The sequence below is a fragment of the Mustelus asterias genome, chromosome 6, assembly GCF_964213995.1.
Source record: "Mustelus asterias chromosome 6, sMusAst1.hap1.1, whole genome shotgun sequence".
NCBI classification, from domain to species: Eukaryota; Metazoa; Chordata; class Chondrichthyes; order Carcharhiniformes; family Triakidae; genus Mustelus; species Mustelus asterias.
In genome coordinates this window covers 100,874,745-101,018,923 of record NC_135806.1, presented here as the reverse complement: position 1 = coordinate 101,018,923, position 144,179 = coordinate 100,874,745, and the positions used below count along the sequence as shown (strand labels likewise).

Here is a 144,179-nt window from a genome sequence, read left to right as displayed (position 1 = left end):
GCTCAAGTTTGCTGATGACACCACCATAATGGGTCAGATCTCAAACAATGATGAGAAGGATTAAGGGCAAGACATAGAGAATCTGGTGAACTGGTGCAATGACAATAATCTCTCCCTCAATGTCAGTAATACAAAAGAGACAGTCATTGGCTTCAGGAAGCGTAGTGGAAGATGTGCCCCTGTCTAAATCAATGGGGATGAAGTGAAAATGGTCGTGACCTTCAAGTTTCTAGGTGTCCAGATCACCAACAACCTAACCTGGTCCCTCCACGCCAATGCTATTGTTAAGAAAGCCCACCAACACCTCTACTTTCTCAGGAGACTAAGGAAATTTGGCATGTCTGCTACGACTCTCACCAATTTTTACAGATGCACCATAGAAAGCATTCTTTTTGGTTGTGCCAGAGCTTGGTATGGCTCCTGCTCTGTCCAAGACCGCAAGAAACTACAAAGGGTTGTGAACAAAGCCCAGTCTATCATGCAAACCAACCTCCCATCCATTGATTCTGTCTACATTTCCCGCTGCCTCGGCAAAGCAGCCAGCATAATTAAGGACCCCACGCACCCCGGACATTCTCTCTTCCATCTTCTGTTGGGAAAAATTTACAAAAGTCGGAGGTCATATACCAACCGACTCAAGAACAACTTCTTCCTGCTGCCATCAGACTTTTGAATGGACCTATCTTACATCAAGTTGATCTTTCTCTACACCCTAGCTATGATTGTAACACTACATTCTGCACTCTCTCATTTCCTTCTCTATGTATAGTACGCTTTGTCTGTATAGCGCGCAAGAAACAAGTTTTCACTGCATGCCAATACATGTGACAATAATAAATAAATCAAATCAAATCAAAAACATGAATTTTTAAAAAAACTGAGGTATGAAGAAAACATAAACAACTTGCTGAGCTAAAGAATCAATGACAAAGCAATAAATAGATCATTTGAAAAAAACAAATAATTAATAAATTGACAATAATAAAGAGCCAAGCAGTAAACCGAACTAACAAAACCGTTTTTGCCTTTGTCTTTAAGGAGCAGAGCTAGAGGGTGTCTGACGAGGCCCCAAGACCTGGTCACTAGAGAAGGGAGAGTGTGACTGGAGCCCAGCTAAGGAGTTGAATTTAGCTAACACTGACCTTATGTTTGCCTTTGGTGGCGCACACTCCGAATTGGCCTTGGTGGAATTCAGTCAAATGGAGTGAAAGCGGAGTTTGGAAGTGGGTTGCTTTTCAGCCTGGGCTTTCTATTCTTTTGACCTATTGTGTTGATGTGTGTGTGTGTCTGTGTATATCTCAAACTCTGTCTTGTATATTGGTGGCTCAGTGCTGCTGTATCTCATGTAATTCTTTTGTAACTAAATGCACTGAGCGATGTTTAACGTATTTCATTTTATCTAGAATATCATACCAATTCCAGTTAGGGTACTTCCTTGTCCACTTTATTGAGCAGACAGGTTGATGTGTTTAAACAGATGAGCTTTAAATTGGATACCATGTGTGTTTTTTCCCCATTATATATATTGGCAGGTAAGTGATTGTTGACAGCTTTTAAAGGCATCACAATCACTCTTGTGGTATAAAAGCCAAGTGGTTTCATTGATTAGTTAATGGAGATTGATATCACTGAGGAGTTCAGGATGGTTGCGAAGGTGGCAAGAGGGAGGAGGTCTGGTCAGGAAAGGCCAGGTCCAGGGCCACAGCATCGAGAGGGAAGAGTTCTGGTTGGGGAGGGCCTGGCCCAGGACCACACCCTCAACAGGGAGGAGGTTGGGACAGGAAGGGCTCAGTCCAGGACCACACCATTGAGAGGCCGTGTTGGCTTGGGTCGGAAAAAGCCCAGTGCAGGGGCCAAGGCTACAGATCATTGAGAGGGAGGAGGTTGGTGTGAAGAGGGCCCGACCAAGGGACACACCATTTGGAGGGAGGTGATTGGTTTGGTTAAGGCCTGGTCCAGAACACATCATTGAGAATGAGGTGGTCAGGTCAGAAAAGGCCCAATACAGGGGCCAGGGCCACAGACCTCAGAGAGGAAAAGATCGAGAAGAGCCTTCTCGGGATAGAGGTGAGGCACTCAGTGTTTTACTTTACCCTGACCTCCAGCAGCCTCCAGCCAGGCCGTTAGTGAAGAAAGCGTTAACCCCCAAGTTCCAATTGAAAGAGAACCGTCCTCAGTTGAGCCCCCACATGAGGTAAGCAAGAAAGGGGATGCAACAAAGCAAGAAATGGGGAATCCAATGTGTCCATCAGGATGGTCCATACACCAAGTTTACTGCTTTGGACACTGACCATCCAAATTGACAGAGTACTTGGGCAATAGGCCCAGGCTTTGATGTGTAACATTTTTGCACTCTCCTCTCCCAGGAGTCTTTAATACTTTGTGCACTCCTGGACCCTGGGCCGATAAATAATGAGATCTTGAGTACAAATACACTGTGGTGAACCATCGTTGGTTCCCACTAGATAGTACTGAGCCAGGGTCTGGCCAGTACTACAAGTATGTATATATGTTGCTGTTGGGTTAGGGATGGGTTGTTCTATTTGTTGCTGTTGGGGTTAGGGTTGGGCTGTTACACCTTGTATTATAGTTATTGTGGTACATCCCAGTCGGGCTCCGCCTCCTGGGAGAGGTATAAAGGTCACTGCTCTGTCTGGGACCCCTCAGTCTGGGATCGTGTATATAATTAGTAGCTTCGTTGTAACAGCAAATAAAAACCTTTATTTCCTGAGCATCTCAAGCCTCGTGTGTGATAACGCGCATCATACACCAATTGCTAAAATGTGCCTCAGGTAGCAAGAACATTGAAGAAACAAACCTAGTACGAGGCTTTGTTTGCAGAGAGATAGAATTGAAAAGTTGGGGACTTACGCTAAACTTGTACCAAACAATGGTTAGTCCACACTTATAATACTGCATGCAGTGCTGACCACTATATTATGAAAAGAATGGATGACTATAGGATCCCCAAGCAGATCTTCTATGGAGATCTCCATGCCGACACCATATCAGAATCTTCAGTCATGAGAGGACCAACAGAAATCACTTACAGCTTGGACATACTCGAATAATGAGGAATGTACCACAAGAGCACTGGAGAAGGTGCCGAGAAGATTTACAAGGGCGTTATTAGAAATGTGTGGGTACACATATCAGGAAAGGATTGACAGGCTGTGTATCTTTTCCCTTGGAAAAAGAATGCTGAGAGGCAACTGACGAGATCTTTAAAACTCTGAAAAGTTTTGATAGGGTGGATATAAAAAAAAGATTTCCTCTTGCATGGAAAAGCATAGCTAGAGGCTATTATTATAAGATATTCACTAAAAAAAATCCATGAAGTAATTCAGAAGAAACTTGTTTACCCAAAGAGTGGTGAAAGTGTGGAATTCGCTACCAGAGAGTGGCTGAAGGGAATAGTACAGATGTATTTAAACACAAGCTGGACAAACATTAAAGGAAGAAGTGAATAGAGGATTCTGATGATGGATTTAGATGAGAAATGACAAGGAGGCTCGAGCAGAGCATAAACACCAGCACGGATTGATTGGGTCAAATGACCTATTTCAGTACAGTATATTCTATATAATCCTATATAACCTGAAGTTTCATCTGAGTGTTTCGCACCCAGCAGGACTGTATGCTTTGTAATTGCCTTTGACAACATTTCTATTGAATACACAGAAATAATTAAATCTACTCTTACCACCAATGCACGGTGCACATTTGCCCAGGGGTCTTACCATCTCCATCAAAAGCCATTGCTTCCTTTCACTGTTTCTTCCCTTTTTTCCAGTTTCGCCATTGAAGAATGCAAGCTCACAAATGTGGAGCCAGTGTTAACTAAAAGTTATAAGCTGAGATTCTCCCAAAAAATTCAAAGTTCCCAATTTGTGGGAAAATGGGAGTAAATCCCACTGGTTTTTTAGCATGATTTCCAGAATGAATCTCCAACACCCTGTGCACTGCAGAGTGCCTCAGCGTGATTCACTCTGGAAATCTGTGGACGGGGCCTATTCCCACCCGTGAAGCCAGCAGCATGGGGCTGAGCGGGCCACTGCGCATGCACCGTCTGTCAGCACGTAGATTAGCACAGTGGCTCTGCATTGCCGGCCTCCAGATAACTGGCCAGCCCCACAACCCCGCATCGCTGGCCTTCCAACACCCCCACCCACTAATCTCGGACAAGCCCCAGTGACCCCCCACCCCTAACCTGGCCAGCCCCGATCCCCCTGGACAGCCCCGATTTCCCTGACTTCTCCCTGACCCGACAGTGCTGACCCCCCCTGGAAGTCCCCATCCCCCCCGGCAGCCCCGGCCCCCTCCCCCACAACCGGAGGGCCACCCCCGATCACCATCCTCCCTCCCTTTGCCACCGATCCCAGTCCAGAGTGCCAGCAGGATCCCCCAGCCCCACTAATTGTCCCCCCAATAGGCCCCACCCTGTAGGCCCCACTCTCTTTGGCCTCGCTCCCTCTGCCCAATGCCCGGTGGGCAGTGCCAAGGTGCCCCTTGGACATTGCCAGTTTTCCCCTTGGGCAGTGCCAGGGTGCCAGGCTGGCACTACCCAAGGGGCACCCTTCTTGCCCCCCGACTTCCTGGGGGAGGGCCTCAATGGCCTCTGTTCCCTCCAGTCGGGTCGGCTGCCTGTTCCCCATTAGTGGGGAGCAGTTGTAAACCCTGCTGGAGTAAACCACTCTCGGCGGGGGGGGGAAACGCTAGCAGGCCCAGAGAATTCAGTCCCGGGCATGCTAATAAAATGGAAATGAAGGTTTCCATATGCTAAGTAGCCCTGTGCTGATTTCTGGCATGGAGTTGATGACATCGGAAATCTTCGAGCAGCGCAGCAGGATGGGAGAATCGTCCCCACAAAGGATACAATAACTAATGAAATAAATGCCAGTAAACCAATCAGTGCTCAGATTTATGCAGTGGCTTCTGCTCTCCATGACTTTGAAGTGCAAAGGAGGCCACTCGGCCCATCGAGTCTCCACTGGCCACAATCCCACCCAGGCCCTACTCCCGCAACCCCACATAATTACCCTGCTAATCCCCCTGTCACTAGGGTCAATTTAGCATGGCCAATCAAACTAACCCGCACATCTTTGGACTGTGGGAAGAAACAGGAGCACCTGGAGGAAACCCACGCAGACACGGGGAGTATGTGCAAACTCCACACAGACAGTGACCTGAGGCCAGAATTGAACCTGGGTCCCTGGTGCTGTGAGGCACAGTGCTAACCACTGTTACTTACTTCTATGTGGTGTTATGGTGCACGCCCTGTAGTCTCGGATGAGGTGGAGGCAGCCTGCTCGTGTGGGTGCTAGGGCTTAAATATCCTTGGCAGTTATTCTCACTCTGGAAGTGCCAATAGGTAGAGGCATTTCCAGAGGTTGCTGCACCGGAGTCAATTTGGGGGCAGCCACCATCATCGAGCTCTGCTGTTTAGATGATCCTTCAATTGGAAAGGTCACAAAGTGGTTGATGATGCTGATGACATGCCATGTGGTACGGCATCCTCATCCTCTTTGATGACTGCCTCAGTCCTTTAATGGTGCCCTAGATCACTAGAAGGGAACCTTGGCGCAACTGGCATCCACTCCATGCATCCCTTCACTATCAGCACCACTGACCACTCTATGCCACAGAGCGTGGCATGTCTTCTGTGTATGCCAATGTGCCATTCCTGCATCCATTCTGGGTGCTGCCACATATGGCTCCCCATGTGGTTTGCCACTTACTCAATTGAAGATCCCATGAGTTCAAAGTCCTGAGACATAGTGGAACACATATTGAATGGATTCCTATATTCCCAGGCCATGATCCTGCCCTGCTTTAGGGAACTCTGACATGTGTGTCTCGCTGCTGGTCAAAGTAGAGCCTCCTTGCTTATGACCCCTGAGGTTCTGAGGCAATGCACAGCTGAGCATGGCTGCTTCTGCTTCTTTCACCTCCACTTGCTCACTTATTCACCCAATGCCACCCTAGCTAAATGTATGCAAGTACCCGCCATCGTGAATGTATCTGCACTTTTGTGGAGATTATGATATGATGGTGCAGAGTCTTCTGTTTTGGATGCTCCCATGTACTAAGCTGATCTTTCTCTACACCCTATCTGTGACTGCAGCACTACATTCTGCACCCTCTCCTTTCCTATGTACTCTATGATCAGTATGCTTTGTCTGTAGAGCGCACAAGAAACAACACATGTGACTATAATAAAATCAAAAATCAGTGATTTTAAAAAATTCATTTATGGGCATTGCTGACTGGGGCAGCATTTATTGCCCATCCCTGAAGGCAGTTAAGAATCAATCACATTGTTGTGGGTCTGGAGTTACATATAGGCCAGACCAGATAAGGATGGCAGATTTCCTTCCCTAAAGGACATTAGTGAACCAGATGGGTTTTTACGACAATGGTTTTGTGGTCATCGTTAGACTTTTAATTCCAGATTTTTATTGAATTCAAATTTCACCATCTGCCGTGGTGGGATTCAAACCCAGGTCCCCAGAGTCCTGGGTCCCTGGATTACTAGTCCAGCGATAATACCATTCCATCACAGTACTTTCATGCTCCCACTCCATGACTGACCGTGCATGAGTCATAAGGAGATCAAGAGAACTCAGCTGTAACAATGGATGCCTCTGCAGAGCTAAGGTTTCTCAATGCTGTCAGACTGGGAGAATTGCCTTCATCAACAGATCTGGATATCTTTCACAGTGAGGGCTGCCATGCTCAACATATTTGCATTTCTGTAGAAGATATTTCAAAATGATGACTTTGGAATAATCAGTATAAAGAATATAAATTATCATGTCCTCATTTGTCACGGCAACTTGATATTCATTAATATATTAATCTTCATTGCTGATGTGAAAAGTGTGATAGACCCTTGATTTATTTTTTTTCCTTCTCATCGGTGTGCCTCGATCATCCTGAATTAAAGCGCAACCGCTACCACAAATAAAATACACTATTTCTGTAGCCCTAGTAAAAGCATCACCAAGATTGTGATAGCTGCACTGACACTGTCCATTCTTCCATTACCAGGTCTACCTTTACCAGGCACAGAGAATGCATCACTACAAATGCAGCAATGTGAACTGGAGAAACTGCTATGGGCATAGGCATCAAAAGCTTAAGCGCCAGTGGGAATGGAGATCAGTGGACAACTTTCAAAGCAAGAGTGCTGGAGCAGTAATAGGATATACATAGTACTGCTCTGTTTCACAAGTCAGTGGATCAAAGGTTGGAGAGTATCAAAGGCTCTGTCTCTGAGATACATGTGGCGCTGTACTATAGCAGGTAGATGCACCAGTCCACTATAGAGAGAATTATAATAAGCATAGTGGCTCAAATGAAATCCTTATTAATTTATTAAATTTAGGAAAAAGGAGAGTCTTCTAGATTGCTCTGAATGTGCGACATTACAATTGTGGTCAAATCCCTTTACAACTGCAATGTCAAGGCTTCCAAGGCTGGAGATTGAGGTTGCAATGGTTGCCTGTCGTTAGTGTTGGGTTTTAGATCATCGACTTGACCTTGCTAGCAGGAAACTTGAGCAACATTCTCAAGGAGTAGGTGCCAAGGTAATGGAGTTGGTTACGTGAACTGAAGAGAATGGTGTCGCTGTTTCAAATATTTAACAGGTTGCATAATTGAGTAATAAAAATGCTCAAAGGACCCAGCAGGTTACTCAACAGCTAGGGATAGGCAATAAATGCTGGCTAGCCAGCAATGCCACATTGCATATAAGAATTTTAACAATACTGACTGAGAGTGTCAGGTTAAACCTTTGGTAAATTTAGTCTGAATGACCTGTTGGTTATTTCCCGCCTTTTGAATTTGATTTCAGTTTTCTCGCCTTTTTCCTGTCCCTCACCAGTCTGTAATAATGTTGGATATTAGAAACGTGGAATTTAACAGTCAGTGTTTTTAGTTGAAGTCATGTTGGCAAGGAAGGTTTATACAGCTGAATGACTTGTATTGAGGTTACAATTCTCTTGACCAATCCAGTGTGCAGGACTTGGTTTGTTCATAACCCATGGCTTAGTGATTGAGTCTGTATTTTACTGATCACATCAGGGAGGCAGTGGCATAGTGGTATTGTCACAAGACCAGTTATCCAGAGACCCAGGTAGTGCTCTGGGGATCCAGGTTCAAATCCCATCATGACAGATGGTGAAATTTGAATTTAATAAAACAAAGCTGGAATTAAAAGTCTAATGATGACCATGAAACCATTGCAGATTGTTGTAAAAACCTATCTGGTTTACTAATGTCCTTTAGGGAAGGAAATCCACTGTCCTTACCTGGTCTGGCCTACATGTGACTCCAAATTCACAGCAATGTGGTTGACTCTTAAATGCCCTCCTCAGGGAAATAAAATGTTGACCCAGCCAGCAACACCCACATCCCATGCAAGATTTTTTTAAAAATTGTCTGCTTTCAGTATTGGTTAAAATGGTCTTTCAGTCACTGTAGGTGCACTTCACTGGACCACAGAACTGTTACAGTGCAGAAGGAGGCCGTTCAGCCCATCATATCCGTACTGATTCCCCATGAACAATTTGCTTAGTGCCATTCTCCCACTTTCTCCCTGAAATCCTGCATATCCTTCCTTTTCAAATAACAGTTTAATTCCCTTTTGACTGCATCGACTGAACCTGCCCCTCTCGCACTCTCAGGCAGTGAATTACAGACTTTAACCACTGGCTGCATAAGGGAGTTTTTTGCCATATAGCTTTTGCTTCTTTTGTCAATTGCTTTAAATCTGTACCCTCGTGTTCTTAATCCTTTCATGAGTGCAAACTCTATCTGCTCTGTCCTGACCCCGCATGATCTAGAATATCAAATCTCCCCTCAACTTTCTTTACTTCAAGGAAAACAGTTCTGACTTCTCCAATCTACCATCAAAACTGAAGTTCCTCATTCCTGGAACCATCCTCGTGAATCTTTTCTGCACCCTCTCCAGTGCCTTTGCATCCTTCTTAAAGGAATGCTAAAACCAGAGTTCAATTTTCCACTTGGAAAATCGAATAATAATTTAAATATATGTCCTACCGTTCTTTAAAAGTGAAAATAAAACAAAGAAATTTGGAATACATTTTTGATTGTTAATAATTTAAGTAGTGATGGTGGCATAGTGGTAATGTCACTAGATTAGTCATTATTACTAGAGGCCCAGGTTAATGCACCGTGAGGCATGGGTTCAAATCCCACCATGGTAGTTAGTGGAATTTAAATTCAATTTTTAAATGGACTCAGTAATGGTGATCGTAAAAGAATCATCTGCTGAACTAAAACTTTACCTTCCATTCTAATCTTTCTGAACAGTAGGAGCCTCCAGACCCATAGCGATATAGTTGACTTTTAATTGCCCTCTGAAATGGCCTGGCAAGTCATTCAGTTCAAGGGCAATTGGAGATGGGCAATGAATGCCGGCCTTGCAGCAGACCCACATCCCAAGGAAGAATAAAAAGAACCAAATGATTACTTTATGAATAAAGTTTATATATATTTATTTATTCATCACAAGTAGGCTTGCATTAACACTGCAATTAAGTTACTATATAAATTGCCTTTTTTGTAGACCATTTAGAAACATTCTTAGATTATTTATTGAGTACAAGGAGAAAGGATTCTAAATGCATGAAGACCTGATGATGTCCAAAATATTACTTAGTTTGAAAGTTTCTTCCATCATATCCACCATATACCATGCGATTATGTGCATGGTATACAGGAGAGTTTTCAGCATACAAACTGCCTTATTTTCAAGTCAGATTATTCAAAGGTATTTATTAATAATGTGAGCAAAAACACACACAGGCTGAAAGAAAAGCCATCCAGGTCATTAAGCCTCTGATGAAGGGTCATCCAGACTCAAAACATTGGCTTTATTCTCTCTCCACAGATGCTGTCAGACCTGCTGAGATTTTCCAGCTTTTTTCTGTTTTTGTTTCAGATTCCAGTATCCGCGGTATTTTGCATTTATCAGGTCATTAGTTTCTGACTATGTACAATTCAAACCTGCTTCATAGGTGAAATGAAAGAATGTTCAAAACTCTAACTTTGTTAAAAAGAGGAATAGTTAGCAGCAGAAACATTTTGCCACCAAAAAATTACAACAGAGCTGTTGTATGTGCTTACAGGGAAGATTAATGCTGAACCTTCAGCTATGATCATGGGAGATTTTAATCTTCCTGTATTACACTGAGATTTATCGTAGGGGGAATTTATTGAAATACATCAAAAAGGTAAGGAAATCCAGGAAGTGGAAGGGAATATTCAATGTGTCTCCAACTAATGAGGAAGGATTAATAAAGCAAGTGGAAGAAATATATTGGGTAGAATTGGCAAAGGGAAGAATGCAGAGGAAAATTGGCTTAAAGAAACATCACAAACACTGTTTATTCCAAAAACAAATTAAAGATTAAAATAGGACAGCATAACTGACACAGATCAAAAAGAGTATATAAGATTCTGAAATATACAGGGAACGAACAGGGTAGGGAGACTGAGAATATAAAATAGAGTAAGGTCCAGAATCTGATAGATGCAAAAAGGGATTATGAAACGCATTGATTGAAATTTAAGGGATCTTAACAAAGAGTTTGTGAGTGTATCAGAAAGGAGAAGGGGACAAAGAGGCACTGAATGATTTGCCCAACCTGCCATTGAACAGCACAATGGTTAGCTCTGCTGCCTCACAGCACCTGGGTTCGATTCCCAGCTTGGGTCACTGTCTGTGTGGAGTCATGATGTGGAGATGCCGGCGTTGGACTGGGGTAAGCACAGTAAGAAGTCTCACAACACCAGGTTAAAGTCCAACAGGTTTATTTGGTAGCAAATACCATAAGCTTTCGGAGCACAGCTCCTTCGTCAGATGGAGTGGATATCTGTTCTCAAACAGGGCACAGACACAGTAATCAAATTACAGAATACTGATTAGAATGCAAATCTCTACAGCCAGCCAGGTCTTAAATGTACAGACAATGTGGGTGGAGGGAGCATTCAACACAGGTTAAAGAGATGTGTATTGTCTCCAGACAGAACAGCTTGTGAAATTCTGCAAGTCCAGGAGGCAAGCTGTGGGGGTTACTGATAATGTGACATAAATCCAACATCCCGGTTTAGGCCGTCCTCATGTGTGCGGAACTTGGCTATCAGTTTCTGCTCAGCGACTCTGCGCTGTCATGTGTCGTGAAGGCCACCTTGGAGAACGCTTACCTGAAGATCCAAGGCTGTATGCCCGTGACTGCTGAAGTGCTCCCCCACAGGAAGAGAACAGTCTTGCCTGGTGATTGTCGAGCGGTGTTCATTCATCCGTTGTTGTAGCATGGTTTCCCCAATGTACCATGCCTCGGGACATCCTTTCTTGCAACGTATCAGGTAGACAACGTTGGCCGAGTTGCAAGAGTAGGTACCGTGTACCTGGTAGATGGTGTTCTCATGTGAGATGATGGCATCCGTGTCGATGATCCGGCACGTCTTGCAGAGGTTGCTGTGGCAGGGTTGTGTGGTGTCGTGGTCACTGTTCTCCTGAAGGCTGGGTAGTTTGCTGCGGACAATGGTCTGTTTGAGGTTGCGTGGTTGTTTGAAGGCAAGAAGTGGGGGTGTGGGGATGGCCTTGGCGAGATGTTCGTCTTCATCAATGACATGTTGAAGGCTCCGGAGGAGATGCCGTAGCTTCTCCGTTCCAGGGAAGTACTGGACGACGAAGGGTACTCTGTCCACCGTGTCCCGTGTTTGTCTTCTGAGGAGGTCGGTGCGGTTTTTCGCTGTGGCGCGTCGGAACTGTTGATCGATGAGTCGAGCGCCATATCCTGTTCTTATGAGGGCATCTTTCAGCGTCTGGAGGTGTCTGTTGCGATCCTCCTCATCCGAGCAGACCCTGTGTATTCGGAGGGCTTGTCCGTAGGGGATGGCTTCTTTTACGTGTTTAGGGTGGAAGCTGGAGAAGTGGAGCATCATGAGGTTATCCGTGGGCTTGCGGTACAGTGAGGTGCTGAGGTGACCGTCCTTAATGGAGATGCGTGTGTCCAAGAATGCAACCGATTCTGGAGAGTAGTCCATGGTGAGTCTGATGGTGGGATGGAACTTGTTGATGTCATCATAGAGTTGTTTCAGTGATTGCTCACCATGACTCCAAAGGAAGAAAATGTCATTGATGTATCTAGTGTATAGCATCGGTTGAAGGTCCTGTGCGGTGAAGAAGTCTTGTTCGAACCTGTGCATGAAGATGTTGGCATATTGAGGTGCGAATTTTGTCCCCATGGCTGTTCCGTGTGTCTGGATGAAGAACTGGTTGTTGAAGGTGAAGATATTGTGGTCCAGGATGAAGCGGATGAGTTGCAAAATTGCATCTGGAAACTGGCAGTTGACGGCATTGAGTACTGAGGCCGTTGCAGCAATGCCATCATCGTGGGGGATGCTGGTGTAGAGTGCCGAGACATCCATTGTGACGAGGAGTGCTCCTGGTTCAACTGCTCCATGTGTGTTGAGTTTCTGTAGGAAGTCTCACAAAATGGCCGCAACTATTTACCATTTATATAGATGATCTGGAGGAGGGGACGGAGTGTAGGATAACGAAGTTTGCAGACGACACAAAGATAAGTGGAAAAGTGAATCGTGTGGAGGACGGAGAAGATCAGCAGAGAGATTTGGACAGGCTGAGTGAGTGGGCGAGGATATGGCAAATGGAGTATAACGTTGATAAATGCGAGGTTATACACTTTGGAGGAAATAATAACAAATGGGATTACTATCTCAATGGAAACAAATTAAAACATGCTACCGTGCAAAGGGACCTGGGGGTCCTTGTGCATGAGACGCAAAAGCCCAGTCTGCAGGTACAACAGGTGATCAGGAAGGCAAATGGGACGTTGGCCTATATCGCGAGGGGGATAGAATATAAAAGCAGGGATCTCTTGATGCACCTGTACAGGGCATTGGCGAGGCCGCAGCTGGAATACTGTGTGCAGTATTGGTCCCCTTATATGAGGAAGGATATACTGGCATTGGAGGGAGTGCAGAGAAGGTTCACCAGGTTGATACCGGAGATGAGGGGTTTGGATTATGAGGAGAGGCTGAGGAGATTGGGTTTGTACTCGTTGGAGTTTAGAAGGATGAGGGGGGATCTTATGGAGACTTATAAGATAATGCGGGGGCTGGATAGGGTGGAGGCGGAGAGATTCTTTCCACTTAGTAAGGAAGTTAAAACTAGAGGACACAGCCTCAAAATAAAGGGGGGTCGGTTTAAGACAGAGTTGAGGAGGAACTTCTTCTCCCAGAGGGTGGTGAATCTCTGGAATTCTCTGCCCACTGAGGTGGTGGAGGCTACCTCGCTGAATATGTTTAAAGCGCAGATGGATGGATTCCTGATCGGTAAGGGAATTAAGGGTTATGGGGATCAGGCGGGTAAGTGGTACTGATCCACGTCAGATCAGCCATGATCTTATTGAATGACGGGGCAGGATCGAGGGGCTAGATGGCCTACCCCTGCTCCTATTTCTTATGTTCTTATGTTCTTAAGTCTGTAGTGTCGCGACAAAAGCTGGGGGTTCTTTGTACAATGGGTTTCAAGATGCCCTCGACATAGCCGGAGAGGTTCTCGCACAGGGTTCCATTTCCTGAAACGATGGGACGGCCGGGTGTGTTTGCCTTGTGTATTTTTGGGAGGCAGTAGAGATCTCCAACGCGTGGAGTACGTGGGATGAGAGCACGAAGGGTGCTCTGAAGGTCCGGATCAAAGGTTTTGATCAGAGTGTTGAGTTGACGGGTGTGTTCTTTGGTCGGATCTGTGGACAACTGGCTGTAGTGTTCCTCGTTGTTCAGTTGTCGGTACACTTCTTTGCAGTAATCCGTTCTGTTCAGTATGACGATGGCCCCTCCTTTGTCTGCTGGTTGATGACAATGTTGCGGTTGGCCTTGAGAGCGTGGATGGCGTTGCGTTGTGCTTGGGTGATGTTCGGTGCTGTCTTGTGAGTGCGGCTGATGAATTTGGTGTTGACGCACCTCCTGACAGCTTGGGCATACATGTCAATTCGAGGGCAGCGGCCTTCCGGAGGAGTCCAATTCGACTCTTTCCGCTTCGGTTGCACTGCGGGTCTCTCTGTCTGCTGTTCCGGTTCATTAGCTGTCTCATTGTGTTCGCTGTTGGCCTCTTGGGGTTTGTGGAAGAACTCCCGCAGCCTCATTCGCCTGATGAATTCCTCTGTGTCCGCTGCGAGACTGATGGGGTCTATTTTGGTAGTGGGGCAAAAGTTGAGCCCTCGGCTGAGAACTTCGATTTCATCTGGCTGAAGTGTGTAGTCCGATAGGTTGACAATGGACTTTCCTGCAGTGGTACTGTTTTCTACTGTGGTACCGGGGGAGGCTTGGTTGCTGCTGGTGGTGATGCCGAGTTTCTCAAGTTTCCTGTTCTTGGTGTGCATGTAGATGGTGTAGTTCCTTTGTCTCGTCTGCTTGGCAGAGTTTCGCAGCTGGTCTGCGTCCTGAGCACAAGTTGAGACTATGGATTCGATCTTGGTTTCCAGGGTGCAGCGTTTGCTGTAGAGTTGGTGTATGAGGTGTTTGAGGAGGGTGAGAGAGGTGCGACGGCAAAGTCTCTCAGCGTAGTCCGTGTTAAAGGTTGATCTGAGTGGGTTCGTGATCCGTAGTCCTTTCGGTATCTTGTCTGCGAGACAAAGGAACTACACCATCTACATGCACACCAAGAACAGGAAACTTGAGAAACTCGGCATCACCACCAGCAGCAACCAAGCCTCCCCCGGTACCACAGTAGAAAACAGTACCACTGCAGGAAAGTCCATTGTCAACTTATCGGACTACACACTTCAGCCAGATGAAATCGAAGTTCTCAGCCGAGGGCTCAACTTTTGCCCCACTACCAAAATAGACCCCATCAGTCTCGCAGCGGACACAGAGGAACTCATCAGGCGAATGAGGCTGCGGGAGTTCTTCCACAAACCCCAAGAGGCCAACAGTGAACACAATGAGACAGCTAATGAACCGGAACAGCAGACAGAGAGACCCGCAGTGCAACCGAAGAGGAAAGAGTCGAATTGGACTCCTCCGGAAGGCCGCTGCCCTCGACTTGACATGTATGCCCAAGCCATCAGGAGGTGCGTCAACACCAAATTCATCAGCCGCACTCACAAGACAGCACCGAACATCACCCAAGCACAACGCAACGCCATCCACGCTCTCAAGACCAACCGCAACATTGTCATCAACCAGCAGACAAAGGAGGGGCCATCGTCATACTGAACAGAACGGATTACTGCAAAGAAGTGTACCGACAACTGAACAACGAGGAACACTACAGCCAGTTGTCCACAGATCCGACCAAAGAACACACCCGTCAACTCAACACTCTGATCAAAACCTTTGATCCGGACCTTCAGAGCACCCTTCGTGCTCTCATCCCACGTACTCCACGCGTTGGAGATCTCTACTGCCTCCCAAAAATACACAAGGCAAACACACCCGGCCGTTCCATCGTTTCAGGAAACGGAACCCTGTGCGAGACCCTCTCCGGCTATGTCGAGGGCATCTTGAAACCCATTGTACAAAGAACCCCCAGCTTTTGTCGCGACACTACGGACTTAAGAACATAAGAACATAAGAAATAGGAGCAGGAGTAGGCCATCTAGCCCCTCGAGCCTGCCCCGCCATTCAATAAGATCATGGCTGATCTGACGTGGATCAGTACCACTTACCCGCCTGATCCCCATAACCCTTAATTCCCTTACCGATCAGGAATCCATCCATCCGCGCTTTAAACATATTCAGCGAGGTAGCCTCCACCACCTCAGTGGGCAGAGAATTCCAGAGATTCACCACCCTCTGGGAGAAGAAGTTCCTCCTCAACTCTGTCTTAAACCGACCCCCCTTTATTTTGAGGCTGTGTCCTCTAGTTTTAACTTCCTTACTAAGTGGAAAGAATCTCTCCGCCTCCACCCTATCCAGCCCCCGCATTATCTTATAAGTCTCCATAAGATCCCCCCTCATCCTTCTAAACTCCAACGAGTACAAACCCAATCTCCTCAGCCTTTCCTCATAATCCAAACCCCTCATCTCCGGTATCAACCTGGTGAACCTTCTCTGCACTCCCTCCATTGCCAGTATATCCTTCCTCATATAAGGGGACCAATACTGCACACAGTATTCCAGCTGCGGCCTCGCCAATGCCCTGTACAGGTGCATCAAGAGATCCCTGCTTTTATATTCTATCCCCCTCGCGATATAGGCCAACGTCCCATTTGCCTTCTTGATCACCTGTTGTACCTGCAGACTGGGCTTTTGCGTCTCATGCACAAGGACCCCCAGGTCCCTTTGCACGGTAGCATGTTTTAATTTGTTTCCATTGAGATAGTAATCCCATTTGTTATTATTTCCTCCAAAGTGTATAACCTCGCATTTATCAACGTTATACTCCATTTGCCATATCCTCGCCCACTCACTCAGCCTGTCCAAATCTCTCTGCTGATCTTCTCCGTCCTCCACACGATTCACTTTTCCACTTATCTTTGTGTCGTCTGCAAACTTCGTTACCCTACACTCCGTCCCCTCCTCCAGATCATCTATATAAATGGTAAATAGTTGCAGCCATTTTGTGAGACTTCCTACAGAAACTCAACACACATGGAGCAGTTGAACCAGGAGCACTCCTCGTCACAATGGATGTCTCGGCACTCTACACCAGCATCCCCCACGATGATGGCATTGCTGCAACGGCCTCAGTACTCAATGCCGTCAACTGCCAGTTTCCAGATGCAATTTTACAACTCATCCGCTTCATCCTGGACCACAATATCTTCACCTTCAACAACCAGTTCTTCATCCAGACACACGGAACAGCCATGGGGACAAAATTCGCACCTCAATATGCCAACATCTTCATGCACAGGTTCGAACAAGACTTCTTCACCGCACAGGACCTTCAACCGATGCTATACACTAGATACATCAATGACATTTTCTTCCTTTGGAGTCATGGTGAGCAATCACTGAAACAACTCTATGATGACATCAACAAGTTCCATCCCACCATCAGACTCACCATGGACTACTCTCCAGAATCGGTTGCATTCTTGGACACACGCATCTCCATTAAGGACGGTCACCTCAGCACCTCACTGTACCGCAAGCCCACGGATAACCTCATGATGCTCCACTTCTCCAGCTTCCACCCTAAACACGTAAAAGAAGCCATCCCCTACGGACAAGCCCTCCGAATACACAGGGTCTGCTCGGATGAGGAGGATCGCAACAGACACCTCCAGACGCTGAAAGATGCCCTCATAAGAACAGGATATGGCGCTCGACTCATCGATCAACAGTTCCGACGCGCCACAGCGAAAAACCGCACCGACCTCCTCAGAAGACAAACACGGGACACGGTGGACAGAGTACCCTTCGTCGTCCAGTACTTCCCTGGAACGGAGAAGCTACGGCATCTCCTCCGGAGCCTTCAACATGTCATTGATGAAGACGAACATCTCGCCAAGGCCATCCCCACACCCCCACTTCTTGCCTTCAAACAACCACGCAACCTCAAACAGACCATTGTCCGCAGCAAACTACCCAGCCTTCAGGAGAACAGTGACCACAACACCACACAACCCTGCCACAGCAACCTCTGCAAGACGTGCCGGATCATCGACACGGATGCCATCATCTCACATGAGAACACCATCTACCAGGTACACGGTACCTACTCTTGCAACTCGGCCAACGTTGTCTACCTGATACGTTGCAAGAAAGGATGTCCCGAGGCATGGTACATTGGGGAAACCATGCAGACGCTACAACAACGGATGAATGAACACCGCTCGACAATCACCAGGCAAGACTGTTCTCTTCCTGTGGGGGAGCACTTCAGCAGTCACGGGCATTCAGCCTTGGATCTTCAGGTAAGCGTTCTCCAAAGTGGCCTTCACGACACACGACAGCGCAGAGTCGCTGAGCAGAAACTGATAGCCAAGTTCCGCACACATGAGGACGGCCTAAACCGGGATGTTGGATTTATGTCACATTATCAGTAACCCCCACAGCTTGCCTCCTGGACTTGCAGAATTTCACAAGCTGTTCTGTCTGGAGACAATACACATCTCTTTAACCTGTGTTGAATGCTCCCTCCACCCACATTGTCTGTACATTTAAGACCTGGCTGGCTGTAGAGATTTGCATTCTAATCAGTATTCTGTAATTTGATTACTGTGTCTGTGCCCTGTTTGAGAACAGATATCCACTCCATCTGACGAAGGAGCTGTGCTCCGAAAGCTTATGGTATTTGCTACCAAATAAACCTGTTGGACTTTAACCTGGTGTTGTGAGACTTCTTACTGTGTGGAGTCTGCATGGTCTTCCTGTGCCTGTGTGGGTTTCATCTGGGTGTTCAGATTTCCCACTCCAAAAGACATGCTGGTTAGGTGCATTGGCCATGCTAAATTCTCCCTCACTGTGCCCGAACAGGCGCCGGAGTGTGGCAACTAGGAGATTTTCACAGTAATCTCATTGCAGTGTTAATGTATGCTTACTTGTGACACTAAAAAATTAACTTAAACTGATTTACCTGCAGCAAAATTGAAGACACGAGAAATTATTAGCCCATTATTTTGTGATTTTTAAAACATTTATATGGGGGGAAAGTGTCTGAGTTGGAAGAGGATTATAAAGGAGAACCTTTGGAAATTGAAGGAAATTAATAGTGGTAAGGTTTAAGAGTCTAACATTAACAAGGCTCTCAGCAGTGATAATTTCCACCTAAGTGCGCTAATGGAGTTGGCTGAGCAGATTTCAAAACCCCTCACTGATATCTCTCAAAGCTCATTTCAAAGTTTGCAAGTGTTTTTGATCTTTCTGCAGGTTTTACTTTCTTGGATAATTGCTAAAATAGTGCATAAATGCTGGGGTCTAGCACCATGGAAACACCAGAAACATTGTATTGAGGAGGGAGCTGTGAACCAATAATGAGCAACTCCACAGGGCATGTCATTGTAAATGGCAAGCAGCATCCAGCCACACTGCAAATGGAGAGCAGGGGCAAACATAGTGAGTATTGTTGTAAACATTCTCAGCAATCACTCTGAATACCGCACGCAACTGCTGGGCCAGAAACTGAGAACTGCACTGAGATGCGCTGTGTCTGATAAATTCATGTCGGTGTTGCAAACTTTTGTGAAAGAGAAAGGGCACCGTAGAAAATTGTGATGAGTGTAAAGTTAGATGGTCACCTGATTTTTCGGTACCATCCATGATGCACATAACTGAATGATGGCAGATGTTCGTCAAGCAAGTATATAGGTGAAGTACACTTATCATTATTGTCTGCAAGGAGTTTTCTGATAAAATTCGTAAGTGTGGCTAAAAACACTTGTGGCTAATCAATGATTTCTATTCAGAGATGGAAGTAGACGCTTTTTACAATTTGCGGTTGGAAATTCAGTTTAGGGTCAAATTGCCCAGAATCTTGATGTCCAGTGTATTTCAGATTGAGACATTTGTTATAATTCCTGTAGAGACTGATAACTTTTAAAAAGAGATAAGTATTTCTCAACAACTGATGGAAAGAATCGCACAAGATTTCATATTTTAAGACTTTTACTATATCAGATAAACTAAACATTGACTAAACTTTACTTAGTAGGCAAATAATACACTACATTACAGAAATGGTATTTTCTCTATTAACTAATTAAACCAGCCAAAAGTCCTCATGCCACATTTATATGTTATGTCACATTCTCAACCAATATGTAGACTTGTAGATAAAGCCTAAATCCCTCCCAGTGTTTCAGTAGGGTCCCTTCGAACTCCCTGCTACATCAGGCTGTGCCTTCCACTGTCCTTTTGAAAGTCTCTTAACTCAATCTCCTAAATTTAATTGAACCGCCCCTTGATCTTTAAATTTCTACAAGTCATAAATCTTTAAACAGGGAATCCATTTTCACCAGCATTCTGACGGGTGGATAACACAAAAACAGTCTTTCCCTCTGCTTGGCACAGCAGCAACTATTTTCAGTCTTCCTGTCCAGGTCTCACTCTCTGAGTCTGGGAGTAAAAACAGCTGCCCCCCTTTAGTGTTGAGGTGTGAAAATTGGCATGTGAGTTTCTGTGAGTTTCAACCTGGGTCTCTGTTTCCATGGCAACAAAATCACATGAGTTCTGAATTCAGGCAGAGTTCAATATGGGTGACACAGTAGTTAACACTGCTGCCTCACAGCGCCAGGGACCCGGTTCGATTCCTGGCTTGGGTCACTGTGTGGAGTCTACACATCTCTGCATGGGTTTCCTCCGGGTGCTCTGGTTTCCTTCCCCAGTCCAAAAGACATGCTGGTTAGGTGCATTGGCCATGCTAAATTTTCCTTCATTGTACCCGAACAGGCACCAGAGTGTGGCGACTAGCAGATTTTCACAGTAACTTCACTGCAGTGTGAATGTAAACCTACTTGTGACACTAATAAATAAACTTAAACATAAAAATGTGATTTCACTATCTCTCATTCTTGGACATTCTGTTTTACCTTAAATTGAAGGAGACAGTTAAAAGCTAACCATCTTATAAAGTCTCACATTTGTAACACAATGTCCAGGAGGGGTGGAAATTAATGCTGAGCTATGGAGCTCGTGGGGAAACCTAGTGCTTTCAGGGCGGCACGGTAGCACAGTGGTTAGCACTGCTGCTTCACAGCTCCAGGGACCTGGGTTCGAATCTCGGCTTGGGTCGCTGTCTGTGTGGAGTTTGCACATTCTCCCCGTGATTGTGTGGGTTTCCTCCGGGTGCTCCGGTTTCCTCCCACAGTACAATAGATGTGCGGGCTAGGTTGATTGGCCATTCTAAATTGCCCCTTAGTGTCCCAGGATGCAGGGGTTAGTGGGTAAATATGTAGGGATATGTGGATAGGGTCTGGGCGGGATTGTGGTTGGTGCAGACTCGATGGGCTGAATGGCTTCTTTCTGCACTGTAGGATTCTATGATTCTTCCTGATGTCTAGTTGAAGGAAATTGAGGCTCAATCAATTTAGAATGAATATTGGATAAACAGTCTGACAATCCAGGGACCGTGGAAGTGTCAAACGAGATAGTGGGAAGGTTTTTTTGGTTATCGTCATTAAATGTATGCAAACTGTTCCCATTTCTGAAGATAATATTGTCAAGGGACAGTATATAGATGGAGAAGAGGACGGGGCCAATAATAGATCCATGGTTGGGGGTATTGGGTTAACACATTAAGAGTTTTAACAACACCAGGTTAAAGTCCAACAGGTTTATTTGGTAGCAAATGCCATTAGCTTTCGGAGCGCTGCTCCTTCGTCAAATGGAGTGGAAATCTGCTCAGGCAGGTTTCCACTCCATCTGACGAAGGAGCAGCACTCCGAAAGCTAATGGCATTTGCTACCAAATAAACCTGTTGGACTTTAACCTGGTGTTGTTAAAACTCTTACTGTGTTTACCCCAGTCCAACGCTGACATCTCCACATCATGGCATTGGGTTACTCAGGGGCTAATTGTACAACGCAGGAAAAGAAGGAAAAAAGTGGATTGCAGCAGATACTTTGTCTACAATTGGAGGTTAAAAAGTGTAAGCAAGTCAAAGTGGTTCCACTGAGCTGGTCAATGAATGAGAGTTATTGAAAAGAATGGTGAGATCAAGCTTCTCAAAGGTCGCACTGAATTTAAGGGGGATGAAGAAGGATAATATATTGTTGTTGGTGTCCATGGCTGTTATTCACAACTTTGATTGGGGCTATTTTGATGTTGTGGCAGAGGTGGAAATCTGTTTGAGGATATTCAAGAAGGAGTTGTAGGAAAATGAATATGGATTTGGGTGGCAACACATGCGAAGACTAGAAAAGAAAACAAGATGAGGCTGTTGCGTACATGAACACCGAGGTTAAGGCCAGGGATTTATGAATGTGATTTGGGAAAGAAGGAAGAGTACCTAAGGGAAAAAAGGACATTGACCGTGTCATGAGAGGTGTGGAAGGGGAGGTACAAGAAGAGGAGCTGCGTTTTCTGAATGAGGTTAAATTAATAGGGAGCGGGTCTTTTAGAAAAGGTGAAAGCATGAGAAAAGATGGGAAAGAAATGTGGGAGAGATGCAGGTTCAGGGCTGGAGCAGATATGGTATGAAGGGGGCAGGCTGAACAAATGATATGAACCATAGTGAAAAAGGTACACAAGCTCCTCACAGTTGCTGAGGTAAGGCGCAGGTGAGAAGGGGTTACAGAGATGGTTGATAATAGAAAAAAGGGGTCAAGGGTTATCTCCATTCTGCAGGATAACCTTGGAGTTGAAGGTTATTTTGGCAGTTGAAAATTAACCAGATAGTGCTTGATGGTATCAAGGCAAATCTAGCAATGGATGGTGAAAGCAGTTAAATGTATTAAATGGTAATGTGCTTGAAATAACTGAGCTGCAAAGATTGCTAGGGATTATGTTCATTTCTAAACTACAGGTTTGAGTTTATGAGGAAAGATTGCCCACCCTGATACTTTATCCCTTGGAAACAAGGATAATGAGGAGGACAATAGAGATTATTTATTTCTATGGATATAGAGAAATTTGATCTAAAGTTCTTCTATTGGGCACAATGTTAGAGGACCAAGGGACATTGTTTAAAATAAAATTATCCTCATGTCTCTTTAAAAAAATACATTTTCTCCCAGAGCTTCAATAAAGTTCTAAATCTAGACCTGTTGAAAATTGCATTTTACACTTTAACATTTTTTTCCCCCCATAAGTTCCAGCAATTTCATCCCCTTCCTGGACATTGTGTTACAAATGTGAAACTTTATAAGATGGTTATCTTTTAACCTGTCTCCTTTAATTTAATGTAAAACAGAATGTCCTAGAATGAATGATAGCGAATTCACATTGAACTCTGCCTGAAGATTGACTGGCAGATTGGCCGGCAACTCTCCAGTCCCTCCAGACACAGCGTGCCAGTGGCTGGAAGAGGTACGGTAAGAAGTCTCACAACACCAGGTTAAAGTCCAACAGGTTTATTTGGTAGCAAATACCATAAGCTTTCGGAGCACTGCTCCTTCGTCAGATGGAGTGGAAATGTGCTCTCAAACCGTGCAAACAGACAAAATCAAGTTACAGAATACTAATTAGAATGCGAATCCTACAGCCAGCCAGGTCTTAAAGGTACAGACAATGTGGGTGGAGGGAACATTAAACACAGGTTAAAGAGATGTGTATTGTCTCCAGACAGAACAGCTAGTGAGATTCTACAAGCCCAGGAGGCAAGCTGTGGGGGTTACTGATAATGTGACATAACATCCCTGTTTAGGCCATCCTCATGTGTGCGGAACTTGGCTATCAGTTTCTGCTCAGCGACTCTGCGCTGTCGTGTGTCGTGAAGGCCGCCTTGGAGAACGCTTACCTGAATATCCAAGGCTGAATGCCCGTGACCGCTGAAGTGGTCCCCCACAGGAAGAGAACAGTCTTGCCTGGTGATTGTCGAGCGGTGTTCATTCATCCGTTGTCGTAGTGTCTGCATGGTTTCCCCAATGTACCATGCCTCGGGACATCCTTTCCTGCAGCGTATCAGGTAGACAATGTTGGCCGAGTTGCAAGAGTATGTACCGTGTACCTGGTGGATGGTGTTCTCACGTGAGATGATGGCATCCGTGTCGATGATCCGGCACGTCTTGCAGAGGTTGCTGTGGCAGGGTTGTGTGGTGTTGTGGTCACTGTTCTCCTGAAGGCTGGGTAGTTTGCTGCGGACAATGGTCTGTTTGAGGTTGTGTGGTTGTTTGAAGACAAGAAGTGGGGGTGTGGGGATGGCCTTGGCTCAGTATTCAACGCCGACAACTGCCAATCTCCAGATACAATTTTACAACTCATCCGCTTCATCCTGGACCACAACGCCTTCACCTTCAACAACCAGTTCTTCATCCAGACACACGGAACAGCCATGGGGACCAAATTCGCACCTCAATATGCCAACATCTTCATGCACAGGTTCGAACAAGACTTCTTCACCGCAAAGGACCTTCAACCGATGCTATACACTAGATACATCGATGACATTTTCTTCCTTTGGACTCATGGCGAACAATCACTGAAACAACTATATGATGACATCAACAAGTTCCATCCCACCATCAGACTCACCATGGACTATTCTCCGGAATCGGTTGCATTCTTGGACACACGCATCTCCATCAAGGACGTTCACCTCAGCACTTCGCTGTACCGCAAGCCCATGGATAACCTCACACTGCTCCACTTCTCCAGCTTCCATCCTAAACACGTTAAAGAAGCCATCCCCTACGGACAAGCCCTCCGTATACACAGGATCTGCTCAGATGAGGAAGATCGCAACAGACACCTCCAGGCGCTGAAAGATGCCCTCATAAGAACAGGGTATGGCGCTCGACTCATCGATCGACAGTTCTGACGCGCCACAGCAAAAAACCACACCAACCTCCTCAGAAGATAAACACGGGACATGGCGGGCAGAGTACTCTTCGTCGTCCAGTACTTCCCCGGAGCAGAGAAGCTACAACATCTTCTGCGGAGCCTTCAACATGTCATCGATGAAGTCAAACATCTCACCAAGGCCATCCCCACGCCTCCACTTCTTGCCTTCAAACAACCCCACAACCTCAAACAGACCATTGTCCGCAGCAAACTGCCCAGCCTTCAGGAGAACAGCGACCACGACACCACACAACCCTGCCATCGCAACCTCTGCAAGACGTGCCGGATCATTGACACAAATGCCATCATCTCATGTGAGAACACCATCCACCAGGTACACGGTACATTCTTTTGCAACTCGGCCAGTGTTGTCTACCTGATACACTGCAAGAAAGGATGTCCCAAGGCATGGTACATTGGGGAGACCATGCAGACGCTACGACAATTGATGAATGAACACCACTCGACAATCACTAGGCAGGAGTGTTCTCTTCCTGTTGGGAAACACTTCAGCAGTCACGGGTATTCAGCCTCTGATCTTCGGGTAAGTGTTCTCCAAGGCAGCCTTCACGACACACGACAACACAGAATCGCTGAGCAGAAACTTATAGCCAAGTTCCACACACATGAAGAAGGCCTCAACCGGGATCTTGGATTCATGTCACATTATCTGTAACCCCCACGACTTGCCTGGGCTTGCAAAATCTCACTAACTGTCCTGGCTGGAGACAATACACATCTCTTTAACCTGTGCTTAACCCTCTCTCCACTCACATTGTCTGTACTTTAAGACTTGATTACCTGTAAAGACTCGCATTCCAACCATTATCTTGTAAATTGAGTTTGTATCTTTATATGCTCTGTTTGTGAACACAACTCCCACTCACCTGATGAAGGTGCAGCGCTCCGAAAGCTTGTGGCTTGTGCTACCAAATAAACTGTTGGAAAAATAACACACACAAAAAACAACACCCCTGGTGTTGTGAGACTTCTTACTGTCCTTAGAAAGTGGCCATTGAGTGGCCACTTAAAGGCCTTAATTGGGAAAAGTGTGGGCTTTCTGTCCGAGACCCTGCCCACCCCATTGTAAAATTGTAACTGGGTTGGGGTGGATGGGAAACCAGAGGGAACCCCGTGCACCCAATTTCAAGCTCTCCCATTTCCCCACCTCAGAACCTGCTATTAAGGATGGGGGAATGTGAAACTCTAGCCCTCGTCTTCAAGATCAGAAATCCTGTTTTTAAACTTAAGTGGTGTTTTATAAGCTCCCACCGGGTATGCTTTATGCTTTCAGTGCAGAGCATGTAAAACATGATGAATGTAAACTATGCACATCACCTTCCCATCTATCTGAGATAATGTGGTACACTTCAGACATCGTCTGGGCTGCAGACTTTGTTAGGAACAAAGCTATTTATTGATAAGAGAAACTATACACAGGCTCCAGTCTTTATGATGTTAACTACATGGCTGCTAAATGATTCTCCCTAAGAGAGGACTCCACCTTCTGGGGTGATCAATCACTCTCATTTCCCATTGGTCCCTCAAGTTAGGTGATCCACTCCTGCTGTACAGTCGTAAAGAAACAGACTCCGCATACATATCTTTAACTTTCTTATATAATCTTCAAAATTGATTTACTCAACACACATTCTAAAAAACATTATACACACAAGTTAGATATTTGTAAATTGAAGTAGCAATTGTTTACTGGAGAGATCTTGAGATTTGCACTTAACGTAACACTTCTTCTAGAAAGCTTTAACCATTCACTGTTCCAAATATAGTCTGGCATGGGATTCTTCCATACAGGCTTGCTGCTTTCCAAGTTCTGTCCTAGACAAATGACTACATACTTTACTCTGCAGACAGTGTCACTCGCCATTCCACTGTTGATCCTTTTCTCTGGCAAGCAACTTACTCCACGATGCATGCAGGTACCATCACTGTAATACAGCATAGTCTTATGCCTTGACATTTCTTGCACAATCTCGTGTGACACTATTTCTGGTACTTAGGTTGTGTGATAAAGTGTCTTCTCTTCCTAGCGTTTCTTTTCAGCATGTTTTCCACCAACCATGTTATCATATTGGATCTTGTGCATTTCTATTAGTGTAACCATTTCAGCAATCTTGTTCTTGCATGTAATCTCAGTTTCCTTCTCTGCCTGAATTGTTGCTTTGTCTAGTTGTTTCTGGCACATCTGGTTCAGCTGAGTGGCTAAATGTACCAATCTCTTCCCTTCATCTTCCATATCAACCGATTTTTTGCTAAGACCTGAGTAGATCTTTAGTCCATGATTCTGTTTTTGCAATCCGTACAGTTTATCCATTTCTGAGTTTCTTCCAAGGTGAATCCATCATCCTCTTCCGACAACATTTGATAACGATCTCTTCATACTTATGCTTTGTAAATTTTCAAACAACTGCCATGTTCCTTTTGTTGTAGTTGCATCGAACTCTACTCCTACGTTCAACATTTCTTCCATCTTTTTGTTCTATTTATGAGACAACTCTTCTGAACTGCTAACTTGTTCCAAGAGTTGTGTTCTCTCTTTGGGTTTGTCCATTGTCCATTCCTCGTGTCTGCGTGGGTTTCCTCCGGGTGCTCCGGTTTCCTCCCACAGTCCAAAGATGTGCGGGTTAGGTTGATTGGCCATGCTAAAAATTGCCCTTAGTGTCCTGAGATGCGTAGGTTGGAGGGATTAGTGGGTAAAATATGTAGGGGTATGGGGGTAGGGCCTGGGTGGGATTGTGGTTGGTGCAGACTCGATGGGCCGAATGGCCTCTTTCTGTGCTGTAGGGTTTCTATGATTTCTATGATTACTATGTCCTCCACAGCACCCTCAAACATCGGACAGTTTCTGCCTCTCTGCAGAATTCCAATTTCTCCAGCTCATTTGTGTATTCCACACGACTGGTAATTTGATCATTCAATTGGATCTATAAAGGATTCCCATTATGGCTCTGGTGAATGATAGCTCTGCTTCAACAGTATAGTGATTCTTGCAGTAAATGATACATGAGCACCATGGATCAAATCTTCAATGTGTTTCACTCTGAGACAAGCAGTTTTCTCACCCATCATGGAACTGATAGGATCCGTTACATGGGATTTTGTTGGCCCTTCTCCAGTTCCCTGCTATGACCTCTGTTGCTGAGTTCCACTTGTGTCTTTTTCTCTCAACACTTTTTACCCTTTATTGACATCTTCATACTCTAACTCCATTTTCTTCACCGCTTGCGAGCGAATGTTGTACTGTTTCTTACTGGCCCAAATAGATTTCCAAGCTACTTCCACCCTTTTCTTGGTGCTAATTTTTTTTTCTCCCTAGCTTTGATATAGCTGTGCCACTTCTCATTTAGATTAGGGTCATGAAGTTTCATTTCATTTTCTATTTGCTGTAGTTCTCGGTGAAGTTTATCCAACTCTTTTTTCTTTCTTTCACTCTTACAACTTCTGTTGTGGCTTGTCTTATTTTCTGACTGATTACAGCTTTACTTGTAGTTTATTGCTAAACATTTCAAGGAACTCTTCATTATAATACAAAAAGATGGAATTCAACTCAGTTTTGCTTGCTTTCAGCTCTTCGTTTAGTCATCTAGGGTCTTTCGTTGCCCTCTTTCTGGCTCTCTCCCTCTCTGGGATTTCTCAGTACCCCCCATCTCAGGGTACATTTACTGCCTACTCTGAGTCTGGCACTGACTCTTGCTTGAGGGCTTATTATCTCTTTTGAGCTCCAGCTTTGCCTCTTTCTTGATGTCTGAATTTCCCCCTTTGAGATCTTGCATTGCTTATGGACCCCCTTTTGCGAATTGCTCTCTTTTTAGAGTTGCCCTTGTTGTAGGGAAAAATCCCTTGTACCAGTGCATTCAAGAGGTCGAGTCGCAAGGCAACGTTCAAAGTGTTTTTCTATATTGTACAATTACTGGGAACCCAGGGAGAACCAACGTAACCAGCTCCGAAACAGTGCTTGGCCACGTTGATCTCAATCCTTTCACATCAGCTCTGGATCTTTATAGGGATCCAAATTCGAGCGGGAACATTTGATTATGCATTTTTACAATATGTATAAAGTGGTCTGTCAGGTCAGGAAGTTCTCTGGGAGGCTTGTCAATTTGCATTTGTATGGTGTGTGTTTGTGTTAATGGGACTACCTGTTCTTGCCCCGGTGTTTTAATGTGTTTCCCATTATCCCCTCTATGTGTCCCCTTATCTGAATTGACCTCATTGTTTTGTGTCTGTGTTCCCTGCTTGCGAGATTAGGTGTTAATGTCATTTTGTCCTGCTGTGTGTAGGGAGATTTAATCTAATCTTTTATTCCTTTTACCCTAGTTTGTTAAGTTTCTTTGCCTGCCTTGGCCATTTTATTCCTGTAATATTTTATTGATAGTCTGGTTATGCCATATAGCCCACTCTCGGTCTTGACTCGCAGATATCCCGATCTTCCTTGGCCAAAGGCCGGTTTAAAATGCAGCTTCGCGCTGTTGCTGGGCAGAATAAGGGTCTTTCGTTGGCTTTGAAATTTAAAGGTCTCTCAGCTGTGCAGAGGGGGTTTGAACGAATATCCATCCGGTGTTCCCCTCTGCATTGTAGGCACGTTATGAATGGTGCCAATATGGCTTTTGGAAAATTGCCTACTTCACCCTCTATGATTTTTCTGTCCCTTGTCCATTGTTCCTTCGTGATTGTGTCATTAAATGTTGTACAATCTTAAATTCATTACTGCTTTAAGATTGTCAACTGCCACAGCTGCTGTTTCTCTTGCTCTCCCACTCTGTGTATTTCCCATGCTTCTGGAGTTTTGGCAGGAACTTGCAGCTCCTTTTTCTTGGAACCTTTTTTGACTGTTAACTTATTTTTTTGCTGTTAGAACACATCAACTTCAACTTCTACAGTTTTCTATTTTTTTCCTGGCTAGCTGGAGAGTGTGTTTTTTTTCTAAATGTGCCCTTATTTTTGGTAATTTCACTCAGAGAGATCAGGGCTGTCCTTTCAGGGGCATAATATATATTTTTAAAGTTTTGACTTTTTTTTTACAGGTAGAGGACTTCTCCTCATCTGGAAACCTTCAGACTTCACTGCCTATAACCCCTTAGTGCAGGGATGTTTCCCTGCAGGCTCTGTTTAGAACAAAGAACAAAGAAAATTACAGCACAGGAACAGGCCCTTCTGCCCTCCAAGCCTGTACCGACCATGCTGCTCGACTGAACTAAAATCCCCTGCCCTTCCGGGGACCCATATCCCTCTATTCCCATCCTATTCATGTATTTGTCAAGACGTCCCTTAAAAGCCACTACCGTATCCGCTTCCACTGTCTCCCCCGGCAACGAGTTCCAGGCACCTACAAAAGGGGAGATTCACAATCTCAGCTTTTCATTTTCCCACATTATTGAGACAAATGTTGCGGTTTACTGAGATTTTTCTCTTTTTATTTCTGAACTTGTTTAACTGCAGCCAATATCTGCCTTCTCTCCAGATTTCTCATTTTAAATCTGAAACACAGCTTTTTTCTAGCTGGGTATATCTTCCTTGTATTTCAAAAACTTCTGTCTTTTCCTTTTCCTTTTAGTCAAATTTTATTTTATTTGCTCCTGAAGGCTAATCTTTTTAGTTTTTCTGATATCTTTACAAATCTCTTGACTTGCTGGCCACACTGGGTTTGCCTCTTCTGCGCTGTATGATTCTATGATTCTACACAGCACCGTCCCTGTTCTAGCCACCATAAAGGAGACGGGTAAGGCAATCACCAGCCCACTCACCAATTGATCTATTGAGGCCCTAAGTGGTGGCCATTCAAGCCTCCAATTCTGCCTCCACTGCCATAATAGGCTGAGCAGTGGAAGAGGACCAATGCAGAAAATCATTTTTTAACCTCCCTAGGGTGCCTGTTCCCTCCCAATTTGACACCAACCTCTCTCTGGTATCCATGCAATGCTTCCTGGGCCTCCTTGCAGTCTCAGGATTGTCCAGTACTCTCTTCTGGCACTGAGAGGTGGAAGTCCCACTCTCAGCTGGTTAGGGCCACCTGTACCAGTTATCACTGGACGACAGCCTTTCGGACGCAGAATGACTTTTCTCCCACTTGGGTTGAGCAGCACCCCAAGTGGGAGAATTTAGCCGCTAGTCTCAGCTGGTGGCACTGTCAACTCTGTCAGAATGTTTTGGGCCCAGGCATCATTATGGATTCAAGTACACAATGTAGGACAACAGCTCAGTGTAGTGCTGCAAGAATGCTGCTTTGGCTTGGGGTGATAAAACTGAGGTAAATATAAAAGATCCTATGGCATTATCCAAGGAAGAGCAGGGTGTTCTCCCTATATTCTGGTCAACACTAATTCCTGAACCAACACCACCATTGCTGACTATATTGTCAGGAGCTTGTATATAGGACAAATGTTTTAACAAGAGGCAGTTACAAAAGAAAACAGCATAATATAAGCATTCAATATACGATCAAATATATTAGTGGCATTGTAATGATTTGAAGGAATTTCAATGTGAAGACTACAGAAATTACATTTATTATAGCTTTCATTTCAAAAGAAACATCAACATAGATATTACTTATACCAACCCATCCATTAACCAGTGAAGAAAATTATTAACCTTTACAGTCAGGTTATTTCCAACAATATTCACAAATCCTTAATGAAACTAACTCAACATTAAAAATTTAAAAGGTGAATGTCTTCCTATCCTTGTAGCTTAGAAGTTTAATCACCCAGAGAATTAAAAAAAAACTATTCTCCAAAGACACTTCTTTGTAGTTAGCTGAGCATTTAGTCATTGCAAGGCAATGGAAGAAATACCTGGAAGTAATGTGAGTGGAGCGGAGGACATGAAATTTAAGTACGGCATAAATTCTACTATAAAGCTGTAGCAGGTATAATCATACTAAAAATCTAGTAAGGAGCTTATCCATGTCTATATCTTCAAGTTTCTCAAAAGGTTTCAAATTTTTTGGGCAGATTGGTTGTTGGGTCTCCAATATAAGAATAATTCTGGTATCTTAGGCTGGGGGTTAATGAACAATCCAATTGTACAAGGCTAGGAAATAGATCACCCTTTTCGAAGTCAAAGGATTACCTTTAAATGAAACGAAAGGAAACCCAATGAAGTACAAAATAGAGTCTGTGGTCAAATAATAGTAAAACAGTCCCTGACGCCCTTTTGATGATTGGCCAATTGAACATATTGCTACATGGGGTGCAAGAGTAATTGGCCATTTTGCCATTTCAAAGTATCTATCTCATCAGCAGGTCGTGACTGGGCTCTGTGGTCTGTTCATTGCCGTCCCAATACAAGCCAGTACTTTTGGGATCCCTGCTACCTGGGCAACGTTTTGCATTCTATCAAGCTGATTCTTCTTCCCCAGAGGAAAGTGATGAAAGCTTTTGGTTTTAAATATCAATTGCTTGAATAATCTGATGAATTTTGCATATAATGCTGGTTTGAAATGGTAATCTGGTAATGTACAAGCTATCCAAAGTAGAAAGAGAAAATATTGGAAATACTCAGGTCAGGCGACATCTGTGAAGCAAGGACAGAAGTTATTTTTCTAGGTTAATGATATTTTGTCAGAACAGGAAAATGAATAAAGTTCAGATGCCAAGAGATACCATAGCTGTATAGCAGCACTTCTGTTTTTTTAAATTCTAATAGCTGTATAGCAGCACTTCTGTTTTTTTAAATTCTCTCATGGGATGCGGGCAAAGCTAGCAATGCCAACATCTGTTAGTCATCCCTAATTACCCTTGAGAAGGTGCTGGTAAGCTTTCTTCTTGAAATGCTGCAGTCCATCTGGTGTAGGTACAACTTGAGTGCTGTTAGGAAGGGAGTTCCAGGATTTTGACCTAGAAACAGTGAAGTAATGGTGATGTAGTTACAAGTCAGAATATTGTGTGGCTTGGAGGGGAACCTGTAAATGGTGGTATTCCCATGCATCTGCTGCTCTTGTCCTTCTAAGTGGCAGAAATCACAGGTTTGGAAGGTGCTGACAAAGTAATCTAAGTGAGTTGCTGCAGTGCATCTTGTAGATGATACACACTGCTGCCCCTATGCATCAGTGGTGGAGGAAACTTTTAAAAAATGATGGTGGAAGTACTTTCAACAATGGTAGTGTTATTGAATATTAGGGGAGATGCTTAAATTCTCTCTTGTTGGAGATGGTCATTTTCTGGCAGTTGTGTGACATTAATTTTACAACCACACATCAGCCCAAGCCTGAATGTTGTCCTGTTCTTGCTGCATATAGACACAGACTGCTTCAGTATCTGAAGAATCCATTGCTAGTTCTGGAGCACAAACCTTCAGTGCTACTGCTGGGATATTGTCGGGGCCATAGCTTTTGTTGTATCCAGTGCCGTTTCTTGATATCACATTGAGTGAATCTAATTCGTTGAAGACTGGCATCTATAATGCTGCTGACCTTGGTGGGGGGAAGTGTGGTAGTGGAGATGAATCATCCATTCCACCCTTCTAGCTGAAGATAGTTGCAAATGCTTCAGCCTTATCTTTTCCATTGATGTGTTGGGCTCCCCCAGCATTGAGGATGGATTTGTGGAACTTCCTTTGTTGTTTATTTGTCCACTGCCATTCACAACTGGATATGGCAGGACTGCAGGGCTCAAATCTGAACCATTGGTAGTGGGCCCCTTGGCTCTGTGTATCACATAATGTTTTTGCTATTTGGCATGCGAGCAGTCCTGTGTTGTAGCTTCACCAGGTTGATACCTCATTTTTAGGTGTGCCTGGTGCTGTTCCTGGCCTGCCTTTCTGCATTTGTCACTGAACCAGGATTGATCTCCTGGCTTGATGGCAATGGTAGGATGGGGGATATATCAGGCATGAGGTTATAGATTGTAGTTGAGTACAATTCTGCTGCTGCTGAAGGACAACAGTGTCCAGTTTTGAGCTGCTAGATCTGTTGTAAATCTACCCCATTTCGTTTGGTGGTAGTGCCACACAACACAATGGAAGCTATCGTCAGTGTGAAGATGGGATTTCATCTCCACATGACTGTGCAGTTACCACTTCTACTACTACTGTTCAGCCTAATTCACCTATTAGTCTAGATGCCGGTTATTTGATGCAGACCAGCATGGGTGAGATCATGTTGAGATTCACATAGTTCCCCCAGTTGCACCCATCTCTCCCAATGGGGCTGCCAAGGCTGCAGAACTGTTGGTTTACTGAATGGGCTTGCAGCAAAGATTGCTGACCTGGTCTTGCTGCCGGCTAAAGCAGGCTCCAGACCCCCCATTTAGTCCCAAATTTAGGAACCCAATGTCTGTGGGAAAATTCACAAAAATAGACAGTATTTGCCGTGATCATTATGATGTACAAGGGGAAGATTTATGATGACGGAGCTATTGAACACTGAAGAAGTGCCATTCAATTGTAAACAGGAATATTTGGTTCTCATTTTCAAAGGTGCAGACAAGGAAAAACCCATTTGTTTTACTTCAATACTTCTAAATAATCAAATTCATTCTCAGGAATAAATATAATGTTTGTCTAATAGCCTAGTAAACAGCAAGCATTCTTGCCTTTTTTGAGATGATATCTCCAGTTCTTCCCCTGGCAATCACCCTCACCAAATGCACACATTCACCAAGTATGCCATTGCAGTTAGTGGCCGGTATGGTCTTTTTCCCACTGCAGAAGAGAGTGAAAAATACAAGAAGGAAGGACAGAATCAGCTGTGGCTCTCCACAGATCTCACAGCTAACAACTGCAGAGGAGGGACCTCTGAAATTCAGAGATGTCTTGGCATCCCAGATCATTTGTCATGGTGAAATTGGGATCTCCCAGCTACCCAGTGCCATAATTAAATATCACCTAGCAAGCACAGGCAGCACTGTGGCACAGTGGTGAGCAGTGCTGCCTCACAGCAATCAGCGGGTTCAATTCTGGCCTCAGGTCACTGTCTGTGTGGAGTTTGCATGTTCTCCCCGTGTTTGCGTGAGGTGCTCCGGTTTCTTCCCACAGTCCAAAGATGTACGGGTTAAGTGGATTGGCTATGCTAAATTGTCCATTAGTGTCAGCGGGACTGGCAGGGTAAATACGTGGGGTTATGGGGATAGAACTTGGGTGGGCTTGTTGTCGGTGCAGGCTCGATGGGCCAAATGGCCTCCTTCTGCACTGTAGGGATTCTATAATTCTATGATTCAATGTTAAGCAGAGAGTGAAATATGATCCAGCTAAGTTGGAAAATTGTTATCAAATCTTGTCTCTCTGCTAAGTCCTTCTGACATTCAGTAGCAGTCTGCAAATCCCAGACGACAAATTCTCAGAGGAGTTGATAACTTTGGAGGTTGCACCATGACTCATGAAGGCCATGCACCAGGATACATCAGAATTTCACAGATTTGAACTTGATACTAATTGGTTACGTACAGCACACCTTTTATTGGCGCACAGCAGAGATCACACATTAAATGTATCTGCTGTAATTTATAGTTGCATCTCTTGGGTAACTAGGCAGTGTAGCATATATGTCTGCCTCTTCTTCAGCTTCTTAAGTGAGATGGGTGCCAACATTCACTCAATCCAAATGCCAAGGAGTCTTCTCCTTGTCTTCTACTCCTGTGCTCGAATGCCCAAATCCCTTCTTCTTTTATGCCACAAGGTATGCTTCATCGAACTCCGGCATCTGGATTTTGTCACCATTGGGTCACAAGCTCATGGGTAGCAAGATTTCGGTAGGTGTTAGGGGTTGTTACGATGGTTTTCATGTTGTATTTTAAAATGATCATTCCCCTCAAGTAGCCAAACAAAGTAACAGAGTGGTTCCAAGATGAACTTTACGATAGCTAGCCATAGAACCCTGAATGTCCATTGTGAGCATTCAGAGTGAAAAATTCAGAAATGAGTATGAATCATCTGATTGATACGCTGAGCAGAGCTATTGCAAAGCCAGCAAAAGTAGCCATTTAAAGAGTGAAATCCGAACCCAAAGCAAAGTAGACCAGGCAAGGGGAGTAAAAAGGTGAAACTGTTAGCGCGCGGTGATCAACAAAACCACGAGCTGTGGAAACTGAGAAGGCGAATGCCAGGGCGACAGCCAAGAAGGCGAATGCCAATAAGGGCGAGAGCCGAAAAGGCGGAACTTGAATTTATTACTGAATAGGAAGGAGACACAGTAAAATACTTGAAACTTTTTCTTTAAAAATAAATCTGAGAGAGCCAAGCTCTCTCTTAAGTCAGGTACCAATTAGTATCTGTCTGGAGGAAGGGTTGAATTACAGTTTATCTGGACAATCGTACATTTGTTTATTCCGGTTTTGACCTCAACGATTTTCCATCTGAGGAGATAATATTATGAGTTTTTAATTACAGGAATTTAGAAGGTTTAAAAACAGAACCATGAGAATACTTATGGAATTCATTGTTGCTTTAAAGTCTGTGCTAAGTTTCTCTGTTTTAATGTTTTCTGCATGATTTTGTGATCATAGATTGTGATTAGAGTCAAATAGATTAAAAAAAGGAAGTGTAATTGATGGAGTTTCTTTTCATAGATTATGGACCTGGATTCATGTTTTAATGGCCATAAACATGATTCAGGATATTTTGAGAAACATGTGGGAATTTTAAATTGGATACAAATTCACACATGAGAGTGAGATAGTTTTAATTGTAATGGTTGATTAAAATTTGGAATATTTGAAATGATTATGATAAATCTTGTGTTGGATTGATCTTGGGTTAAAACTTCTTGTCAGGCCGAAAGATTTGCTCCTGACAATTAGAACCATGAAAAGGACGATTTTGGAATGAGATACTGGGGAAAACGAGAGAATGATTCCTGGACCATGGGTGATGACATAATGACACCCATTTTAGAACTGCAGCTGCACATCATTCCATCAGATAGTCCTTGAGCATTATCTGGGCTTACTTTAATCAAAACCTGTCATTTGCACGTAGCTTTCCCTGTATGACTGAGGTTCAGCTTGCAGCTTATGTGATTTTTGAACTTGTGTGATTTTTATAATAATCATAGAAACCCTACAGTGCAGAAGGAGGCATCCTTTCAGCAGGTATATTCTTCACATGGCTAATTAAGGGTAGGCATGCAAGAGAACAGACCAATAACAAGTGGAGGGTGGGAGATCATGCCAGCAATGAATTTGAGGGTATCACCAGAGAAGGCTGAAGGTGTACAGCAAATGGTCAAGTCAGGAGCAATGGTTGGAGTGCAAGACCATGGCATGGAATTTAAGTGCCAGAAGTGCTTCAAAGATCTACAGAGGCTAGCAAAGTGAGCAGTCTGTATGATGGCAAGGTGGCATGCCTACCTGTATCATATGGCAGCCATGACATGTGCAGTAACATTGATGATCTCATGGCAGGGATTCAACAAGGACCAATGTATGCACCGAGTCAGATGGTGTTACACCAGAGCATCATCAATTGTTGGTGCTTACTGCAGTTCAAGCAAGGGTAAGTGCATTCAGCAAGCTTCCCATGGACACAATGCTGGCCATTGAAAGGAGCACCATTGGAGCAAGGGTGTAGTGTAGCACTGCAGGTTGGTGCTGTTGCTGGAGAAGAGAGTTAATTATGCAAGAGAGTGGAGACAGAGAGGTGGTGGTGTGCCCTTCCTCACAACAACACAGGTAGAGGAGGAGGGAACAGAGACTGGCAGAGTGACAGCAGGACAAGCTACTGCAGATGGCGAGGCGGGGGTGAAGCGCAGAGTAGGGATTGTGATGGCAGCACACAAATACTTGGTTGTCTTTTCAGTGGCAGCTCTGATGATGACCATTGATTCTCAGGAGCTTGTGCAGGCAGGAGGAGAGGGAGCAAAGTGATATCATTAATTGCGTTCAATATCTCCTGCAAGGCCAGTGGTGGACGCAGAACAGCAGAGGGCAGAGTTTACAAATACCTCAGAGAAAGAGGCAGCATCTGAGGCTATATACTATCACATCAATATACCTGAACAGTTCTCTCATAACGTGGGGCATAGTGTGGTTAGAAAGGGTAGCACCAGATGGTGAGCATACACACACGCAGGAGTAGTTAATGGAGGTTGTTACAGCTACAGCTCGTCCCCATCAGAGGAGTGAGGGCCCAGGAGCTCTCAGCTCCATGCAGATGTTTAGACTTGGAGGTCATCAGCGAAGTGTGTTCTTATAGAATAGGCATAACATTTCCCAGATGCTCTCCCATGTGTGCATGATGGAGGATTCCATCTATGCTATGCCTCTGGTTTATGAATGCATGGTGTTCTGCATTGAGAGAATGCTGACCTCATGGAGATCCACATGCAGTAGGTCACCAAGTGGATGCAGAAGACATGCATCAACATGCACAGTGCAGCATCAAGTTTGAGGAGCACTGAACACGGAGTAGGTGAGGTTTACAGAACACATGGACCCGTTGCCAGGTGACAGTCCACTGCTGGTAAGTAGGGGCGTGCAGATGGGCCATGACAGGGTTGAAAAATGGATGGTTGAAGGTGATGGGGGCTGTGCTCAAAGTACCCATAACTTCAATGGAACTCCCTCAGCCCCTCTGACAGTGACATAGACAGTGCAGCCCGTCCTGATAAAAGCAGTGACCTCTGCATGAATGCAGGTGGCAAAGCTTGTGCCAGGCCCTCTCAGGAGACCATTCACTACAGGCATCTAATACACTGGAGCAGCAAGGCCAGCAGGCTGTCCCACATCAGCAGCAGGGAAAGCACAACATAGAATTGAATGTTAATTGCACCCAGTTGCGTAAGGGGGTGTATGTGATGACCTCCATTTCAAGCATGGCACTCTATATTTGATTTGCTCATCTTGGCATATGTTGACTGCTTTACTTCAAAGTCTCACATATAGTTTACTCTCCCAGCCAACACGACCAGATGTTGTAATATGTAGCTGGAACCCATGAAAATGATGCTAATGAGTATAGGGCAAGGATTGATGATGGACATGGGACAAGCTTCTCAAGGGCCTCGTGACATTGTCATGGCATTGCAGGCCACCAGGGAATTCACAGCCTGGCGATAGTCCAACAGCAGCATGAAGAGTTTCAGCTGAATCTAGTGAAGATGATGGAGTTTCGGGTTTTCCTTGCACATGCAAGGAATTAAACTACTTAAGTTCTGCCTTCGTGGAGGAAGCACAAATAACTTCCCAGAAATGCTATGGAATCAAGGGTCTAATTAGAAGGAGGAATTGAAGGAAATCAGTATTACTAGAAAAATGTTGGAGAAATTAATGGGGTTGAAAACCGATAAATCTCCTGGGCCTAATAATCTGCATTCCAGGGTACTAAAGGAAGTGGCCATAGAAATAGTGAATGCTTTGGTTGTTATCTTCCAAAATTCTGTAGATTCTGGAACAGTCCTGGCAGATTGGAGGATGGCAAGTGTAACCCCACTATTTACAAGAGGAGGGAGAAAACAAGGAATTACAGACCGGTTAGCTTATCAGTAGGGAAAATGCTAGACTCCATTGTAAAGGATGCAATAACAGAACACTTAGATAATATCAACGGGACTAGACAGTCAACATGGATTTATGAAAGGGAAATCATGTTTGACGAACGTACTGGACAGTTTTTGAGGATGTGACAAGCAGAATAGATAAGAGTGAGCCAGTGGATGTGGTGTATTTGGATTTTCAGAAAACTTCTGATAAAATCCCACTTGAGGTTAGTGTTCAAAATTAAAGCACATGGGTTTGGGGGTAATAAATTAGCATGGGTTGAAAATTGGTGAGCAGTCAGGAAACAGACAGTAGGAATAAATAGGCCTTTTTCAAAGTGATAGGCAGTGACTAGTGGGGTCCTGCAGGGATCAGTGCTTGGGCCCCAGCTCTTCACAATATATATCCATGATTTGGATGAAATCCAAAAATCCATGTATGTGCTGCCAAATTTAAATGCTGGTTAAACTATTGCAGGAATACACAATTAAATATTCTTATCATGAATCTACTTCTCAGGATATGGTCACTCACACACAGCAGATGTGCCCTAAAATCAGAAGTTGGCATGTTGGAGCTGGCTTCTGAAAGCACTGACATTTTTGTCACTTGTACATGTATTTCAATGTTAAAATTCTTCCAGACATTCAACACCTGGATGCATTTCAAAGAACTACCACAAGGCTGAACCAGAGTTAAAATAAATGTTTTTTCAGCCCAAAAAGGTGGTGACTGGGATATAGTTTTTTGGAGGTTTACAGAAAAGGGCATTGGAAAAGTGAATTAAAAATAATCAAACTAAATTATAAGTACAACTCAAAACACAAATTTTAAATTGGCACAAGTAAAATGTAGGACTAATATCAGTAAAATTTTCTTCATAGTGATAAACACTGGAGTAGAGGTGAAAGCTTTGATTAAGAAGTTGCATATCATGAATGAGGAATAGCGCTGATGATTTGAAGTCGGGGGGGGGGGGGGGGGCGGGGGGAGTGCAGTGCTGTAGGAGCTGCAATTCTTATCCATATTTGTCTTGTGAAATAAATCATTCTTTATGTATACTGTCATCTGGCATGGAAACCAGAAACTCCAAAAGATGAAAAGATAAACTTGTACCACACATCAAGTTGCCACAGACATTTTGTTCCAGATTATGACTTAAAAAGGAATTCAACAATCAAGTGAGAACTTTTATTTGTCACAAAAAATTCAAACAGCAGCAGTTCCACTAGCAAACTTTGTTACTTATTCTTTACACCGCTTTTGTCACGTGCTTTTGTATTATTGACAAACAGAAAACCAATTTAATTGTACAAATTTCATTTACACAAACATTCACGCTCATGTATTCCAAAGAGCTTCTATAATGGGAGCTGCTACAATCCAATGGTTGTCTGTCAACAATCACACACCTTAATTTACAGTTTCATTTCTTCAATTGTTGGATTGAATAAAAACAAGAATGGGAGTGCGAAAATACCACGTTGTTCTCCATTTCAAGGCACACATAAAAGCACACATAGCAGTGATATTTGAAGATACCCAGGCATGATGCAAGAAAATTTGCATGACATATCAGCTATGAAACACATGATTCTGTTGTGGTATATTAAAAAAAATGAACAAACTACCATTTATAGTATAAAGTATCTTTCATATCTTCAGGTCTTCCCAGAGCACTTCACAATCACTGACTTGTTGTTGGTGTGGTCACTGTTGTAACATATGTCATCACAGTCATGAATGCACACAGCAAGATGCCACAAATGATGAGATAACTGACTAACCAGCTTTGGTCACACAGAGTATTCTGGACACCAGGAGAGCAATGCAACTCTAATAGTTTCACTGGATCTTTTATGTGCACCTGAATATTCAGATAGGACTTCTCACACTGTAGTGTTAAATTGAGGTCTCAACTTAGATCAGGTGCTCTAGTCCGAGAGTGGGGCTTGAACTTTATGTTTCAGAGGCATGAGTGCTACTACGGATCCAAGACATGCGCTACAGCAGCTAAAATTACCTATGAAGCAGCAGGCAGTCGTACTGTTTTGTGAAGGATAAATCTACATTAGTTACATGTTTAGTAACTACGTTTGATGATCTTTGGAAATATTTGGAGATAGAAATAGCTTTAGTTAAATTTTGAGGTAACTTCATTAGTATACAAATACTCAAGCACACTTCTCACTACTACAAGGATCAGAGGGTGGAAACAGGAAAACTGCTAACATTGAGATCAGGCAACATCTGTGGAAATGTTATGGATGTTACTGGTTTGTCTGGAAGTGAACCTAATGAAACATGTCTTCTGAAATATATTATGGATTTGTGTACAATGTGCTTTTGTTTAAATGGCAAAAATTAACATGAAATCACTTGGATAATGTGAGTCATGAGAAGCAGACCTCAGTACACTGTACATTGGCAATAACAACAATGTAATTAATCGCTATAACTTGGTGTTTAAATGAAAGGTGTAACTTTATGGTTAGCATTAAGCAGTGATTTGGACTGTGGAAACCTCAAATATTATATTGCCTTTAAGTTATTAAAAATATTGTAGCTGTCTCTGAAGTGGATTGGAAAATTTACAACTAAACCCAATGGGATGCATATTTTAAAGCAAAACACACATGATTTGTAACAATCACCAATAAACCTTTTAAAAGGTTCACTCACAAAGCTGAAGCGTTCAGTACCCAAGTCAGCTAAATGCAATGCAATACTTGGGGCTGTTAAAAAGAAAGTTATTTCATTGGTTGTCAAACCCTCAGAGAAGGGAAAGCTACCTTAGATTTGTGGGAGAATTTTAAAAATCTAATCTAGAACAGTCCATTAAAAAAAAATAATTTAATGGTGAACAACGCAGTAATTTCTTTCCTCTTTGGGTTTTCCTGCACAAAGTTTCATTTTGGGGTTTGAAACAAGTGTTCCTTGGCTCATTTGGTGGGTCATCAAACCAAGATTAAGAACTCACTATGCCAGTTAATTTAGGAGTGGTGTACAAGAATTAGCTTTGTAGCACACCATTTGGTTTAAGAGCATTTTATGCTAATGTACGCTTTTAAAAATATATAAAATATTGCAGCCTATTTTAATGGTAACTAAAACTTACACTTTTTAAAATCCTATTTATGAAGATGACCTTTTATAACCTACTTGTGTATTCATTAGCCAGATGTCAAGAACCTTCCAGACTTGAGTAAAATACTAGTGAATCATATTCATGGACTATTATTCACAAAATCTTTGGAATATTTCTATACACAGTAATATTGTCTTGTTTTGTACATAATGGTACCCACTTATGTTAATCGCTGATAAGCAAATACGCCTCGAGTGAATTAATTCTCAATGCACTATGCTTTTCTTAGGACCATAAATATTATTTTGAGTGAACAAAAATTTTACTTGGAGCCAAATTATTTTCATAAGCTACAATCACGAAGAGCTTGCATTTATATAGAGCCTTTCATGACCTCAAGACATCCCAAATGTAATTTAAAGTCAATGAAGTATTTTTGAAGTGTAGTCACTGTTGCAATAAAGGAACTGCAGAAGTCAAGTCGCACATAGCAAACTCCCAGAAACAGGAATGAAATAAGGACCAGATAATTGGTTTATGGTTGAGGGATAAATATCATCCAGGACACAAGGGAGAGATCTGCAGTTCTTCTACTTAGAAGCGTCACGGGATTTTTTTTTTACCTCCACCGTGAAAGGGGAGACAAGCCCTCAGTTTAGCATCTCTTCTGAAAGGTGTGCTACTTATAAACAACATTCCTGAAGACCAATATGGTCAAGTGACACACATTCACTCCCTCATTCTGCTCACTTTTCCAAGGTACAGGGAATTCTCGCATGCTGTGCTGTCTCCGCCTACCCAAGGGCAGGACTTCCATTCTGCCCCACCGTCTCATTCTCAAAATCAATCCAATGCTTTTGAAGTTCCCCTGGCCTGCATTCATACCAGGTAATGTGCACTACTAGAACATTGGTCAACAGTCAGCTATGCAGTTAGATGTTGAAAATTGTTTATGTAAATTAGTATAAGCAGCAGAGGCTATGAGGAAAACAAAGCTATTTTGGAAAATAGCCACGATAAACCAATACATTTTGAGTAATCATACTGCTGTTTAAAAAAAACTTGAGCATTTCACTTTGAATTGAATGCCACAAGCTTTTTATTTGACTAGTAGTAATTTTTCCCCACAATGACACATATCTTTAATGACTAACTTTTGCTGGCAAATGGTTTATTCACTTGAGCAGATTCCACTATCATTGTATGGATTCAGCTACTATGCCTACTTCAATCCTTTCAACTTCAGTAGCATTATTTTTTAAAGCCATTACGTAGTTAGAGCTATCATGCTACACTTTATTCTAATCATTGCACTAACTGTACCTTTACCCTAGCTTAGTTACAAATGCTGTTGAAGAGGATAGTTAAAATACAATATTCTGAGGTTTTATATTGCACATGAAATAGTGCACTCTGTTTATTCATTCAACAGTTGCTGTTTGGTAATTCTTTGAACTAAGCACAGTGTTGATGCAAAATAAGCCAGTTTCATTGCCTTGTACTTTAATCAATATTTTAAGTACAGATTCCAACCGTAAATTCTATCAAATATGGGTGAAATACATTGCCATTGCTCCTTAATTAACAGACGTTTATAATATAACTTAGAAAAAAAACATCAGCTTGCTTGTGCAATCATTTCACAATCTTAAATTGGAAACTACGCACACCCAATAATTTATAAATATAAAACAGAAAATTGATTCAAATATCTGGTATTTATAAATCAAAACACTCTACCCCATACCAAATCCTAGTTCAACGATGTTACAGTGAAACACTTTTACTGATCAACTTATTTTTTCTCCAAACATAATATTTAATAACTTAGTAGAAATAGTCATTTGGTTGTAGAGAACTTCAGTTTTGCTTAAAAAAAAGGGCATTTTGTCTAAGCTTAACATCTTGCACTCATCAGGCCAAATTTCAAGAATACTAATGCCAGGGGAAACAACAAATTTATGAAAAGGGTTGGTGATGTTGTCATGGAGAATGCATCATTTAATTACGACTGACAGTTAACTGCCAAGCATTGTTTGAATATTTAAACCAGGTAGCTTGTCTCTCATTGACCAAGGCGTTGCCCTGACAAATGAACCAGTGTGTGGCTGTCACTTATTCTGTTCAGCTGAAACAAGTGCAATGTATATGTTCTTTGTGTGAGCGCCCTGTATATTAATATATGTAGCTTCCAGTACACACAAATGTGCCACACTGCAAGCCCAACAACCTAAAGGGTGGCACAGTGGTTGGCACTGTTGCCTCACAGCGCTAGGGACCCGGGTTCAATTCCCAGCTTGGGTCACTGTTACGGAGTCTGCACGTTCTCCCCGTATCTGCGTGGGTTTCCTGGTGCTCCGGTTTCCTCCCACAGTCCGTAAGATGTGCTGGTTAGATGCATTGGCCATGCTAAATTTTCCCTCAGTGTACCCGAACAGGCGCTGGAGTGTGACAACTAAGGGATTTTCACAGCAACTTCATTGCAGTGTTAATATAAGTCTACTTGTGACACCAATAAATAAACAAAACTAAAAAAAACAAATTGGTTGGTGTAAATTTTTAGCATAGAGGATTATTTAGCAAATATCCAATCACAGAATCACATCTAATGTTGTCTCCGTAGCAACGCCTCTATTACAGTACACTTGTTGTCAACTCTCTTTTTGCATACAGTATAAAGTTGTTGCTTCCCCTGACATTGGTATTCATGACTAGCCTGATGAGTGAAAGATGAAAAGCTTCAACAAAATGTCCTTTTTCTAACAGTACTCAGCATAATAGAACGGAATTAGAACCTGAATTAATAGCCATCAGCTGATAGAACTACAACCACTGGGTAATAAGTTTGTTTATTAAAGATACAGCCAAACCTGAGAGATTAAGAACGTGGGATTATCAGGCTGTTAGGTTTGTGAAGCTCTGCTTTGGAGGACCCTTTACTAGAAACTGGGAACGAATGGGTCATTGTTTTTGTCAAGTTTTTCAATAGGAGATCTTGTATTACAAAATGGTAAAATTAATGATGGTCCTTTGATTTGTTTATTGTCACATGTATTAGTATACAGTGAAAAGTATTGTTTCTTGCGCACTTATATAGACAAAGCATACTGTTTATAGAGAAGGAAACGAGAGTGTGCAGAATGTAGTGTTACAATCATAGCTAGGGTGTCCTCACACAGGATATTCCTTAAAAAACTACTAGAATCAAAGACAGAAACATATACACTTGTAATGAAATGATCATACCGTATGAAGTGAACAGAAAATACAATTTTAAACATGAAAAATTCTCCTGTAAAGAATATCCCAACAACAACAGAAATTGCTGGAAAATCTCAGCAGGCCTGACAGCATCTGTGAAGAGAGCCAATGTTTTGGGTCTGGATGACTCTTTGTCAAAGAACATCCCAAGTTGAAATGAAGAATAGAACAGGTAACAAAGGAAGGTATTACAGCTAAGAAATTAACTATGAAATGTAGCCCAAGTAATACTGGTGCTATGGCCTATACCAGTGATGACAAGGCCAGCATTCATTGTCAATGCTTAGCTTGATGGTGGTGGTTGGAACAACTTCCTGAATCATTGTGGTTTGCTTTATAGGAGTTTGATATTATCGAGCAACTTGCAAGTTAAGAGTGAATCACATTGGTATAAGGTTGGAGCCAAATGTATGCCAGACCAGATGAGATGCCAGTTTTCTTTCCCAAAGGACATGATTGAACCTGCTCCTACAATTTTATGGACGTTATTTTTTCCAGGTTTTATTTTTTTTAAATATATAATTTAATTAAAATGATAGGATTTGAATTTATATTCTCTGGATTATTAGTTGAGGTCCCTGGATCACTAAACACAACAATTACATACTCTGAATTAATGTTGCCACTAAACTGTGCAACTACACAGCAGCCTAAAAGATACCTTGCAGGCCTTGTTCAATGAGAAATAAGGCATCTGCACGGTCACGGAAAATAATTCAAAGGGGCCACATACTTAAACAAAGGGCCCCACACAGATTTTAAAGGGAACATTGCTTCCACTATAAATGAGTATTTACAGGCATCATTTTGGTTCTAGAGTGTGAATCTAAAGTATATTTCCTCGGTTCAAAGAACTTCTGTCTTAAGGAACCAATTTAGTCATCTGTAAGGTGACCAATTTACACTAGTTTTACTGCAACATACATCTTATTGTACCAAGCAGCAGCCACTCACACATGCACCAAAAAGGAAATATGCTGTTTTATTTAAATCAATAAAGTGATTTATTAAAATGAAAAGGCAACAAGTCTTTGGAATGCAATACCGCACTAACTAAACATCAAGTGTAACTATGTAATTTTTTAGAAAGGCTTCAGAGAATTACTGTTGGCTATGGATGGTTAACCATGTGCCACAGATTACCCAATGACATATTTATGCTGGATATGCCAATTTTAGGACTATGAATCAGAATTGTAATTGCTCAAATGCATTCCTAGTATTTGACTTCATTGACTTAAACATCTTCATAGAATCCCTACAGTGCAGCCCATCAAGTCTGCACCGACCACAGTCCCACCCAGACCCTATTCCCGTAATCCCTCACATTTACCCTGCTAATTCCCCTGACACTAGGGTTAATTTAGCATGGCCAACCTAACCCGCACATCTTTGGATTGAGGGAGGAAACCGGTGACTGATAAATAACTATATAATTTTGTGTATAGAGATCAATTTATAATGACAAACAATTAAACCAATTGAAGGCCAATTCAGATTTGTGACTATTTTGATTTCAAGTCTGGCAACAATTGCCATAACTCCTTGAACTCCTTAACGACCATAACTCCTTGAAACTTATGATGTCAGTAAAGCAGTCACACTCACTGAGGAAGAAGATGTTATTAGAATAAACAAGGAAGATGAAAGGACCAATTTTATTTGCTTAAGAGCAGAACCATATACAATATAGCAGCTACTCTTCTTCTTCTTGAGTTCTCTACCCGAAGGCAGCTCCATGGTGATTATTCGTGGAACTACAGCAAAGTGGTGCGCATTTGTTTCTACAGATAGAGCGACGAAGCAGGCGCCAAGTCTACCGCAGTCAGAATGGGGATCAAACCCGGTGATGTAGGCATTATCTGATCCACATGCTAGCTGTCTAGCTAACTGAGTTAACTGGCACTCCCTTAGCAGCTATTACAACCAGATATTAAAAGTGTAACAAGCAAACAGGTCTCACGAGAGACAGGCAGATGAGCTTAATACTTGGTTTTTGGCACTTCATACTATAAACTGTATTTTATTACCTGATAAGTTTAATTTGCATCTGCTGTAAATGTGCTTCAAATATATGTATAAATTTAGATGCAAAATTGAACTTGCTTGTATTGTTTAAAATGGATAGTTTAAAATGGATAGTCGATGATGTATCAAATCAGAAAAACATGGATAGAACTACATTTTGTACTTTTTGACCAGATTATGATTTGTCTTAAACAGAATAGTTCAAAGATGCTATAACAATTTGTACTATAAATGACCAAAATCCAATAGGATTATCAGAAGCTTGAAATGAATTCCTTATTAGCATGTCCTTAGCAAACTGGATTAAAATTTATAGCCTGAGGACTACTTAATCACGTGCAGCATTTTTATCAATTGCTTACAAATAATATGTGAACTTACACATTTTTCCTGAACTCATAGCCTTTAATTGGTCCACAAGAACAGATGTTGTTTTGCAATAAATATACAAGGTAAATAAAATATGACAACAAAAAAAGGGAAAAGCTGCTTGGCACTTTACATTTTCTTGCGCATATTCCAACATGTTAATTTTTCTTGTACCAAATATCGAAATCCAGTATAACGGGAGGTAGTGCAATCATCAGCTTTTATAGACTATTGATTATTTAAAAATATTTAAATAGCTTTAAAGAAATTAAAAAGTATCTATTGCCTTATCTTTTCACTATTCAGCATCTCTAAAATCACAATGGAAATGTTAGCTGCTCACTGTTAAAATAGCTAGTGGAGAATGTTTTAATCATACTAGCTTTTATCATGTGGAATTATTCAAAAGACTTTCCTCCTACTTCCGGCTTAAAATCATCCGATCATCTGGTAAAGTCCTTGTGCTGTTTTGGTATACTATATAACTGCAAGGCGTTGTTTAAAATCTCTATTACTGGTGTTGAAGTGCATTAAACATTTCATTTGTGATGTTGTGACTGTCTAAAATGAAAATCAGAATTCAGTAGCAGATTACATTATAGAGAAGTTAAGATGCTGCAACATCAAAAAAAATCACAAACAGGAAATGATGATTCATTCATTAGATTTGAGAGTGTTATATAAGAATTGGGGACCATAATCTTTTGACTTAATGCAGTCACATTTGATGTACTTTGTAAGCACATGCTTCCTGTACGCAGACAGACAGATTATCCAAGTTCTGCAGTACTTTGTGGACAATACAAAAACAATATTTTTTTTATAAATAAAAAAAAAATCACCCACCTAATGCCTTACATCAAGCAGTAAATCAAGCTCTTATAGCAACAGCCACAACTTCAAATAAATTTGTTCCCTTAAAATATTTAACCTTTACTGTAATATACAGTAGTTACATTTAAATTCCACTGCAAAGACTTCTTCACAGTGAAAAATGCTGGATTGCCCAACAGATGGATAAACAACTCATTTTACGGCTCAGTTTCTGTTAAAGAATCTGTCAATATCATTTTTTGTCACTTCAACTAGATTTGCTACCATCATTAGCTCAAAATTTACAACTATTTAAAAGTCAGTCCTCAATGTTGTATGCAAAAACCCCGTGGGATCAAAATAAGGCCCCATATGCTTCTGGGGAGTGAAGAAAAGAAAGCAAAAGGAAAGGGTTTCCTTTCCCATTTTCTCAATAACTATCCCTCTGCAGTGAAAAAACAGGGTCCAGTTACTGTGTGGTGGGAAAAACAGAGGTGCAACACAAATTGGGATATTCAAATTAAACTGTACATTAGCCAGACTGGCATTTTGTAAAGTTAATTCCAAAGATTTATGCTGCATTTCTCATCCTTTGCTAAATTTTAAAATTCAGATGAGCTGTAATTTCACAGCAAATGCAAATTTATAAGTGGAAGTGGGGATTTAAGACTATCAAAGTTTAATCCTATTCATGGTTATACCATTACTTCTGGTCTGCTGGTTTACCAACCAATTAGGGCAAATTATCTTTTGTTGATAACCTCCAGTAATCCCAAAGTTCCATCAAAGACCGGTGATAAATGACCTATCTATGGTATTAGAAACATGACATCATCCCTGCTTTTAGTTTTCAAATCGTTAAGACATTTATTCACCCTGAGAACCAGAGGAAGCATTTGAACTGAGCAGGTTGATCTGTGCTCTGTATTCTAGCGATATGCTGTTTCCACAATGGTTTAAAGTTTGCCTTTTGTTCTAACCCCAAAGAAGTGGCTTTGATTTTAGGTTCAAATCTAGAAGAGCATTTTGAAGTCCAGCTTTTATTATGCTAGTCACTTATGCGACTGTCAGGTACTGATGATAGAAAAGACCAAAGAGACTTGTGGAAAACAGGCAAGCTGCAATCCACCAGATTAGAAAAGAGAGCAGACCTCGGAAAAGTAATGGAGTGAAAACGTTCTGCAGACCACCCAGTGCGATAGTTATTTGTGTAACTGTTAGCTTCTTGTTTTCATTAGCTCCAAGGGTAGCTGAGTTGTCAGAATTGGAGGTTTCAGCAATCTCCGTAGGAGACACATAGGAAGATTCGGAGAGGACACCCCAGGAATGGTTACCTATTTCAAGAAGGATAAATGAAACACCAGTTTGTTAATCAGTTACTTAAGCTTGATTTTTACATCTTTACTATACCTGTGAGAAAGGACATTTCAGCAAAAGGAAGGAAGGAGTGTTACCCCATCAATGCAAAACAAATTCACGGTGCAGATATTCCAATACCTGGAATACAAAAAGGTTTTCTTTCTCCAACTTCCCCACTCCAAAATAGAACATTTCTCAGTCAATTCACCATGGATTAAAACAATGAATTCCGACAAATGGATTTGAGTGACAAATGGGCTTAAGATTCAACAATGCCACCATTTTATTGAAAAGCGCTACATAGTAAAACCTTCCAGTCCTTGCAAAATCATGCTTTGATTACATGCCATGATTACAAGTAGCACATGCATGATGCATGCGCCTTTACACAAAAAGCACTTGTTTTGAGAGATACCACATTTTGCTAACATTTCAGATCACATCCACATGGATTCCACCACTCATTGTCATCGAATGCTCCAACAATCAACCACTGATATGTTTGAGTTCAAAACATATAGAGGATCAAATAGGAATTACAACATGGAGACATTTAGCCCAAATCAATACGACACGCAAGCAGCAGTTCAAATCAGGAATCCCCACAGGAGGCCGCCTTCTGGCCCATCAAGTCTGCACCGACTCTCCGACAGAGCACCTTACCCAGGTCCACCCCCACCCTATCCCTGTAACCCCAATCATTTACCCTGTTAATCCCCCTAACCTACACATCTTGGGACACTAAAGGACAATTCATCATAGCCAATCCAACTTGCCTGCACATCTTTGGACAAGCCCACTTTTTTCCATATTACTTTAGTCTCTTTTTCTGCAATCGTCCATCTAACCTATTCTCAAAGGTGAGTCTTCATTTCAACTAAAAACTACAACCCTCTCCAAGTGACCACAGCCTCCTTCTGCCCCAAGGCCAGTACTACCCCACCCCTGATGCTCCCACTGTTTCATGCATTGTTGCTATTGTTCTCTCACCTCTCTCGACGATCTTTCATGCTGCATCCCTCTCCTGCTGTGCCCTGTAGCTGCTGGCCCCTTCCCTGAACCGTTGCCATTGTCCCCTCTCTCCACTGTTGCTGCTGACAATGCCCTCCCTCCATGTGCTGTTGCCACGAGTGCCCTCTGAGCTGTTGCCGCTGTCTCCTTGCCATGTGCTGTTACCACTAGCCAGCTCCCTTTCCATGCACAATGGCCACTGCTCCCTTTTCCTGTACACTGAAGCCTTTACATTTCCTTCATGCTGGTTTATTTTTCCCTTTCCTTACAAAAATAAAACCTTTGCATTGGTCTTCTTTCTTTAAATTGTAAAATGAACTTGGGAATACACAAATTATCCTAACATTTTCTCAGAAAAAACAGAAGTCACAAAATTCTACTAGCTCCTGGAACTGAGATTAATAAAATACGCAAAAAACTTGTACGAGAAGTTTGTTTTACGATCAGTCTCAGGATTTGAATTGCGTTACTTGCATTTCACTGAATCAAATGTCACACAGAAAGGGAGCAAAATAACTAAAAATCAAATTTAAGAACAAGAATTACTGCAGTCACAAGAAAGTGGGCATGAAACCCGCCAACAGAGGGCACTCTCAATTCTCAGTAGCAATGGAGCAAATGTTCTTAAAAAGTCTTGCCCAATATTAAGTTTTACTTGAGTTAATTTTTTTAATATTGCTCATTAAAAAAGTAGTAACTACTTTGCATGTGACTTTTCATGACTGCCTCAATTAAAACATGTTTAAACTGGACGGAATAACAGAAATGTTCAGGCAGGCACAGACTGATTCTTTCTTCTCCTCCCCTCCCTCTGTTCCCCAATTTTCATTTATCTTGGAAGGTGCCAATTTAATGGACTACCATGGTATGGATACTGGCAGCCCTTTAAGCAACCTGCCCGAATGGCAATCCTTGATGTTTAAGCCAATATGATGGAGTGTTGGTAGGCTCCTTATCATGGAGGCATCATGGGCAAGCTCAAAACAAAACTAGAATGCCATGCACACATGTTTTCCAACAAGGATCACTAGGCTTAGAACGAAAGCATAAATGCTTTGAGTTGTTCCTTTTGCGTGGTACTGAAGCCAACTACAGTCCACTAACCACTGGCTGAAATTAGGAATCAAACCTGGAACAGCCTGGTCTGTTTTGGCTAAAGAATGAAACCAGGTGCTGTTTTTACCCACTAAAACATCAAAGGAAAAAATTTTGTGGGAACTGTAACTCAACAGTATTTTACACAGATTAATGCAGGAAAAGCACAAGTTGTGCAGAAAATGAGCAAATAATTTGCACTCACCGAGGGTTTTTAAAAGCAATGCCGTATGAAGAAGCATAATCATAGGTGTCACATACTGAAGTGCAATCACACAAAGGTAGTAGAAAACTTGGGCAACCTTCAGGCAGAGAGAAAATGGAGTTACTCTATCTGTTTCAATAGGCTACTGGTTTAAAAACAAAAAATACGTTTCTGAGACAAGTTTCCCAAGTTCTATTCCTGGCAAATGAGTTAAAGTGATGATGTAAAGATGTCGGCATTGGAGTGAGGTGGGCACAATAAGAAGTCTCACAACACCAGGTTAAAGTCCAATGGGTTTATTTGGTATCACGAGCTTTCGGAGCGCTGCTCCTTCCTCAGGTGAGTTCAGGGTCAGAGGTTAAAGTGAAATTAAGCAGCCAGGACATGTTTTACTAAAAAATGTTATTAGTTATATTGCAATTTACATATTTCACAAAAGCCTCTTACTTTCAGATAAGACGGTGAAGCAAGGCATCATGTAGTTTCTCATATGGGTGCAAAAGATCCCATGATGTTACTTTGCAGAAAAGCAGAGAATTATCTGCAATATCCCTCAACATTTATCCCTCAATCAATATTACAAAACTACAGATGATCTCAAGATCATCGCATTGCTGTTTGAGGTTGCTTGATGAATACACATTGGCTGAGTTTCCTGCATTAGAACAGTGACCACACTTCAAAATTACTTAATTGGCTGTGATGTATTCAGGGGCATCCTGAGGTTCTGAAAGACAACTTAAATGCAAGTCTTTATTTATTTCCTGATAAAATTACAAGCACCATACTGCGCACAATTTCATAGCCACTTATTTTAAATATCTGCATCATACAATGCATCCAAGCTGTTGCCCAACTTCTCAAAATTCACAACAAGTTCAGAACATTAAAACACCAGTCTTAACCCAGTTTTCCAATATTGTGCCCAACTAACTATTCAGGATTCAGTGTGGCACCTAATGGTGCAAAGTTATTACAATTACATGCTTGAAAACTTGTCTGAAATTCTAAGTGCTCTTGTGACTGCATTCTCTTTTGGGCCAGGCATCAGCCAAGAATCCACAATCTCCCACTATCAATATTCTGTCATTGACAGAAACTGAAGTGGGCAAGCCATTTAAATACTGTGGCTACAAGAGTCGGGGAGAAGCTAGGAATCCTGTAACTCATCTTCTGACCACCCCCCCCCCCCCCCCCCCCCCCCAAACACACACAAAAGTCTGTCCACAGGGCAGGTATGTCCACTTTATTCTTTAGAACGTAGGAAAATGAGGAGTGACCTTATTGAGGTGTATAAAATCATGAGGGACATAGATAGGATGAACACAATCTTTTTCCTAGGGAAGAAGAACTGAAAACTAGAGGGCATAGGTTTAATGTGAGAGGGGAAAGATTTAAAATGGAAATAAGGGGAAGCTTCTTCACAGAGGGTGGTGCATATGTGGAATGAGCTGCCAGAGAAAGTGGTTGAGGCAGCTTAAATAGCAGCACTTAAAAATAATTTGGGTAAGTATATGGATGGGCATGGATTTGGGCCAAACGTGGGCAATTGGGACTAGCTGGGAGGGCACCATGGTCGGCATGTACTGGTTGGGCCGAAGGGCCTGTTTCCATGCTGTATTGCTCTACAACTCTAAGAATACGCATAAAAAATAAAACTGCAGCAATCATTATGTAAGCCGTCACTAGAATGTCTTATTCTCTTATCCGGGCCCAGCCCCAGAACATTTGTAATTGTACATGCACATTTTCAAATCAATTATGTAATAGAAACATCCACATTTTGGCCTCCATAAGTTCAACACTACTACAATGTTGAGTTATTCTCAAATGTCACATCCAGGATTCTCTCTCTGGTGCATCACAATTCTCAAATAGCATCAGATTCTTTTTTTTTGTTTCACCCTATTCTTTTCTGCAACTTCTAGCTATTCATTCCCATTAAGATTTTTGGTATTTATGCATTCCACATTTCTGGCCTCAAGCTCTTACCATTTTTTGCAGATCCTTTGTACTGATTCGCCCTGCCTCCTTCTTCATCTGTTCAATACCCTTCTGTGCCAAATTTAGGTATGCTTGTAGATGTTGGCGAATTAAGGCCAGTCGGAGAACACAAAGCAGGATAATAACCCAAAGTCGCAAAGAGTCGTATGTAGTCTCCGACATTCTGCAAATAGTTTAATAATATTATTGAAATAAAAGACTTTTAAAAATTCAGAACCGCAGTTTTTCGGAATAGATCAAACCACACTGTTAGTTTTAACATAAAGCATTCCTATGTAGTTTTCTGAAGATTGTATAAGAAATATCTCATTATCTGCCTTTACTTAAACCCAGACATTTCAATTCTTGAGCAGTTATTTGTCTCTCTTTTAAATAAATCTATTAACAAGAGTTAAATGTTTTGATTAAGTCAATTTCTAATAAGTACTCTGTCATTTAGAAATCTCTGCAGCTGGATCTATCGGACTGCTTGGGCCTGAACGGTTCGAGCAACCATTTAAAACTGGTGCTCCAAGTTTTTATCAAATAAATGTATAATGACCTCGATCTCTTGAAGATTCAAAAATGTGTTTTAACTAGATTTACAAATTGTTACTCATGAAGATTGACATGAAGAACTAATTCGACACATCTGTAATTTCCAAACCTGCCACACCATTCTATCTTACCTATCCCAAACTATTATCCACGTTGGTTAAAGTTTCAACTGCATTGTATATCGATAAAACTAATTACTTTGCTTGCATGCGAAGCTAAATTGGTATCAGTACAAACTTTTCAGCTATATTTAAAATCTAACATTAGGTCAATAAATATTAAAATGAGAAATGTTTGTAAAATAATGTGGGAGTCTTTTTCTCTACTGTAACCAATAAATTACAATAACTCATTGAGGCTGGATTCACTGCCTCCCTGTTTAAGTGGGAGGAAATTAAATAAATCTTCAGCTGAGTTTACACTGTGCTTGCAACTTACAAATAATTTACTCTGAAATTCTCAGCATAATCAGCACATAGTTAACCATCCTGACCTCTTTGCATAAATGCTCATACATCTGAATACTGAATCATGTCAGAGCTGCAGATGAAGAGATTTGCATCGTTCTGATTTAAATGTTGGAAGTTAAAATTCTTTCGGTTTCCATTGAACAGAAAAGCTCAACAAATATGAACTAGTAATGAAAACTGTCCCACCCAACCCATGAGCCAAACTGGGGCAAATTTCAGAAGGTTACATTCTAAAGCGAACTGAATGGAATTTGTTATGCAAGTAGGTTCTTCATCAAACAGATATACTTACAAAGGAATACTTTCTTTACCAAGTGACGGATTCATGATATAGTCCTTTGTGATGGGCTTCACCCAGAGGAGTACTATAATTAGTGGCGACAGGAAGTTTATATGAAACAGAGTCCTACAAGTCAGGAAACCCAAAAAGCACATGGTTAACCGGATAGCTTACTATTATTAAACATTTTGATCAGCCAGGGTAACAAATTTGTTGGATATTACACGGCTTCTTAATTGTAATTGTTAAAGAATGACGTTGCATTTGTAACTAAAACAATTTAGCAAAATCAGGCATCCCAGGATGCTGTGAGATTTTAATAAAGCACATCTGTGCAGCAATTTTTAACTTTTTCACATTACTGTAAACTTGTAACATTCACGGAGTGATTTCCCCCAAATGGAGTAGGAACTGCAATTTGTGCCCTTAAAAATACATGTTGCATCACTCCTCTCTTGATTCAGGCTCAGCAATGATAATATCACTCTCATCACGGAGTCAGAAGGCCATGGATTCAAGTCCCAGTAGAGACTTGAGCATGTGATCCAACCTGATGTTAAAAGGCAATACTGGAGACATACTGCCCTCTCAGGAGTGTTATTTTTTGAATGAGACATTAAACTGAGGCAACCTGCCCTCTAAGGTGAGTGCAAGCAACAGAGTATTATTCAAAAGAGGAGCTCTTCCAATGTTCTGACCCACAATTGACACCAATAAACTCGATGCTGTTGTTGCATATCATTGCTGTCTGTGGCACCTAAGCTTGTGCATTACAAAATAAACTTACTTATAAAGTACTTTGTCAACAGTGAAGCTCCTTAGCCCAGCCAGAGGTCATGAAAACCATGCATGTTCTTTTTTTTGTCAGCTATCTTGCTATCATAGAATCATAGTGCCAGAAGAAGGCCGCTTGGCCTATAACCTGTGCTAACTGTTTGAAAGAGTTATCCATCTCATCCTATTCTATCCCCACAGTTATGAAAATTTCTCCTTTTCCAAGTCGCAATTGTGACTGCTCTATCAGTGTCGGCTGTGCCTGCAGTACCTGAACCCCAACCTCTGGAATTCCCTCCGCACACCTCTCTATTCTTACCTCGCTTTCCTCCTTAAAGACATTTCTAAAAACATACTTCTTTGACCAAATTTCTGGTCATCTGGAAAATTACTGTTGAATCTGCTTCAAACATGAATTCACATAGTGCCTTTCAGATCATAACTCATAAAAACAATCTTCCTCATTATATCCCCCTTGCCCCTGGATTTTTGCCGAGTATCTTAAATCTACATTCTCTGGTTACCAATCTTGCTTCTAATGGAAAGTTTCTCAACGTCTACTCTATCAAAACTCCACAATTTTGAACATAGCAATCAAACCTCCCCTTAATTTATCTTGGAGCTCAGAAGCTTAAGTTTCAATAGTTTCACCAGATAACTGAAATCCCTTATTTGCAGCCTCCCCAAGGTTTCAACATCCTACAGTTTGGTACCAAAACTGGAGAGCGGAGGATTAACCAATAATTTATCAAGGTTTCCAATAAGTTCCTTGTTTTCATAGCCCATTCTCTTGTTTATAAAGCCAAGGACTCTATCATAGAATCAGTATAGTGCAGAAGGAGGCCATTTGGCCCATTGAATCTGCACTGACTCTCTGAAAGAGTATCCCACCCAGGTCTACACCTTCTCTCCCACCCTATCCCCATAACGTCACGCATGTACCATGGCCAATCCCCCTAACCTGCACATCTTTGGACTAGGGGAGGAAATCGGAGCACCCGAGGAGATCGTGCAGACTCCACACAGACAGTCACCCAAGGCCGGAATCGAAACCACTCCCTTGCACCATGAGGTAGCAGTGCTAAACACTGCCACCTTTTTGAATGCAGCTGCATCTGTTTGTCCTACCACGTTCAAAGTTTTGCTTATGTGAACTCCCAGGTGTCTCTGCTCCGACATCATCTTTGATTTATATCGCCTCTCGCATTTTGGGAGAACAAATATGAAAAGTTCACACTCCTGGCATTGAATTTCATCTGTCATGTAAGTGTCCATTTCACATATATATCCTTCGGAAGTCTACTACTTCCCTCCTACGTTTTTATGACATTTCAACATTTTTTGCTATCTTCAGATTATGCAACACATCTTGGAACACTAAGGGGCAATTTACCATGGCCAATCCCCCTAACCTGCACAACTTCGGACTATGGGAGGAAATCGGAGCACCTGAGGAGAACGTGCAGACTCCACACAGGCAGTCACCCAAGGCCGGAATCGAAACCACTCCCTTGCACCATGTCTTCAAGGAGGAAAGCGAGGTAAGAATAGAGAGGTGTGCGGAGGGAATTCCAGAGGTTGGGGGTCAGGTAATGTTCTAATATCCAGGTCATTGATACATCAGAAAGAGCAGTGGTCCCAATACCAGCTCCTGGTGAACTGCATGGTACACTTCCCTCCAGTTTCATAAACAAACATTCACCACTACTCTCAGCTTTTGGTCTCTTAGCCAATGTCCTCTCCGACTTCAATTTTGTTAACAAGATGTGAAATTATGCACAGTCACTGAAAAATCCCATCGACAGCAGCAGGACCAGATGATTCTGCCGCCAGCGAATGCCACTCTGCCTTCCACCATGAAAAACACGCTGTGGGACGGCTAGAGTATCTACCCCCAGCTCCCTCAATATTTATCTCTCTCCTTTTCTGAACAGATATATAACATTCATAATCCCAGCACCACTACCAAATCCAAAATGGATTGAAAGAATCAGGCTGAATTGCCTGGTGTTTGATCCTGGTCTGGTGCAGCAACCAAGCTCCTGTTCACCACTGAGCTCATGCCCAAACCAAACTCACTCTTTAGATCAGTTGCACTATAGTTGCTTCATGCTCTGATTCTTTCACCTTTGGAAAGCATGGGAGGGTTTAATGTGAGCTCTCTGGTGAGGAACTAATGACAGAATGTTTAATCGGATGGTATAATCTTAAATTAAACTGGTACCAATATCCCAACAAAGTGAGAAAACCAGTAAGGCAGAGAAAGAGCAAATCAGTTGGAAATTGGAAAGAACAAAGAGAAAGTTTAGCAAGAACAAAGCCATCCACAATAATTCATTCAAGAGAGGGATGCAGATATATACTTTTAGGAAAAGATAGTAAAGAAAGGAAGAATACATTTGACTATACAAAGGATTACAAAATAATTTGGGAGCTGGGGTCACTAATTATAATGACCCTGTGTTCTTGTTCAAAATTTGGCTATGGACTAAATACTTCCATCAATACCATTTTCAAGAAAAAGAGGAGAAACAAGGGGACCTTGCACAAAGAGTATGACTACAATTGAGCAATTGTAGGCAGAATCTGTCTGGGTTGAGTTTGGAAATAATAATATTGGCACTACATTCTCAACCAATTAGTGTAAAAGAAATTCAGGACAAGGTATGCAACAACAGTTGTTCCAATTATGGGAACTCCATTGCCCAGATTGTGCAGTTGTGTTGATGGCAAAACTGACAGCGGCCATGCATTTGCTCAATGAAACTGACAATAACTTCTGGTGTCTGCACCTTTGCAGCTAAACCAGGAAATCCAGAAGCTGTTACCACTGATTTTACCTTTTCCACAAATCATGGAGTCATAGTTTTACAGCACAGAAAGAGGCCTTTCGGCCTAATTTGTCTGCGTCGGCTATCAAGCACCTAACTATTTTAATTCAATTTTCCAACACTTGGTCCATTTTCTTGTTTGTTCTGGCATTAAGTACTCATCTAAATGCTTTTTTAAATGTGGTGAGAGTTCCTGCCGCTACCACTCTTTCAGGCAAAAGATTCTAGATTCCCACCACACACTGGGTGAAAAAGATTTTCTTCAAATTCCCTCGAAATCTCTTGCCCCTTACCCTAAATCTACGCCCCCTGGTTATCTACTGAGGGGAAAAGTTCCTTTCTTTCTACCATATCTATATCCCTCATGACTTTGTACATCTCAATCAGCCTTCTCTGGCGTAAGGAAAACAACTCCAGCCTCCTCATTGAATCCCTACAGTGCCGAAGAGGCCATTCGGTTCATCGGGTATGCACCAACTCTGACCCAGTATCTTATCCAGTCCCTCTTTCCTGCCCTATCCCTGTAACCCCACATATTTCCCATGGCTAATCCATTTAACCTACACATCTTGCGACACTAAGAGGCAATTTAGCACAGCAATCAATATAACCCGCACATCTTTGGACCATGGGAGGAAACCAGAGCACCCGGTGGAAACCCATGCAGACTCGGGGAGAAAATGTAAATGCCACACAGACCAGTCACCCAAGGCCAGAATTGAACCCGGATTCCTGGAAATGTGAGGCAGCAGTGTTAAACGCAGTGTCATCGTGTTTTTAGCTAAAAATCAATGACTATCGTCTCCATTCCAGAATGTCGCTGCACAATTTCCTCAGGGTAATGGCCTAGGCTCAATCAATTCAGTTGCAACAATGATCTTCTCTCATGTTTGAATAACGTTCAGTAGTATTTGAGTCCTCAGCTACCAAAGTAGTCTATGCCCATATGTGGCAAAACCTGGACAACATTTAGGCTTGGGTTGATAAGTGGCACGTAATATTCACGCTACACAAGTGCCAGACAATAACTAATTGATTGCCAACAAGAGAGAACCTAACAATCTCCCTTGAAATTCAATGGCGTTACCATCGCTGAATCCTGACTATTAAAATCCTACGCGCTACCACTGAACTGTTACTTGACTGGATCAGCCATATAAATACAGTGGCTACAAAAGCAGTTCAGAGACTGGATTTCGGGAGTGAGTAACTCACCTCCTGACTCCCCAAAGCCTGGCAACAATCTACAAGGCACGAGTCAGGAGTGCGATGGAATACTCTCCACTGAATAAGTGAAACTCCAACAACACCGAGACGTTTCAGACCATCCAGGACAAAGCGACCGTCATCCCTCCACCACCAACCGAAGTGGCAGCAGTCTGTATCATATACAAAGTGCACTGCAACAACTTGTCAAGCCTCCTTTTTATAGCACCTTCCAAACCCATAATCTTGATTACCAAGGACCAGGGCAGGAGATGCATGGGAACACACAAGCTTGCAAGTTCCCATCCAAGCCAAACACCACCCTGACCTGGAACTATAATCACTGTTCCTGAGTCAAGGGGAAAAAAAATCACTTCTAACTCTTGAGTAACCATTTAAATACCCAGACCGAGCCTCGCAAGGGACACCCCGGACACACATGACCCGGTCCATCCAGAGCATCTCCAGGGGATTGCCACTCTGAGGAAATTACAAGCCTATATTTCAGTTTCTACCTTAATGCCAATTATATTGACCACTATTTGTTATTTGATAAAATGATCAAAAAGTGAAAGATATTCAATGCATTTTACTTGCCGGATTGCTTCCAGAGAGAAATCTTCAATACGACTGGCTACTCAGCCTATTTTATTTGACATACAGTAATATCACTGGACTCATAAGGTCTCCTATCCTTGGCACCAAATTGAAATTAATGGTCGGGAATATGGAATTCGCATCACAAGAGACAATCAGATCCTTGTGGACAGCTTTCCTCAAGGTCAGTGGCAAATGCCGCCACTTCACCACTGAACACAAAATACAGACCCATATATTCTTAGGCAGATTGTTATAAAACAAACGTTTATAGTCAAAAGACAGAACATTTCTGGAATGCACCAAAACCTGTTCCCTTATTAGTGTATTTCAGTGTCAGCAAGAGGATGCAGTATTAGATTTGATCCTAGATAACCAAGCAGGACAAGTAGGTAATCAGAAAGTAACAGAACATAGAACATGGAACAGTACAGCACAGTACAGGCCCTTCGGTCCTCGATGTTGTGCTGAGATTTGCCTGAAACCAAGATCAAGCTATCCCACTCCCCATCATTCTGGTGTGCAAGAATGTAGACTGGAATTTACCTAATCTCAGTGCAAGATTAATTAAGGCAAAAAGAGAAAGAATACCGTATAGCATCCAAGTATGTGATGAATCAGGTGCAATTTAAATATATTACTGCTGTGGATCAAAAGTGTATTCCATAATAAATAGCAACGGCCCAACAAAAAGTGTAAAAAGATATGAACAACAGAAGGGAAATAATATTAAAGGAAAACTATAAAATATAAAAATAATAGAAAAGCCGTAAGGGAGATTAAGAACTCCAAATAGAAGAATGACAGCATAAAGGTAGAAGGATGTGGCAGTCAGTAGAAAAGGAAACACCATGGAATTTTACAGGCATGAGCAAAATGGTGGTTAAAGATAGGTAGGAATCACTTTATAGATAAAGGATGTCAACTCATAAGAGAGTGAGGGGGAATAGATGCTTAATTAGCATTTTGCTTCACTGCTTACAAAAAAGTGAAAGTTTAACTGGTGGAATACAGAGTAATTGAAGAGGAGATTAAATGGTTAATGGGCCTAAAATGTGACATGCCACTGGCTCAGATGGTAGGCATCTCAGATCACAAATAAATGGTGGGAGAGACATAGCAGTTACACAATGTTCCAATAATCTTCAGCGCACATTTCACCCTTATTCAATAAAGGGCGGGAAAAGAAATCTGCCAGAAAATTGTAGGCCCTTTATGTTGCAAATAAATTCCTCAAGTCTGTAATATCATTCATAAGGGACAAGTAATATGGCTTTATAAACAGCAAGTTGTGTTTTACTAATTGAATATTTTGAAAAAAAATGATTTTTTCTCTCTGGCTCAAGCACCATGGAACGTTTTTCTTTTCTTTTGTCTCTGGAGATTACATGACTACAGGGCGGGAAGGGGGAATTCCAATTGTGCTCCCAACCTTCCACAATTCAATATTGTTAGCAAACTCTTCAGCCACCTTAGCCTTACTTTTCAGAACAATCTCTTTAAATCTGTCTGCTTTACTGCTTCCCCCCAGGTTTTAAAGACCACTTAAAAAGCTATCTTTTTTGACTTCTGCAATAATACTTCCACTACTGCTCAGTGAAGTGCCTTAAAGTATTTTCTAAGTTAATGGTGCTGTATAACTCCAAGTAGTAGCTCTTATGTGATCATATCACATATCCTCTCGCATGTTCAATTTTAGCTTTGTAATTCATGCTGCAAATCCTCATATGCCAACGAGTAGCCTTTATTTTTATAGACTGTTCCGAATACGCAATTTCCACAGTCCCTATGGTTATCGCTAGAATGTTTTCACCACAACACAACTGACTCTAGAATTTTACATCCACTCATAGCTAATGCATGGAAAAAGCTAGCCTGTCATTACCTATTGCATGATAAACTATTTCAATGCAGTTTTTAGAGAGAGCAGCAATAATCTTAAATTTTCAGCACTATTATCACCCATTGTTCTGCCCAATTATATATTTTATCCAATGCATTTTATAATTTGAGTTGCTTCTTCAAAATCCATACCCCTTTCATTTTGAATTTGAATATATTAGTCTGTTTCCAATTTCCTGCTATCTTACTATTTTCCACTGGCTTCCTCAATCAATGCTGCAGTAACTTTTCTCCTATCTCCCAGCATACTGGAATTAACACTATTTATTGCTAGAACTTTATTGGTATTCAGCCCTTTAGGTCCATCTAAAAGTTCCAACTCATTAATATCAAAGTCCTTGCTTTTATTATGTTTAGCTCCATTGAGGGACTGAACAGGTACATGTTTTTCTCTTGTGAATACTTGGAGGTAGTAATCATTCAAAATATTAACTATTTTGTGTCTGCGTCGAGTTTCACGCCTGCTTATGTACTTTAGTTTTCTCCTCCACTGACTGCTCCATTAGGGTTATGTTAAACTTCTCCTGTTATGTTTTTTGTTTTAAAGCAAGCGGTTCTCCCTCCCACAACCAAAACTGTCAAACTGGTCATTCAGCTCAGTGGCTGTTAATGGGTCGATGCATTTCACAGACTGACTGCCACATGTGCCACAGTAAACAGGGATTCATTCAATTACTTCAAAAGTGCTGATTACTTTAAAAGTAATTTATTGGGATGTGAGAAATGTTATGGAATGAACTCACACTTCCTTCTTCCAGGTCAACCATCAACCCAGCACGATGGCACAGACGTTAGCAATGCTGCCCCACAGCGCCAGGGACTCAGGTTCGCTTCTGGCCTTGGGCGACTGTGTGGAATTTGTACATTCTCCACTTGTCTGCATAGTTTCCTCTGGGTGCTCCGATTTCCTCCCACAGTCCAAAGACATGCAGGTTAGCTGGATTGGCCATGTTAAATTGCACCTTAGTGTCCCAAGATGTGCAGGTTAGGTGGAATAGCCATGGCAAATGTGCAGGGCTACGGGGATAGGGTGGGGCCTGGGTAAGATGATCTTTCGGAGAGTCAATGTAGACCCGGTGGGTCAAACAGCCTTCTTCTGCACTGTAGGGATTCTACAGTTCTATCACTATGTGTATAAATATTCTGGCATACACAAGAATTGTGGAAATGTATCTGCACCTCATTTTGATATCAGAAATGCTGAACTTTGTCACTGCCTCTAGAATATGTAATATACTTCTCTTATTTATTTCCAAGCAAGTACAAACAAATGTTTCACATGGAAAACCCTTTTGTGTCCAGAATAAGGATCAGAAGGAAAATATTAACTGAGAGACTGAAACATGAACAAATTGGTATTTGAAGAATACCAAATGTGTGCAAATACCAATCACCTTCTGGAATTAAATTTCTTTATAGGTCAAGTATCGAACAGGGCAAACTCAAATCTGTTCAATAGCTGTAAGTGAAAAGATTTGCTTCATGCTCAGTAAAACTGCATGCTAATATTGTTCCATTCTGCAAGCCAGCAGACAGATTAAGGAACGAATGTACACATTATAAAATTGACAAAAGGTTGTGTATGAAGGCAGTAAGTGAAACAGTTAACATAAATTAGAGAAAACCTTAGATCATTCCAAACCAGAAGAACTTTTCTTTTTGAAGAGAAAGGAAAAGTAAAAAGAGGGCAAGGAAGAGAGATAAATTTTATTTATACAGCACTGTCATGAATGCAAAATACATCAAAGCACTATACAGCCAACACAGTATTTTTGAAGTTCAGATACTGTCATGATATAGTGAAATGCAGCACATAGCAATGAGACAAATTACAATGTAATCTATTTTAGCGACATTAATTGAAGGATAAATATTGGCCAGAAGATTGTGAGATTGCCCTGTCTTCTTCTTCAAATAATGCAAATAGAACCTTTTGCATGTACATAATGGAGTTAACAGGACTTTGGTTTAACATCTTAACAGAAACAGTGCAGAACATACTCCATAGTGTAGTAAAATGTTAGCCCCCGTTATATGAAGTCTCTAGAGTGGGACTTGAATTCATGACCTTCTCACTCAAAGGCTATAACTGAAATAGGCTGATATCTTCAAATCAAATCCACATTTAGCTATTTTTATTACTTTTCAGTTAAAAAGGCAGGCTTGCATTTATGGTACATTTTTCACAACCACCATACATCTCAAAGAGCCTTGCAGTCATTTGAAGTACTTTTTGACACCAAGTCACTTGTCTAGGAAATACAGAAGCCAACTTAGATGCAGCAAGCTCCCACAAATAGCAATCAGGGATAATAACTAGATAATATTTTTTGTGATTTTGATCGAGAGATAATTGATGGCCCAAGGTGCTGGGAATAAATCCGACCACTTCTTCCAAATAGAGCTACGGGACCTTTTAAGATGATCTGAGAGATTTATCATTACCTGTATTGGAAGCAGATTTTAGTGAAGGCTTACCAGGTTGATTCCTGGAATGAAGGGATTGTTTTATGGGAAAACGTTGAGCAGATTCAGCTTATATTCATTGGAATTAAGAATAAGAGGTGACCTTATTGAAACTTACAAGATGCTGAGCGGGTTTGAAAGAGTAGGGGAAAATCAAGAACTAGGGGGTTCAGTTTCAAAATAAGGGATCTCCCATTGAAGGAGATTAGAAAGAATTTATTCTCTGAGGATTGTTAGTTTTTGGAATTCTCTTCCACAGAGAGTAGTGGAAATGAAAATACTCAGGGCTGAGTCAGACAGTTGATCGACAATGGAGGTAAGGGAGATGGGCAGAAAAGTGGAGTTTAAGCCACAATTAGATTAGTCACGGAATGGAAATTTCCCACAAAAAACAAACTATGCGTCACAACGGTGAGAATGACGGAGCGATCATCGCCGGTCTCTCAAGTGCGCTCCACACTGCAACTGTCCCACACTCGTCACTTTTTGGAGACTTGCACACTGGTGAGCCCAAGTGCTGTTTCACAAGGGGTGGCCCGATCTCAGTGAAAGGGAGATCCACTCCCTCCACCCATGGACATCAGGACCACCGCTCCCCCTCTCATCGGTGGCATATTCTTCCACCCCTTCCCTGATATGGGTCATTAACACCCAGTCCCTCCCATTAGGTCCCCCTTCATAACCCCCGACATGCCCTGCACACCACCACCCCCCCCTTCCCCGGGCAAAATCATGATCCACTGTCACAGTCCCCACTCAGGTCCCATCCCCTTGGCACTGCCCCGACACACTGGTGGCGCCCAACTGGCATGATCTAACTAAATGGTGGAGTGGGCTCAATGGGTCAGATGGCCTACTCCTGCTCCTATTTCTTGTGATCTTATGATTATGATCTAGCACCTTATCCAAAAGATGTGAGTCTGCACTTCTGCTTTGTTGACTTTGTTCAGCCTATTGATGCAAACATCCTTCCCACCTACATACTGTCAGTTGCAGGAGAGCAACAGCAACTATTAAGACTAGCCACACACCATTTACTCCATAGGTGACTGTTGAGCAAATACTTTAGCCAATGTAAAAGATGAATACAATCTGATGTTAAAGACTAGACCCTGATTTTGGAACAACCTCGACAGGGAGAACGTTGTGAAGTCAGGGTCTCAAAGTAATGAGGAATAACCAACATGCAGTTATTAATTATTAATGAATTAAAAAATGCAAAGTGTAGAATGTATGGCAAAAATTCTGTGCCCTCAGGAATTGATGGAATGTGTTCCACTCAAGAAAAGATAATGTGCAAATGCAAAGCTAATATGTTGGGACTATAGGAAAACCAGAATGCAAGAGTGGCAAAAGACAGAGCTGCGGAATCTGGCAAAGAGGGCACAGGAGACAGTCTAATAATGCCTGAAGGATTATATAGCTAACTGGTAGAAGCTTGGGCTCAAAACAACGTACTATAATATCAAAACATCATTCAAATAGTTAAGGGAAGCAGTATTTCCGGACTAAGCACATGATTTTTCCACAATGACTAATCACATTTTCTCCATTTTCATTGTTCCCCAAATCACATCAGCCATACCCTCCATTTGTAGCTAGCCCCAGAAGATATTTGGTAAAAGAGTAAAGATTATGACTGTTGTAAACCGCTTTTTAAGATTTATCCTGGTCAAGGCAGACACAATGGGAGGGTGGGGGTATTTTTTGCCCACATTTCGTTGGCTGGGGATGGTAGATGGTGTGGAGAATAGATTGGGAATTCCAAAGTGACATTCACGCCGATGGGATTTCCCCACTCGACTGTTGCCACCAGTGATGTAACAGCATTGTAATACATTTAAATATGTTTAGCAGGCATCCCCACTGTTAACAACACCCCCACCCCCGAAATACTGGAAGGTTGTTTGGGTGGCGAGGGTGGTGGTTCTTTCATTCTATTATCTTTTTGATATTCACAACATTCTGGGACCTGCCTCCCCATGATCATTATTTGACCAAGTGTCAAAAGGTATGGTGGGAAAAGCCAGTAGTGGAGTCGGTGGCCTACACTCCACTTTCCCTGCTCAAGTTGACACTTCAGTCAAAAAATGAGAAAATTCCATCCAATATATTTTTCATTAGGATAAAGCCACTGAGGATTGCTACTGTGCACAAGAAAATATGAATGGAGAAGTGACAAAGAACCTTTATTTACCCATGGCCTTTTACAACTTCAGAATATCCTAAAGCACCACACAGCCATTTAAGTACTTTTGAAGTGTAATTCTTGTGGCAAAGCAGGAAACAGACAAACAAATCCACAATCCCAGATTTGCTTACGAACCATTATATGTTCATGGGGTGAGAACATTACTGGCAAGGCTAAAATTTATTGCTGATTAATAAAGGTGCTAGTGAGCTGCCTTCTTGAAACTCTGCAGTCCAGGTCATGTAGGTACACCCACAGTGCTGAAAAGGAAGAAATGCCAGGTTTTTGGTCAAATGAAGAAGTAACGATGATACATTTCCAAGTCAGTATGGCATATGACTTTGATGGGAATGCGCAGATGGTGACAGTCCTATTTGCCTACTGCCCTTGTTCTACTGGGTGGTAGAGGTCATGTGTAGAGATGTGTTGAAGAAAACTTGGCTGATGCTGCAGTGCATCTTGTAAATAGTGCACCGATGATGTGGATGGGATGTTAACCAAGCAGACTAAGTTGTCCTGAATGGTCTTGAGCTCAAGTGTGTTATCGGAGCCATATTCATCCAGGCAAGTTGACAGTATTCCATCACACTCCTAATGCATGCCTTGTAGATGGCAGAAAGGTACTGGGAGCCAGAAGATGAGTTACTCACCACAAAATATTCCACCGCTGACCTAGCCTTGTGACAACAGTTATTTAATGGATGATCCAATTCCATTATTGATCATCCCAGGATGGTGATGGTGGGATTTCAGTGATGGTAATGCCATTGACATTCAATAATTTGACTCTGCCTTGTTGGAGAGGATCATTGTATGTATGTTATTTGCCATTTACAGCCCAGGTGTAAATTTTGACAAGATTGCACAGCATATGGACACAGACTGCTTTATTAGAGGAGTTGTGAAAAGAACTGAACACCTTGCATACTGACTTCAATTTTACTCGGGATCTTAGGTGCCAGATTTTGTCAAATGCTATCCAGATGTTAGGGCGCTCATTCTTCATCTCCCCTCTAGAATTTAGATAGTTTGTCCATGTTTGGAAAATATATGTAATGAGGTTTGGAGATGAGAGGCATGTGCACATTTGTGAGCATATGTAAAACAACTACAGATGTAATGTGACCTCACAAAAAGCCAAGCATAAGAATCCAGAAAAGATTAGCTTTGACATATTTAGTTAGACCATGTGATATGAGTTTCTGGATATCCAAACAAAATTGCCCTTGAAGAGCTGCAGTGTGTCTGACTCAAGGCACTATGAAGTTCTTCATGCTCAGCAAGAACATGCCAGTTCTTTTATCTGTAACATTATGCTCTTAACCATTTTTTGGCTTTTCTGTTGTGAAGCTGATCAGTCAGTTTTCCAATAACAAAGATACACCAAACTGTTCAGCACATGTTGCAACATCAGAGATCCGAATTTCAAAAAGAACAAGCTGAACTGCTAACAGGTACCTGGCTTAAGGAACCTTTCGACAGAAGTGGTAATCCTGAGCATTTAGCCAATCTTCAAAGAAAGAAAGACTGAATTCCTACACAAGATACTTGTTCAGATTTCTTATATCCAGTGTGGGCCTGAAATTCACTGACATTTTGGAGAATGCAAAGAAAAGCAAAATAAGTTCATATCTCACAGAACTTAAGTATTAACAAGGGTTTATTTAGCATTAGTACAAGAGAAAGAATTTCACTTGGTAAGCAATATTAAAGCAATTGTCGGGCCTATTGTGCCAGCTAAGCCATGAAAGGGTTCAATAACCTGGGGGCTTAGATTTAAGGTTAAGAGGTAGAAGACTAGGAGGGGAATTGAGGAGAAACCTTTTCACTCAGAGGGTAGTGGGAGTCCAGAACTCACTGTAAGAAACTCTTGTAACATTTAAGAAGTACTTAGCCATTCACTTGTGCTGCCATAACCTCAAGGGCTTTGGGCCAAGTGATGGAAAATGGGATTAGTGTCGTCAGACCTTTGTTGACTGGCATGGACATGATAGGCTGAACGGCCTCATTCTGTTCTGTACTCATCAATCTAGTACCCCTGTATAAGGACTTGAATCTTATCCATCAGTTTCAGAATGTCAATTACACATCAGTGACACTGTCAAATCTCACCTTTAAAAGCACCAATTTTCAGAGAATAAGTTGACATATCCAGCAATGACAGTCTCTTTACTGATCAATCTGAATTCAGACGAGGTGGAGTCTGAATATATTTTCTTCACCACAAATACTTTGTTTCAGATAAGTTGAGCTCTGAAAGTTAGAACTAGCGAGTTGGTTGCAAAGATACTTGGCGGTAAATCAGCACATGTTGCTGTAAAAAGAGACAATTCATTGGGATGGTACAGAGCTTGTGTAGTGAAGCAGACAAGAGGTGGCTGTTGTCTTTACTTTTTTCTAATTTCAAGAGTTAACTTTCCTGATCTGGAATCTGTTCCAAAACTGATATGTTACAAAGTCATAATTTATTGTGAAGAAACTGGTGTAACACTAATCCGAGAACTGAAATAAATGTACCTTTAGGAAACTGAGCTGACTTGTGCCCACACTGCAACTACAGAGACCTTTTTTCAATGGGATCAATGCAAATGCAATATGAACAGGATTAAAAAGAACTAAGATGGAGACAGCAAGAGATAGCTGTTATATATCATGCAAGCTAATAAAATAATGGAATGACACAATGCAATCCTGAAAGGTGTCCCAGTTCCCCCATGAGTCAGTTGAGCCATTTGACTTCAGTATACAAGAGGACAGAAGCAATAAGTCATATTCTGTATTAAATTCTAGAATAGTCCACCCAATTTGCTTAGACTATATAAATTAGTGGATATAACAGATACAAATGGGATTGTGTTTTGTTAATTTAATCATAATAACTTTTCTTACTGTGTTAGCCTTTCTTTTGCAAGATTCAGGGCATCCAGATGCATTTGAGCCAACCGCAGGCCAGGAAATGTCAAAAAAGCACCAATGAGAGCACAGAAAACAGCCAGAAACATTTTAAAGGTCAGTTTCGAGATAGGGCCCCTGGAATAACAAAATAGGAAGATTTCTTTTTTAAAATCAGTCTTGCACAAAAATACTGAAAATGTTTGTTCAAAAAGATAAAAATCGATTGTTTAAAAAGGTTCCTCAATTATAAATACTATAATAAGAGATAGTCTGTTAACAAAAAACTTGATGTTAGATTTACCAATTACTTTTTTAAAATGTCGAAATTACTATAAGAATCATTTACACTTGACAATTCATGTCATGGCAATCTAGTGACACATAATCGATGTATCTAAGTGCCACATTCTGAATCAGATTGGCAAAGGTAGCCTGGAACATGAGTTTATAGAGTGTATTCGAGACAATTTCTCAGAGCAGTAAGTTCTACAGCCAACGCGCATCATGCTATTCTGGATCTGATAATGAGCAATGAGACAAGATGAATCAATATCCTCATAGTAAACGGAGCTCTGGGTGACAGTGATCACAACAGGATGGAACATCACACTCAGTCAGAAAGAGGTAAGGGAGTCCATGACTTCAAGTGTCTCCATGGTAAAAGACCTAGAAAACTTCCCAAAGATGCTTGAAAATCAACAGGTGAACAACTATCACTAGGAAAAAGATGCTGGAAAACAATTAGACTTAAAGGCTGACAAGTCCAAGGACTAAATTGGCCTGCATCCTAGGGTCTTAAAAGAAGTGACAGCAAAGATAGCAGATCCATTAGTTATAACCTACCAAAATTATTTAGATTCTAACAGTGCCCCAATGGATTTGAAAATAGCTAATGTAACACCTTTATTCAAGAAAGGAGGGAGACAGGAAACAGGAGACTACAGGTAAATTAACCCAACATCTGTTAAAGAAAAATTGCTAGAATCCATTTCGAAAATCATAATTTGATCAGGCAGAGTCAATGTGGGTCTGTGAAAGGGAAAGAGTGTTTTTGAGGCAGTAACAGAGCAACATGGATAATGGAGAACCTATAGATGTGGTGTATTTGGATTTCCAATTGGCATTTGATAAAAGGAGCCATCAAAAGGTGAATAAACCAGATCAGGTTACATGATTAGCATGGATAAAGGATTGGCTAGCTAACAGGAAGCAGAGCGTGGTGATAAATGGGTCTTTTTAGGGCAGTGGTTCTCAAAGGGTGCGGCGTGCCACACTGGTGCGGCAAGAGAGGATGGCAAGTGTGGCGGGAAGATTCAAGGACAATCAAAGAAACATTTAAACATGGATTAGATATTTTTCCAAAATGATTGTTTTATATTTTCTGTATGTCCCATGATCATATTATAAAGTAGTTGTGTTTTATGTTATGAATCAAGCACTGCTAGGATTTTTTTTTTGTTTTTGAATGTATTTCTCATCAATAAAAAATTCAGTGTGGCGGGAGCAAATTTTTATTCCGAAAGTGCGGCCCAGTGAAAAAAGTTTGGGAACCACTGTTTTAGGGTTTGCAAGTTTTAATAAGTGGTGCGGAGTGCCACAAGGTTCAGTGCTGAGGTCTTACATTTTTAAAATCTACATCAGTAATTTGGATGAAGGGACCCAATGATGATAGCTACATTTGTCTATGACACTAAGTAAGAGAGTAAATTGTCAAGAGGAGGTAGAGAGTCTGCAAAGAGATGTGGGCAAAAATTTGCCAGACAAGAGTATAATGTGAGGAAATGTGAATTTGCCCACTTTGGCAGGAAGAAAAGAAAAGCATATTCCATTTAAAGACATTGGAAAACCTGGTGGTACAGAGGGATTTGCGTATCCTGGTGCATGACTCATGAAAAATTAGAGTGAGGGACAGTACGCAATTAGGAAAGAAAAAATAGATGTTGGCATTTATTGCAAGGAGAATGGCACATAAAAGTAGGAAAGTTTTACTGTAGCTGTACAAGGCATTGGCGAGATCACATCTATTGTGAGCAGGTTTGCTCTCCACATTTGAAATAATTCCATTTGAAGCAATTCAGTGATGGTTCATTTGACTCAAAAGCTTATTTTATGAAGAAAGATTGAACAGGTTGGAATTATACCTATTGGAGTTTAGAAGAATGAGAGATGAGCTGGACAGCACAGTGGCAAGCACTGCTGCCTCACAGCGCCAGGGACCTAGGTTCAATTCCTGCCTCGAGTGACTGTGTGGAGTTTGCACATTCTGAGTATCTGCATGGGTTTTCTCCGGGTGCTCTGGCTTCCTCCCACAGTCCAAAGATGTGTAGGTTAGGTTGATTGCCCATGTTAAATTGCCCCTTAGTGTCAGAAGGGTAAATACATGGGATTACAGGGATAGGGCCTGGTTGGGATTGTTGTCGGTGCAGGCTGGATGGGCCAAATGGCCACCTTCTGCATTTAGGGATTGCATGATTCTATGATCTTATTGAAAGATATAATATCCTGATGGGCATTTGATGGGGTAGATATCAAGAGGGTGTTTCCATTTGTGAGAAGACTAGAACCAGGGAACACAGTTTAAGAAGAAGAGGTCTACAGTTTAAGACGGAGATGAGGAGAAACTTTTTCTTTAACAGGGTGGTTAGAATGTGGAATTTTCTTCCAAAAAGTAATGGAGGCTAGGTCATTGAACTTATTCAAGGTAGAATTAGACAGATTTTGATAGTCAATGGACTAAAAGGTTATGGGGACAGGTGGCAAATAGAGTTGAGACCACAACCAAATCAGCCATGTTCTTACTGAATGGCAGAGCAAGCTCAAAGGGCTAAATGGCCTACTTCTGCTTCTAAGTCATACCTGCATTACAATATGGCCTTTATGCCTGCAATTTACTATAAACAGAATTGTTCAACTCAGCAGAGATAGTTGGGCAGGTGAGGACAAGTCTGCTAACCTAACCTCTATTTCAACATTTTTTAAAAACTTGCTGGCTGGCAGAATGGCAAAGTGTTAAAGTTCTGGAATAAATTATCTCTGCATGCTAAGGAAATATACATATTACTCTTTGAGCAATTCCATTCAGAATAAAACGCAAATGCACTAAATGAATATCGTACAATTGCTATATTCATCCTTCAAATTTTATTCTTTCCAAATGTTTATGTATTGGAAGTATGTGAATTATGACAACTAGCATTAACTACACAAAGAAAACGTACAATGGCAACTGATAAATCTCAAAATTATATTTAATCACAAAAGCAGAGTTATTTTAGTAACTACATGAACGACTATTATTACAAAAAGTAAAAGTTATTCAACCTACTGGGATTCCAGGCCTTGTTTCTCAAGGAACTGCAAAGCACTGCCAGAAAAGTTTGCAAATCCTAAGTAAACATGAAGAAAAGAGAATTGAAAGAAAAAGTTAGTTTGACAGGAATTTCATTCAATATTTTGCATACATTCACAGAATAATAAGTACACTGCCTTTATGCAATGTAAATAGAGCATTGAATATTCTTGATGCTACTACGGTATTTGTTTATAATGTTAACTTACTTAAACCATAACACAAACAATGAAAAAAATGTCTAACATTGCAGAATAAAAAAGGTGCACTGAATTAGAACTGAACGTTTTTCCCAACTCTAAAAAGTGAAGATCTACTCCAAGTTGGGTGAAAGTACCATGGCAGCCTGCATGGAAGCTCAAAGATAAGAATGAGAACTATACATGCACGTGTTCCCTCTTCTCTTTAGTTCTAAGATGTGAATTCCTACCTCCTGAACATGTTTATTTTTATCTTAGTTACTTCATTGGAATCAGATGCAATAATGCAGCTCAATTGGGATTTCTGCAGATATGTATTTGGGAGTTGGATACTGATCTTCACGTAACAGTCAACAAACAAAACTCAAGTTATTCCAGCCCTCCCTCATAGACCCTTCCTCATATCTTCCAGTTGGCAACTGACCAACACCAACAAAAACCTAGAGAGCCTGCTCAGCTTGGAAATAAATGCACATTGGATGTTTATCAGCTACCAGTATAGGAAATGGAATATAATCCCACGTGCAACTGTTTTGCACTTTTCCACCTAAAAGGAATGATCTGAATTTCAAGGATTTATTAAAACTTCCGTGATCAGAAACATGTGAAAAATCTGCAATAATTAGAAGTAATAATTCAAAGCAATAAATGTATTTACTAAGCAGAACAGAGTCATATTGACCAAAGAGTCTACAGGCTTGTTTCAGGCTTTTCAAAGTTACTTAATCTTTCTAGGGAGTTAAGCTAGTTTGGGGGTGGAGCTGATGTGTGTGAGAGAACATATGGTTATGTTGGCTCAGTCAAACAAACAGCTGACATAAACCATCTAAACTCATACCAGAATGGACACTAGTGTAAAATACCAAGGTATTAGATACCTAGATACCCAAGTCTGAGGTCACGTACCAACCGACTCAAGAACAGCTTCTTCCCTGATGCTGTCAGACTTCTGAATGGACTTACCTTGCATTAATTTGATCTTTCTCTACACCCTAGCTATGACTGTAACACTACATTCTGCACTCTCTCGTTTCCTTCTCCATGAATGCTATGTTTTGTCTGTATAGCGCGCAAGAAACAATACTTTTCACTGTATGTCAATACATGTGACAATAATAAATCAAATCAGCTATGTAATTATACTTCATCATGATCAAGTACATCGCATTTCACCACAAGGTTTACAACATGTTAATTTGCATTCGTTCAGAATTTTATTGAAAATGTACTTACAAAATAGCCATTTTAAGTAACTTAATTTCATACAAGATATCTTTCCTCCCTCCAAATCACACACATCATCCTGGAACTCCAATGCCATTCTTTCACTGTCATTGGGTCAACAGCCTGGAACTCCCTCCCGAACAGCATTGTGGATGTAGCTGTTCAAGACGACAAGTGCTATTAGAGGTGGGTAACAACAGCTGCCGTTGTCAGGGAAGCATACATCCAAGATCGAATAAACATGCACCTCATAGGCCAGTAGAGCAAGTCAGAAAATGTCCTGGTTTAACGCACCCACTGCAGAAACAAAAGTGTGTGGGGGCTGGGTGGGGCGTGCATGTGCGGGATGAAGTTAGGCCCACCTGCTCCAGATGCAAATTGGAGGTGGCCTCAGGAACTGCCAAGTGCTATGGTGGGCTGTTTGAAAGCCTCCTGTGAAAATCAGAAAAGTATGCAAGTCTGCAAGAGATTGTGTCTGCTGCCGTTGTTCTTTTAGGGGACAAGAGATCTTGGGTTTAGAAGATGCTTTCCAAAGTATATTGGCGAGTTGCTGTTGTGCATCTTGTTCATGGTATACACTATTAAGACTGCGTGCCAGTAATGGAGTGGATGTTTAAGATGGTATATTGACTGCTAAACAAATGAGTTGCTTTATCCTGGATGATGTTAAGTCAAGATGTTGTTGGAGCTCCACTCATCCAAGCATCAAATTCCTGACTTGTGCCTTGTGAACAGACTTTGGGGAATCAGGAGGCATGTTATATGCCGCTGAATTCTTAGTCTCCGACCCATTCTTGTAGCCATACTATTTACATGGTTTGTCCAGTTAAGATTCTGGTCAATGGTTGCCCAGGATGTTGACAGTGGGGGTTTCTGTGATAGTAATATGGTGGATCATCAAGGGATGATGGTTAAGATTCCTTCTTGTTGGAGATGGTCATTGCTTAACACTTGTGTAGTACCAATGTCACTTGCCACTTATTAGCCCAAGCCTGAATGTTGTCCAAGTCTTGCTGCATGCAGACATGGAGTATTTCAATATCTGAGGTACTGAACATTGCAATCATCAGCAGATATCTCCAATTTTGACCTTGGAGGGAAAGCCACTGATGAAGCAGCTGAAGATGGTTGGACCGGGGGAACACTGCTGAGGAACTCTTGCAGTGGTGTACTCAGGCTGAGATGACTGTCCTTCAACAAGCAAAACCATTTTTCTTCGTGCGAAATATGACTGATATCCCTAATTCCCAGTGACTATAATTTTGTTTCTTTGCTGCCATACTCAGTCAAATACTACCTTGATGTTAAAAGCAGTTACTCTCACTTCACTCCTGAAATTCACCACTTTTGTCCACATTTGGACAAAGGCTGTAATGATGGGATGAGCTGAATAGACTTAAAACCCAATCGGAGCACTGGTCAGCAGGTTATTGTTGAGTAAGTGATGCTCAATAGCATTGCAGACAATACCCTCCATCACTTTGCCAATGATTGATAAAGACTGACTGAAGGTAATTAGCTGGGTTGGATATGTCCTGCTTTTGGTAGACAAAACATAGCTAGGCAATTTTTCTCATTGCTGAGTAGATGCCAGTGTTACAGTTGCACACAAATAGTTTGACCAGAGGCACCGCTAGTCCTGGAGCACAAGTCTTCAGTACTGCAATCGTTATGTTGTCAGAATCCATAGCCTTCTACCAAATGCATTCGGTCATTGTTTGGTATCAGATGAAGTGAATGCATAAAAGCACCATAAAATGTGCTTTCGTCAATTAAAAAACTTAAGATCAGGTTTAATTAGTAAAACAACATTTTAGAAGCACCATTGTATTTGTAAATAAAATACCCAACTATTTAGGACATAACACAAAAATGAAAGAAAGACTTCCATTTTCTAGCATCCTCACTTGGCTTCAAGGCAACTCGACAGCCAATTAAATACTTTTTAAGTCAAGTCACCATTATAATATAGGAAAAACAGCAGTCCATCGTACACAGCAATGTCCCTCAAGTAGTGTGATAACAATCAGATAATCTGCTTCGGTGAGGTTAGCTGAGGAATAAAAACTGGTCAGGATACTGGAGAGATCTCCTGTGCCCTCCTTTGAAATAATGCTCTGGGATTTATTTTTAAAATGTCGATCCAAGACTGCAAATAGTGCCTCAGTTTAACTTCTGATCCGAAAGATGGGACCTCCGGTACTGCATTGCAATAGGTCAGCCTCAACTTTGTGCTAATGTCTCGGAGGTGGACTTGAACTCAGAAGCCGATGTGCTTCAGTAGTTGCAACTTCAGCACCTGCTTCACCAAGGAACTTTGATCAGACAATTGTACATAATACTGTCAATCAATTTCCTGGATTAGCATAGAAAAATGATGGAATTCTCTCCACCCCAAAGAGTGACCACAATCTGGTTGTTCAAGCCCTGCAGTTTTCCTGCCTTAACCTTATTCGCCAATAGTGAATCTCGACAACGAGAACTGCTGCAAATTGAAGCCTAAGGTTTTTAAGAACACCAAAGGAATTCTTGTGGAAACTAAATCTGAACTAAGGACCCAAGCCAAAGGCGGCTCTGCAGTAGAGAGTGATCACACTCTCCAATGTTTCTGCAGGCTAGCCAAGGAGATATACGGCAATGTACAAATGTGCACCATGGATCCTGGCACTGACTCACCTGAGTAAATGGAACATTTTTGCTCAGTTGTCAAGTAAGAGGACCACCTGCAACAGGACCTTCAGGACAACATCTTCAAAAAGCTGCAGTTTTCAATCACTCCACTGGTAGGGCCATTTACCCCCCTTTAAGGGAATGAGCATACCTTCGAGAGCTGTTGGAGGTGGTTATTCCATCCTTTGACCAGAGTCTTAGCAGCACATGGACTGTCGTGACATTATCAACAGGTCAGCTAACTGTGTTGCAGGTGTACACAGTGCTGAAAGAGATATATCAGCCAATGAAAATGCTACGGTTTCAATTTGATCCAGAACTCAGCACTATTTTATGTAGAAAACTAGGTTAGGCAGCTGTTTCAGGATATTGAAGATTTGTTTTAAAGTTCTTTACAATTAAGCTGTATATCAAACCCAGCCAAGAGTAAAATAATGGATACAAGAAAAAAAAAAGCTGCTTTCAAACATTTATTTTATATAGGATATGGAAAATGTGTTTGGCAATCTGCGACTTTTGATCATGTTGCTGCACGGACCATTCCTGTCCTGGCAGTCTCAATGCCGAACCATCTGCACTAATTTTCCTAGTGCAGTCCCAGCCTCCACAGGTTCCTTCTGATCTCTGTGTGGAACCATCAATAGCATACTGAGTGTACAGCACTTCTTGTCGAGTCAACTGGCTGTAACCACCGCCTACCCAACCCCTATATGTACTAGGCGATAGCTTCACTCCCTTGCCTCCTCAGTTGCCTTTTGATCCCTTCCCTCCTCTGTTGTGCTCCCTTCCCAGCCACTGATGTGCCAGTGGTGTGAAAGTGAGTGCCCCAGGGAGAGAGCATATAAGAATTATGGTGTGCAAGGCAAGTAGAAAAACATCTACAGGAAGTGTAATTAAAAAATTGAGTATCATTGTAAATCAACACAATAAAAACATATTTGCATTGATGCAACAGTAAATTGACAGTATTGCAAAAAAATGGAGCTCTAGTGCTGTTATTTATCTAAGGCTGGAATCTGATGCTCCGGTGTACAGTAATCAGTTAAAATTTTAGGCTCAATGCCACAAGTACCTGTCTCCAGTCCAAACTCCAGATAGTTCTCAGTCACAATTAGGATCGCCATTGCTTTCACAAAGAAGAAGCAGCCAAAAGTGATGCAGAGTGACCTCTCCCCACCTTCTTCCACTTTAAAGTAGTGAGTGGTCAGAGAAAACAGCACTTTACTGAAGAACATTTGTTGAGGAAAACTTGTTAAAATAAATGCAGTGTTTCAAAGTATTTAATTTGTAAGCTATGAGGCAAACAAAAAAACTGATTTCTCAGAGCTTCAGCGCTACAAATAATTCACAGCCAAACCATTGCACAGAAACTTCAGGTATTTTGCTGCTCTTAAGTACGACTGCAGTAAATCCAACCAATCATTTTCTCCTCCACTTTTCGACTTGATACTGTAAATGGCACTATCATTCCACCTTTGAATACAATTTGGTTAGTGAATTGTATATTCAAATCTCATCTGGATAACATTTATTCTATAATTTTGGTTTCCAACCTCATTAAGAATGTATAGCGGGCTTTCCATTTTTTTCTTTTTAAAATCTATAAATCTATTATTTGCACCCTAAAACTCCATTTGGAAGATGGGATCCACCTTGATAAACATATTTGTTTACTAAAAAAAATGCTTCAATGCTTTTTTTTAAAAAAAACAATCTTCTTTCAGCTTACCCCATTTTACTTGGGGGCTACCAAAATGTTGGTTGGTCACCCTTCTACATCCCTTCCCATCAGTCATCCATTCCAATGCCATTGCAACCTTCCATCCAGTACTGGACCTTCATCTTCTACTTGTTCCTGATAGTTCCAGCTACATCACTCCATCATGCACCATTTGTCCTCTTTCACTCAACAACAAATGCCTATACCATTTCAATCTTATCTTAGCTATTTTCTTTGTGCTTCCATAATCTTCAAATGATCCCGGATTTACTGATTCCTGATATTGTTCTTTCTCATCATCCCACATTTCCATCTTAGTATCCACATTTCATTTGCATTCAGTGGTCGCTCTCTCCTCTTCTTGATGTTGCCCATCATTCTGCACTGTGTAACAAGACCAGTTTCTCAACTGTCTTGTGGAATGTTTCTTTTCTATAACAGTCCACTGCACTTCTTTCAATTACTCCATCCAGGGCTAATCCTTTGCTCAATTTCCATTCCCATACTTTCATTTTCTGCCACCACTGACCCCAGGTACTTTAAGAAACTGACTTTCTCCTGTCTTCACCCATAATCTTTACACACTATTATCAGTCACCACTTGGCCCAAATTCAAAGAATTTTGTAATACAATGAAATTTTGTAACAAACTAAGGCAGCAACGAGAAGAATCAATGAGTTCTGGATTACCATTCCAAATAAAGTACTTAGCCAGTCATCATGGCCTGGAAATTTGCTGTGGTAATGGTGACAGAAGTGTCAATTTGCCTGCTTTGTTCTAGAAGGCATCAATCTTCTTGAGCCTTGTTGGAGCTGCACCCGTCCAGGCAAGTAGAAAGTATTCCATCACACTTCTGATTTGTGCCTTATAGATGGTGGACAGACAGGTTTTGGGGAGTCAGGAGGCGAGTTAGTCAGCACAGAATTCCCAGCCTCTGACCTGCTCTTGCAGCTACTATATTTATATAGTGGGTTCAGGTCAATGGCAACCCATGGGATGTTGACGGTGGTAAATTCAGCAATGATAATGCTATTGAACATCAAGGGGAGATGGTTAGATTCTCACTGGTTTGGCACTTGTGTGGTGCAAATGTTACTTGCCATATATTTGCCCAAGCCTGAATATTGTTAAGGTCAGGACTGCTTCAGTGTCTGAGAGTCACAAATGGTGCTGTGCAATCATGAGCAAACATCCCTACATTTGACCTTATGATGGAAGGAAGGTCATTGATAAAGCAGCTAAAGGTGGTTGGGCCGAGAACACTGCCCTGAGGGACTACTACAGCAATGTCCCAGGAATGAGATGATTGACCTCCAACAATCTAGCCACTTTCCTTTGCGTTACACATGACTGATTAGTGGAGAGTCTCCCACCAACTTCCATTGATTCCAGTTTCTCTAGCGCACCTTAAGGCCATATTTGGTCAAATGCTGACTTGACATCAAGGACAGTCACTGTCATCTCACTTCTGGAGTTCAGCTACTTTTTCCATGTTTGGTCCAATGCTGCAATGAGGGCAGGAGCTGAGTGACACTGAAATGTTTATAACGACAGGACATGCCAAAATAGTTTCCAGACGATGAAGTTCATTTTTAACGAAATCACCATTAGAATTTTGGAAAAGCAGCAGCCAATTTGCATAGAGCAAGGTTTGACAAATAGCAGTGCAATAACGATCAAATTATCCGTTTGATGAGGTTGAGGGAATAAAAATTAGACTGAAACTTTTTTGTTCCTCAATTGTTTTGACTTCCATGTTAATGCAATCATAAATTTTAGATAGCAAAATAAATTAAGTATATTAAGTGTTTTTAACATCCCAGATGTTTATAAATGAATATTTTAAGATGACTGAGACCTCACCTGTTTGCTGTCAATCACTGCAGCCCCATGCCAGGACATCCCTTAATTTGACACCAGATTTAAACTACTGTTGGGAAAGAGAAAATCCGGACCACCAAGACTACTAGATCTGTGATTGGCAGCTTTCTTTGAAGACAGTGACGAGTACCCTTGTTTTATTCTGACCATAAAATTCGGGCCATCGAGTGGTCAACTGACCACAAGCAAGTCATTACAGTAATACAATCTGATTCATTCACAATTTAATGAACTTCCTCGGATCCCACGTGTGGAAGATTTCCCATGTGTCAATATGTTCCTCAATTTTATATTGAGGAACATTACTTTGTTATCAAAACAGTTCTCCAGAAAAAGTCCTTTAACCACGTCTGACTCAAAGAAGGGGCCATCAAGTTTGCAATATTACATCTGGGGATAACATTCCGTTCCCAAGGGCACTCTGGGTAAGATTACATCACCATAGATAAATTGCTTGTCTGCTGAAGAAAGATTTGGCTCACAAATAAAACATTTTTTTATACAAAGCCAAAAACATAGAATAACGACAATGGCAGGGGGAGTTACAAGGCAGTAATTCAATCATGGGGTTCTAATATCATAAACCACCAGAGAGCAGATGATGAAGTTTTAATTACAATCTATAACAATCTCCACAACAGGGTACAATAGCTGACTGTTCTGTGTACATCACAGCATCATGTATTTCATGAGATTGGAATTGTGAATGTTTGAGTGTATGTAACAAACCCAAAAAGTTTACAATACATATTGCAAAAAGAAAACTGCTCAGCTGTGATTTTAAGGAATGACATCTGTATTTTCTGTTATGGTTACTAAATAACAGCATTTGGGAAGGAAGTTAGTTTGTTAAACTTCACATTGTGGAATGGGATAACTAAAAAGGAAATGTAACTCCCTCGACACAGCAGAAATTGGATGGATGGGATGAACAGGATTTAAAAGTCCAAACAGTGAATTCACCGATCATTCCTTTTATAAAAAGCATTGCTTCTTGGGTAGTTAAAACACCATTGGATTTGGTAGGAACCTTATTAATAATTATGAATTTGGGTTTCTGATGTCATGAGGACTCTGACGCAATCTCAAATGCCGAATGAACAGAGTATCTGACATAAATGCTCCATTTAGTAAAACCTGGCAGCACTCAAGCTTAACTATCTTTCATGGGTCAGGAGCAATAGAAGTACACTACATTCTATAAAAAAAGTTTGGACTGTTTCAGCCTCATACTCTACATCAACCCCTGGCCTTTGGCGAACTCTCCCAACCGCTGCCCACCACCATTTAGCTGACTGCGAAAACAGCAGCCTCCTGACAATCCAATCCTCATAGGTTCAAAACCAAGCTGCTTCGGAACACCCCCTCTAGTCAGGCAGCTGGTCAGTAGAATGTTAATGCTGCAGCCCAAAGTCAAAATGGACTGTCTCTCCCACTGTAACTCCTGGATGTCCAACCACACATCCCTCAGATTTTCTGCCCAGGAATTAAAATTATGGTTAATGTATTTAACATAAATGATAATACTTGACTAATTGTATGTCAGAGTGGTGGGTTTTAAACAAAGAATAAGAGTTTTGAGGTAACGGGTGCTATTGCATGCACAAGCAGAATACCGTGCAGCTGTTCCTTTATAAAGTAATGTACTTACAAATATGGCTCATTTCAAACCATTTTTATTCATTTGCATTCACAAATGGCAAACTTGTATTTTACTACACCTGTGTAAGATTCCATATATTTATGTAAAACAGTGTTTCACATGAAAGGAAAGTATCAACAGTGCATCTGAGTTTGAATGACCCATTGTATTTGCCATGATTTAATTATGTGGGTCATATTTTCAGAATGTAATATGGATAGCAATGGCTGAAAGGCTTTGATGACCATCTTTTATTGTGCCAGCAACAAAAGACTGATACATGATAAACTGAAAATATGAAAATAAAAACTTCAGGTTAGCACATCGTAGCAGTGAGAAAATGAAGTGTTTCAGAAAGGAGAAAATCTTTTTAAAAGTGGAAAGGAAACCAGGGAAAATCTGTCAAAAAAAAACAAGTAATGAAAAAAAATAAAAGCTATACACCTCTTTTTCCATCAGTGTAAAGAATTATTTATTCTCCAAATGTGGGTACAACTGGTAAGGTTAGCATTTATTGCCCATCTCTAACTGGCCTCGAAAACCATTGGTACTGTAGTAAGTTTCCAACCACATGGTGACTGACTGGGCCATTTCTGAGCACAACTAACAATCAGCTATACTGCTCTGGAATTAGTCACACATAGGTCAGGCCAGCTAAGGACAGGGGAAGTCCCTTCCTAAAGGATTTTAGTGAACCAGTCGGATTTTTACAACATTCTGCTGCAAGGTTCACGGACACTTTTACTGGGACCAGCTTATTCCCAGATTTTAAATAAATGGAATACAAATTCTCAAACAGTCATGCTGAGATTTAAACACTCATGGTTTAGATTGTTAGTCCAGTATTATCTCTAAATCACCATACAAATGTATCCTTCAAAAATGGCACAGAAACAAACTTTGATGAACCTACTAAAATTGCTGTCCTCCATATCAGACATCACTATAAGCATAGCATGTTTAACTAGCCAAAGGGCAGTATACAAAATTGGATCAGGCTACAGTCTTCCTAGTTAAACAAACATTGGCAGGGTAACAAGAGAGCAAAAAAAAAGCATTTTTGAAAGTTATATATTGTAACCGGCAAATTGACAATGGGAAACAAAACTACATTAGTGAATTTGTGACTACCATATATAAGCAACATGCATCCTCACCAACTATTGAACTTGCAATATTTGTCACCAGAAATACAGCATTTTAATCAAGGTATTTAGGATGAACCCATTCTTTTCTACAAAGGTAGGCTCTTCTTAAAAACAAAACTTGCAATACTTGATATATGCCAAATTAATTTGTTTGATTGGAGCACTTCCTTCAGGAAATTCAACAAACTAACAAAGTTCTGTTACTAATATTTAGCTACTGATGCTCACAATCCACTTGTGGTCATTCTTGCACTTGTCTCAATGGTGTTAACAGAATTGTTTGGAATACATGATATTCTACTGACCCATAAATAACACCTTTTTCCTCACAGGCTAGCATGGAGTTGCTGCTTGAAATTTACAAGGATCCAGCAAATTAGTTTATTACATTGAGGAACAGCCCAAATCGTTACATTTTGCTGTTAGAAAGGACAAGATCATTTAAAACACATAAGCATTGTGGTCAACCAAAACATTTGGTACGGCACTAAAGAATAATAAATAGATCAAACTCCATGCAGCATTGTAACAAGAACTGTCATAAGGTCATTAGCATTAAGTTACTGCACATGCTTACGCTGGAACTTTTCATTCAATTTATAATTGAATTTTCCCTTGATTTGTGTAAAACTTATGAATAAAATTGCTGGATTCCCTCCACCATAACATTCAATGCGTCATCCCATTCACTTGCATATTGCCATATATTAGAACACTTTACCTAGCTGCTCATGGAGACATTACAACCATCACCATAATCATAGAAACCCTACAGTGCAGAAGGAGGCCATTCGGCCCATCGAGTCTGCACCGACCACAATCCCACCCAGGCCCTACCCCCACATATTTACCCGCTAATCCCTCCAACCAACACATCTCAGGGGCAATTTTAACCTGGCCAATCAACCTAACCCGCACATCTTTGGACTGTGGGAGGAAACCGGAGCACCCGGAGGAAACCCACGCAAACACGAGGAGAATGTGCAAACTCCACACAGACAGTGACCCGAGCCGGGAATCGAACCCGGGACCCTGGAGCTGTGAAGCAGCAGTGCTAACCACTGTGCTACCGTGCCGCCCAATGGTTCTCTTCTTTCTCAAAGGTTGCCACTGACAGCATAGAAATGCGAGTCTGGAGAAGTTGTAGGACAGAACTAGAACAATTATCATGCTTTTTTAAAATAAGAACTATCAAGTCAAAAGAATATATAGTGTATGCTCAATAACTACATTGCCATACTTCCAAATTGGACTTAGTTTAACAAAGGTTAACCATGTTAATCAAGTTAATTACTGAAAACACGTAGAAATGCTACCAAAATAAAATGAAACCCAATACAAACCATTATTTTCAGTGCAGCTCTCAAATTCAGCCAAATCCTTGTACATTTTTCAAGTCAATACAGGATTCAAATGCTTTATTTTCCAGCTATTGAAAAGGATACAAGACAAAGGCAAGGACCAGCAGGCACCAAACTATGCTAACATTCATCTCATTTTGGGGGTTTGTCAAGCTGTAGTAGATCTCTGTAATAATATAAACAATTGTGGCTGAAGCAGCAAAATCCACCAACCATTGGTACTCAGGGAAATAATGGAGAACTGTGGAAGAAAATAATTGTTTCAATGACCAAGTGTTTGAAACTATGTCAGGAAAATAAGAAAAAAAAAGTGTCATCGGCTATTTACACCAATCATTTTTTAAAAAAACATAACCAACTGGTTCTACATTCAATTCAAGCTGTTGTGGATAAATGCATACTGTACTGTATCCAAATATAACATGAATCTCGGCTCATCTCCTGCTTTGTGATTCAGGAGACAATGAAAGGGAAGAGAAAAAATTGTTGTTTTCTTTCTAACACCTATTCCAAATTTTAAGCAAAACAAGCCTGTTATCACAGGAATATTTTATCTGGTGAGACAGCATTGCAGACAGCATGACATTTTACAAATGACTTGGCACACAATTGAAAATACACTGCCAATGCCCAACACAATGTTTAAGATAATGTTTTCCCTTCTATCACAGATGTAATTCCAGAACATTTAAAAACATTTTTGATGTCAGGACTCGGTGGGTATCATCAATATGGATCACTTACAAAAGCTCCGTTAGAATGGAGTTCACGTTCTTCATTATTCTCTTTCACAGTATTCAAGTCCTAATGAATATATAATTCAAAAGATCCTTGAAAGTTTGGTTTCTCCTTTCCCCCTTCTCTCTCTGGTTTCTGCTCCCATCAACATTCCTATTTCAAGTTCATTTTAATTTCAAGGTAATTCTTATTTCATTAAATGCTTTTAATTATCATTATTTCTGCTTCATTCCACACCCAAGGGTCCTTTCCAGTTTACTTCTAATTTAATTTAATCTCAACTTCTAAACCAACTCTAAAAATAGAAAAAAATACTTCTAGTTTATGTCTCTGCAGGGGAAAAACAGTGTAATTCCATCAGCTCTTCCACTGTCCTTAAAACATACCTTAAATGCTAGAAATAATCCAAAATTTTATCTGGCCAACATTATTAAAATGTCAAATTCCCTTTAACCCATCTTTCAAACTTGATCAGAATTTCAAAAATAATCCATCTTATAGCAGAGAATGCAGCCACTATACATACTACTCTCCAACTATCGAATAAAAGTTTACAGTGCAAAAGGCAGCCATGCAGATCAAGTCTGCTTTGATTCTTTGCAAGAGCAATCCTGAACTAATTCTACTGCATTACATTCTCTGTATAGCCCTTTATCTTTCTCTGCTTCAAATATTTATCCAATTTTCCGTTAAAAGATGCAACAGTACCTGCTTCAACCACTCCCTGTGGCAAAGTATTACATGCTCCAATAAGCCTGTGTAAATACATTTCTTCTAGCTTCTCCTTACTCTCCGTAATAATCTTAAATTGATGAATCCTCGTTACAGATGCCCTAAATGAAATAAAGTCTTCTCCGATTCACTCTATAAAAACGCTACAATTTTAAAAACCTCTTAAATCTTCTCTTGGCCTGCTATGCTCCAGGTCTCTCCTCATAACTATACCCTCCCATCTCTAGCATCCTTCAGGTAATATTTTTTATTGGATCTTGGGATCTGAGTGTCTCTGGCAATACCAGCATTTATTGCCCATCCCGAATTGCCCTCGAGAAGGTGGAAGTGAGCTGCCTTCTTGGTTCATACTCAGTTCACATGGCGTAGACACGCTCTGTGCTGTTAGGGAGTGATGGCATAGCAATATAGTTTCAAGTCAGGTTGGTGGTGACTTGCAGGCGATCCTGCAGGTGTTCCCATGCATCTGCTGTCCTTGTCCTTCTAGGTGGTAGAGGTCATAGGTTTGGAAGGTGTTGAAGGAGCCTTGGTGAGGCCTAGTTATACATCTTGTAGATGGCACACAAGGCTGCTGATGTGAGCCAGTGGTGGAGGAAATGAGGTACAGCTTTCTCTCGTGCTAATTTCTCTGATTATTTTTTCAGTTATTCCTTGCTGATTTCTAAAATTTAACCAAATCTTCTGACCTACCACGTTAACTGTATTGCAAACATTTTCTTTCAATTTGATTTTATCCTCGACTTCCTTAGCTAGCCACAGATGATGCACCCTTCTCATAGTTACATTCCTTTTGGAAAGACTTTGTTGAGAGTTATGAAATATCCCCATAAATATCTGCCTCTGCTTTTCTACTATTCTACCTTTTAACCTATTTTCTCAGTCCACTTGAGCCAATTCTGTCTTTATAATCTTACAATTGCCATTATTTAAGTTTAAGCATGGGTTTTAGGCCCACACTTCTCACCCTCAACCAGAAAATGAAATTCTATTGCTCTGATCACGAGTGCCTAGAGTCTCCTTTGTTATGATGTCATTCATTAATTAATCCCACCTCATCACAGATTACCAAATCTAAACTAGCTTGTGCCCTGGCTGGCTCTAGAATGTAAGAAATTGTCCCATATACACCCTGTGAATTCATCTTACAAGCTACCTTTACCAATTTGATTTGTCTAATGTGAGAAGATTAAAATTACCCATGGTGCAGTACCTTTCTTAACAGTCCATATTATTTCTTCATTTATAATCTGTCCTACATAGTAGCTACTGTTGGGGGCCTATAAACTATACCCACAAGTAACTGCTTCCTTTTATTATTTCTCATCTCTACCTAACCTAATTCTACATCCTCTGAACCAAAATAATCCAAGTTCTCCATTTTAAAAAAATCTGTATCCTTTCCCAAAGCTTTTAGTTTTCTTCTAGATTTGATAAAACTTCTATTTTGAGGACTTTAGCAAATTTTAAGGTTATGTTCCCTCCAGCAAAGTTCAAATCATTAATACGCACAAAGAACAAAAGTGGGCCCTCCATTGACACCTGCTGCAATACAATTTCTAACCTTTCTTCACTCGAGAAACATTCAAATGCCTTAACACTGTTTCCCAGCTGTCAACTAACTTCTTTAAATCCATGTTTCTAAACATCTTCCGCCATTGCCTGAATTTTTCCAACAGGTCTCTTGTGAGACAACTTTCAGAATTATTCATGACATCTACAGCATTCCTTTATACAGCTAATGCAATCAGTGACTTCATGAGTAGCTTTTAAGTTTGTCACACAAATTGACTTCAACAGAAATATAATGAATGTATTTAAGTTTAGTTTTATTTATTAATGTCACAAGTAAGCTTATTGAAATGATTTTGCACAAACAATGACAGATATAGACCCTCCGGTCCAACCAGCCTGCCCCACACAATTGTGATAGGCTGTGTATCACAATATAAAACTTTTCTCACAATCCAAAACCATCTGATTAACTGGGAGGGGAAAATCCCAGTTATGCAGCATCCCTCAAGGAAAAGTTATATTTGCTTCTCTCTCCATCTGTAAAAGGTACTGCATTGCCGGTTCTCCAATCTCACACCACAATTTGAATATAAGATTGAAACATTGGGCTTGATTTACGGCTCAGTGAGTCTGAAGGCAGGATTGCTTCGTTAAATCAATCTAACTGTCTATTCCTGTCCCCACAGTGACATCAGGCATCCTGTCTGTTAAGCAACTAATAATCACTTGAGGGCCTCATCCCACTCTTGCTGGGAGAGGCCTGCACCAAGTCACCAGCCTGGCAAGTTTCCCTGGACATGCCAGTGGCATCTGAGGGACAGGAGCCACCATCTTAGAACAGAACAGCTCCCAATGTTTGACCCTCATCCCTCTCTCGCATGGGACTTCGTACCAGCTATACCCTCAAGCACTTACTCAAATTCTGCTCCAGTGTTACAAGCTTCTGTCCCAAACTGTTTTAGAGCTGTCGGCCTTCGATTGGCCAGGCAGGACTTTGTGATCGAGAAAGGTGGAAATCCCACCTATAGCTTATCAATCATCAATTGGTCGTTATATGGCTGCAGGGCAGTATGTGTTCCCCTCATCTGGAAATCTGAATCATCCTATAATTCAGCTGATTGGGTGCAGAACCTCCATTAGATCCTTCGGGGCTTTTTTGATGTTTGTTCAAAATGTCAGGGAGGATCTGCAGGCCTCTGCCCACAATTTAAACCCTCTAATGTACAAATAATGCTGTGGGATTGATGAGTAGGTAATGCAACACCCGAGAGAGCGCAAGATTTTATTAGTTTTAATTAGACCAGCTCAATTACAATAAAATCTATCTTACTTCTTAAAAACTCTAGAAAACCTGTGATTGTGACTTTATGGTCATGTCACTGAAACAAGAGGACAATGAATTCAATGTCAAATCAAATACAGCAAGATATACAAAACAGGGTAAAAAATGAATAGATTGACAAGGAAAATTCAAAATTTGAAGGAACAAGATTGCACATCTGTAATTATTTATTTATTTTCAGTGCCCGAGGAGTTGCGTGGCAGAAATTCTCACAGCATTAAAAGGCTATTTACTCTACTCATGTCTTGTCCAATATTTGAGACATGTTAGTTCATGTTTATCAGGTGAATGTACAATTTTCTGATTCTATGGACATCAATGCTGAGGGAGTGGATTGGGTGCATTTGCCATAATCTATTTGAATAGCAAAATAGGCTTGAGGGACTGAATAGCTTACTCCTTTGTTCCCAAATGTTTCTCACGATGTTGTTTCATCATTTATGCATAAATAATAGCAAGTACCATTATTCTGGCAGCAAATTCTGGACCATTATTTTTTAAAACTATAATTTCACCCTCCCTGTTCATTCTTGAACACACTCCCCACATTTCATATTCTTAGAAATTTTGCAAGTCATGTGTATTTTCCTTCATGTCTTCGGATATCTCCATTTACCCTTCTACAATCCTCTCTATATTCCTGGTTATCTTTAGCATTGTCAGATCTTGGCCAGAAGTTCCCGGCCAATGGCAGGCTACCTCCACAAGCACTGAAAAATCCCAACCTTAGTCTTGCTATATGCCTTTTCAATTTTGCTTAGTTTAAACCTCAGTATTCAAACAAATCCTTTTCACCTTACTGAAATATTTCTTGTACTAGGGGGAATTTTATGGTCCGCACTGGCATATTTGCAGGTGGTGGGGTGGGCATGCAAAATAGAGCGGGTGGCTCCCCAAGAACCTGACCCCCCCCACCCTCCCTCGGGCCCCTGATACCTCCCTGAGCCAAAACACCAGACTCACCACCATGCCCAACACCATGGATCCTTGGGACGGTTTATAATCCTAGCAGCAGCCACTATTGAGTTCTGGAGTTGTTGAGGACTACTCAGTTGCTGGCCAGATTGACCAGCCGCCCGAGGGCAGGACTTTCCTGAGGGGCAAAAGTCCCACTCAGCTTGTTAAGACTGCCCCAATGTATTATGGCTGCGGGACAACTTTTTGTTTTAAGCTGGGTCGGCTCAAGACCAACTTTTTTTAAAACCGGGGAAGCCAAGAAATAGTTTCCGTAAAATTCACCTCACTGTATACATTTCAGATTTCAAGATTTTTGACTGTCAACCCATTTGTTAATTTTTCTGCACGATTAATTTGGACAGGATCTTGCTCATTTTTGATTTTTACAGTCCAGCACTACTACCATGAACTCTTATCTTTGATGTTGAAAGCACTTTAACCAATAGTATCAAATCACCTTACAGTACAGTTTGTAGGCATTTGAACCGTCTTACAACTAAGGGGCCTGAGCATATGAAGCAAGCTGTTTTGGCTTTATGCAAAACATGTTTGCAAAATCTCAATTTTTTTTTAAAAAGTCTGTAAAATTTGCATTTAATTTCCAGGAAATCAAAGAACTTAAGTGACTATCTTGAGAAAGATGGTTGGCATTTTGTACAATGTATTTCAGCATTTGATACCTCAGTGGTTCTGGGTCATACAACCAGAAATGATCCCATTCTCTGTTGAGTACTTGATCTCGGCACGTGGCAAAGGAACTACAATTGGTTACGATATCTTTAAACCATGAAATTGGAAGAGTACGGGTGGTACGCTACATTGAGGGAAGAAAACAGCGACAGCTCCTGCTTCTGATCACGAGTTGATGAATACTGCTACAAAGCAGGTAAAGGATTAAGTCAGATTAATACAAAAGAACATGATCACACTTAACTAGTCAGGCTCTCCTGGATTTGGTTAATGTTCAGGGATCCACCTACTAGGTTAGTGCATTCTAATGAGTCAGGAGCAAAAAGGGAAAGAGTGGAGGACAACGGACAAATAGAGTGAACTAACGCATCACAAAATTTGATGTGATGAAACAAGTGACAAGCAGGGGACCACCTTAAGCTCCAAAAAATATACATTGCATCAGGACAAGGCTTACATTGTGCATTGGAGCACGAAGCATTTGGCATAGCTAAAGGAAGGAATATATTATGCATTTCTTTTGAGAACTTTTGATGGCAAGGAAATGATCTGCTGATTTCAGCACAAAAAAAGCTAACAACTGGTCAGCATCTTTCACTGACTAAGGTGATAACAAAATAGTTCACATGACCTCAGTGAATAAAAATGCCTGAAGGATTATTTTGCAGTGACTTGCTCCACCTTGATGTATGACCACGATAAATCAATAAAAACTGCTGTCTTGATCACAAGGAACAAAATGTTTTAAAGAATCTATGCCATATTTGTACAAATCTGTTAAAAGAAATGGAGAATCACTTAAATAAAACATCAATTGAAATATTTCCATATACACCACAGGGTGATTGAAAAATTTTTCAGTTACATTGAAAGAAAATTAGTGAGTATAGAGTACTCACCACATGAAGTTCAAGGGGTTTTTCAATTAAATAATTAAATGTGCATCTTCAGCCATATATCCTACCTCGTGTATCCACCTCTGTAATGGTCTTTGCTTCCAAATGGAGATCAATATCCTTAGGAACAGTCAGTGGCTTGCTTTCTATGTGCCCATTGTACTTCCTGGCAAAACCACGATATAAGTGGCTGTAAGTCTACAAATGGAAACTCATGCTCCTTCACTCCGATTCCAGATGGAAGATCCTTACCTTCTCATCCCTGGCAACGATTAATTTTGACCATGTCTAAACATTGTAAACAAACACTGATGTTCTTCCATCTTACTTGGAGAGGCTGTAAACATTGTTACTACAACAATTTGCATTTATAGAAGTTTTAATGCAGAAAATCTAAGGCTGTTAGATAAGAGCGAAAGCATAAACCAAGCCAAGAAAGCATAATTTGAGTTCCCCAAAAGCTTAGTATCGGGGGCTTTTCTGAGGGTAAATTGATTTATGAGGGAAGTCCAGAATGAGACCAAGGAAGCTGAAGGCAAGAATGATTGGGTGAAAGGGGGCTAGGGAAAACGTGAGGGCAAGTGATGCTAAAGTCAGAAGAATGAAAAGTTCACAGGAAAAGGTAGGACAATAAAGAGCTTTGAACATGTGAGTGCATAGACTGATTTGAGGAAAAAGGCAAAGTCAACGATTTTAAATTTGATTCTTGAATTTTAAATTTTGTATACTGTCCATGCTGAGGCATGGGCAGTCAACAAAAGTCAGCAAGATTGGGGATAAAAGGCCTTTGGAACTTGGTGTGGATATGACACAGGCAGCTGAGTTTTGAGGGTGATGAATGGGAGTTCAGCATTGCAGTGATTAAGAAAAGAAGCAATAAAGAAAGGTATCAGAGTTTTAACATAAAATAGAGGAATAAAGATGGGTGCAGTTGGTCTCTGTCTAGGAAAGGATATGAGCTAGGAAACAGCTCAGGTTGAAAATATTTTGAGGTTCCAAATTGTAAAGGGACCAGGGCTGATATCAGTGGTAAATAGGTGGCTTTTATGCTGACAAGTGGTCTTCAGTAAATGAGAGTGAGAAAAAGGGAGGTAGTGGTAAGCAAAAGAGGGAGCCAAAGTGAGAGAGCTTAGCATGATTTTCATTATCTAGTGAGAAGACTGCATCATGTTGGCACCTTAACAGCATGCACTATAATCCAGAGATCAACTTGTCAGCTTTATGGTTACATTTGACAAAGAAGCCTTTTAAATAAGTCAAACTTTGTTTTTATTGATCCCTTGATGCTTTAACAGACTTTCATTCTAAAGCAGTATTGCAAAACTGTAATCCCAAGTATTTCCCAGTTATTTTCATTTATTTCTATAAATACACTGCTAAAAGGTTTGAAAATAGAGGTTCCAAAAGAACAGTTAAAGAAAGTAAAGGGTACATTAGCCCAAATGGTTATGACACTGAACTAGCAAAGTTAAAATTTATTAAGCAAGTAAAGAAATAGAATCTCGTAACTTGGAAAGTGCTTGCCAGGAAATAAAATTAAAATTAAGAGAAACTGTTAACAACCAGTTCTTTGACATTGCTTTTCCTAGTGCAAAACAGTATTGGCTCTCCTTCAAATGCAAAGTGTCATTCATATCTCTCAAATTCATGAACAAGAACCAGCTGCAACTGGTGCAAAACAAATATTCTGGTTGGATTGAGAAACATAGAGTCTCATACTAACACTTTAAAAAATGTGACCAAAACTCTGAATGCTGATAAGTTTGCACCTCTGCAAAGACATTTATATCTCTTGGCTTCATCTGGCTACTAGCACAGGCTATATAAATTGGGACTCAGGTATTGGCCTCAAACTGTTACCAGAGATGTAGAAGGATGAGCAACAGCTTGATCAAGAATGTGGTCTTGGTACAAACACAAATGATTTGTACGATCAGAGGGCTAAAAACAAAAATACCTCTACGCAGAAATTGAAGATTCCCAGTGAGAGCTACAAACTAGCTTTGGAAGGGAAGGAATTGCCTTTAGGGCTTATTCATGAGTTGAAGGAAGCCTGCCAATGCATAACAAGACCTTTCCCAAAGCAGAGGCTGGGCGGGCAATTGGACATTGCCATTTCCTTCTGAGTATCTGATCCTTCCTGGCCATTCTCATCTTTCCCTCTCCCATTCCATACCTATCTAGCTCCACATCTTTCCGTTCGTCTTTTATCACATTCTATCCTGCTACGACATTGCCTGACTGGTACCCAATCTTCAATACCAAAAACTGCAATGTGGCCTCCATATCACCCAGCAATGACCCACTGACCCAAAAGGAGACCAGGACCCGCTGACCCAAAAAGAGACCAGGACCCCCGGTGTACAGCTTTAGTCCTTTCCTTCTTACTTGGTCACCTTTCTGCCTTGTACTCCTCACCCTTTCACTCTGACCCGATAATCCCTTCTATTTTTGGATACGTTTGCATGTAAAAAGGAAATAAACAAACAGGCAGGTAGAGAAGAGAGTTAAGAGCAGAGAGTTAAAGACAGACAAGCACCTTTTAGGACCTCAGGATTACCAAAATTGCTTTAAAGCCAATGAGTTACTGCTTTGAAGTACAGTAACCAATTTGCCCCATAAACAGCAATGGTGTAATGAGATAATCTGTGTTTTTTTTTTAAAAAGGAGGTTGGCTTAGGGGTAAATATTGACCAAGGCACTGGTGAGAATTTCCCTTCTCTTCTTTGAGACAGTTCACAGGATCTTTAACAAACAGCTCAAGACAGTTTTGTACTGAGAAAACGAATGGAACTAAAGGCTGACAAGTCACTTGGACCTGATGGGTGGCAGGCCGGGGTCTTAAAATAAGTGGTTGCAGAGATAGTGGATGCATTTTTTGGAATCTTCCAAAATTTCCCAGATCCTGGATAAATGCAAATGTAACACTTCTATTCAAGAACAAAGGAATACATTAAGCAGGAAACTATAGGCCAATTAGCCTAACATCTGTCACTGCGAAAATGCTAGAATCCATTATTAAGGAGGTAGTAGCAAGACATTTAGTAAACCATAACATAATCAGGCAGAGTCAACATGGTTACGCGAAAGGGAAATCGTGCTTGACAAATCGATTAGAGATCTTTGAGGGTGTAACAAGCAGGGTCAATAAAGGAGTACCAGTAGATGGATTGTCAAAAGACATTCAATAAGATGCCACATAAAAGGTTACTACAGAAGATAGGAGTTCATGGTGTTGGGGGTGATATATTAGCATGAATAGAGGATTAGCTAACAGAAAACAGAGTCAGGATAAATGGATCATTTTCAGGTTGGCAAATTGTAACTAGCGGAGTGCCACAAGGATCAATGCTAGGCCTTTACAACCTATATTACTGAAGGGACCTAGTGCATTGTATGATGCAACAATAGGCAGGAATGCAAGGTGAGAGGACACAAAAATTCTACAAAGGGACATAGACAGGATAAATGAATTGGGAAAATTGGCAGATGGGAGTCCAATATGGAAAAATGTGAGGGAGAATGGAAAAGCAGAATATTATTTAAATGGAGAGAGAAACAGAAGAGGGATCTAGGTGTCCTTGTACATGAATCACAATATGTGACCATGTGGCTATAGCAAGTAATCTGGAAAGAAAATGGAATGTTGGCCTTTACGCGGACAGGGGAAATAGAGTAGGGAAGTCATGTTAGAACTGTATAGAATATTGGTGACACCGCACCTATAGTGTGTGCAGCTCTGGTCACCTTACTTAAGGACTGATATACTTGCATTGAAAGCAGTTCAGAGAAGGTTCACTGAGGAAAGGTTGAGTTGGTTAGGCCTACACTCATTGTAATTTAGAAGAATGAACTTATTGAAATACCCAAGGTCCTGTCGGGGCTTCTCCCCTCGGGCAGGGTGGGGCTGTTGGAATCTAGAATCAGGGACAAAGTTTAGGATGGAGCTGAAGAGTGATTTCTTCTCTCAGAGGATCATTAATCAGAGAGCAGCGGAGGCTTGCTCATTGAATATTTTCGAGGCTGGGTTAGACAGATTTTTGATCTCCGAGGGAATCAAAGGTTTTGCAGCGCAGGCAGGAAGTGGAGTGGAGTTAAGGCCACAATCAGATCAGCAATGGTCTTACTGAAAGGCAGAGAAGCTCAATGGACTGAATGGCCTACGCTTGCTTCATACAATCTTAGGGTTCTTCAGTTTAACATCTCATTCAACCCACGGTATCTCCAATTCTCTCAGTTCTACACTAGAAGTGTTGACTTCAGTTTTGTGCTCAAATCTCAGAGTGGAACTTGAAACCACAATTTTCTGACTCAGAGACAAGAGTGGCATCGCTGAGCCACTGCTGACACCCAAGGGCAAGGTAGGAAAATGTGAAGGAACAGATTCACCAGTTTGTGGGCTATTAATAGAGTTACTATTACTGGGGGAAAAAATCCTCATGAGCGTGGACATTTTAAAGAGGGGGTTAATTTGATGGAAGTCAAATAGATGAACAATATTTAATGTACATAAAAAGTGATCTCGTCACCATTACCTGTCTTTCCTGGATTTTGCTTTTTGTTGTTTCCCAGCAAGAGCCTGAAGTTGTTCTTCTGTAGGATGCTGATACCATTTCAAACTGTAACAATAAAGTTCCAAAATTATCGACATTCAGAAAGTTCCCCTTTCCAACAATCAGCATTATAAATAAATCAAGTGCACATAAAAAGTGTTCCACTTTGAACAAATGCAATGTTGCAGACTATAGGTTTTCCAATGCTGTTAGCCGAATTTGGCCCCAGGCTCAGTCACGATGGACCAAGCACATCTCAAAAAGTCACACAAATCAACCATGTTATTACTGCTACACTGCCTGCACTTTCTTTATTTCAATTTTGTTTTGAAATGTCCTTTCTCCCTTTATTACTTTCTTCCACAAGTCCAGTGCTGGACTACTGGGCCCAATCAGAATCACCTTGCCTGCATTCAGCAAATTAGAAAGGAATTTACTAGTAAAATGGTACAAGAGTCAAACGTTCAAGGAAAATGAATAAAAAGTCAAAAAATGTAAAAGCACAAAATGGGAACTCAAAGTGTGGTTGGTCTAGAGGTTCGCAGACATACAAAATAGAATTATTGACCAATGTAATGTCACAAATTATGACAGGCGTACAAAAATGAAGAGAGGGGAAATGTCTGCCATTCTCTACTCTCTCATTGTCTTATTCCACTGAATTTTCTACATCAGTCTGGTTCTCACTTGTATAAACAATCTGGCATCTGTCACGTGCACTCTTTTTCTGCTTCATCTTACTCTCTCTTTTCTTCTTGCTCTGGTTGTGCTATCTTTACCCCTTGTGGGAATGTACAGCCAAACTAAAGCAGCCCATGTTTCGGTTGGAGTTCTGCCGACCAATCTTTCAGCCCAACTTCCCTGGGATAGATATATTCACACCCACTGAAATTGACCCTCCTCCAGTTAAGTATTTTTACTCTAGATTGTTTGCTGCTCTTCTATGCCAACATTAGACCCACCCAGTATTCCACAAATCAGGATAGCACAATTCCGTAGTTTCTTCTTGCAACAGGTCAGTGCATACCTCAGGGCTGGGATTCCCATTTGATATGTAGCTCCATGTTTAGACTTGCATTTTTTTTTTAAACAAGGGCCTCATTTTGTTATAGTCAAAGCAAAAGACGTCCAACATCATCCTGAGGCTTTGATGTGCAGATGCAGAGCCTAACTGATGAGATGAACCCCAAGTACCTATTTGGTAACTGGAACATCAATGTTCAGACTTTCAAAATGTGGAGATGCCGGCACTGGACAGGGGTAAACACAGTAAGAAGTTTAACAACACCAGGTTAAAGTCCAACAGGTTTATTTGGGAGCAAAAGCCACAAGCTTTCGGAGCCTTAAGCTCCTTCTTCAGGTAAGTGGGAATTCTGTTCACAAACAGGGCATATAAAGACACAAACTCAATTTACAGAATAATGGTTGGAATGCGAATACTTACAGTTAATCAAGTCTTAAAAGGTACAAACAATGTGAGTGGAGAGAGCATTAAGACAGGTTAAAGAGATGTGTATTGTCTCCAGACAGGACAGCCAGTGAGACTCTGCAAGTCCAGGAGGCAAGCTGTGGGGATTACAGATAGTGTGACATGAACCCAATATCCCGGTTGAGGCCGTCCTCATGCGTGCGAAACTTGGCTATCTGTTTCTGCTCAGCGACTCTGCGCCGTCGTGTGTCGTGAAGGCCGCCTTGGAGAACGCTTACCCGAATATCAGAGGCCGAATGCCCGTGACCGCTGAAGTGCTCCCCAACAGGAAGAGAACAGTCTTGCCTGGTGATTGTCGAGCGGTGTTCATTCATCCGTTGTCGCAGCGTCTGCATGGTTTCCCCAATGTACCATGCCTCGGGACATCCTTTCCTGCAGCGTATCAGGTAGACAACGTTGGCCGAGTTGCAAGAGTATGTACCGTGTACCTGGTGAATGGTGTTCCCACGTGAGATGATGGCATCTGTGTCGATGATCCGGCATGTCTTGCAGAGGTTGCTGTGGCAGGGTTGTGTGGTGTCGTGGTCACTATTCTCTTGAAGGCTGGTAATTTACTGCGGACAATGGTCTATTTGAGGTTGTGCGGTTGTTTGAAGGCAAGAAGTGGGGGTGTGGGGATGGCCTTGGCGAGATGTTCATCTTCATCAATGACATGTTGAAGGCTCCAGAGATGCCGTAGCTTCTCCGCTCCGGGGAAGTACTGGACAACGAAGGGTACTCTGTCTACCGTGTCCCGTGTTTGTCCTCTGAGGAGGTCGGTGTGGTTTTTCGCTGTGACGCGCGTCAGAACTGTCGATCGATGAGTCGAGCGCCATATCCTGTTCTTATGAGGGCATCTTTCAGCGTCTGGAGGTGTCTGTTGCGATCCTCCTCATCCGAGCAGATCCTGTGTATACGGAGGGCTTGTCCGTAGGGGATGGCTTCTTTAACGTATTTAGGGTGGAAGCTGGAGAAGTGGAGCATCGTGAGGTTATCCGTGGGCTTGCGGTATAGTGAGGTGATCGTCCTTAATGGAGATGCGTGTGTTTGGAGATGCGATCGACAGTTCCGATGCACCACAGCGAAAAACCGTACCGACCTCCTCAGAAGACAAACACGGGACACGGTGGACAGAGTACCCTTCATCGTCCAGTACTTCCCCGGAGCGGAGAAGCTACGGCATCTCCTCCGGAGCCTTCAACATGTCATTGATGAAGACGAACATCTCGCCAAGGCCATCCCCACACCCCCACTTCTTGCCTTCAAACAACCACACAACCTCAAACGTACCATTGTCCGCAGTAAATTACCAGCCTTCAGGAGAATAGTGACCACGACACCACACAACCCTGCCACAGCAACCTCTGCAAGATATGCCGGATCATCGACACAGATGCCATCATCTCACGTGAGAACACCATTCACCAGGTACACGGTACATACTCTTGCAACTCGGCCAACGTTGTCTACCTGATACGCTGCAGGAAAGGATGTCCCGAGGCATGGTACATTGGGGAAGCCATGCAGACGCTGCGACAACGGATGAATGAACACCGCTCGACAATCACCAGGCAAGACTGTTCTCTTCCTGTTGGGAGCACTTCAGCGGTCACGGGCATTCGGCCTCTGATATTCGGGTAAGCGTTCTCCAAGGCGGCCTTCACGACACACGACGACGCAGAGTCGCTGAGCAGAAACTGATAGCCAAGTTCTGCACACGAGGACGGCCTCAACCGGGATATTGGGTTCATGTCACACTATCTGTAATCCCCACAGCTTGCCTCCTGGACTTGCAGAGTCTCACTGGCTGTCCTGTCTGGAGACAATACACATCTCTTTAACCTGTCTTAATGCTCTCTCCACTCACATTGTTTGTACCTTTTAAGACTTGATTAACTGTAAGTATTCGCATTCCAACCATTATTCATGTAAATTGAGTTTGTGTCTTTATATGCCTTGTTTGTGAACAGAATTCCCACTCACCTGAAGAAGGAGCTTAAGGCTCCGAAAGCTTGTGGCTTTTGCTCCCAAATAAACCTGTTGGACTTTAACCTGGTGTTGTTAAACTTCTTACAGACTTTCAAAGACAGTCCACTCATTTATATAACTGCTTCAGGATCTTACATTCCTAATCAAGCAAATCTTTGCTTAGGTTGTCTGCAACTACCTCTGGAAATCCATCTTTCAACACTGAACTTGCAGAGGGCGGCACGGTAGCACAGTGGTTAGCACTGCTGCTTCACAGCTCCAGGGTCCCGGGTTCGATTCCCGGCTCGGGTCACTGTCTGTGTGGAGTTTGCACATTCTCCTTGTGTCTGCGTGGGTTTCCTCCGGGTGCTCCGGTTTCCTCCCACAGTCCAAAGATGTGCGGGTTAGGTTGATTGGCCAGGTTAAAAAATTGCCCCTTAGAGTCCTGGGATGTGTAGGTTAGAGGGATTAGCGGGTAAAATATGTGGGGGTAGGGCCTGGGTGGGATTGTGGTCGGTGCAGACTCGATGGGCCGAATGGCCTCCTTCTGCACTGTAGGGTTTCTATGATTTCTATGAAGGCCAAAGTCCATTGCAATTACAATTTCCTGCCAAATATCTGACACTTACATTGAAATCTCTATGTTCGACTTGATATCCAGCTAAGTTTTTAGTAAGACAGCCAGAACAATAAAAATAGAAAAAACTATCCATTGTTTTTTGCTGATAGATCTATCCCATGCCTTTTCAATGAAACAAGGAGGGTCAGACCTTCCACAAATCCATTATGCAAAAAATGATGGGACAGAATCAAAGAACTACTGATCCATCCAATCTATCTTAATTGACCTGTTTGCAATTCCTGCACCATGTGGGAGCTTCAGGATACTTCTTTTTAATTGGGGGGACCATACATGTCTGGAGTGTCTCCAGTGGCTTGAGATCAAAGGGCAGCTGTTGCCACTGTGCAGCATTAGGAAGGATCATAGTTTCCTGGATCTTACATTCCAGGACTTGACCACTCCACAGTTAGAAGAGTTTGGGAAAGTGGATGGGTAGCCATTGGGAAGAGTAGGTAGAGGCAAGAAATGCAGGCTCATTGCCAGTAACAAAAAAGTGCTTCGACTAGCACATAATCAAAAGCATTTACAAAATTCACTGCAGTTATAATTGATTTCATGTCAGTCTGCTACTGCAGAGAATGCAGATTGTTTACACAATTTATACACTTGATTAGTGTAGAGAAATCCTCCCAATGGCTGTTTGCAGATTTTCAAAGAAGCCAGAATCTAGATGTTGCTGGACAAACTGTTGCTTGCCTGCAATCTACTTGGAGTGGCATCTACAAATAGTAACTAAAGTTCTTTTGCAAATCATCTTAGGTATTTTGATTGACAGAAGTAGACAAGAGGAAGACTTAGGTATCCAATACATGACCTCATAATGACAAACATCTATAGCAGCTTGATATATGGCCAAGTTACCAGGACTGTGTTTGCATCCTTCTCCACTCTACAGCACTACAAGAGCCAATCACATCTTCAAGAGCTCTGGGGTTTATCACCAAACTCTTGGTTCCAACTACATGCCAAATAAGGTAAAGTCAAACTTGCGCAATACTCCCAGGCTTACAATCAATGACTGAATGAAGTAGTCGTGTTGTAGATGTATATTACTACCCTATTCAGGAAAAGGGAAACAAAGGATGTGGATTCTTAAACATCAGAAGTAGGCAGTAAAATAGCACCCAACAGCCAAGATTTGGACAAACTACTGGCAAGCAGATGTAAACACGAATACAAATCAACCACACTTAAAGCACTTTTTAAACAGGGATGTAACCTCAATGACCTTCTACATGCAGGATACACTGCAAATCAAATATTTGCCTCAAGCAACAGGATAATTGTCTGAATTGGATATTGATTGTTTCTGGCTAGGTTTCTTTCTTTATCATGGCATCAATAGAAGTTTTCAAATGAATGGTAATAATTATCACCTTGTTATCCTTAAGAATGCTATATGTCTGGCTCGCTAATAGTTTGTGTTCAATTTACCTCCTGAAAAAACAATGATAAGAAATCAGGTGACAAACATTAACTGATCCAAATTTGTAACAAACATAGTACCCCAAGGGCAAGCAAGGTGATAACCGCTAACATTAGTTTGAAAAAGATCCTATACAAAAGAACATTTGATTCAGTTACATTCCTAAGAGAACCAACACAAGATAACTCATTACTTAATCCCATATCAGCATACTATAATGCATATACAATACAACTACAATGCGCACACAATAGAGGTCAAATACTACAAGTAGAACTAGGTCACAAATTGTCAAATATCAGTGCTAAAATATTCAGGAATGCTAAATAAAAGGTGAATGTTGAAACCAAATCAAGTAAGGAAGATGTTCAACATGTTAAACTATGCAAGGAAAGGTTTAACAGAAGATTAAAAATACACATTTGGCCCCCCGCCCCCCCCCTCCCCCTCAAGTATATCTTCCCCAAGTGGGAAACAGGCCATCATTTGGAAACAGACAATTACTACACCCCAGAGATTTTCTTTTGCCTTCCTCTGCTTTCTGATTTTTGTTCCTTTGAGTCTCCAGCTTTGGCAATAACTCAATAAGAGTTTGATGAAAAGAAATCCTCAAGTAACCTGCTCTAGTATTCTGCTTGAACCAGGATAATGACTAACAGCAGATATTCACTATGAAGCCTTTTATTGCCCTGCCAGACACATACACAATCTACCTAAGCACAATATGAAGGCTGGCTGGTGCTCAGTAACACCAAAATCTCGGCAACTGCTTAACCTGGTGTTGTTAAAACTCTTACTGTCTCTCATCCTTAGCATGGATACGTAAAGGATAACTACAACATCACCACTATCATCCTGACCACGGTTAGTAAAGAACAAAATCCAAAAACTAAGATGCTCACTGTGGCTAAACAATAATCGAAGGTACGGAACAAAGCAACCAAAGTGAAAGAAAATAGACAAGTGTCCTGATCTGCTTACCGAGTCACATACATGTATAAATGACTGCTGCTCAGAGTCACAAAAGCCACTCACTACTCCTACAGTTTGACTTGATAAATCTCACATGAAAAGGGCATCAGTCTATGGGGAGGGAGGAAAAGGAAATATTAAATCCAAACATTACTCCCTCACCAACAGCAAGATCAAGAGAATTATTTGTCCTAAATGAAGAAAATTAAATTTGCTACATGCAATGTGAATGTAATTAAGAGTAGAATACATGGAGATTTTTTGATGATAAATTCTTGATATTTTGATCTCAAGCAATCAACTGAGTTAAGGCGGCTGACATCAACGGATTCAAAACCTCAAACGAACATTGGAAATATCCACGTTCAGCAAAATCTGTTCAAAAATTAAAGATGGTCAGGATTTTAAAATGAACCGAATATAGGAAAGTGCAAAGGGATGGTGTGGGAAGTGAGCAAGTTAAAATGAACTTAAGGATAGTAGAACGCAGGAAAAAAATAACTCACGGTACTTATGCAGAGAACAGAACAATATGCATAATATATATGCACAATATATGGAACGAGTATGTGTGAATAGCTAAAGAGGATCGAAGACGACCAAGGTTTAGGAGCAAACATCAACACCAAGGCAACAGCCACCCCACCAACATTAATAAGTCTCCCATTTTAGAAACATAGAAAACTACAGCACAAAACAGGCCCTTCGGCCCCACAAGTTGTGCCGAACATATCCCTACCTTTCAGGCCTACCTATAACCCTCCATCCTATTAAGTCCCATGTACTCATCCAGGAGTCTCTTAAAAGTCCCTATTGAGTTTGCCTCCACCACCACTGACGGCAGCCGATTCCACTCGCCCACCACCCTCTGAAAAACTTACCCCTAACATTTCCCCTGTACCTACACCCCAGCACCTTAAACCTGTGTCCTCTCATAGCAGCCATTTCCACCCTGGGAAAAAGCCTCTGAGAATCCACCTGATCCATGCCTCTCAACATCTTATATACCTCTATTAGGTCTCCTCTCATCCTACGTCTCTCCAAGGAGAAAAGACCGAGCTCCCTCAGCCTATCCTCATAAGGCATGCCACTCAATCCAGGCAACATCCTTGTAAATCGCCTCTGCACCCTTTCAATCTTTTCCACATCCTTCCTGTAATGAGGTGACCAGAACTGAGCACAGTACTCCAACCTTCAAAAGAAAAGGGGCATTCTGTCCCACATTAAAAAAAAGTACACATCAATCTAACTGGGAAAAAGAGGAAAACACTGAACAACATTGAGCAAATTGCCTTCCTGTAATGAGGTGACCAGAACTGAGCACAGTACTCCAACCTTCAAAAGAAAAGGGGCATTCTGTCCCATATTAAAAAAAAGTACACATCAATCTAACTGGGAAAAAGAGGAAAACACTGAACAACATTGAGCAAATTGCCTTGTGTGATGTAAGTTCATCTAACAAAAAGATAATTGTCTCAATATCAGATGCACAAAACATGAACTGCAAATACAAAAACAGCCTTCCCCTTATGTCTCAATAGAAAATAATCCCCATACCTTCCATTACAAAGCAACCAGCGAGCAAATGAGTAGTGAGGTGTGATCTTCTGTATGATGCTGGCCATTACCATAGTAACCACCAATTGCACGCCTATAACACCCTGGAAGGGAAAGAAGTCAGCATGAACTATTTGTCAAAGTTTTTTAAATTGTTCAGATAATATTTCATAATAAATTAATTGTATTTCAGCAACAAAAGGATTTCTGATGTATTCACGCAATAAGTAAGTGCATAACATCAAACTACTTATCACCTTAAAACAAAATTAACCATAGAATCCCTACAGTGCAGATGGAGGCCATTTGGCCCATCGGGTCTGCACCGACAACAATCCCACCCAGGCCCTATCCCTGTAACCCCAAAAAGGCTACCCCGCTAATCCCTCTAACCTATGCATCCCAGGACACTAAGGGACAACTTAGCATAGCCAATCAACCTAACCCATACATCTTTGGACTGTGGGAGGAAACCGGAGCACCAGGAGGAAACTCATGCAAACACAGGAAGAACATGCAGACTCTACACAGACAATGACTCAAGCTGGGAATCGGACCTAGGTCCCTGAAGCTGTGAGGCAGCAGTGCTAACCACTGCCCTCTCTTGTAGGATAATGGCTACCCTGATCAGATCATTTCGTGCAGTGTAGCACGCAAACTCATGAATGGGCCCAAGGCCCTGAAAGCGCAGTCTACCTCAGATTACCCGAGAAGGACAAGGTGCCTCAAAACTGTGAGCAACGTATGAAGAAATACAATAGCATTCTCCTTTTCATCAACTTTCAGTCCACCAGCCTCCACATTTAACTAAACATCCTCAGCCATTTCTGTCACCTTCAGCATGATTCCACCACCAAACATCTCCCCCTCCCCTTTTCAGCATTGAGATGGTCGACTTTGTGATTATTAACAATGCCCCATCCATCCCCCACTCTCTTTCTCACAACATTTTCCCAAGCAAGCGTAGGAGATGCAACACTTGCCCCCTTCCTTCCCACCATCCAAGGCTCTAAACACGCTTTCCAGTTGAAACAGTATTTTACTTGTACTTCTTCAAATTTAGTACACTGCATTCATTGTTACAGTATGGTCGTCTACACATTGGGAGGCCTAAATGTAGACTGGGTGATTGTTTGCCTGAACACTTCCATTTAATCCTAAAGATCACTTGCAACCCCCCCGCCCCCCACTCTGATCTCAGTTCTCTACATTGTTTCAATGAAGCTCAGAATCTCAAGGAACAAAGTCTCAAGGAGCATCATCTTTCAATTCATCATATCATCTCTTGGACTCAACATTTGGTTCAACAATTTGAAACCATCATCACTGCTCCCCTTTTTTATTGCTCAGAACACACTGGATATGACTCTGCTGTGGTCATTCACAGCTCGGTTCACCTTTTGTTTCTTTATCACCTCTTTTTGCCCCATGCCAACATCCCTTTTGCCATTTAATCCTGTCTTCCACAGCCCATAATTGTTGTTCTTTCCTCCCCCTCAATTACATTTCTTTCAAATTAAAGCTCTTAAGATTTTCCAGATCTGATGAAAATTGAGCTTGGCACCCAACCTATTAAGTATTTCCACCATTTTCTGTTTTGCTTCAGAAGTCCTTCTTCGACTGTACAATGCGGCACAGTGGCTAATACTGCTGTCTCTCAGCACCAGGCATCCAGGTTCAATTCCAGACTCGGGTCAGTGTGTGTGTGGAGTTTGCACATTCTCCCGTGTCTGCGTGGGTTTCCTCTGGGTACTGAGGTTTCCTCCTACAGTCCAAAGATGTGCGTGCGGGTTAGGTGGATTGGCTATGCTAAATTGTCTGTTAGTGTTAGGGGCATTAGCAGGGTAAATACATGGGGTTACGGGGATAGGCCCTAAGTGAGATTGTTGTCATTGCAGGCTCACTGGGCTGTAGGAATTCTATGATGTTTAGGGATTTCCTGAGGCTGTGAAGGGAACTACATATCTGTGGATATTAAGAAGCAAATTTTTTAGATGGGTGAGGGCACGAAATCAGGCTTCATTTAACTTCAAATTGAAAGCGAGCTCTAAACTTACACAACTTCTCAACAAAATGAAATCATTCAACGCAACAGTAGCATCAATGCATCCGAATGACACTTAGTGAACCCCATCAACAATTAATTCACCTTAACTCTACCCCAGCTATTTATTTCTGGATGAAAAACTTTGCATCAATAAAACACCAGTCCATTAAAGTAAACAAAGCATTAAAAACGTTTGTCCATTTGTCTTTAGAACATCTTCACTATTTCATTTTGATCGACTGCTGTCCTCAGCGTCCAGAGAAGCAGATCCCAGCAATTCACCGGTCAACAGGTTTATAATGGGATAAGTGAAAGAATGCAGTTTATTTCCATAGATCTGAATGAGGGAGACGTAAAACGCGGGGGGGGGGGGGGGGGGGAGAGAGAGAGAAATTAAGTTGTTGGGGGGGGGGGTGAAGGACGTTGTCCACCCGGCACTCCACTGGAGTTCAGTGCATGAGTCGCCCTTTGGTGTCTCCCACCCTGAGGCTGAGTGAGAGCAGCAACAGCCCCGAGCGCACTCACCATGTTAGCGGACACCTGCTACAGGAAGGTCAATGGAGAGACCGCCAGGACACGAATCCCCCCCTGGCTGCGCTCATATATACGCCCCGGGCCGCAGTCTAAAGCGGTTTGAAGCAACCAGCAGCCGCCATGGCTTAACCTCCCCTTCACACAGAGGTCACGAAGGACCCAAGTTACACCTGTCCCCCGCTGTCGCCTCGCCAAACAAATCTATTTCACGCCGCGGGACGCAGAAACCGCTGAATTACCCGCGCCGACTGGGGCAATTTTTTAAAATTCGCGGCGCTCCGAAGAGCCGTGCACCACAAAACTTAACTGCTGGGTGCAAAGTGCCGACGTGTTTTATCGGGGATATGATTAGTCTCCGTTTCCAGGCGTGCCGGGAAGTGAGAAAGGCCCTCATATTGCGGGCAGCCATCTTTGTGAAGGATCTGCTGGCGCCGCCTGCACCACCGTCATCACCAGTGCCTGCGACCCCCCCCCCCACCCCGTCATCACCAGTGCCTGCGACCCCCCCCCCCCACCCCGTCATCACCAGTGCCTGCGACCCCCCCCCCCCACCCCGTCATCACCAGTGCCTGCAACCCCCCCCCCCCACCCCGTCATCACCAGTGCCTGCAACCCCCCCCCCCCACCCCGTCATCACCAGTGCTTGCACCCCCGTCATCACCACCGCCTGCACCCCCATCATTACCAGTGCTTGCAGCCCCATCATTACCACCGCCTGCACCCCCATCATTACCACCGCCTGCACCCCCATCATTACCACCGCCTGCACCCCCATCATTACCACCGCCTGCACCCCCATCATTACCAGTGCCTGCACCCCCATCATTACCAGTGCTTGCACCCCCATCATTACCACCGCCTGCACCCCCATCATTACCAGTGCCTGCACCCCCATCATTACCACCGCCTGCACCCCCATCATTTCCACCGCCTGCACCCCCATCATTTCCACCGCCTGCACCCCCATCATTACCAGTGCTTGCACCCCCATCATTGCCACCTCCTGCACCCCCATCATTAGCGCTGCCTGCACCCCCATCATTACCAGTGCTTGCACCCCCATCATTACCAGTGCTTGCACCCCCATCATTACCAGTGCTGCACCCCCATCATTACCACCGCCTGCACCCCCATCATTGCCACCTCCTGCACCCCCATCATTACCGCTGCCTGCACCCCCATCATTACTGCTGCCTGCACCCCCATCATTACCACTGGCGCTGCCTTCACTGCCTTTATTACCGCTGGCACCGCCTCCACTCCCACCATTACCGCTGATGCTGCCTGCATCCCCACCATTACCACTGGCACCGCCTGCACCCCCACGATTACTGCTGACACCTCCTCCACCCCCACCATTAACGATGGTGCTGCCTTCACCCCCACCATTACTGCTGACACCGCCTGCACCCCACCCTTACCGCTGGCACCGTCTGCACCCCCACCATTACCGCTGGCGCTGTCTGCACCCCCACCATTACCACTGGTGCCACCTACACCCCCATCATTACCGCTGGCACCACCTCCACCATTACTGCTGGCACTGCCTGCACCCCACCATTACCGTTGGCACCGTCTGCACCCCCACCATTACTGCTGGTGCCGCCTCCACTCCCACCATTACTGCTGGTACCTTCAACCCTGTAAATATGTCCCCAAAGGCCTTCATGGGCGTCTCATCAGACCAGAATTTCGCATAGCGACACAAAAAAGGGCATTAAGATAGGTAACCCAGAGCTTAGTCAAAAAGGTGGATTTTAACAAGTGACAGTAAAGGTCCCCAAAGTGCAACAACAAAAAGCAACCTGGTGCAAGGCTCACTAAATTGGTGCCTGGGATAAGGGGTATAAACAGAAAATGCTGGAAAATCTCAGCAGGTCTGACAGCATCTGTGCAGGGAGAATAGAGCCAACGTTTCGAGTCTGGATGATCCTTTGTTAGGGACTTGTATTATGATGAGAGGCTAAGTATATCTGGTTAATATTCTCTTGAGTTTCAAAGAGTGAAAGACGATCTCCACGCAACTTACAAAAGTCTGAAAAGGCATGATAAGGTGGAAACAGATTGTTTCCATTGGTTGGGGAATCTAAAACACAGCCGCACAGTCTCAGGCCAATTGTTCATGACTGAGAAATTTATTCACTCAAAGAATTGTGAAACTTTGGAATTCACTACTCCAGAGTGTTTGGACGTTCCATCATCGAATGCATTTAAAGGTGAGTTAGATTTTTGTGTCACTGGGAATTAAGTAAGGGAAATGGAAGTCTGGAGGAAAAATGGAATTGAAGCCCGAATGGCAGAGCAAGTTCAATGAGCCATATGGTTTACTCCTGCTCCTATTCCCTGTGTTTTTGTATTCCTGGGGAATCCAGGGATGTTTCTCATGTCTTTTTTTTTGCATTGAAATAACAATTTTTGTTGATTTTAAGTATTTTTATATTTTGCAACTCTCATATCTTTTTGGATGAGAAACAAAGGGGATCTTTGGATATTCAGCACCAACCACTTACCCAAAACCTATCTCACAATATCCCATCAAGCTAACCTTTCATGAAGACATTGATTTTTCTGACACTCCCAGTTTGTATTGTAAGCCTTTTCCCCTTATCAATTAAACCTCTCACTCTTGCAGTCCAACCAACTTAAACTGGTATTCTTCTATTTGTCATTAAAACTGGCATTCTTCTCTTTCCACAGGTTATGGCGGTAATCTTCCTCCCCACCCTATTTTGATTTGTTTGATTTGATTTATTATTGTCACATGTATTAGTATACAGTGAAAAGCATTGTTTCTTGCGCGCTATACAAACAAAGCATAATGTACATAGAGCAAGAAAGGAGAGGGTGCAGAATGTAATGTTACGGTTAAAGCTATGGTGTAGGGAAAGATCAGCTTAATACAAGGTAGGTCCATTCAAAAGTCTGATGGCAGCAGGGAAGAAGCTGTTCTTGGTACGTGACTTCAGACTTTTGTATCTTTTTCCCAATGAAAGAAGGTGGAAGAGTGTCTTTGTGATCTTTGATTATGCTGGCTGCTTTTCCGAGGCAATGGGAAGTGTAGACAGAGTCAATGGATGGGAGGCTGGTTTGAGTGGTGGACTGGCTTCATTCACGACCCTTTGTAGTTTTTTGCAGTCTTGAACAGAGCAGGAGCCAGACCAAGCTGTTATAAAACCAGAAAGGATGCTTTCTGCATCTGTAAAAGTTGATGAGAGTTGTAGCGGACATGCCAAATTTCCTTAGCCTCCTGAGAAAGTAGAGGTGCTGGTGGGCTTTCTTAATTATCGTGTCAGCATGGAGGGACCAGGACAGGTTGTTGGTGATCTGAACACCAAGAAACTTGAAGCTCTCGACCATTTCCCTTCATCCTCGTTGATGTAAAAAGGGGCATGTCCTCCACTACACTTCCTGAAGTCAATGACAATCTCTTTTGTTTTGTTGACATTGAGGGAGAGTTTATTGTTGTCTCACCAGTTCACCAGGTTCTCTATCGCTTTCCTGTACTATGTCTCATCATTGTTTGAGATCCGACCCACTGCGGTGGTGTCATCAGAAACTTGAAAATCGAGTTGGAGGGGAATTTGGCCACACAGTCGTAGATGTATAAGGAGTGTAGTAAGGGGCTGAGGGTACAACAGCCTTGTGGGGTACCCTCGCTCTGACTGTAACACTACATTCTACACTCTCTCGTTTCCTTCTCTATGAACGGTATGTTTTGTCTGTATAGCGCGCAAGAAACAATACTTTTCACTGTATGTTAATACTTGTGACAATAATAAATCAAATCAAATCAAATAATAATGGATGTTAGAGCCACCGGGCGATAGTCATTAAGGCATGCTGCCTGGCTATTCTTTGGTACCGGTATGATCGTCGTCTTCTTGAAGCAGATAGGGACATCAGATTGGTCTAAAGAGAGGTTAAAGATGTCTGCAAATACCCCCACCAGCTGATCCATGCAGGATCTGAGTGCACGTCCGGGTACCCCAACCCGTCCAGCCACTTTCTGTGGGTTGACTTTCGAGAAGGCTGATCTGACGTCTGTGACGATGCCCTCGGATATGGGTTCGGCTGAGGGGTGGAAAGTGTGCTCTCGCTGACCTCATGCTCATGAGGTCAGCGAGAGCACACTTTCCACCCCTCAGCCGAATCCGTATCCGAGGGCATAGAATGCGTTGAGCTCATTGGGGAGGGCTGCATTGATGCCGGCGATTCTACATGCCTTCATCTTATATCTTGTATATTCGTTTTGGTAATTTATCTCGTTCGCTCCAAATAATTTCCGGTAATTTGCAATTTTAACTTGTTTTTATTTATTTTTCAGAATTGCTTTGCCCAAGATCAGCAGATAATTTATTGCAGCAACAAAAGAATTTCAATGAATTTTCCTCTATTAAAAATGCCTAATGCCGTATAAGAGATTCACAATGCTAACCGAAAATAGGGTCATTTCAGTATGACAATTGTGGACACACTTTCTAGCTTCCTCACCACCACCACCTCCACTCCAATGTTGCAGTGGGAAAGGAAGCTTATACTTAAAATTATGCATTCCAATTCATTTTAAACATTGTAAATTTCATTAATTTATTTTAAATCTTAAAGAAAACGTAGAATGACTTTTGAGCTTTCAAGAGATTAATCAGACCCAAAAACTATCTCAGCTTATTGGGGGTGATAGAGAAACCAATGTCTCGATCGTTTGCCACAAGCCACATACAGAAGCACTGTATTCCATTCATCTTGTGTCCAGTCCACACTCAACACCTGCAACTCTATTGATTCATACTGGGTTTGTTCCACTAGGGTGGCACAGTGGTTAGCACTGCTGCCTCACAGCGCCAGGGACCCGGGTTTAATTCCTGGCTTGGGTCACTGTCTGTGGGGAGTTTGCACATACTCCCAGTGGGTTTCTTCCAGGTCTGGTTTCTTTCCACACTCCAAAAATGTGCAGTTTAGGTTGATTGCCCATGCTAAATTGCTCCTTAGTATTAGGGGAATGTCAGGGGGATTAGTAGAGTATATATGTGGGGTTATGGGGATAAGGCCTGTGTGGGATTGTTGTTGGTACAGGCTCAATAGACGGAATGGCCTCCTTCTGCACTCTAAATATTCTATTCTATTTCCTTTTCAGGTTTACATGGCACTTGTAAACTTTTGATTCAAAATGCATAGTGGATTAATCAAAGCAGGGGTGCAGGTGCTACAGGGCAACTTTGGAGAGAGGTCTAAATATACTAATTTCCATTCCTGAATGTGCATGTGAAAATAGTACTTCCAACTCAATGACTGCATCAAATGGAAATTATGTATTAAGGGAGTGGGTGTTTGGCAGAATGGACTTTGACACAAAGTCGTCCATGTCTCTTAGACAGATTGTTTACTATTGAGGAGGAGGATTGGTTTTTGGAATGCACAATGTAGGCAGCTGTCACCTCACAGTTCAATTGTGAGCATCCCACCTCGGAAAGAATAATTGACCTCCAAGGGAATGACATGCAGGCTGAGTAGAATGAAACTTCTGTGGGAAGAGGAATTGAAGTTGCCTGATAATACAGTGCTGGATATCTAATGCAGGTAAAAAGGGAGGACAATGACAGTCAACTGTGAAACAAGTCTGTCTCTTAGGCAGGCCGGATCAAGGACGACTAGCTTCCACTCCAGTTTAATGGGTTCTGAGATGCCTGATGAATCCAATGTGCAATGTGCAGATTCTGCCACATGCTTTAAGGCTCAGGTAGATGAATTGTTAGGTGGTTTGTACATCTTCTCCAATGCCACGGTGTGTTCCTGATTAAGTTTCTCCATGTGTTTGGTGCCTTCCTGAATGAATTATCTCCATTTTGGTCAGTGTTGTGATCACAGCAGGTGTGAATTGTTGAGCTAACCAGGGGGAAACTTGGTTTACAGACCATGCTTTTTTTTTGTTATTTGGAAGCAAGAAGAAAATATACAACTCTTTGGGGATTTTAAAAATAAAAAATTTATTAACAAGAAGAAATGAAAACTTTTTTTGATGTTGTTGCTTAATAGAAGTTTTATTTGAAAGAAGTTTTGCTTTTCTACAGATTAACCACTTGAGGAAATGTAACATTTTTGAATGGGATTTTTCTATCCCAATGATGGCTAACATCACTGAGTTATTGTGATGGTGCATTTATGATGAACAGAAGTGTTTAGTATATATTGAATATATTCAGTGTTACTATTTATAATTTAATGTTGCAACCTGTGTTACTAAATCTCAGTTGTCCAGTTCGCCAAAGATAAGCTGTGGGTTCAAATAAGGCCTTTCTGATCCAAAAAGTTCAGCAATGGAGTAACTTCTGTCGTAGTGTTCCTAACTAGATATATAACTAACTCTATTTTGTCGAATTGAATGTGTGCAACATTATTACATTCTTTATAAGGCAGTTACACATTTCTACTGCTCTGTGGGAAACCTATTTCTTCTAATTTCTTGTTTTTGCTTCAGGTTTGTTCATTATGGAATTGTTTCTCTAGTTCTATGCTCACACTCTAAAAATAACCTACTTAGAACTATATTATCAAAGCCTTTCAGCAATCTGAGAGTCATGTCCCTCTTAATCTTCTTTTCTCCAACAAAAACATGCTTAATTCTGTGAGACTCTTCATAATGTTTAGCCTTAAGTCCCAGAATCATCATTGCTTCTCACTCTCCTCACCCTCTCTAATAAATCAATGTCCTTTTGATGATTGGGTGCCTGAAATTGCACACAGTAACTTGTTTAACCCTCATCTACATCCCAGTAGGAATTGGAGCCTATTTGCTCACAAGATGGTTTTTCCTTACATTTGTGAATGACCTGAGGATGTCCTCAGAAATCATTTGTTCCCTTTGTTGATGCTACCAAACTTTATACAATGATTAATTCTGCATCTGAAGGATAAAACCATCCAATTTGTGTAAGGGAATATTGAAATTGAACAAAAGACAGGTAAATAGTGTATCTTCTGCACTTATAAAATCATTAACCATCTCCTTTATAAGGATAACAAGATTTCTTCAGTAACCAACATTCTGATCGTTATCCTAGTAATCACATGCTAGGAAAAATGGAAGAATTGTTGGAATCCTGAACTAGGTTTTGCCCTGCATGTTATTTGAATTCTTGGTATTTCACAGAGCCTATCTGTCCAGATCGAATTAAAAGCGAGGGAAAGTTGAAAATTACAAGATCAGTTCTGTTTGGGAACCTTGGATACCTACTTTCTGAGTAACAGGATGCTCCTGTAACTCAATCTATCTCATTCGAGTTTTACTTAAATTTAGTTCCTCCAGTCCCGTGCAGGACAATGAGCAGCAAGATTCCACTACCAGCCCTGGTCACTGCAACTTCTTTCACTCCAGCCCAGGTGGTGTCTCACTTTTGAAGATCCTCCTTAAATGTATTTCACCAGGCTTTCTTTGGAAAGCCCATCTTCTTTTCAATCTGGTGGTGTCCATTCTACTGCTACTCTGGTAAGTATATTCAGGAGGCAAAATAAATGTCAGGCCATTCTTAGTCACTTCTCAGTTACAATATCCCACAGTGTTTCTATATCACTACTTCATTGGTGATGTCTCTCCATGTGATGCCCAGAATCTCACTGACATAGACTGCAGATAGTACTGTTGTGGACATGTACAATCACAGTTTCATGGCTGTGTTGATGGTGTTGAATGTCCAGACTGTTGAAAAATCAACGGTGCTTGCCAGTTTTTGTGTGACTGTCAACCTCTACATTGCACCCCTAAAGATGTTGCTTCCTATAGAGAGGAGTGGCTGATGCCCTCGATGTTCTGTTGCTCGATGGTGATGGGAGAACCTTGTTTCATTCCAGCCATCACTGTCTTGGTCTTCTCACAGTTGATGGCACCACTTGACAGTGCTACTCTCAAGACTGGTGATCATGTCTTGGCGTGTACACGATCCTTCAACCAACAAGGTAATGTCATCTGTGAAATCCAGGTCCATCAACAATGGCGTTGGCATGAGATGCCAAAATCTGCACCCACCATTGCCTTCCTCACAATGAAATTGATAACCAAGAAGAAAGGAAATGGAGAGAGTATGCAGCCTTACTGTACTCCCATGATGATGATGAAGGAGTCCCTGGTGCTGGTCTTGACTCTGCAGCTGGAGTTGTGGTATAAGGCTTTGAAGATGTCAATGTACTGCTCTGGGATGCCATATTGTCTTGCAGTATATCAAAGTAATTGCCAATGGATGCCATCAAAAGCTTTCTTAAAATCAATGAAGTTGATAACAAGTGGCTTCTGGTACTCTTGGCTCTGATCTATGGTGTTCCTCTATGTTCTGCATGATCTGCCATCTTGAAAATGTTCCTGTTCTTTACGAAGGGTACCGTCCACTTCTGCTTTCACTCTGCTGAGGAGCGTTGTGCCAAAAACCTTGCCAGGTACGGACAGCAGTGTTATGCCCCTCCAGTTGTTTCAGTCATTGAGCCTTGGCAGCTTGACTCATCCGGAAGATCCTATACAGGCAAGACCTTGTTGAACAGGAGCTCTCTTGTGATGTTGTTCTTGCCAGATTTCAATAACTCTGCTGGTTTTGTCGATCCCGGGTGCATTGTTGTGCTTCATTCTCTTGGTGGTTCTTGGACCTCTAATCTGACAATATCTCCCAGGTTGATGTTCAGCTGTTGAGCTGCAGGTGTTGTTGTCAAACTCGAAAGTAGAGCTGCGGCTGAGCTGGTGGAGGAGCTCCTAAAGTGTTTCACCCACCTTGCCTCCTGCTCCTCATCCTTCAATGGGATCCGACTGGCAGAGCTTATTGGAGTGGGTGGGTTAACTTGATCTTTGACACTAGTTAAACTCAGGTGGTAGTGAACCAGTAATGTGATTTACATTTGTTCAATGCGCTGTCCATTGAACAGGCTGGAAAAGAAAATCAGGCGGGATGTAAAATGAGCTCTCTTAAATTCACATCAGCCATTTGGGGTTACTGCCAAATAACGAGTTTCATCCTCTGGGGGCACGGAAAGAGAATGTGGTCTTCAGCATCTATCCCATTACGCCCTCTCAGAATCATATATGGTTCAATAAGATCACCTCTCATTCTTATAAACACCAATGACTCTAGGCCCTTTCTTAATATTTCCTCATAGGACAACCCCTTCAACCCTGGAATCACACGAGTGAATCTTCTCTAAACCACTGTCATGGAAGGTGACCAAAACTACAAACAATACTCAAGCTGTGATCTCATCAATGCATTGTACAGTTGTAGCAAGACTTTCCTCCTCTTGTACTCCATCCCCTTGCAACATAGGCCAAACAATCCTTTCTAATTACTTGCCACCTGCATGCCAACTTTTTATTATTATTGTATAAGGACATTTAGAGCCATCTGTACTATGGCATTCTGCTGTCCCCATTACGTATTTCCGTTCTTCCTGCCCAAATGGACAACCTTGTATTTTTTAATATTCTATCTGCCAAATTTTTGCCTGCTCACTTAACCTATCTATATCTCTTTGTAGACTTGTATCCTCCTCACAGCTTGCTTTCCTACCTTTCTATTATCATCAAAGGTAGTTAATAGAAAGTCAGTCCCTTTATCCATGTTATTAATGTAGCTTATAAATAGTGAAGTCCCTAGAACTGATCACTGTGACACTCCACGGCCAGGATTCTCCCCAAAAAATTCTAAGTTCCCCATGTGCGGAAAATGGGAGTAACTCCCACCTGCCTTTTTAGCGTGATTTTCAGAATGAATCTCTGACACTCTGTACATCACAGCGTGCCTCGGCGTGATTCACTCTGCAAATCTGTGGGCGGGGCCTATTCCCACCCTAGAGGCTGGCAGCATAGCGCTGGGCAGTCCACTGCGCATGCGCTGATCTGTCAGAGCAGAGATCGGCGCATGCACAGTGGCCCCCCATTCCCATCCTCCAGATCGCTGGCCAGCCCCGCAACCTCCCATCGCTGGCCTTCCAATCCCTCTTCGCTGGCCTCCTGGACCTCCCCAGGCCATTCCCTTTTCCTTCCCCAAGGCCAACCTTGGCCAGCCTCGATCTCCCCCCCCACCGATCTCCCTCATTCCCCCTCAACAGTCCTGACCTCCCCCAGATAGTCCCACCCCTCCTGATCCCATTGACCAGCCCCGATGTTCCCCATGCCAGCCCCGATCTCCCCCTGACAGCCCCAAACCTACCCCTCCACCAGGATGGCCAGCCCCAATCTCCCTCTCCCCACCCTCTCCCAATGCTGCAATTGCAGAGTAGCAGCAGGTTCTCCCCAACGATTGTTCTCAATGGGCCCCGTCCCAATAGGTCCCACCCCCTTGGCACTGCCTGATGCCTGGTGGGGCATTGACAGTTTGCCTCTTTGACAGTGTCAGGGTGCCAGGCTGACACTGCTCAAGGGGCACATCCCCCTTACCCCAACCTCCCAGGGGTGTCTCAATGACCTCTCTTCCCTCCAGCGGGTTCGGGCCGCCAATACTCCGTTAATATGCTCATCAGCTCCGCGCTGATTTCCCACACGGAGCTGATGACGCTGAAAAATTTGGTCTCAGAGACGCGAGGAAGCCGTGACACCCAATGGGCAGCGTGCAAAATGGCCCCCACTGATGTCTCCCATCCACTGCGCTATTCGAGCAGCACAGCGGGCGAGGAGAATCTCCCCCCACTCATTACAGTTTGACAAGTTGAACGTGACCCATTTATCATGATTCTGTTTCCTAGTAGTTAGCCAATCCTCTATCCACATTAATATATCAACTACAACACCATGAGCTCTTGTAATTATTTTTAGAGACACCTTATCAAATGCCTTTTGTTAATCCAAATACACTATATCCACTACTTTGCCTTTATGTACCCTGCTTGTTATATCCTTAACGATCGTTAATGAATTTGTCAAACACAATTTCAAATTCACAAACCCTGTTGACTCTGCCTAATTGCACTATGATCTTCCAAATGTCCTGCTACTACTTCCTTAATAATGGATTCCGGCAATTTCACAAGGACATATGTTAGAAACATAGAAACTAACAGCAGGAGTAGGCCACACAGCTACTTGAGCCTATTCCACCACCCAACATGACCATGGCTGATCCTCTATCTCAATGCCATATTCACACTTACAGGCTTGTAGTTTCCTCATTTCTTTGTCCCTCATTTCTTCAATTTGCAACTTTTCAATCTGTTGCATCCTTTTCAGAATCTAGGGAAATTTGGACGATTACCACCAATGCATTCATTATCTCTGCTGCCATCCCTTTAAGAGCCATCAGGCCATCAAGTCTATGGGATTTGTCAACCTTTAGTTCAATTAGTTTTCCTACTTTTCTCTAGTTATTGTGATTGTTTTAAGCTCCTCCCTCCATTTTGTCTCTTAATTTTCTACTATTCTTGGGATACCTTTTGTATCTTCTCCTGTGAAGACAGATACAAAATACTTATTCAAAGTCTCTATCATTTCCTTGTTTCCCATTATTAATCCCCCAGTCTCATTCTGTCAGGGGCCAATGCTTTCCTAGCTATTCCTTTTTCTTTTTATATACTTGTAAAAGGTATTACTGTTTGTATTTAAATTTATTGCTCATATTCTTAGTTTTCCCTTTTTTTAGTCATCCTTTGCTAAAAGCTTTCCAATCTTCTGGCTGACCATTAATCTTAACAACATTGTAAGCTTTTTTTTTCAATCTGGTTACCATTGTTAACCTCTTTAGTTAGTCATAGATGGTACATCATTCTCATAGTGTTTTTCTTTCTTAATGGAATATATATTTGTTAAGACTTATGATTTATCTTCTTTCATGTCTGCCACTGCTTTTCTACCTTTTAACTTAATTTCCCAGTCCACTTTAACAAACACTATCTTCATACCCTTGTAATTGCCTTTATTTAAGTTTAAGACACTAGTTTTAGATCCACATTTCTCATCCTCAGACTGAAAGCTAAATTCTTACATAGAACATAGAAAAGCTACAGCACAAACAGTCCCTTCGACCCACAAGTTGCGCCGAACATGTCCCTACCTACTAGGCTTACCTATAACCCTCTATCTTACTAACGTCCATGAACTTATCCAAAAGTCTCTTAAAAGACTCTATCGATTCCGCCTCCACCACCACTACCGGCAGCCGATTCCACGCACCCACCACCCTCTGAGTGAAAAACTTACCCCTAACATCTCCTCTGTACCTACTCCCCAGCACCCTAAACCTGTGACCTCTTGTGGCAACAATCCTGGGTAAAAGCCTCTGAGAATCCACTCTATCAATACCCCTCAACATCTTATACACCTCTATCAGGTCACCTCTCATCCTTCACCTCTCCAAGGAGAAAAGACCTAGCTCTCTCAACCTATCCTCATAAGGCATGCCACCTAATCCAGGCAACATCCTTGTAAATCTTCTCTGCATCCTTTCAATGGCTTCCACATCCTTTCTGTAATGAGGTGACCAGAACTGGGCACAGTACTCCAGGTGGGGTCTGACCAGGGTCCTATACAGCTGCAGCATTATCTCCCGATTTCTAAACTCAATTCCTCTATTGATGAAGGCCAGTATTCCATATGCCTTCTTAACCACAGCCTCTACCTGCGACGCTGCTTTGAGCGTCCTATGAACCCGGACCCCAAGATCCTTCTGATCTTCCACACTGCCAAGCATCTTACCCTTAATATTATATTCTTTCATCCTATTCGACCTGCCAAAATGAACCACCACACACTTATCTGGGTTGAAGTCCATCTGCCACTTCTCCGCCGAGTCTTGCATCTTATCTATGTCTCGTTGCAACTGCTGACATCCCTCTACACTATCCACAACACCACCAACCTTTGTGTCATCAGCAAACTTGCCAACCCATCCTTTCACTTCCTCATCCAGGTCATTTATAAAAATCACAAAGAGCAAGGGTCCCAGAACAGATCCCTGGGGCACTCCACTGGTGACTGACCTCCATGCTGAAAAAGACCCATCTACAACCACTCTTTGCCTTCTGTGGGCAAGCCAGTTCTGAATCCACAAGGCAATGTCCCCTTGTACCCCATGCCCCTTCACTTTCTCAATAAGTCTTGCATGGGGCACCTTATCAAATGCCTTGCTGAAATCCATATAAACTACATCTACCGCTCTTCCCTCATCTATGTGTCTAGTTACATCTTCAAAAAATTAAATTAGGCTCGTAAGGCATGATCTGCCTTGGACAAAGCCGTGCTGGCTATTTCTGATCATACTATTCCTCTCCAGATGTTCATAAATCCTGCCTCTCAGGATCTTCTCCATCAACTTACCAACCACTGAGGTTGGACTCACTGGTCTATAATTTCCCGGGCTATCTCTTCTTCTTTTCTTGAATAACGGAACCACATCTGCAATCCTCCAATCCTCCGGAACCTCTCCCATCTCCATTGATGACGCAAAGATCATCGCCAGAGGCTCAGCAATCTCTTCCCGCACCTCCCACAGTAACTTGGGGTACATCCCATCTGGTCCCGGCGATTTATCTAACTTGATGCTTTTCAAAAGCTCCAACACATCCTCTTTCCTAATGTCCATATGTTCAATCTTCTCAGTCCACTGCAAGTCTGCACTGTGAATACTGAAGTAAAGTATTCATTGAGTACCTCTGCTATTTCTACTGGTTCTATACAGACTTTCCCACCATCACATTTGATAGGTCCTACTCCTTCACATCTTATCTTCTTGCTCTTAACATACTTGTAGAATGCCTTGAGGTTTTCCTTTATCCTGTCTGCCAAGGCCTTCTCATGACCCCTTCTTGCTTTTCTAATTTCCCTCTTAAGTTCCTTCCCACTCGTCGTATACTCTTCTAGATTTCTAACATTACCTAGCTCCCTGAACCTTTTGTAGGCTTTTCTTTTCTTCTTGACTAAATTTGTTACAGCTTTCGTGCACCATGGTTCCTGTAACCTACCATAACTCCCCAGTCTCATTGGAACGTTGCTGTGCAGAGCTCCAGACAAATTTTCCTTGAAAATTTGTCACATTTCTTCTGTACATTTCCCTGCGAAAACCTCCTTCCAATTTATGCCTCTAATTTCCTGCCTAATAGCCTCATAATTGCCCTTACTCCAAATAAACACTTTCCTAGCTTGACTGATCCTGTCTCTCTCCAATGATAATGTAAAGGAGATAGAGTTATGATCACTATCCCCAAAATTCTCTCCCACTGAGAGATCTGACACCTGCCCAGGTTCAATTCCTAATACCAAATCAAGTACAGCCTCTCCTCTTGTAGGCTTATCCATATACTGTGTCAGGAAGCCCTCCTGAACACACCTAACAAACTCCTCCCCATCTAACCCCCTTACCCTCGGGATATTCCAATCGATATTTGGGAAATTAAAATCTCCCACATATTTTGATCGCTCTTGCCTAGAGGATCCTTTACTATACAGTCATCAATTAATCTAGCCATATTACGTATTACCTGGTCTAATATAATCTGCTTTCTCATTGGTTCCAAAGCATATTGTTCTCAAAAACTGTTCTGAATACATTTTTGAACTAATCTCCCAGGCTACATTTGCCAATTTAGCTGGTGCAATCTATATGAAGATTAAAATTGCATGTGATTTTTGAAATATCCTTCTTAACAAGCCCTATTATTTCTTAATTTATATTCAGTCCTACAGTGTAGTTACTGTTATGGCATCTATAAACTACACTCACCGGTGACTTAATTTTTTTCTATTTCTTATCTCCAGCCAAACCAGTCCTGCACTTTCATCTTCCAAACCAGGATCATTTCTCACTTCTGTGCTGATCTCATCCTTTAGTAACAGAGCTATCCCATCTCTTTTACGTTTCTTTCTGTCCTACCGAAATGTCAAATGCCCTTGAATAGCCTTGCTCATCATGAAACCGCTTCTCTTAAATGGAAAGCAGATCATCATATTTTCCTACTTGTGCCATGAATTGATCCATTTGCTTCAGCATTGAGATAGAAAACTTTTAACTCTGTCTTTTAACCATTTTTACCTACTTTGACCTTATTTGCGAGTGCACTTTTATGTCCGTATGCTCTGCCTTACTGTCATATTTTGATTGTCATTAGTTGTATTGCTCCCTTGTGTCATTACCTTGTGTTTTCTCTTTAACTTTCTAAATCTCCCCTTACACAAACCCTCCCGCCTCTCCCCACCCCACTATTTAAATTAAATCCCTCCAATTAGGGACTGCTCTTCAGTTTGGCAAGCCAATGGGTGGCACTCCAGCACTCACAGATCAGCAGTCTGATCAGCTGAGGTGGGAGCTGCCAATCTAAAGATGGAGAAAAAGACTGGAAATCTAAGAATGGCTCCTTGATTGCATTAATTTGATTTGAATTGGTCACCCGTCACTTGTGGGCAGTCTGCCATTCGTGACTCAACCTGGCTTTGGGGGGGGGGGGGGGGGGGTCAGAATCATGGCAGCATGCTGACATGATGGCCAGTGATGCCAACTTGCGAACCCACCTACACCTGAACTTACCCCCATGGACAGTTTGAAATTAAGCCCTTGAACTCACAGCCATAAAAAAATCACAATGGGCATGGCTACTGTGTGTCAGGGACACATTCTTTTTAATCCCTCCACCCGTTCCTCTCCCACACATAGTTGGAGGGTAGTGGGGAACGACAGTTAATATTGAAGCCCATATGTCATTGTTATCCAGTTGAAATGAAGTCTCTGAAGGCAGTTTACTCTGGACTTTCACATTTGAGTGAACCTGGTTCTTTAAATATGGCTGCATGAGCAAAGGCATACGTGGAGCAAATTGTTTATTGTGCAACAAAACTTTTATCCTCTACAAACTTCTATGTTCTGAGTCTTTGTCAAGATCACATTTCAATTTAGAAGCTTTGCGATTTAAGGATCAATTCGTTGATCTAGTTTTGTTTCATGTTTGCTATTCCCTTATTTCCTGCGAGTTCTAGCCATTTGTGGTCTTCAATTACTAAATCAAATTGTCTCTTGTCCTTGACTTAATAAGATTTTCACACAGTCTTTGTACAATTTTTAAAGCCTTCTGGCTTGTAATTAACAGGGTAATGATCACCTTTCCCTTGATTCAGCATAAAATGGTGGCAATGGGGACAGAAACATCTTTTGGATAACAGTTATGTTACAATTTATGTATTCAGCTAGCTTTACATACGTCAGTCGTGGCACCATATATGCTACATTCCATACCCATACACAGTGGCATACAAGGTCACTACCCCATTGTTGTTTAATTTTCATTAATATGAATAAAGAATTCAACCCTTTTTGTTCAATCAAAGCAAAAAACAATATTCAAGGCAATGAGGATTTAATACATTGATTACAGTCCAACAATAGTTTCTTAAATCAGCACAAAATTATGTTGAATGGTGAAAACGGGAAACTACAAAGATTAATTAAAAAGCTGCAGGATTTTATGGCCCTGTGAAATTCCCGCCTGAAGTCAATGACCCTTTTGCTGGTCCATCAAATTTTCCATCCCACCCATGACGATTCCTGCAGTGGGCGGGACTGGAAAATCCCACCCGACATCCAATCTGATTCTATGTGCTATGTTAAATTGAAACTGGTTAATCAGTAGTACATTGCATGAAATGAGAGGCACGTGAGATATTGAACTGAAATCTGATCACCGCAACAGATTATGCCTGCAGGACATCGGAGAACAGAGAATCTAATGCAAACTGAATCAAATCCAAGAATCACTCCAATACTATGCCTCAAGGCATTTAAATAGAAATATGCTCTTTACAAAGACTCAGTTAATATGTAGAAACAGGGAAAGAAATGAAGATGCTAAATCTCAATTCTATTCTATCTCTCTGCAGAAGGAGGAAACCAATGCCCCAGAATGATTTGCCGTGTTTTCACACTGCTATTTTAGGGTTGGTGCAAAGCATTAGCATGCATGCCAACCTAGAAAATTAGCAAAAGGTGACACACAGGTTATGAAAGGCCACCGCAATCCAATAAAATCTGCAAACTCAAAATCTATTGTGCATGGGTCTCTGCCATATCATTACACTGAAAGTAATTGGACTTGTCATTACTCAGGGTGCAAGTTTATCCAATATTTCATTGCTTGTCTAGTGTGAAATTATGACAAAAGTTATCCTTTATTTCTTGTGGAGGAATTGTGCACGTGTATTGGTGCTCTTTGTTAAACCTGACTAGTTTCCACAGGAGTCACAGAGAGGCAGTGGCACTGGGAGAGGAGGCGGTAGGATCTGTAACCATAGAGATGGCAGCAGCAGCAAGAGCACAAGATGTCTGTATTAGCTAATAACTTCACAATAAAAGCCTGTGTATTGCTTACAGGTCTCCCATTCCCAGATCTCACCTCTCAGATTGCTTTTTGCTCTGGGTTTGCAGATTCTCCTGCAGCTTCTTACATTGTGTATTCTGTCAATTCTGCAGTAAAAGATGTATTCTGTGTAGGAATATACCAATATTTACAGAAGGAAGCGTTCTTTCCCTAGTTCACAGAGGCACTCAACTTCTCACCATGTTTCTGTAATGTGGTTTGCAAAAACACTATGCACAATACAATTAAAACAATCGTATTGTACACAGCCACCAGCAGAATCATTCTTCATATTATGGGAACAGAAGCCACTGAATCATCAGGAGAGTCAGAGGAGTACAAGAGGAATTTGCAGTGTGGAAAGAAAAGCAGGAAAGCCAGAGGAATGGGAGAGGCAGTGACAGAATGTTCAATTAATTGTGACCAGAAGGGTGAGAGACAACAGTCGGAGAAGGAAAGAGGCATTGGGAACAGGAGCTGGAGAGGCAGCAGTATGATCTGTGGCATAGAACTGGCAGCAGCAAGAGCACAAAGCATTTGTATTGACTAATGACTTCACGTTATAGTCTTCCGTACCATGTGTACCTCTCCCATTCCTAGTTTTCTCATCCCTTGTGCTGCTGACAACTCTTGAGTTGCAAGTTCTGTTACTGCTAATTCTGTCACTTCTGCACCATGAGAAGGATTTTATTAAGTACTTGAGGTCTATCTGTACCAATGTCTACAGCCGCCAAACATGAATGTATATATTTGCCTCTAAGGTGTTAAAGAAAAAAGCCTCACATTTTTATAGCACCTTTCACAACCTCAGAGTACCCCAAAGGGCTTTGCAGTCAATGAAGTACTTTTTGAAGTGTAGTCACTGTTATAGGAGTAATAGTGCTTTAAATCATACCTTTAATGAATGCAGGCAGCATTCCCCACCTGATTACAATTGCTCTCTGGAACTCAGCTTCATATACCCCTAACCAGACCTCTGCTCTTCCTCCCAGAGTCATTTACCTTCTCATACCAGAGGGCTGCTGGTGGGCTTTTCACCGACTTGATGGAAATGAGACCCAAGGCCCCATATTGAAGGCATCTCAGTTTTCACATTCAGGAGGATGAATTAATTAATCACTGTGTCCCCATGCACCTGAATTTCTAAGCCTGACTGTCAGTGTAAATAAATGGTGAAGTTGGTGTGCACTAAATTAGTGGTGTAACATGAGAGTTAAAGCCTGGCCTGCCAGCAGCAATAAATGGATGAAACTCCCTGGTGAAATAGTTTTATAATATTTCTTTTTGATCTTATATGGAATCTGGTGCCAAAAGAGTAGGAAAGGTACCACATCATTCCATCGATAGTTTGGTTATATAAACCCACTTGAAATTTCTTTCAGTATTGAGACACTCTGAATGCTTCAGCTCACACTGACTACATATTTAAAATGTAACTACTGATAGAGAAATGCTGCTCATAAAAGTAAGCACATTTAGTTGTCATTGCCACAACTAAAATTATTTTACTGGGTAAAATAATTCAAATTTCACTGGAGCAATGTAAAGAAGATGCTGTCTGGCTACAACCTAGATTGTAGCTACCAGACTCGTATTGTTGTGTGAAAGTGCTCTTCTAGGCAGGTACATTCCAACCGAGGAGGAATCCCTTCTGCTGCATTGCTTTATGTGTGCAATACACATAAATTTAAATCTTAGGAACTTGAAACTTGCCATCCTTATTTAAATAATGCATCAATATTTACTCTTCCCACATATTCTTTACGCTTTTAATAGAATGCACCAACAATAAACTTCTTGATTTTCACAATAAAATCACTGTGAGCAGCAGCGCCAACAAATACATCAGACTGATTTGCTTTGAGGCAGTACCACTGGTGCTGTGCTATTGATGGTTGCCAGGGAAATGAGCAGAGGCTTTGTAAGCCTTTGGTATCATTACCATGTTGCTGTCACTCACAAAGAAGTCTGACTTCCGTTATATCCAAAGAGCAACAGGATTTGCTGAGTTAGTGACTTGCCAAAAGAAAATCACTTGAAGACAACTCATTTCAGCATCAGGTGACTCCACTTTGGATGATGTTCTTGTACTGTTGATAAAAGTCATCAAATGTTACAGATGGTCTAATCCCAAAATAATAGATGTATTAAGGTATAAATTTCAATCAGTGCAAGGCATGGGCAAACTCTTGATTTGCCTGACTATGTTCTGGTCCATGCTACTTTTAAGCTTGTGTTAATGTATTAAAAATAAGTGTCTTGATGCTAATTTAAAAATCATAAACACAGGGATGTGATGTTATCACGCATTGCATTTGCATGTAAATTTTGTCGATTGAAAATTTTGCATTATTTGGTTGAAGTGACATTCCTGCAAATGTACACTGCAGTTCTCCATCACAAAGGGGAATATGGGATTCAGTGAGGAAGAGGATGAGAACAATGTACATTCACTTTGAATGGGTGTTTGAATCCTAGTCAGATTCATGGGATGAAAATCTCTTTGCTGACTAAGGATCCTATCTGAAATTATTTTGAGTGGCCTCAATCAGTTCTTTATAGGCATGGGTCTGCAGCAAAACATTGTTACTCTCTTGACATAAAATTGTCTGCTTCTATTGGCAAACACAGGCTGGCATATAAGCAAAATAGAAAAATCCACAATGGTGTGCAGAAGACATTTTTGTGATAGAGTACAAGACATTTTACTCTGCAAATAGGGTTGCCCTCGTTTTTCTTGACAGTTCATTTGGACATTCCACATCAATGACATTCTTCACCTTTAAAAGTATAAAGTTTATCCAAAAACTAAGCAGATGTTAGGGCCAATGTATTGCTCTTTTTAAATTGTATCAGAGTGCAATATGTGAAGAAAATATCCCAACCAATGTACTTGAAATGTAAATCAGCATAGGTGAGATTTTCTGGCAGGAAATGAGCTGTATATTCACTTTATCCGTGTAAAATGGTTGAATATGGTCCAAGCTGACATCATTTAGTGTCCAAAGGGGAAGCGACCTTATGTACTAAGCCAACTTTGTCTTTCAGTTTGTTATAGATGACATTTTTAATGTTTTTGTTTGGGTGTTTATTCTGGATCATCTTTGTTCCGGAAATTTTGGCAGCAAAGTTTGTCATTGCCACAACTAAAATTGTTAGGGATGGGAATTCCGATGAGCATTGCCCTCTTTCTCGAACACAGTATTTCGACAAAGAGGAAGGGGGTAAAAGAATGAATGTGAGGCAGTCTGATCACATTGGATACAGAATGCCCATTTCCACCTCTACATATATAATCTCTATTTCTCCCCAAGGGAGAAAAAAATCTGGTACCTGTAAAAGTGACCATGAAGCTGTTGTATGTTGTAAAAATTAAATAAGAATTGCTTGAGGCTGAGACCATTCTTATTTCAAGATAAAAATGAAATAAATATTTGAAGGGGAGAGATGGCATATATAATAGGGTGAATGACATCCTTAAGGTTCCAAGATACTATGGTCTTACTCTTCCATTGTCTGGAGGTGTTCATTAATATTCATTAAGGAAAGAAATCTGATGATCCTGAACTGATCCAACCTATGTATGACTGCTTTCTTGCACCAATGTCGTTGACTCTTAACTGCTCTTGGAATTGATATAGCCAAAAATTCGGTTGTATCCAAACCAACGATTCAAGAAGAAACATTCACCACATCCTCAGGACACTTAAGGAAGGGGATTAAATGCCACCCTTGCCAGTGTGTGTACATGTGAGAATTAATTTAAAGCAAAGCGCCTATCAGACAATGTTCAAGGCTTCATTTTACGAACGAGAAATTGGGTTTTGAGTCCTTGTGACACTGACCTTCACAAAAAGCAATGTCATTTCAAGGTCACCACAGTGCACATCCTCTTTTCCTCCCATTAGAGATATGAACAGTGTCAGTAAATCCACAGTACCCTGTACACAGATGCATCTCAGAGGTCATTGATGTGTCTTTTCCTCGGATAAATCCTTGGAGAGCTAGTTGCAAAATCAAAAGATATTGCTAAATATTTGCATTACATATTCCCCTAATTTCATGATGTTCCTGATGGAATCCATATGGCCAAAAGTGCTCCTGCACATTGGCTCCACGAATCACAATGGGTCCCACTCCTGTGACTATAGAAGTCAGAGACCAACAACCTGTGCCGGATTTAGACTTTGTGAGGCCCTAAGCTATATAAAGCTTGGAAGCCCCTTGTTAAAAAGTTACACCAAAAGGTCTCACAAAGGTGCGTACCAAAACAGGACCTTGGGTCGCCACAGAAAAATTGAAAACATAATTATGCCTTTTAATTATTTAATAGCAAGGTATTTAAAGTGAAAAATACAAATTATTTTCAAATGAATGCATTTACTGATTACATATTTATCATTTGGCTGGCTTGATCTCTCTCATAGATTTTGGTAATTTTTTGAACTGCTCTTCAAGCTGGTGCTTTCTTTTCCTTTTCTGGTATCCGCTCTTAAATGTTCTCTTCATTGTAAACCTTCCGAAATTTTGTGAGGCCCCTGCGGATTGTGACGCCCTAAGCTGTAGCTTGTTTAGCTTATGCCTAAATCTGGCACTGCCAACAACATAAAACCTTGTAAGTTAATTTTTGAAGACAGTCTATGTCTGGACTATTTGAAAGAGAAGGCAAATTTCAAGGTGGCTGTAAAGTGAAAGAAGAACGTAGAGCAGGCATCAAGGTGACCAAGGCTGCCATCTAATGTTCACTGAGTCGGTCATGAACAGCAACAAAGCAAAGATATGACATGGTCCATGCAGCCACCAGGACAACTATTAAACACAGTAGTTCAGATAGGGAAGGGGATGGTATAATTTCACCATCTAGAAATGCTCAGTAATGGAACATAGGAACACAGAAAACTGGAGCAGGAGTAGGCCATTTGGCCTCTCGAATCTGCTCCACCATTCAACTAGATCATGGCTGATCAACATCAGTGCCATTTTCCTGTACCATAGAACATAGAACAGTACAGCACAGAACAGGCCCTTCGGCCCATGATGTTGTGCCGAGCTTTATCTGAAACCAAGATCAAGCTTTCCCACTCCCTATCATCCTGGTGCGCTCCATGTGCCTATCCAATAACCGCTTAAATGTTCCTAAAGTGTCTGACTTCACTATCACTGCAGGCAGTCCATTCCACACCCCAACCACTCTCTGCATAAAGAACCTACCTCTGATATCCTCCCTATATCTTCCACCACGAACCCTATAGTTATGCCCCCTTGTAATAGCTCCATCCACCCGAGGAAATAGTCTTTGAACGTTCACTCTATCTATCCCCTTCATCATTTTATAAACCTCTATTAAGTCTCCCCTCAGCCTCCTCCACTCCAGAGAGAACAGCCCTAGCTCCCTCAACCTTTCCTCATAAGACCTACCCTCCAAACCAGGCAGCATCCTGGTAAATCTCCTCTGCACTCTTTCCAGCGCTTCCACATCCTTCTTATAGTGAGGTGACCAGAACTGCACACAATATTCCAAATGTGGTCTCACCAAGGTCCTGTACAGTTGCAGCATAACCCCACGGCTCTTAAACTCCAACCCCCTGTTAATAAAAGCTAACACACTATAGGGCTTCTTCACAGCTCTATCCACTTGAGTGGCAACCTTTAGAGATCTGTGGATATGGACTCCAAGATCTCTCTGTTCCTCCACAGTCTTCAGAACCCTACCTTTGACCCTGTAATCCACATTTAAATTAGTCCTACCAAAATGAATCACCTCACATTTATCAGGGTTAAACTCCATTTGCCATTTTTCAGCCCAGCTTTGCATCCTATCTATGTCTCTTTGCAGCCTACAACAGCCCTCCACCTCATCCACTACTCCACCAATCTTGGTGTCATCAGCAAATTTACTGATCCACCCTTCAGCCCCCTCCTCTAAGTCATTAATAAAAATCACAAAGAGCAGAGGACCAAGCACTGATCCCTGCGGCACTCCGCTAGCAACCTGCCTCCAATCTGAAAATTTTCCATCCACCACCACCCTCTGTCTTCGATCAGACACAGTAAGAAGTTTAACAACACCAGGTTAAAGTCCAACAGGTTTATTTGGTAGCAAAAGCCACACAAGCTTTCGGAGCTGCAAGCCCCTTCTTCAGGTGAGTTCAGACAGCCAGTTACCTATCCAATCGGCCAACTTTCCCTCTATCCCACACCTCCTCACTTTCATCATAAGCCGACCATGGGGGACCTTATCAAACGTCTTACTAAAATCCATGTATATGACATCAACTGCCCTACCTTCATCAACACACTTAGTTAACTCCTCAAAAAATTCTATCAAATTTGTGAGGCACGACTTGCCCTTCACGAATCCGTGCTGACTATCCCGGATTAATCCGCAACTTTCTAAATGGTCGTAAATCCCATCTCTAAGGACCTTTTCCGTCAATTTACCAACCACCGAAGTAAGACTAACCGGTCTATAATTACCAGGGTCATTTCTATTCCCTTTCTTAAACAGAGGAACAACATTCGCCATTCTCCAGTCCTCTGGCACCATCCCCGTGGACAGCGAGGACCCAAAGGTCAAAGCCAAAGGCTCTGCAATCTCATCCCTTGCCTTCCAAAGAATCCTAGGATACATTTCATCTGGCCCAGGAGACTTATCGACCTTCAGTTTATTCAAAACTGCCAGGACATCCTCCCTCCGAACATCTATTTCCTCCAGCCTATTAGCCTGTAACACCTTCTCTTCCTCAAAAACATGGCCCCTCTCCTTGGTGAACACTAAAGAAAAGTATTCATTCATCACCTCGCCTATCTTTACTGACTCCATACACAAGTTCCCACTACTGTCCTTGACCGGCCCTAACCTCACCCTGGTCATTCTTTTATTCCTCACATAAGAGTAAAAAGCCTTGGCGTTTTCCTTGATCCGACCTGCCAAGGACTTCTCATGCCCCCTCCTAGCTCTCCTAAGCCCCTTTTTCAGCTCATTCCTTGCTAACTTGTACCCTCAATCGAGCCATCTGAACCTTGTTTCCTCATCCCTACATAAGCTTCCCTCTTCCTTTTCACAAGACATTCCACCTCTTTCGTGAACCATGGTTCCCTCACTCAGCCATTTCCTCCCTGCCTGACAGGGACATACCTATCAAGGACATCCAGTATTTGTTCCTTGAAAAAGTTCCACTTTTCATTAGTTCCTTTCTCTGACAGTTTCTGTTCCCAACTTATGCCCCCTAATTCTTGCCTAATCGCACCATAATTACCTCTCCCCCAATTGTAAACCTTGCCCTGCCGTACGGCCCTATCCCTCTCCATTGCAATAACAAAAGACACCGAATTGTGGTCACTATCTCCAAAGTGCTCTCCCACAACCAAATCTAACACTTGGCCCGGTTCATTTCCCAGTACCAAATCCAATGTGGCCTCACCTCTTGTCGGCCTATCCACATGTTGTGTCAGGAAACCCTCCTGCACACACAGCACAAAAACTGCCCCATCCGAACTATTTGACCTACAAAGCTTCCAATCAATATTTGGAAAGTTAAAGTCCCCCATGACAACTACCCTGTGACCCCCACACATATCCATAATCTGCTTAGCAATTTCTTCCTCCACATCTCTATTACTATTTGGGTGTCTATAGTAAACTCCTAACAACGTGACCGTTCCTTTCCTATTTCTAACCTCAGCCCATATTACCTCAGTGTGCAGATCCCCCTCGAAGTGCCTTTCCGCAGCCATTCAACTATCTTTGATTAACAATGCCACTCCTCCACCTCTTTTACCAGCTTCCCTACACTTAGTGAAACATCTATACCCCGGAACGTCCAACAACCATTCCTGTCCTTGTTCTACCCACGTCTCCGTAATGGCCACAACATCGTAGTCCCAAGTACCAATCCACGCCCCAAGTTCATCTACCTTGTTCCGGATGCTCCTTGCATTGACGTAGACACACTTCAACCCACCTTCCTGTCTACCGGTACCCACCCTTGACCCTGATACCTTCCCCAATACCTCACCACCCTCACTGACTTCTGGACTACAACTCCTTTTCCCACTCCCCTGACAAATTAGTTTAAACCCCCCTGAAGAGCCGTAACAAATTTCCCTCCTAGGATATTGGTGCCCCTCTGGTTCAGGTGCACCCCGTCCTGTTTGTACAGGTCCCACCTTCCCCAGAATGTGTTCCAATTATCCACGTATCTGAAGCCCTCCCTCCTACACCATCCCTGCAACCACATGTTTAACTGCACTCTCTCCCTGTTCCTCAACTCGCTATCACGTGGCACCGGCAACGTACCAGAGATGACCACATGTTTTGTCTTGGGTACCATCCTGATATATCAATGTCTTTAATATCTAGAAATTTAATGATCTCTGTCTGGGACATATTCAAATACTGAACCTCCACAGTAGAGAACGTCAATGATTTGCCACCCTCTGAGTGAAGAAATTCCCACTCAGTCCTAAATGACCTATTCTGAGACTGTGTGCAGCCTAGACCTTGGAACCAGAAACATTCAGCATCTACCCTGTTGAGGCCTGTAAACATTTTGAATTTTGTTTGTTTTAATACATCTAAAATTCTTAACTCCTCAATCCCTCCTTAGGATTATCCTGCCATCCCAGGAATTAGAACATAGAACATAGAAGAGTACAGCACAGAACAGGCCCTTCGGCCCACGATGTTGTGCCGATGTTGTGCCGAGTTAGCTTCATGAATCTTTGTTGCATTCCTTCTAAGGCAAATACATCCTTCCTTAGGTAAGGAGACCAATACCACACAATACTTCAAGTGCAGTCTCACCAAGTCTCTATATAATTGCAGCAAGACATCTTTACTGCTGAGTTCAAATCCCCTTGCAATAATAGCAGGATTTTCCTTCCCAATTGCTTGCTGCACCTGCATATCACCTTTCAGTGACTTATGCACAAGAACACAAAGCTATCCTGAGACGTCAATTCTTAATCCATGCCAGTATATTACCCCCAATCCTTTGTGCTCTAATTTTGTTTAACTCTTGTGTGGGACCTTATCAAAAGACTTCTGAAAATCCAATTATACAACATCCACTGGTTCCCCCTTATCTATTCTGCTAGTTACATTCTCAAAAAACTTCAAAGATTTTGTCAAACGTGAGTTCCCTTTCATAATTCCATAGTTGTCTCTGTCTAATTCTACCTTTAAGGCCATTTATGTTGGCAGGATTTTCCCATCCCGCTGCAGTGGACAGAATTTGAACAGGTGCCAAATTCTCAGACTATGCTACAGTGGGAGTATGGTGCGAGAAACAGGTAAGATTGCGTCCTAAGTGTCCAATTATCATATCCTTTATAATGGATTCTTTCTCCCTCCTTTCTTAAATAGTGGGATTACATTTGATACTTTCCAATCTGCAGGAATCATTCCAGAACATTTAGAATTTTGGAAGAACAACATCAGTGAATCCACTATCTCCACAGGTCACCTCTTTCAACATTCTGGGATGCAAATCAGTTTTAGGAGATAACCAACTTTCCATTAATTTCTCCAGTACTACTTTTTTACTGATACTAATTTCTTTTCCTTTCTCATTCTCGCTATTCCCTTGGTTCTCCAATATCTCTGGGAGTTCTTTTTTGTATATTCCTCCATGAAGACTGACAAAAGTAGTTGTTTAGTTTCTCTTCCATTTCCTTATTCCCCATTATAAATTCTCCTCCCTCTGTCTGTAATGGGCCAACATTTGACTTTGCTAATCTTTTCACAAACCTATAGAAACTTTCAAGTTTCTCACCAGAGTAAGTAAAGGAGGAGCAGATCAACCCACAGACAAACATAGAGCAAGACCATAGTAGATTACAACGTAGAAGGATGTGATTTGCCTCATCATATCTGTAGCCACCTCTTTGCTAAATCAATTGAAAAGTAAACCCATTATCTATAATCCTGTAATACAAACAGAACATTCTGGATAAATTCAGCAGGTTGGACAGCATCTGTTGAGACAGAAACAATGTTAATGGGCAGGATTTTCCATGCAACCCTTCGCATGTTTCATAGCGGCAGAGGTGGCCCACTATTGGCCTGTGGTGGGGTCTTCTGGTCCCGCCATTGTCAATGTATTTTCCAGTTGAATGTGTCCCTCATTGCTGGGAAACCCATGGCAGTGGTGCACTGTCAGTGGGACTAGAAGATCCTATCAGTGTGAATGGAAGGAGGATTTGACAGGGGCCCTAAATTCCAGTCTGCTGGGGTTTAATGAGCTTGCATCAAATGCAACATGAGTTCCCACTGAGTTTCAACAGAAAATGTTGACCCACCATCAACCCATTCCATTAGGCGGCACGGTGGCACAGTGGTTAGCACTGGTGTCTCAGAGCTCCAGGGACTTGGGTTCAATTCCCGGTTAAGGTCACTGTCTGTGTGGAGTTTGTACGTTCTCCCCATGTCTGTGTGGTGCTCTGGTTTCCTCCCACAGTCCAAAGATGTGAGGGTTAGGTGCATTGGCCATGCTAAATTGCCCCTTAGTGTCCCGGGATGCATAGGTTAGAGGGATTAGTAGGGTAAATAGGTGGGATTACAACAATAGGGCCTGGGTGGGGTTGTTGTCGGTGCAGAGTCGATGGGCCAAATGGCCCCCTTCTGCACTGTAGGGTTTCAATGATTTCTATGATTTCTATGAACCCAACATGAACGTCAGGAGAGGAAGAGCCCAACCTTGTTTCTTGACACCAAGAAACAGAGTTTTTGCATCCTGCCATATCTTTCACTCCTGCCCAGCACATATCCTGCTAATGGTGGGAGGGGACAATTCTGCCCAAAGCAATTGTTTAGCTTCTCTGCCATTTTCTTATTGCCTATTATAAATTCTCTTGTCTTTCTCTGTAGTGAACCCCCATTTGTCTTTGCTAATCTTTTCCTTTTGTCATACTATAGTAGCTTTTACAATTTTTTAAAAAGTTTTTTTTTTATTGTTTACATTCATATTCTAACTTCTCTTTTTTTATATGTTTCTTAGTCCTCCTTTGCTGAATTCTAAAATGGTCCCAATACTCAGACTTACTGCTTTCTTTTGGCAACTTTGTAAACCTCATCTTTTGATCTAATACAATTTTTTAACTGATCTTGTTAGCCATGGTTAGATCATCTTTCCTGCTGGATTTTTGTGCCTTAGAGGAATATAAATTTGCATTAATTTTTTAAATGGTGGCCATTGTCTATTGAGCACCATACCTTTTAATGTAGTTTCCCAATCTACCATTGCTAGTGTGCCCCTAATATCTCTGTAGTTTTCTTTGTTTAGATTTAAGATTGTAGTTTTGGATTGAAACATCTCTTTCAAATGTAATGAGAATGCCATTATATTATTTTCACTCATCCTCGATGTTCACTTACAAAAAGATTATTAATTAGCCCTTTATCATTGCTGACCAGAACGAAAGTAACCTGTTCTCTGGTTGGTTCTTCAAAAAATTGTTCGAGAAAACCATCCTGAATACATTCCAGGAATTTTTCTTCCACAGTTTAAGCCCAGTTAGGTTTACCCAGTCTCTATATAGATTGAAGTCCCTCATGATTACTATATTAGCCCTCTTGTAGGCACCTTTAATTTCCTGATTTATGCTATTGTCAATGATCAGAGACACTGGGTTACAGGTGCTTGTCAGTAATAATACAGAAGATGCAGCAGCTGGTATACAGGCAGGTGGACAGTTTGCAAAAGACCCTGCAAAATCTGCTGAGGACTGGACTGAGACAGTTCATAAATTATGCAAAAAAAGTTGAAGAGTCAGAACAAACTATAAAACTACACAGGGAGGAATTGTTTGAATGGCTCAAAGAGAATTGAAAAGACTCATTTGAAATGGGACTATGGGAAGTGACAAGATCATAAAATGTTCAAAGAACAAACCAACCAAGAATACAAAGCCCCATGAACATAAGAAACATTTTAACAACATCCCTGCAATGACTAAAAAGATTTTGACCAGAGAAATGAGATGATAATACACAAAAATGCCATTTGACATTGCTAAATCAAAGTGGGAATTTACCACATTTGAGTTTGGAAAATAAGCTTGAGAATGGAATTCCACCTATAGTTAATGAGAAGGATGATTGGGACTATGGACTTTAATGAAATATTCTTTGCTGAGTTAAAAACTGGGAATAAGATAAAAGAGACACAAGTCTTGAGCCATGATAGTGCTGTGATGTGCAGATTCTAGTAATATAGAACATAGAACAGTACAGCACAGAACAGGCCCTTCGGCCCATGATGTTGTGCCGAGCTTTATCTGAAACCAAGATCAAGCTATCCCACTCCCTATCATCCTGGTGTGCTCCATGTGCCAATCCAATAACCGCTTAAATGTTCCTAAAGTGTCTGACTCAACTATCACTGCAGGCAGTCCATTCCACACCCCAACCACTCTCTGAGTAAAGAACCTACCTTGGACATCCTTCCTATATCTCCCACCATGAACCCTATAGTTATGCCCCCTTGTAATAGCTCCATCCACCCGAGGAAATAGTCTTTGAACGTTCACTCTATCTATCCCCTTCATCATTTTATAAACCTCTATTAAGTCTCCCTTCAACCTCCTCCGCTCCAGAGAGAACAGCCCTAGCTCCCTCAACCTTTCCTCATAAGACCTACCCTCCAAACCAGGCAGCATCCTGGTAAATCTCCTTTGCACTCTTTCCAGCGCTTCCACATCCTTCTTATAGTGAGGTGACCAGAACTGCACACAATATTCCAAATGTGGTCTCACCAAGGTCCTGTACAGTTGCAGCATAACCCCATGGCTCTTAAACTCCAACCCCCTGTTAATAAAAGCTAACACACTATAGGCCTTCTTCACAGCTCTATCGACTTGAGTGGCAACCTTCAGAGATCTGTGGATATGGACCTCAAGATCTCTCTGTTCCCCAACAGTCTTCAGAACCCTACCTTTGACCCTGTAATCCACATTTAAATTAGTCCTACCAAAATGAATCACCTCACATTTATCGGGGTTAAACTCCATTTGCCATTTTTCAGCCCAGCTTTGTATCCTATCTATGTCTCTTTGCAGTCTACAACAGCCCTCCACCTCATCCACTACTCCACCAATCTTGGTGTCATCAGCAAATTTACTGATCCACCCTTCAGCCCCCTCCTCTAAGTCATTAATAAAAATCACAAATAGCAGAGGACCAAGCGCTAACCCCTGTGGCACTCCGCTAGCAACCTGCCTCCAGTCCGAAAATTTTCCATCCACCACCACCCTCTGTCTTCGATCAGATAGCCAGTTACCTATCCAATCGGCCAACTTTCCCTCTATCCCACACCTCCTTACTTTCATCATAAGCCGAACATGGGGGACCTTATCAAACGCCTTACTAAAATCTATGTATATGACATCAACTGCCCTACCTACATCAACACACTTAGTTACCTCCTCAAAAAATTTGATCAAATTTGTGAGGCACGACTTGCCCTTCACGAATCCATGCTGACTATCCCGGATTAATCCGCATATTTCTAAATGGTCGTAAATCCCATCTCTAAGGACCTTTTCCATCAACTTACCAACCACCGAAGTAAGACTAACCGGCCTATAATTACCAGGGTCATTTCTATTCCCTTTCTTAAACAGAGGAACAACATTCGCCACTCTCCAGTCCTCTGGCACCATCCCAGTGGACAGTGAGGACCCAAAGATCAAAGCCAAAGGCTCTGCAATCTCATCCCTTGCCTCCCAAAGAATCCTAGGATATATTTCATCAGGCCCAGGGGACTTATCGACCTTCAGTTTATTCAAAACTGCTAGTACATCCTCCCTCCGAACATCTACTTCCTCCAGCCTATTAGCCTGTAACACCTTCTCTTCCTCAAAAACATGGCCCCTCTCCTTGGTGAACACTGAAGAAAAGTATTCATTCATCACCTCTCCTATCTCTACTGACTCCATACACAAGTTCCCACTACTGTCCTTGACCGGCCCTAACCTCATCCTGGTCATTTTTTTATTCCTCACATAAGAGTAAAAAGCCTTGGCGTTTTCCTTGATCCGACCTGCCAAGGACTTCTCATGCCCCCTCCTAGCTCTCCTAAGCCCCTTTTTCAGCTTATTCTTTGCAAACTTGTAACCCTCAAACGAGCCATCTGAACCTTGTTTCCTCATCCCTACATAAGCTTCCCTCTTCCTTTTTACAAGACATTCCACCTCTTTTGTGAACCATGGTTCCCTCACTCGGCCATTTCCTCCCTGCTTGACAGGGACATACCTATCAAGGACACACAGTATTTGTTCCTTGAAAAAGTTCCACTTTTCATTAGTGCCTTTCCCTGACAGTTTCTGTTCCCATCTTATGCCCCCTAATTTTTGCCTAATCGCATCATAATTACCTCTCCCCCAATTATAAGCCTGATGCGCTACTCAAACACGAGGCTTGAAGCTCAGTAAATGAAAGGCTTTTATTTACTGTAATGAAGCTACCAGAACTTATATACACTATCCCAGACTGAAGGGGTCCCGTCCAGAGCAGGGACTCTTATACCTCTCCCAGGAGGCGGAGCCCGACTGGGATGTGCCACAACACTACAGTACAAAGGTGTAACAACCCCACCCTAACCCCAACAGCAACAATAGCACAACCCAACAGTAACATATGTACATCCTTGTAGTACTGGCCAGCCCCTGGCTCAGTACTATCCAGTGGGAACCACCGATGGTCTACCACATTCACCCCTCCTTTGAGAACAAAGGCCGGCGGGGTACAAAAAACAGAATAAAGTGTCAGCAGTTTATAAGTTCAGACGGTCAGGGGGACCGCACCGTCGTTGTGACCTCCTCAATACCGGCGGTGACACCGGAGTAGGCACTTGCGGTGGCGTTCTCCCCAAGGCGGCGTCCAGCTGTTCTTCCACGGACTCACAGGCCGGTTGACCCTGAGGTGACGGTAGTCCATGGGATCCTGACATGCCCTGCGGTGGCGACCATCTTCTGGGCTCAGGCAAGCTGTACATGGGAATAAAATGGTTAAGCAATGGTCCCGATGCTGCCCGCGCCGTGTCCGGGGAAGAAACAAGAGATAAAGGGTTTGTTACAGGGGGTATGGGAACGACAGGGGTTGCTACGTCCCCTGCTGGCGCCAGGTCTCGGATCGAGACCGTGTCCTCTCCCCCGTCAGGGTATGCCACATAGGCATACTGAGGGTTGGCGTGGAGGAGATGGACCTGTTCGACCAATGGGTCGGACTCGTGGGCCCTTACATGTCGCCGCAGGAGGACGGGTCCTGAGTAAGTCAACCAAGACGGTAATGAGGTCCCCGAGGACGACTTCCGAGGGAATGAGAACATCCTCTCGTGGGGAGTAGCATTGGTTGCCGTACACAGGAGGGAGCGAATAGAATGGAGCGCATCAGGGAGCACCTCTTGCCAAGGGGAGACTGGAAGACCTTTTGACTTCAACGCCAGTAAGACAGCCTTCCAGACTGTAGCATTCTCACGTTCCACCTGTCCATCACCCCTAGGGTTGTAGCTCGTGGTCCTACTAGAGGCAATCCCGTAGGAGAGCAGGAATTGCCTCAAGTCATCGCTCATGAACGACGAGCCCCTGTCGCTATGGATGTAGCCGGGGTACCCGAACAGGGTAAAGAGATCACGGAATGCCTTGATAACCGTGGCAGCGGCTGTATCAGAGCAGGGAACAACAAAAGGGAACCGAGAGTACTCGTCAATGATATTGAGGAAGTACACATTCCGATTTGTTGAGGGAAGGGGGCCCTTAAAATCGACACTCAGTCTCTCGAAGGGACGAGTGGCCTTGACTAAATGTGCCCGGTCAGGTCGGTAAAAGTGCGGTTTGCATTCCGCGCAAACCCGACAGCTCCTTGTTACTGACCTGACGTCCTCCACCGAGTAAGGCAGGTTGCGGGCTTTTATAAAGTGGGAGAGCCGAGTGACCCCAGGATGGTACAGGTCATTATGGAGGGCGTGCAAACGGTCCTCCTGTATACTAGCGCATGTTCCACGCGAGAGGGCACCCGAGGGCTCATTGAGTTTCCCTGGACGGTACATGATGTCGTAGTTATAGGTGGAGAGTTCAATTCTCCACCGCAAGATCTTGTCATTCTTGATCTTGCCCCTCTGCGTGTTGTTAAACATGAACGCCACGGGCCGCTGGTCCGTGATCAGGGTGAACCGTTTTCCCGCCAAGTAATGGCGCCAGTGCCTGGCGGCCTCCACAATGGCCTGGGCCTCCTTTTCCACTGCTGAATGCCGAATTTCGGGGCCTTGGAGGGTGCGGGAAAAAAATGCGACGGGCCTGCCCGCCTGGTTAAGTGTGGCGGCCAGGGCGAAATCAGATGCATCGCTCTCCACCTGAAAGGGGATGGACTCGTCTACAGCGTGCATCGTAGCTTTCGCGATGTCGGCTTTCAATTTATCGAAGGCCAATCGGGCCTCTGGCGTTAAGGGAAAAGTCGTGGACTTAATGAGCGGACGGGCTTTATCCGCGTAGTTGGGAACCCACTGCGCATAATAAGAGAAGAAGCCTAAGCATCTTCTCAGTGCTTTTGCACTCGCAGGTAAAGGAAGTTCAGAAAGGGGGCGCATACGGTCTGGATCAGGGCCAATGACCCCGTTTTCCACCACGTATTCTAGGATGGCTAAACGGCGCGTACGAAACACACACTTCTCCCTGTTGTAGGTCAAGTTCAGGCGAGATGCAGTGCGTAGGAAGTTCAGGAGATTCGTGTCGTGGTCCTGCTGGTCATGGCCGCAGATGGTGACATTATCCAGGTACGGGAAGGTAGCCCGCAGCCCGTTCTGGTCCACCATTCGGTCCATAGCACGCTCGAAGACCGAGACCCCATTGGTGACACCAAAGGGAACCCTGAGAAAGTGATACAAGCGACCATCCGCCTCAAAAGCCGTGTATTGTCGGTCCTCTGGGCGAATGGGAAGTTGGTGGTAGGCAGACTTGAGGTCTATGGTGGAGAACACCCGGTACTGCGCAATCTGATTGACCATATCAGATATGCGCGGGAGGGGATACGCATCCAGCTGCGTATATCGGTTAATGGTCTGACTGTAGTCAATGACCATCCGGGGTTTGTTCCCGCTCTTGACCACCACGACCTGCGCTCTCCACGGACTAGCACTGGGTTGTATGATCCTTTCTTTGAGGAGCTGCTGAACCTCAGATCTAATGAAGATCCGATCCTCAGTGCTGTAACGCCTACTTTTAGTCGCGATGGGCTTGCAGCCTGGCACAAGATTCTGGAACAAGGAGGGTGTGGTGATCTTCAGCGTCGAGAGGCTGCAGGCGGGGTGCGTTGGGCAATTTGGAGGCTGCTGCTGTTTTCCCACTGCCAGTGAAGGGAGTGGCCCACCGTACTGTAGGATTACACTCCTCAAGTGGACCATGAAGTTTAGTCCGAGAAGTATTGGCGCACAAAGATACGGCAACACAAGGAGCTTGAAATGCTCGTAAACTGTGCCCTGCACCTTCAAGGTTACCACGCAACTCCCTAGCACGGCAACAGACCGGGACCTTGATGCCATAGAGATTGTCTGTTTGGCAGGTTGAATCTGTAGTCCACACCGCTTCACAGTGTCTGGGTGGATAAAGCTCTCAGTGCTCCCGCTGTCAAACAGACAATAAATCACGTGGTCATTTACCTGGACATTCATCATAGATTTGTCAAGTCTATGAGGCTTGGCTGGTCCAGGATGATCGACGCCACCGTTGGTTCATGAGCGCCACTGCAGGCAGCTGAAATCAATGAGGAGGACCCCTGCTGGTCGTTCGTGGTCAGTGTCAACCAACATGGCCACCCCCATGAGTCGCACGTGGGTGAGGGCGCCAAACTCAGTGACCCCTGGTGGTCATACTCCTCTGACTCCGTCGACCGTAATGGCGTCGTCCTGGTCTCGCACGTGGACAAACCCCGCGATGACTTCGACGACGAAGACCCGAGCTCTGAAGAATCGCAGGCCGCACTGCCGTTCCTGGGTTTAGATCGGCACACTTTTGAATAATGCCCTTTTTTACCGCATGCGGTGCACAACACAGCTTTAGCGGGACACTTTTGCCGAGTATGCTTCGCTCCTCCACAGAAATAGCACCGCGGGCCGCCTGGGGCTGCAGCCGTCGTCTGGCCCGAGTGGGAGCACGCCATTACGCAGCATTTCAAACCCGAGGGACGAGGAGGGACTAGTGACTGCTCCTGCCACGTTGTCTCCACATGGTCCTCCGGATATAATACTAAGCTTTTGGAGGCCGTCTCGAGCATCTCTGCTAACTCGATGGCCTGGGTAAGATTAAGGTTACCCTTCTCCAACAGTTTAAGTCGAATGTACGACGATCCGACCCTGGCCACAAATGCATCTCGGGCGAGGTCGTACATGCTCTGCTCAGCCGACACAGCTTTGCAGTCACAGCCCCTGGCTAGCTGTAGGAGCTCGTTCGCATATTCCTCCATCGTTTCGCCAGACTGCCGTCGTCGAGTGGCTAGGAGGTAACGAGCGTGTATCTCATTAGGTGGTTTGATATAGCGCTTCTTCAGAGGGCCTTAGTATAATTGGTGGCCGCACGGATCGCGAGGTAGACAGTGTTGCTTACCCTCGCATGGAGAACCCGGAGTCTGTCATCATCTGTGGTGACCGCTGCGGAGGCTGCCAGGTAGTCTTCGAAACACTTCAGCCAGTGGTCGAAGGTGTTAGAAGCGCCCACCGCACGTGGATCTAGCGTAAGGCATTCCGGCTTCAGAATTTGCTCCATACTCTCTCTCTTTTTTTTTCTCTTTTTGACGAGAGTTTAACGACAGTAAATAAAATTGATGCGCTACTCAAACACGAGGCTTGAAGCTCAGTAAATGAAAGGCTTTTATTTACTGTAACGAAGCTGCCAGAACTTATATACACTATCCCAGACTGAAGGGGTCCCGGACAGAGCAGGGACTCTTATACCTCTCCCAAGAAGCGGAGCCCGACTGGGATGTGCCACAACACTACAGTACAAAGGTGTAACAACCCCACCCTAACCCCAACAGCAACAATAGCACAACCCAACAGTAACATATGTACATCCTTGTAGTACTGGCCAGCCCCTGGCTCAGTACTGTCCAGTGGGAACCACCGATGGTTCACCACAAAGCCTTGCCCTGCCGTACGGCCCTATCCCTCTCCATTGCAATAACAAGTAACAGTAACATTGTTAAAGGAAACTATCCAGCACTAATGGGAAGAAACTGATAGGAAAAGATCAAATTAAACCGAGTCAAGGTGAATCTCAGTCAAATTCTGAAGCAGGTTTACTGAAGATTTGAAAGAAACATGCCATTGTCTTTAATGGGGAGCTGCGAAGCATGAAGGAGATTTCAGTCAAGTTAAAGATTAAGGATGAAAGTCAAGCAAGATGCTTAAAGGCTGGGTCAGTGCA

General features: G+C 42.3%; 1 protein-coding gene across 6 annotated transcripts; it reads right to left on the bottom strand.

Moving 5' to 3' along the window:
• Positions 1–47,639: 47,639 nt before the first annotated feature.
• On the bottom strand, positions 47,640–107,617 carry tmem161b (transmembrane protein 161B). 6 transcript variants are annotated; one of them, XM_078214811.1, is made up of 12 exons: positions 107,457–107,608; positions 104,885–104,988; positions 96,854–96,937; positions 92,387–92,606; positions 85,536–85,692; positions 78,771–78,922; positions 73,581–73,641; positions 70,250–70,390; positions 55,406–55,519; positions 54,095–54,269; positions 52,103–52,199; positions 47,640–49,766 (listed from the first exon to the last, which is right to left on the bottom strand). In XM_078214811.1, the coding sequence occupies exons 5-12, from the start codon at positions 85,580–85,582 to the stop codon at positions 49,489–49,491; spliced, it is 1,065 nt and encodes a 354-aa protein (XP_078070937.1). In that variant the 5' UTR covers positions 85,583–85,692; positions 92,387–92,606; positions 96,854–96,937; positions 104,885–104,988; positions 107,457–107,608; the 3' UTR covers positions 47,640–49,488. The 6 variants fall into 6 exon arrangements, with proteins under 6 accessions (XP_078070937.1, XP_078070935.1, XP_078070940.1 ...); XM_078214809.1 differs by having other exon boundaries at positions 92,387–92,484; XM_078214814.1 differs by lacking the exon at positions 104,885–104,988 and having other exon boundaries at positions 92,387–92,484; positions 107,457–107,617.
• Positions 107,618–144,179: the final 36,562 nt, after the last annotated feature.

Bases quoted from the DNA above. Each gene is read 5' to 3' on its own strand.
- tmem161b (XM_078214809.1), bottom strand. The intron at 70,391-73,580 runs GTAGGTTGAATA...TTGTTATTCCAG, and splicing joins AAACAAGGCCTGGAATCCCA to GGGCCCTATCTCGAAACTGA. The intron at 55,520-70,249 runs GTAAGAAAAGTT...CCTGACTTGTAG, and splicing joins GCAAAAGAAAGGCTAACACA to GACTCTGTTTCATATAAACT.